Source organism: Episyrphus balteatus, chromosome 2, assembly GCF_945859705.1.
Source record: "Episyrphus balteatus chromosome 2, idEpiBalt1.1, whole genome shotgun sequence".
NCBI classification, from domain to species: domain Eukaryota; kingdom Metazoa; phylum Arthropoda; class Insecta; order Diptera; family Syrphidae; genus Episyrphus; species Episyrphus balteatus.
Window position 1 is genome coordinate 65,540,514 of NC_079135.1, and position 121,896 is coordinate 65,662,409.

The following is a 121,896-nucleotide window of genomic DNA, read 5'->3' on the forward strand; positions in this document are numbered from 1 at the left end:
TGAACCATAATGATTCAAAAACCATACATGGCATGGCATACAGACTACCAATGTCATGTTTGCGTCTTATAAATATGAATGTAATATACTGTCTAAAGATTTATTTTTAGATCTTTCTTTTAGAATTACAATTACTTTTTCGACTTTTCTATGCCATAAATATTCTTCGGTCGAACCACTTTTCTGTCAGGCCGTGGAAGCTGGTTGTACTACACTGTTTGACCTTGCTTTTTGAAGAAAAATTCTATTTTTTTTTTATTCTTTATTAAAGCGGAATAATACATTTTTGAATAAGATTCCACCCGAAAAATTTAATTTCACTTTACCCCTATTATGAATTCTGGACGAAAATTGTTCAAATTTCTCATATTCTGATTTTTTTTTTCCAAGTGGTATCGTACAACAAAACAGTTTAGCGGAAAATTTCAATTCCTTTCGGGTGAAAATTTCAATATAAATCTTTGGGCGAAACTTGTGACAATGAAATAATAATCATCTTATTCTCAGTTTACTCTACCAACAAAGAACCTTTCCTATCTTTCTATTCCTTCCAACTAGTGCCGTGCAATATGCATTTAAAAGACCTTATGTCTTACAGGCATATTATGTAGTTAAAATTATAAAAAAAAACCTCAGTAGTACAATATCAACCTGCAGAAATTGAAAATCATTACATTGCAAGTTGCAATGCTAACTGCAGTGTCTAAAACTGTTTTTAAAGCTTTTTAATTTGCCTTACAATGTTCATATTTCATTGATAGTACGTCTTAATTTCTTCCGAAATAAATAAGTTTTATCAAAGAAAAAACAGTTTCTAACCATATTCTTGTCCATGCGCCCCGTGGAGTAAGATTTTTTTTAAATACGCAACACTTTATGGAGAGTTGAGATTATTGAAATCAATAAAGCTCAGCATTGGTACACTTTAAGTGTAATGCAAATTGAAGCCATTTCCGATGAATCCTTTTTCTAAGTTTTATAAAAATAAACTTCCCAAAAATGAAACTATGATGTTAAGGGTACTTTACCAAATTTAACTTGCAAAATAGGAAAACAGTCTTACCTTGTTGTTACGCAGCGCTCAAGAAATATTTAGACTGATTTCAACCGGTTTATAGGTACAAATGTATTGACATCCTCAAAATCTGAATTCAAGAAAAAAAAAACAAATTTTGGGACCTTCAGCCATTGTTAAAATTCTTGCTTCGTCAATTAAATTTAGGTTTATTTTTTAAAGTGAAGAAGTACGAAGATTCCAGGAAACATACGCGTTAAAAGTAATGTATGTATATGTATATGTTCCTACCATCTTCCAGAAAATAGAACACAACCGACTCAGCTGGCATCCCCGTGTTCAAAGGGGACTCCATTAGAATTCCGTCTACAGCGTTCCGGTTCTACCGCGAACCAAGAATAATAATATAAAGGTAGGTTAACAAACTCCTACTACCTACCAGGGTTGAAAAATGGTCTTTGAGTATTGTATCGAAAGTGAAATAAAAAGTGTATCGAATTGTACTTTTTGAATCTTTAAAATTTTATTAAAGAACAATTCGAAAAATTTACTAAATGAACGAAAAACTTTAATATAAACTAAAAACTAAATTATTTTTTTTTTTTTTGTTTAAATTCAGTAAAACTTTTGAGGCAATTTTTGATTTTGTTCTTTGTTACTGCGATCCTATTTACAGTTTACAACTGCAAAACACTGATTTCTCATTACAACTCAAAACAATGGTCTTATCAAATAGAACTTCAAAATATAGGCTTTAATCTTATTGTCAATGGCTATGAAAATTGAGGTAAATTTTCCCAAAAAAAAAAAAATTAAAAAACCTAACCTGTGCCATTTTTTTTAAAAATAAATCTCACATGTAAACAAAAAAGTAATGTCCATAAAAGAAAATTTTATTTCTTTGAAGAAAATTAAATAAAGACTATCAAGTCCAGAACCACATATCCACATATCGTTGGAAATGTCTGAATTTATTCATTCCAAAATTGACGAAATTTGTCTGAAATTTCAAAATTTAGATTTGTTGAATTATTATAATAATAATAAATAAACAAAACAATGCGATGTTGTCTTCTTTGTTATATAGTTTTTGTATAACCGAAATTCGAGTGTGTACATATCTAGATATGCACCACAGTATGTCAACGGAAAAAGTCTGGCAGTGATCTTTTTCAGCTTTCCCTTGCCAGACGCATTCAAAGTGCAGTAAAAAATCAGCTTTTGGCGTTTTGGTATAACCGAATAAATGATACACCAAAAAATCATACAAAATCCCCTGATTTCAAAACTGTGGGTACCAGAAGTTTTGTTTTCAGCTTTCCCCCCGCAAGACCGCTTTAAAGCATTTTGAAGTGCATTTTTCTAAAAAAAAACCTAATAGCTTATTTTCTGTTAGGTATAACCGTATGATGGTAACAAATTAATATTCTATGTCTATTCCAGGTCTAGAAAATATAAGTTTGATCCAGCTATTCTTAAGCCTTCCCTCTGCCAGACGTATCCAAAGTGCAGTCAAAAATCAACTTTTGGCGTTTTGCTAGGTATTAACCGAATAAATGATACACCAAAAAATCATAAAAAATCCCCTGATTTCAAAAATGTGGGTACCAGAAGTTTTTTTTCAGCTTTCGCCCCGCCAGACCGCATTGAAGCATTTTTAAATGCATTTTTCTAATAAAAAACCTAATAGCTTATTTTATGTTAGGTATAACCGTATGATGGTAACAAATTAAAATTCTATGTCTATTCTTGGTTTAGAAAATATAAGTTTAAGCCAGCTATGTTTCAGCCTTCCCTCTGCCAGACGCCCGTTTAAGGTTTCCCAAACAGGTTTTTCCATACAAAAAACACCTAGTTTCTGTTTTTGTACTTGCGATATAGGTACTATACAGGGTGTCCCAAAAGTAATGAATCAAACGAAATATGCTAATAGGCCAACTTAAGGGCTCTCAGAATTTGGTAACTTGTTCATCCCAATTCCTTACGGTTTTCGATTTAATGCAGTTTTTGTGAAATTTCGAAAAATCTCAACTTTGCAACAGTATTTTGCTTCCTCCGCTCATAATTGATTTTTGTTTTTTACAATTCTTTCACTAAAACATTGCCTCATAATAAAAAAATAGTTAATTAATCAAAATATTTTTTATTTCATACGCAATTTTGCTGCAAATCAATTAACAGTTCCATGGTTTATAAAAACTCAATTTCTTACTTTTATTTCTTTTACTTTTATTACCAAATTCTGAGAGCCCTTAAGTTGGCCTATTAGCATACTTCGTTTGATCCATTACTTTTGGGACACCCTGTATATCAAGTTATGCATTCGTACAAAAAAAAAAAAAAACTTTAGATAACATTTTTCCATGACATTACGATGGTAGAGAATACCAAAAAAGTGGGTCCCGGAAGTCCGTCTGTCAGTCTGTCAGTCTGTCAGTCTGACCGAACAATGCCAAACTTGGTATATAGCCTTATTTGGCGACTCTCCAGAGGAGTTTTTGGAATTAATTTTTTTGGACCAAAAATAACACGTCCCTTATCTTGGCGGACACTTTGTGGCGGAATAAAACCAAATTAGTCTCATTAATTGTAGCTAATTAAATGCTAATTTGTTGCGCAAACCAAAAATTTTTAGCTCGTTTAGTTTTTGAGTTATTGAATTTTCCGCTAAAATAAGACTGAAGTTAGCGGACAAAATCTGAAATAATTAAAATAAATGAGTTAAGTTGGCCTCCGAATTTGTAGCTTTTTAAATGCTTTTCAATTCCATAAACTTGGATTTTGTAGCCTTAACAGTTTTTTTGATATTAAAAATTCCGCTAAAATAAGACTGAAGTTAGCGGACGAAAGTAGGAAATTTAATATTTTTTTGATGCCCAAAATTGTAGCTAATTAAATGCTAATTTGTTGCGCAAAAATTAATTTTGTAGCTCCACCCAGTCATTTTTTATTTAAACTTAAAGATTCAGAAGTGCACTTCCGGTTTGACGAGGCCAGTGGAGACTTTTTGAAAAATTCACTTTTTAAAATTTTTTCTTTTGCCATTAATTGTAGCTTTTGAATACATTATTTTTGATACAAACCACAATTTTGTAGCTCAAACCGTTTTTGAAATATTCAAGATTTTGTTTTAAAAATACACCTCAGAAGTACCCTTTCAAAATCCAAAAAAATGCAAAATTCCAAAATTTTTTTTTCCAGAAATTTGAAGTAACCTAGACTAAGACGAAATCCAAAAACCTCGATTTTGTAGAAAAGAAAAAAATTTGAAAATTCAACTTTTTTGAAAATTTTGACCGTTACATATGAAATTGAGTCTTATTTTAGCGGAATATTGAATAACAAAAAAACTAATCGAGCTACAAAATCGAGGTTTTTGGATTTCGTCTTAGTCTAGGTTACTTCAAATTTCTGGAAAAAAAAATTTTGGAATTTTGCATTTTTTTGGATTTTGAAAGGGTACTTCTGAGGTGTATTTTTAAAACAAAATCTTGAATATTTCAAAAACGGTTTGAGCTACAAAATTGTGGTTTGTATTAAAAATAATGTATTCAAAAGCTACAATTAATGGCAAAAGAAAAAATTTTAAAAAGTGAATTTTTCAAAAAGTCTCCACTGGCCTCGTCAAACCGGAAGTGCACTTCTGAATCTTTAAGTTTAAATAAAAAATGACTGGGTGGAGCTACAAAATTAATTTTTGCGCAACAAATTAGCATTTAATTAGCTACAATTTTGGGCATCAAAAAAATATTAAATTTCCTACTTTCGTCCGCTAACTTCAGTCTTATTTTAGCGGAATTTTTAATATCAAAAAAACTGTTAAGGCTACAAAATCCAAGTTTATGGAATTGAAAAGCATTTAAAAAGCTACAAATTCGGAGGCCAACTTAACTCATTTATTTTAATTATTTCAGATTTTGTCCGCTAACTTCAGTCTTATTTTAGCGGAAAATTCAATAACTCAAAAACTAAACGAGCTACAAATTTTTGGTTTGCGCAACAAATTAGCATTTAATTAGCTACAATTAATGAGACTAATTTGGTTTTATTCCGCCACAAAGTGTCCGCCAAGATAAGGGACGTAAAAATAACGGTACTTGTCATATACCGATTTTAGTTACATTGAAATATCTCGAAAACGGCTCCAACGATTTTGTTTAAAAAATTCAAATGTTAGTGTTAGGCTTTTTTTTTGGAAAATCATTATTAACGGTACCTGCCATAGAACCGTTTTTTTTTTCAAATCCGATTATCTCCGAAACCGCTTATTCGATTTCAACGAAACTTTTTGTGAAGAAGCATTTATATAATTTAAAAATCAAATTTTCGAAAACGGGACATTGAATTTTTTTGAAATTTTGTTTTTAGATGTTGATTTAAAATTATTTATAAAAAATTAGGCTCTAACGATTTTGAAAACTTTTTTTCTAAAAATGCATGTTAATACAGTCAAACTTCTTTATAACGAACTTCTTTATAACGTAATTTTCTCTATAGCGAATTTCATTTCGTTCCATACGAATTAGTTTCTTTATAACGAAGTTCCCTATAACGAAATTCTCTTTATAAAGAACTAATTTTTTTTGACCCAAGAGCAAATTCGTTTCTTTATAACGAAATGTCAATTTTCAAATTTGAAAAAAAGCTCACTAGATTTGTATACCGAGTTTTAAAAGGGAACTCCCCGTTTTGGCAAGAATTTTCTTAAAGTTATTGTATGTATGTATGTTTGGATGCATGAAAAAGGGTACATGTGTTTTAGGAATTGTACGACAGGTGAATCGTTCGTTTGAGTTTACATTTTAAGTTAGCCAATCACAAGGCTATTTCGCTATGAGAGAATATTGATAAAATTAAAAGTGGAGAAAAGAAAAGTATGTGGCTGAAAAATTTGATGTGTCGTTTAGTACACTATCAACAATGTTAATAGTCCAGTAATTTTAGGTTTTATCTGCGGAAAAATTCCTACTGGGCTGAATTTTGGTATACAGCTTAATGACGGCTTTGTTATGAAGATGTGAAAAATCGACATTGATATCGTGTCCGCGTTAAGAGTTATAGGGGTCAAAAGGTCACAAAAACTGGTTTTTCACGATTTTCAGCAAAACGGTAAGTCTTATCAAAAAATTTTCAATGCAAGAATTGTAGACCAGATTATTATATATAAAAAGTGTCATGACACTTTTTTTCCTAAGACCCACCGTTTCTTAGGTATAACGATTCAAAAAGTTGAAGTTTAGTTGTAATCGTCATAATCCTATTCCTGAAAAAAAAACTCCTAACTGAAAAGTTCCTGAAATTTCATTATTTTTTTAGCTTGAATTTCGATCCTCAACTGTTAAGAATATGGGGAAACCAAAAAAAAATGGAAATTTTCGCCATTTTTCCGATTGGGGCCCTTCTCCCGAAACCATTTCCCTGGGAATTTTTGTTTAGAATATGTCTGAAAATATACAGGGTGTGCAATAGAGAATGGACAACCCTAAAACGGCTTATAGCTACACTTATGATTGTTCTAAAAACAGATAGAAAAAAGTTCTATCGCAACCAGTTCATAAAATATGGACTTTTTTTCGTTCAGTGTATTTTAAATTTTATCATCTTATGTTTTCGTTCACTACAACCACGAATGAATGAATTTTATTGATTTCTTTTTATTATAATTTTCTACAATAATTGGATGAGTACATAAACACTTTAAAAATTTCATAGCTATTGCACATTTTCGTAAAAAAAAATTTGAAATCTGTTTTTTTGATGCAAAATGTAAAAAAAGTATTTTATGAAAAATTTTAAACACCTGTGGTATAAAATAAATCTATAGAAACCTAGGTGGCCATCTTTCTTAAAAATATTCTCCTTATACCAGAATATTTTTAAGAAAGTTGGCCACCTAGGTTTCTATAGATTTATTTTATACCACAGGTGTTTAAAATTTTTCATAAAATACTTTTTTTACATTTTGCATCAAAAAACAGATTTCAAATTTTTTTTTTACGAAAATGTGCAATAGCTATGAAATTTTTAAAGTGTTTATGTACTCATCCAATTATTGTAGAAAATTATAATAAAAAGAAATCAATAAAATTCATTCATTCGTGGTTGTAGTGAACGAAAACATAAGATGATAAAATTTAAAATACACTGAACGAAAAAAAGTCCATATTTTATGAACTGGTTGCGATAGAACTTTTTTCTATCTGTTTTTAGAACAATCATAAGTGTAGCTATAAGCCGTTTTAGGGTTGTCCATTCTCTATTGCACACCCTGTATATTTTCAGACATATTCTAAACAAAAATTCCCAGAGAAATGGTTTCGGGAGAAGGGCCCCAATCGGAAAAATGGCGAAAATTTCCATTTTTTTTTGGTTTCCCCATATTCTTAACAGTTGAGGAACGAAATTCAAGCTAAAAAAATAATGAAATTTCAGGAACTTTTCAGTTAGGAGTTTTTTTTTTCAGGAATAGGATTATGACGATTACAACTAAACTTCAACTTTTTGAATCGTTATACCTAAGAAACGGTGGGTCTTAGGAAAAAAAGTGTCATGACACTTTTTATATATAATAATCTGGTCTACAATTCTTGCATTGAAAATTTTTTGATAAGACTTACCGTTTTGCTGAAAATCGTGAAAAACCAGTTTTTGTGACCTTTTGACCCCTATAACTCTTAACGCGGACACGATATCAATGTCGATTTTTCACATCTTCATAACAAAGCCGTCATTAAGCTGTATACCAAAATTCAGCCCAGTAGGAATTTTTCCGCAGATTGGGCTTAAAAATGACTAAAATTACTGGGCTATAAAGAATTAACTAAAAATTTTAAAGTTATGATTCATGTGCATGTTCAATTTCAAAGTTGATATGTTTTAACTAAAAAATATAAATGAATAAATTTCCTTAAGATGAGTTCTTTTTTGTACCATATTATTTTAAAAGAACACATGCAGTATTAAAAAATAAATTTTCTTTATAACGAATTTTTTATAAAACTTCTTTATAACGAAGCAATTTTTTATTCCCTTGAAGGTTCGTTATAAAGAAGTTTGACTGTATATCAATTAAAACTGCATACTTGTTTTGGGTGGCAAATTTAATTTCAGATTTTATTTTATTTTTTTTTTTTAACGAATTTTATTTTTTTTTCCAAATTTCTTTATAAAAAGTCTTAAAAATTTAAGCAACTTTAACTCTAAGATCAAGTTCGTGCGACCCAGTCTTGCATTTTATTTCTTATAAAATTGAAATAATATTTTTTTGTTTAGAGTAACCATATAATGGCCGAATATTAACTTTCTGCTTTTTCCGGATTTAGAAAATGTAAGTTTAAGCCAGTTTTTTTTTCAGCATTCCCTCTGCCAGACGCCCTAAAAGGTATCTCAATAGTAGGAGAAAATTAGATTTTGTTATATGGGGGTATGGGAAAAAATCCAAAATGCATTTTGACTTCAGGGCTCGAAAGAGTTTAAAGACACGAGTCTTAAACCAAATTTTGTACAAATTCATATTCATATACAATAGAGTTTGAAAAAAAGCCATTTAAAATTTTTAATAACGTTTTTTTTTTTTTCAAAATTTTGAGTTGAGGACTATTCTTTCAAAAAAACTTGATTAAATTTAGTGAATTTAAATTTTACAGATAGAAACGAAATTCGGGCTTTTTAAAAACGTGTCTGTAAAAAATATTGTAGGTGTTGACGTTATGTTCAAATATTTTTTTTGGGTTTGAAGTCAGTTTGTGAGAATTAATTTAATTTTAAAAAACAATACGCCAACATCGGCAATTTTTAATCTATAGACTTAAAAGTATTTAAAAAAAAAAACAAAAATCGTCAAAATCAGAGCTGTTCGGCCGGGTTCCCTAATAATTTGCTATAGTTACTCCACTATTACATTTAAAATTAAAAGATAAAATCACTTCGGTAGGTTATTCTTTAACTTTAACAAAATTAGGAGATGCCAAATACTAACTTCCCACATGAACATTTAAACTTTGCATTATATTGTATCAAATTATTTTTCTTGATGTTTTAGCGAATGCAACTTGCCAGAAATTTCCATGTTTTGATATGACCCTTGATGAAATTGCAAAAAGGGACTCACAAACTTCCAAGGCTGACGAAGACGAAGCTGAGGATACTACTCAACATTTGTGTAAACTTCCTATCGGAAAAGGATGTTGCTACGCTGCATGTTGGATAGTGCAATATCCAATTTACTTAATGTTTTATCTCACAATACCAGACTGCCGAGTACCAAAGCTGAGGAAACTGTACCCGTTAACATTTTTAATGTGTTGTTTTTGGATTAGCGTTTTGTCGTATGTCGTTGCATGGATGATCACTGCTGTTGGTAACGTATTTTTTGGCTTAAATTTACTTGATTTAGAAAGATGACATTTTAAGTAATCTAAGAAGATGAACCCAAACAATATTATTAATTTTAAATTCGCAGGTGACACATTTAATATTCCGGATTCAGTGATGGGGATAACATTTTTAGCCGTCGGAACCAGTATCCCTGAAGCAGTTTCTAGTGTTATTGTTGCAAGGCGAGGTAAATATCAAACAAAATTTGATTTGAATTTGCAGTAATTTTTCTTACATTTTAAGGATATGGATCAATGGCAATTTGTAATTCAATTGGCTCAAATACATTTGATATTCTGGTCTGTCTTGGTTTCCCGTGGCTAATAAAAACTGTGTTTTTCCCTTCTACACCGGGCAATAATTCATTGGATATTAATTCCCAGGGCTTGATATATTCAACTGTTACTCTTTTATCATCATTATTTTTACTTTATGCCTCATTTGCGTGCACAAAATTTATTTTGGGAAAAACTGTTGGATATGCATGTCTTTTCCTTTATATAGGTTTCGTAATTTTTGCAATTTTGATGGAAATGAACGTTTTCTTTGTGGTTAATTTGCCTATGTGTGAAGTCAAATAATTGCTTATGTTTATATATCAGATATGTTGAATAAAATTTGTTTCAAAATTTGATCAAGAAATATTCCCACGTATCTTATTTTTCACTGAACTTTAATCAAACACTATATACTCGATATGCTGAATGTTTTTTTTTTGCAGGGGTCAGTAATGTGCCAATTTTTTATATTTCTTTTGGTTTTCCGTCCATTTGAAAAAAAAATAATAAACAAAATTTCAAACAAATTGTCCAAATGCACGACGCGGGAAAAAAGTATGTAAAGTCGGATAATTTTACTTGATAACGTCATAAGAAAACAGGGTTGTGTGCTTTTGATAAAAATAAATGATTTAATAATTATTTTTTTGTCAACTTTCTTGGTAAAAACTTTAAAAGATAATAATACACTAGCCCAAAAAATTAAGGGAACAAAAAAAATCGTGATTTTTTTAGTGATTTTTGATAGGCTGTATCTCAGTAAAAAATGATCGCATCATGACAAAATAAAAAGCATGTGAAAGCTCTATTCTTCTAGTTTTAGGATTAAATGTTAAAATATTTTCTTTCTGACGGTAAAATAGCTAAATTGTTGGAAATGTTCAAAAACCAAAATTTTTCAATTTGTTTTCGTTTTTACTGTTCCCCTAAGAAAGTGGGAAAATTTTTTCTGATAAAATGATTATTATTTTTATTAAGGCTATTTATTTGGCTTTAAGATTCATTTTGTTTCAAACTTCTACGATTTTTTTTAAACTGCAATATAAGTCATCAAACCAAAAACCATACTTTTGACTTTGACTATTAATATCTCAACAACGGATCACTGTATAGAACATTCAAGGACACATTTAAAAACTTCATTCAATTCTCTACAAAGGAATTAAGTTTGCTTTGTTAAACAAAATGTTTTCTTATTTTTGAGATTAATTTAGAAAAGCTATCAAAATAGGCATTTTTACGGTTTTTTAGAAAATGTACCGCTATTTTATTTCTATGGGTGATAAGATTAAACTTAATTATTGAAGCTTCATATACCTGTAATTAGTATGCAAAGTTTCAGGTTTATTCATTAAGCAGTTTTTCTGTTGTGAGGGTTTGAACTTTTGAGATGAAATAAAACACCATATATCTGCAGGTCTAAATGACTTACTTCTTGTAACTTTTTTATGAGCAAAATCAAATTCTTTTGAGTTTATTTGATAATTTTATTGAAACATATTGTTTAAATTTACGATAAATTGAATTGAATGCAGTTTTTAAATGTGTCCTTGAATGTTCTATACAGTGATCCGTTGTTGAGATATTAATAGTCAAAGTCAAAAGTATGGTTTTTGGTTTGATGACTTATATTGCAGTTTAAAATTGCAATGGGCAGGTTCAGAAACTTTAGGGACTAAATATTTAGGTAATTTCTCGATCTCTGATTGGTCAGCTGTCAAAAATAAATCCTTCCAATTTAGGTAATTTTATTGGAAAGCTGACTGAAAGGTTAGGCAAGAAAATTATCCCTAACAATTTAGGAAAGTTTTTTTTGTAAACATGACAGCAGATTGTTTTTAATTAAAGAATTAATTTAGCAAAGTTATATTTACATATTTGTGTGAAAAACAACTAAAAAGTGCATTATCGGTTATAATTCATTTTATTTATTCATTACAGTTAAGTGAAATTTGGTGTCTTGCCCATGCGACCGGTAAAATTTTTAAATAAATTTCGAAATTTGACAATAGCATCACATCCAAACTAATTTAGTCAATTTACTCAAATTTCCGTTCAGAAAATTACGTAGCAGCCCTATTTATAAATTCATCATAGAGAGTACATAGCATTATGTACTCTTTATAATGTATTTAAACAAAAAATTGTGATTTATAATATTTATGCAACGTTTAATAAAGGTTGTATAAGCTAAACGAGTTTTTAGGTTGTTTAGAGCCTGAATAAGAATTTATTTAGCTTAAATGTCATTTGAACATCAAATAATTTTCAGAGAAAGAAAAAAATATCAATATTTGTATATATTTTTGTTTTTTTCATTGAAGAATTTATTTTTTTGATTACATTTTCAATTAAAATTAAATTAAATGAACAACTTGAAGTCAACTAAATCAAAAAAAAAGAAATTTGGAGATTTGTTCCTGATATAATTTACGAGATATAAATTCATGTGTGTAGTGTATTCATCTTTTTCTTATGTGCCTACATTTTCATACATGTGAACAATTTGTTATCAAATGAAATGTGTTTTTTTTTTAGAGATTTTCTTCTACATATGACCATTGAATAATTACAAATAGAAGTGGACACCCAGGGAAACTTCCGCTGTAAAATTGTAGTCGCTAGTATCGTGCGTTGAATTAAAAAAGCAAATCCAACAATCCAAAAGCAAAGCCAACAATCCTAAAGCAAATCCAGCAACCCAAAATCAAATCCTAAAAAGCTTATACATATGGATAAAAGTTTTCCTATTTCAAAAAGTGGAGATAGCCTAGAGGATAAGGTGCATGCTTGTTAAGTTTACCTGCCCAGGTTCGAATCTGACGGGAGATTGAGATTGTTTTTTTTTTTCTACATTACTAGAACAAATTAATTAAATTTCTCAAAAAAAATCTCCGCAAAAAAAAAAGTTTCAAATTTTACCGGTATTCGAACCTAGGCCAGTAGGAGTAAAAGGCATCGGCCTTGTTCTCTAGACTAATACGACTTTTCAAAATACGAAAACTTATATCAATATAAGCCCCATAGAGGAAGGAATACCTAGAGACGCGACTTCGGTTGGTTTTTCTCTTCCACCCTACAAGCTGCAATGAGAGGAAAAACTCCACAGTGCTTATATGTGGTAGTTTTCCCGTGCATTTTAAGTGCCACATTCAACTGTGGAGTTGAGCTCAAAACAATTAAAAACAATTTAAGTGCTCAGTAGGAAATAAATTCATGAAAAAATAATATAATAAATTCAAAACACGAACCTTTTTTTTTATTTCTGTACATATTTATTGAAAGGTGGGTGTCTGGAGTGAGCTATTTGAGCTATTCAAGTTCATGTACAAACCAAAATCATGTTTAAATTCAAAATTTGTGAGGACATCTACTGGTGAAAGGAAGGTATTAAACGAATTGTACTTTTCACACGTATTCACAGATAGGAAAACAAGAGAAAAATAAGAGATATTATCTGAAATTAAATTTGCGGGTGTTTTAGGTAAGGGGGGTACGAGTCGGCTCTCTAGGTATTCCTTCCTCTATGATAAGCCCTTTGAAATGTATAATAATAATTATTTATTAATTTTTTTATGAAGGTTTAAAAAAATGATTAGTTAAGATTCAACTCGAAAATACATGATAGTTGAGGCGCAAACCTGTAGTTCATCTATCTTCCGGTACTCTTATAGTCGCATGAGTAATCTGCGGTGTCACTTCTATTTGTAATTATTCAATGATATGACCATTGAATAATTACAAATAGAAGTGGACACTCAGGGAAACTTCCGCTGTAAAATTATAGGCGCTAGTATCGTGCGTTGAATTAAAAAAGCAAATCCAACAATCCAAAAGCAAATCCAGCAATCCAAAAGCAAATCCAAATCCTAAACCGCTTATACATGTAGATAAAAGTTTACTTATTTCAAAAAGTGGAGATAGTCTAGAGGATTAGGTGAATGTCTGGCAAGCTGAGCTGTCCAGGTTTCGAATCTGACGGGAAATTGAGATTGTTTTTTTTTATTTTTTACATTACTAGAATAAAAATTAATTAAATTTGTCAAAAAAATCTTAGCACTGTGGATTGCTTACCGATTTTAAAATAATTTTTTTTAATTCAAAATCGTTGAGAAAAACGTATTGTTTTTTTTTTTATTGATTGATAATAAGAATTTTTAAAATTAGACGGATGTCTGTAAAACAAGAAGCTCAGCTTAAAAATAAAAATAATTTTCATGATTTTTTACTTGCTCAATAGGGCAAGTATTGGTTTCGTGTAAAAAAAAAAATTCGAGGTTTTAATCAAAACTAACATTACGATGATGGAGAAGTCCGAAAAAGTGGTTTTCGTCATGACGTCCGTCGGTCTGTGCGTCGGTGCGTCGGTGCGTCGTCAAAAAAAGCTGTACATGAAGCTGCAGCCTAAACGGGTTGAGGGATTTTCTTGAAATTTGGTACAGATGATTTTTTTTGTAATTTCCAAGGTTGGTTTTTTTTTGTTTTTTAATATCTCGCTTTAAACGTATACCTCCCATACAAAGTTTTGGAGTTATTGCAACTTTCTCGAAAACGGCTCTAACGATTTTGATTAAATTTAACATACGTAATGCTGTTTGCAGTTCTAACATAACTGCGTTTTTAGTTTTTCTCAAAAAATGCGGATAGTGAAAATATGACATTAACTCTTTTTTAAATCGCGGATGTCGGCTCTTCCCGTACATCTTAATGGAGTTATTGCAATTTTCTCGTAAATGACTCTAACGATTTCGATTAAATTTTACACAAGTAATGTTATACGTAAATCTAACGTAACTGCATTTTTAGTTTTTCTCAAAAAATACGGATAATGGAAATATGACTTTACATTTTTTTAATCTTTGATGTCGGCTCTTCCCGTACACCGTTAATGAGTTATTACAATTTTCTAGACTAAATTTGACATACATAATGCTTTAAGTGATTTTAATATATGTAGCTAATTGCGTTTTTTGTTTTTGTCAAAAAAACACGAGTAACAAAAATATGGCGTAAGAAAAACTAAAAAAAAAATAATTTCGTATTTTTGCATTTCTTATGAAATTCCTTAAAAAAATCAAATTTTAACTAATTCAAAATATTTTTTTTTAAATCTTTGACATAAAAGCTACTTTTATCATAAGAGCAAGTACGTGCGGCCCCAGTCGTGCATTTTATTTCATTTGTTTATCTAGTAATGGTACGTTAGTCTTATTGTAAAATTTATCTAATATTTTAAAAAAGAATTCCAAATAAAATATTAAGAGGGGTTTGTATGTGGGAGTATAAGAAAAAATATATATCATTAAAGGTAGTTTCCTTTAACTAAGGCAATAAAAACAGTGTGTTATCAAATACAACAACAATTATTTATTATGCATAGATAAATATATAAAAGCTTAACAAATAACAGGTACTTAGGTAATACATATATATAATCACAGAGTTGAAATGTTGGAAGATATGTCTTTATTAAATTTTATTGAAATTTTTAGCATTTATGTAATATCTAAGTGCAAAGTTTAAAATGTAGTTTTTTTTCAATATTTCTACAAATTCAAAATTAGTTTTTCCAAATCAATTAAAACTCTGGTGTGAAAGCGCACTAATGGAAAGTTTAGATAAATACAAAATCATTATGTAGTGCACATATCCATACTTAAAAAATAATTTCCACGTACATACAAAAAAATGTTTTATAAATTGGATATGCTTTTTAGTTTATTTATAATGATGGACGACTTTTAGTTTAGTTAAAACAGAGGACTTTTAGTTTAGTTAAAACAGAGGACTTTTAGTTTAGTTAAAACAGAGGACTTTTAGTTTAGTTAAAACAGAGGACTTTTAGTTTAGTTGAAACAGAGGACTTTTAGTTTAGTTAAAACAGAGGACTTTTAGTTTAGTTAAAACAGAGGACTTTTAGTTTAGTTAAAACAGAGGACTTTTAGTTTAGTTAAAACAGAGGACTTTTAGTTTAGTTAAAACAGAGGACTTTTAGTTTAGTTAAAACAGAGGACTTTTAGTTTAGTTAAAACAGAGGACTTTTAGTTTAGTTAAAACAGAGGACTTTTAGTTTAGTTAAAACAGAGGACTTTTAGTTTAGGTAAAACAGAGGACTTTTAGTTTAGTTAAAACAGAGGACTTTTAGTTTAGTTAAAACAGAGGACTTTTAGTTTAGTTAAAACAGAGGACTTTTAGTTTAGTTAAAACAGAGGACTTTTAGTTTAGTTAAAACAGAGGACTTTTAGTTTAGTTAAAACGAAGTTTTGTTACAACAGCAAACTTTGAGTTTAGTTTACTTATTAAAGAAAAAGATATTCATGCTGGTACATAATGTACGTAGTATAACACTATATATATGCATTGAAATAATAATTTAAACATAGATATGTATATAAAATTTAAAAAAAATGTAGTTATTGAAGATATATCTAACACCCAATTTTTGAACTTGTAGTTTCAATTTTGGTTATTTTATTTCAAACATAAAGCAATTAATGAAAAAAATGAAAAAAAAAATAGGAAGTTTTGACTCTAAATATGTCTCAAAATATCTAATTTTTTGAGTTTTGTTTTTGAGCACTTGGCTCTTGAATTAATTAATTTAATTTTAGCGCGCAATAGTATTTTTATGGTGTAGTTTATTAAATATGTTAAATGTTCATCTGAAGAACATGGGATTTTTATTTCAGTTTTACATTTATTTAAGTATAAGTGCAATATATTTTTTTGAAATGAAAAATCATCAAAGTTGTCTTCGAAACATTTGATAATTTTTTTAATAATCATAACAAATTGCGCAGTTGGTGTTGTTAATCCTCCATTTGTCGTATTATTAAACTCTCTACATTTAATAAGCTCTTCACTTTTTGTGTAGACCTTATTTTCATTATTTGTTTTTATCATGAAATGTTTGCAAATTTCGCATTTTGATTTCTTTAGCAGAGATTTTGCTACATATCCGGTAAAATAAGTTGTTGACATATCAGCGACACTTGTTGCATCTTCTTCTTCTTCTGAGTCTGTATCATCATGCTCACAGGCATTCATTTGTTCTTCAAATTCCATACCGTCATCAATTGCATGCTCGTTCTCTGCAAAGCCTTAAAAATAGAGTTACAAAATTTAAAATTAAAATATGTATCTACAAAATATGTTTAGTTAGTTATATATGCTTACTTCTAGACAAAGGTACAATATTAAGCGGAATATTATCTTCTGATGGTTCATTATTTTCGACAAAAATTGCCTTTTCTTCCGGATCCAAAAATTCTTTAATCATAATAAAACAATATTAAATATAAAAATTTTATCGGAAAAATGTGGAATTTGCTGAACGTACTTTCTATATCTGCCATATTCAAAATAATGGAAGATTCTGAAGTCTCATAACTTGAAGTATCTGGAGCGAATATATTGTAAAAGCTCATTTGCTTTAAGTTTTTGTACAGCCGAAACGAGGAGGGGTTTTTTTCGTAGGAGCCTCTGTTATTCCTTACTACAGATATGGTATTTTCAAGGCAGTCAGTATTTAGATGAGATGTAACTAAATACTGTTGCTCTTTACTTTTTATGTGGGCCCACAACTCCAATACTCCGTTTATAGTCTGACATAAACCCATAAAACAAAATACATTTCCCGACTTTTTCCTTTTCCACTTCTCTATCCATTTCACTGAATCTTTCATATTTGAAATGATATCAGTCTGACCATCAGATAAGGCACATTTATCGGGATTGTTTGAAAACTTATTTTTGCTATTTAAATTGTCAAACAATTTATTTAGCCTAAAAAAGAAGTAACCTTATTTTCTTCATTAAAAATGTTGGTTGATGCAGCTGCAAAAATAGCTGAGGACACGTCATGATGACTGAAAATCTGTGTTGTCAATTTGGCACTCATTTTTTGGAAACTATCAGGATCAATGTGAGCTTCGGTCAGTTTGTGCATGGATCTTATTAAACTATTTTCTGAATAAAAGAGCTTTTTTAGAAAAGTCCAAGAAACGATTTCCTCATCAACGGCTATATCAGAAGTCAGTAGATTGTTTCGGATACTTTTGAGGAGATGCACAATATCGTAGATACAAAATATTTTTCGATCTAATATCATGACGTACCTAAAGACCATAAAATTTTCGTTATAATAAATGAAATACAAAATAAAAAAACTATGTAGTACGGTTTGTCAGTTTTAACACCAAGGTTCTTGTATGCCAATCTATTGGGAGCTCCTTGGTCGCAGGAAATGCACACAACTTCAATTTCTTCTTCGATCAAAAACTTCACAGTGTTTTCCAGGATATGAGCAAGTTGACCTCCAAGAACATTTCCATTATAATAACCAATAACCTTTTTTTCAAAATTTAATAAAAAAGTCTGTTAATTCTGTTATTTATATCTAAATGATATAATATATTATATTACTTATTATGTTTCGACTTATAGTGCAGTCAATGAATGGTCAAAAGGGAACCCGATCATACATTTTGTTTTTGATATCTTAAATTAATCAAGAACTTTGTTAAGTTTTTGTCTATTTTATAAAAAGCGAATTTTTCAATAGTCGGATAAACCTCAGTTAGGCTCAGCCGCTCAGGATTGCCGCTCAGACGCTCAGGACTTGGACATACACTTAAGCTACGACCACGTCCTGAGCAGCTGAGCGGCAATCCTGAGCGGCTGAGCGTTCTATTTTTTTTTAATCCTGAGCGGTGAACTGCATTATATTCTAAATTAACAAGAACATTTTAGTAAATGGTGAAAATTATGGTTTCTTGCGAAGAAAAATATTAAAAAATATTAATTTTTTTCGAAAATAAAAAAAAAAAAAATAGGCCCGGACAGGAATCGAACCTGGGGCTCGAATCTCTATCTGTTTAAGAAGCTTCAGCCAAAACGGAGGGGTCAATTCTCTTCAAACTTGGTATGTAGCAGTTTTAGGGTATTGTGCAGATGATTCTATGCAATTAATTATTTTAGAACCTTAACTAACGACACCTGTGATGCACCAATACTAGAAAAGTATAATTTTCTCAAAAACTCTTTTAACGATTAAAATAAAAAAAATTAAGTGTGGGTTTTTGGACAAGGCCTATCTTTTAACAAAAAAAGATTTTTTCGAAAGTCATTATTAACTGTACCTGTCATAGAACCGTTTTTTTTTTTAAACTTTGAATTTAAACTTTGAATTTCTCTCAAAGGACTTATTAAATTTTATCAAAATTGTTTATACAAAAGCATTTATATAGTCTTAGTATAAATCAAAAATAAAATTTTGAAGAAATGCATTTTTGGATTTTTGAAAAAATGTTGAATTCTTTTTTTATCAAATTTTCGAAAACAGGTTATTGGATTCTTATGAAATTTTGGTTTTAGGTGTTGATCTATATTAACTACGATATGGCATACCAGCTTTATTTTATTTGTAATTATAAAATGAATTGACACTTATAGGAATCGAACCTGGGACTCCCGCGTGTGAGCCGAGTACTCATCGAATATTTTGCACTTGTTGGGTTTTTAAATTGCCGCTCAGGAGTGACGAGCTGGCCACGTCCTGAGCGGCGATCATGAGCGGCAATTTCAAAACCCTTCAAGTGCAAAATATTCGATGAGTACTCGGCTCACACGTGGGAGTCCCAGGTTCGATTCCTATAAGTGTCAATTCATTTTATAATTACAAATAAAATAAAGCTGGTATGCCATATCGTAGTTAATATAGATCAACACCTAAAACCAAAATTTCATAAGAATCCAATAACCTGTTTTCGAAAATTTGATAAAAAAAAATTCAACATTTTTTCAAAAATCCAAAATTGCATTTCTTCAAAATTTTATTTTTGATTTATACTAAGTCTATAAAAATACTTTTTATAAATTTTTTTTTTTTAAACTGAAAAACATTTAAGAATCATCTAAAAAAACAGAAAACGTGAGAAAAAAAATTTAAAATTGGAGCTGTTTCTGGAGGCTTCCGAAAATTCCGTTTTCTTTTTTGTATGTATTCATTGACTCGACTATTAGTCATATTATACATTTATACCTGGTTCCATGATTTATTGAGACCTCGAAGCATAAAGAGAAGACAATGGTTTGCCATTTTCTTGTTTCTTCCCAACTCTCCCAAATCTTCATATCCGTAAATAATATCTTCCTTGCAATTATACTCCAATTCCACTTTGGTACTCATCTCATCAAAAACAAGGACACACTTCCTATCGGTCGACGGTAGGTCTTTTAATTTTGCTTTGAGCATATGAATTATATTCCTTGAAATCCCATTACCGAAGCACAGTGTGGCCAATCACGAATCTAGCTGGACAAAATTAATAACTCGCGTTAAATCGACTTTTTTTCTAAACAGTTTTAAACAAATGAATGTGAATAGATAAAATTCTATAAAAAAGAAAGATTTTTTAAAAAGAAATCTTTAATTTCTGCAAAAAGTGGGTTAAAATAGTGATGAAGAAAATGCATTTTTGAATTTATGATTCTGTAAACATATTCTTATGGATATACTTAATTATTTTTAAAAAACGCTTGAAAAATCTCAATAAATAAAAACTCTATTGCTATTCACGAAAAAAGAGAGGCAGAATAATTAGGTTTTATTAAGAAATAGAACTTTTTCACACGTTTTTGCCAGGTGACATACATGATTTATTTTCACAATATCATGCTTTAAATTAAAATTTTAGCAATGATTTTAATTAAATATGCTTCACAATCATAAAAAATGGCATCACCTTTAAAAATATCTGCAGATAATTTAAAAAAGTAACTCCTTTTTGTGCGATGCAAACTTGAAACATAAGGGCCTATTAAAAACAGCTGTGTTTATATTACCTTCGATGTTTTTCAAGCTAATAATTCTCTAAATTTCTTCGTGACCCTATTTCTGGCCTTTTACACTTGCTTTCTTTTTGCATTGAACTTGTTTAAGATGTTCCGACAGAAAAGCATCATTCATCAATGATAATGCCTCATTAGATTGAAAATTCCAGTGGTCTAGTGGTTCCAGAGGATCAGAACTTAATCTTTTATACATTTTGATCCTTCACTCAAAGAACATTTCGATAAATCCTTTCCGGTATTATTGGAATATGCTTTTTAAATTTTGCGGAGAGCGATTCTACTGATTTTAACTATTTTCTAATGGATAGGTGCACTTAGGAGACTTTTAACCTTCCGTTTGTTATATTTTTCCCGTTTTTTTAGTTTTTAAAAATTCTTTTCTACTTTTGTTTCACTATCTACTGTTTTTGTTTATGTAGTTATCACATAATATTGGTCAAGCAAAATGAAATTCATGTTTAAAGAGTCTTCCACCTTTTTTGTCTTTTTTCGCTTAACTTGAAGCACAAAACTTTTATATATGTTTTTAATTTTTATTTATTGTCAAAAATGTTCCAAAGATGATACCTGCTCATTAAAAGATCAAAAAAACTGTCTTTTCGATCTTATTTGGCAGTTTTGACACATTTTTCGAAAATTTGTTTTTTTGAAAATCTTGACTTCATTTTGAAAAGTGAAAAAAGTTGTATGGCGGTCGACAAAACGCGAGACATGTAACTAGCTAATCTTAATGACAACACTCCACCAAACACTAATTAATTAATTTCAGACCGGAAAAATGCGGAAAAATTAACTTTACCTCTATTTGAAAAACAAAGATATTTTTTTTTGCACTTCCTAGCCTTCATACAGAATTTATTTTTTTTTAAATAGTTGCAATGGTAATTAATAAATAAAAATTATAATACCTTACCCCCAAATGTAGATTAACAATTAAAAAAAAAACAATTACAACAAAAAAACTACCATAGCGTTTTTCGTCGTCAACCAAACTCAAGCGAAAAATAGAATACTTTGTATTATCTCCATCCAACTGTTGACAAGAACCAACTTTCAAGCTTAGCTTACGATAATCCGAGATGAAAACAAAAAAACCAAACATGAATTACAGTTACCCATTGTATTGAGAAGCTCTGCTCATGATTTAAAATCATGTGGCTAAACTTTTTTTTTTCTATTTTGTCCAGTCAGATTGGCGAATTACCACACTGTGAAGGGTAGCGTATCATACCACCTTGTTAAAGTCCTTTGAGTTGGTAACAAAAATCCTTCCTTTTGTAAGAACTTATAAAAAGATGGGGACTTGTAATGAAACTTTAAGAAAAGGTCCTTTTCATCAGAATCCCATTTTGTTCTTTCCTTGTGTGTTATTTGGGATTTGACAAAAGTTTGCACGCTCTTGCTTTTTGTTTCCAGCACCTCGTCAATAATATTTGTACAAGTGTTTTTTAACGTAGTGCTCAGTTTCAACTTTTTTGGCTTCGGTGATTTGAGAAGTTCTTCCATTGGAATTTCAAATTTTGTTTTTTTTTTTTTGGTTAAATGGGATTGACAATATTGGTTTTGATATTTGATTTACAACTCTTCCGGAATTTTTGAAGACGTTTGAATAGCATTTGTGTGGCATGGTTTTATTTACTGTCCAATCTTCGTCTTCGATCAATGTTGGTCTTCTAAGCGTGGTGAGTTCTTTACTCAAAGTTGCATTAGATGCACTGCATGGATAAAAATAATAGAGCTTTAGTCTAGAATTCGTTAAAGAATCCACAGAATATACATAATAATACAAAAATATATTTTTATATTATAGTGTAAATTGGAGAAACTAAAGCACAACAACTCCGATTTTTACTTGCTCTATCTATAGGGCAAGTAGGCTAATAAAAAAAATTAAACTCAATATTAACGCTACCTGCCATAGTCTTTTTTTATCCCATTTTACTTATTCGATTTCAACGATTTCATACACAAACCTCTTCTATGAATTTTTTTTCTAAAAATGCTTCTTGATAAAAGAAATGATATTGCATACTTGCTATGGAGCTCAATTTGATTTCAGATGTTGTTTTTTTTTTTCTTTTGGAAAACGAGTTTTAAGTTTTTTTTTCAAATACATTTTCTAAGTTTCGATAAAAAAAACTCTTACAAATTTTAGCAACTTGAGCCCTAAGAGCAAGTTCGTGCGACACAGTCGTGCATTTTATTTTAAAAAACGGCTCTAGTGATTTTCAAATTCTTTATCAATAAATTCCTTTTTATACAAGAAATCAAATGCCATAGTTAATTTTATGTAAAAGATCATTTAAAATGCTGGTTAATTAATAACAAAATCATACTTACACTTCTCTCAGAACACCTTCGTTTTCATCCGAAATCGGGACTATATTTTCAGAATTTTCACTAGTTTTATTTAAAATATTTTGTTCACACAAATATGGTATAGCACTCAGTGACACTCTAGGTATTTTACCCATGCTCACATATTTTTTATCAAAATGATCTTCACATATATACAAATTCTTCTCCGAATATTCATTACCGGAATTAAAAATCCAAATTTTTCTGTAATGTTCACTCTTAGGTAACTTAAATCTGGATATACCATATCCATGATTATTTTTACATCCTTTATAACTGCAAAAAACCATTTTTAATTAATCACTTCCGAAACACTTTTGTTGAAAAAATTAACGTCTGTTTATTCAAAAATAATTCTTTGGTGTGGAATTAAACGCACAACGCAAAGATTCCTTCTTTTTCTTCATTTTCTGTCTACCTATGTTCTTGTACAATGTACAGTTGAAATACATAGGTATTTAAAAAATAAAAATTGTTACAATCATGAAACTTGGTGAAAAGTTTGCTTTTGGGATAAGAACCAAGGATCAAAAAATTCTATAAACAAAAATTGGGTGGAAGGTTCACGGACAAGAGGGGGAGGGAGTGAAGGTAAAAAATATAATGAATAAAATTGTTTGTGGAATATCATCATATGACACATGTTTTCAAGGTATTTCTTGATGCTGAATCTAATGACATAAAAATAAAGTCAATACTATTGCTCTAAGAAAAGTTATTGCCAATTAAACGCAAAGGTTCTTGTTTTTTTTACTTCAACAGGTTAAATATATCCAAATCCAAAACCCAAGTTGATAACATTATACACTGATAAAATTCGGGATGAAGGTTTAAGATAAAGTAGAATTCATAAAGTTTTTAAAAATATTTTTGGTGAAAGGGTGAATTTTTGATGTGTTGAGTTATGTGTGAGAAAGGTATCATAACAGCTGACATTTTTTAAATTTGGTGAAAAAGTTTCGTTTGTTATGAAAACTAAAAAATTATCTTGAGTGAAAGGATGTTTTTGTTTAAGGAAATGATGAAATTCGGAATAAGTACCTACCACAAAAACTAAGACAAAAATGAAAATTGGTACAAATGTTTCACTTATAACAGAAATCAAGAATCTAAGCAGTGCATACAAATATTTTAGATGAAAGGGTGTTTTTTCGAAGAGACAGTAAAATCTGCAATTGGTCCCAAAAAGCCAATGATTCCTGTAAAACATCTAAGAACTTATGTATAAACGTTTAAATGATCATCAAAACATTTTTATAGATAAGTTCTTACACGTTTTGCGCGAATCATTGGCATTTTGGGACCAATTGCAGATTTTACTGTCTCTTCCAAAAAAACACCCTTTCACCAAATTTTTTTTTATGAAAATTCTTTATTCCTGCTTTTTATCCCAAAATCAATGTTTTTACCAAATTTCATTAGGGTGACCCATCGTTTTTGTTTTCACTCAAAAAAACACCTTATGACCATGATATTTTTATAGACACTTTATATTCTTGTTTCTTATCTTAAAAGTAACATAATTGCTAAATTTCAATAGGGTACCACTAATATTACTCTAGTATTACACACTTTTTCAAATATACCCATATTTTCTTTACTTCCAAAAAAAAACACCCTTTCACATAAAAAAAATTTATAGACTTACATTATTCGTAATTTCCATTGGAAAGAGAACATATTTAATGAATTTCGTAAGGGTACCATTTATACCATTGATTTTATCGGAGTTATCGCGGATTTTTCCCTATTTCCTAAAAAAAAACACCCTTTAACCTAAAATATTTGTATAGACTGTTCGGGTTCTTGGTTTCTGTTATAAATGAAACCTTTTTACCAATTGTGTAACAATTTTTTCCTAGTTTTTGTGGTACTAATTCCGAATTTGATTATTTCTTAAAAAAAAAACACAAAAACACACACTCAAGATAATTTTGAACACTTTATAGATTCTTAATTCTTATACCAACCAAAACATTTACATCAAGTTTTAAAAATTAATAAAATTTAAGTCAGCTTTTATGTTACCTTCCTGACACACAACTTAACCCATCAAAAAAACACCCTTTCACCAAAAATAATTTTAAGAACTTTATGAATCCTCTGTCCCTGCTTTACCTTAAATCTTCATCCCGAATTTCATCAGTGTAGCATGTTTTTTACATGGATTTTGGTTATATTTTACCTGTTAAAGTCAAAAAACAAGCACCCTTGTTTTTAATCGGCGATATTTTTTCTTAAAGCAATCGTATTGACTTTATTTTTATGTCATTAGATTCAGCATCAAAAAATACCTTGAATACATGTGTCATATGATGATATTCTACTAACAATTTTGTTCAGTGTATTTTTGACCTTCACCCCCTCCCTCTTGTCCGCGAAAAAACACCCTTCTACCCAACTTTTTTGTATAGACTTTTTTTGTACTTAGTTCTTAGTTCTTATCCCAAAAGCAAACTTTTTTCCAAGTTTCATGAGTGTAACAATTTTTTTTTTATTTCTTGATTTAATGTACCTACTATTTTATCTGTACTATAAGACAATTTAAATTTATTTTTTATTAAAAAAAAAAATGTAAAAAAAAGAACAATTTCATTTCATACCGGTATCGAACTCAGGCCGGTAGGAGCAAAAGGCATCACCTTTCTCCTCTAGACTAATATGACTTTTCAATAAACGAAAACTTATAACAAAATAAGCTCTTTGAAATGTATAATAATAATTATTATTAATTTTTTTATGAACGAATGATAGTTGAGGCGCAAACCTGTAGTTCATCTATCTTCCGGTACGTTATGGTCGCATGAGTAATCTGCGGTATCACTTCTATTTGTAATTATTCAATGCTATAATGGATAAGAAAAAGTTTTTTAAATGAAAATGTATGTAAAGTTGCATAAAGGCTACATAAAACCATTGAATAATTGTGTGGATTAGAATCAAAACCCATTTTATCCACTTTCAGAGATTTCGAGTAAATCGAGAAAAACAAAATTAGAAAATCAAAAAATGTATGGATTTTGCTATTTTCTACATATTTTGTGGTCTGATATCTTAGCTATAAAATACAATTTGGGATTCAAATTTGGCCCACGTATGCATTTGAATAATAGGAACAAAACCTCATACCTAAGTCATTTTTTTTGAAAAGTGGATATGATGGGTTTTGATTCTGATCCACACAATTACAAATACTCTGCAACTACAAGAGTACCGGAAGATAGATGAACTACATGTTTGCGCCTCAACTATTATGTATTTTCAAGTTGAGTCTTAACTAATAATTTTTTTAAACCTTCATAAAAAAATTAATAATTATTATTATAGGGTAACGTACCCAGTGACCGACACCCTTAAGGGATAATTTGTGTTTGAAAATTCATAACTTTCCCTACACTGCTTCAATTTTAATTATTTAAATGGTTAATTTAACTATAAGAAATGGTTTTTAAGTAAAATGAAAACATAAATAATTTAGTAATTCCTTAAAAATATCAAAATTAAAAATGTAATACCATACCGGTTTTTTAGTTACCGACACCATTTTGCAGTGGACACCCGATTTTTTTTAGTAATGGACACCCATATCTAAGCTGCATTTACACTCTTGGTTTTATCGCCGGTGTGTAAGATGTCCGTTTTTGAATTAGAACCGAACAACAAGACGGTTTTACTACTGACATTCTCTCGTTGTACGGTGTTAGTTCAAGAAGGAACATCGTACACTGGCGATAAAACTGAGAGTGTAAATGCAGCTAAGCATTCAACTACATTTAATGCACTTTGAAGATCTTCGTCTCTGTTTTGGCCTTTTTAAATAATAGCCTGAAATGTCGACGCCGACGAACACTCAAGTACTTGAAAATACTGTTTAAACCTAGCTAACAGTTCAACGCATAACAAAACTTAATTTTCAATACCTGGGATCAGGGTTCGGACTTCAGTTTCAAAATTTCGAAGCAAATTTGAAAAAAAGTGAAGTAGATCCAAAATTTCGGAAGTAGATTTCAAAATTAAACTTTCAGAACATTTATTTACAAAAATCTATTCTAAAAAAATTATTTTTCAACAAAATTATTTTTCTTTACTTTTCTTATTATTCTTGAATTCGAAGAATAATTGACCTCCATTCATCTTTTGAGAGTTCAGTTGAACTTTATTTCTCAATGCCTCGACCAGATTGAAAATTGAAGTTAAATCCCTTTCTCTAAATTTATTATTTGAAAAATAATTTTCTCTTCGAAATATTTTCTGTGAAAAGAACAATACGTACCTGCCTTGATAACAAAAAAAAAAGGAGCTCGAGCCCACATAAAAAGATTAGCAGTCGAGCAATACAAACAACCGTTGAACTGCGTACCTACATATATCAAGACACAAATTTTGATGGAAAAAGGAAATACATCCTTTTTTTTAACAAGAAAATTAAAAGTTGCCATAGAATACGTCAAAAATTATTACGATCATACGTTAACGTTTTGACTATTGTCGTATCAGTATCAGTAGAAAAATGTAGGGACAGGTAGCTTAAAAGCAAAAATGGAATGATAAAATGAAAAGTCGAATGAAAACTCCTATGGTGAAAATTTTATCATTTCATTTTTTCACAGAACCAGAATAAGGACCCAGACAAACCGTTATATGCCTTAAAATTAAAAAGAAAGATTAAGGAACACTAAGAAGATTTGACCTCAAACTTGAAGGTGGAAGTTTTCTTTGTAAATTAAAAGCTAGTAGATATGTGTGAACTTAAGGGAAATAAAAATAGGCAAACAAGGGCTAAGTTTTTAGCGTGTGCATGAAAATGATTGTCAAACAACACACACCTTGCACAAATCGAATGAATCGTTTCTTTTTCATTTCAGATTCTTTTCACACTTTTTTAAAGTAATTTTACACAGTCAAAAGGAAACCCACTTTATAAACTTATTTTAATGCGCTACGCGATGCTTTGAATCTTTTGTTTTTTACACGGTGAACTGTAAACTAGGCCTTAGGAGCAAACAAAAAGTGGTTTGAAAATAATTGGAACTATTCGGCGAGATCTTTTATACTGCTATTCTGCAGAAAAAGAACGGTGTCCATAACTAATATCATCAAACGTGTCTAATTGCGCCAGTTATGGACACCAGTGTCGGTCACTGAATTTCGTTGAACATTATATTCTAGTTATGAACACCCCACGTAAAATTAAATTATGTTATTATTTCTATAATAACTTAAATTGAAATAGATCTACAAAGCAATTCTCTAACAAAATATTCAGTCTTTCTTAAGAATTTCTCAAGTTTCATGCACTTCACAGAGGTTCGAAATTTGCCCCTTTTATTACAACAAAACCAATCACTACCAACTATGAAGTAAAGTGTTTTCTGATGGAATATACATACTCCAGTCAAAGCGTCATTTGACCTTGCGCAGAGAGGCACTGTCAGTTTTTATTTCATGGATCGATAGGGGTATATTTAAAAGGCTTTAACCCAATTTCTCACCACCTGATCATTCTTTTTAGCGGAGTTATTCACAAAAATGCATTTTTTGGGATATTTTACTTCTAAGCTAATATCTTTGCTCCAGATTATCGTAGACCAAAAAATAAACATACATTCTCTTCCTTATAATATTTTCTATCGTTGTATGTAATTTCATTGTATTTGAGTGATTAAATACAAAATGGCAGACATTTAAAGTCAAATTCTTGTTGTTAAAAAACACATTTTTGTCATTATTTCGAAAAAAGCTTATATCATGATTGAGATTTTTCTAATCTATTTTGTAGCCCTATTCTTGTTATAAGAGGATTTGTCTCATGTTTTTCGTTGGGCATTTGGAACTTTTTAAAAAAATTAATTTCTCGGCTCGTGTGGGTCGTAGAGAGCTAATTTTTTAAATTGTAGATAATTTAAAGGACTACAACAGTAATTTATTTTTTCAGCCAATACTTGCACCGTTTACAAAATAATAAGGCAAGAGTTTGCTAAACAAAAAAACGTCTTTGACTTAATATTACTTATTTTTTATTTGTTTCAACAAAAATAATGTGCACCAAATCGATAGAAAATGTTGTAACGAACAATTATTAGCTTTATTTTTTGTCGTAGGATACTCTGAAGCCGAGTTATTCCCAAAAAACGATATTTTTGGGTGTTTTCGCACCGGTTTTGCATGCGTTCATTTATCAATTGCTCGGCCATCTTTGGTGATAAAGAGCTGATTTTTTCTGTAAAATGCAGGACATGAATAATACTACAAAATAAATTAGAAAAATGTCAATCATGACATAAGTTTTTTTCGAAATAATGACAAAAATGTGTTTTTTAACAACAAGAATTTGACTTTAAATGGCTGCCATTTTGTATTTAATCACTCAAATACAATGAAATTACATACAACGATAGAAAATATTATAAGGAAGAGAATGTATGTTTATTTTTTGGTCTACGATAATCTGGAGCAAAGATATTAGCTTAGAAGTAAAATATCCCAAAAAATGCATTTTTGTGAATAACTCCGCTAAAAAGAATGATCAGGTGGTGAGAAATTGGGTTTAAGCCTTTTAAATATACCCCTATCGATCCATGAAACAAAAACTGACAGTGCCTTTCTGCGCAAAGTGAGGCCCTTGTTTCCGACGCTTTGACTGGAGTATGTAGATGAAGAGGGTCAAGAGTATCATAAACAAAACCACACAAAAATAAATTTAAAAAAAAGTGCTTTGTTTTGGCATCAACATAAGAACTTCCTTTACTCTATCGCCTTATTTGCAACTGATGGATGGATCTATACGAATTTCTTAGTTCTATACGCAATTCTTAGTTGTTGTGAAAAAATATTTTTTAACTTGTAAGCCTAGTACGCAGCTGAAGCGAAACCAAATTTTCCATACAAAATTTCGTTAACGAAATCTTGAACGAAAAATTTCGCTTTTCGTTTTTCAGTACGCAGCTCTAGCGAAAAATTGGAGAGTTTTCACTCATTTGTCACTTACTTTTTACTGTTCTGTGCATTTTTCTTGACTCCAAGGGCAGTGTTGGTTTTTTCATTTTTAATTCATTTATTTCTTGCTTTAAAAATTATTTTCTGAGGGTTTTTGTTGATTTTGAATTAATTTTGAACTGTTTTATTTTGACTTTGACAGAATACTCGATGATATTTTTTCGTTAGAATTTTCGCTGTCGACTTTGGAGACTTGAACATTTTTCGTTTCGCATCATATGCTTTATATTTCTTTCCCTTTCCAGCTCACATCTACTCAAAAAATATTCAAATTTTCTTCAAAACGGTTGTAATCCATAAAAAAATCGAAAAATAGCACGTATACGCCGCAGTGCCTGTGGACCAGCGTGCAAATAATGTGATTTATAACTTTGGCCTAGGTGCCAACAGCACGAAATCAAAATCGAAATTGAATAGCACTTGAAAAAAAAATATTATAAGAACAAAAAATAAACATACACAAACCTAACAAAAAACAAAACAAGTACATAATCCTGTGGACATCTCAAAAATATACATTTTTGCCGGTGGTGGAAATAATTTAATGATGAAATTTAAACAAATTCTCAATAAAAGTTTCGGGAAATATAAAAACCATATATATTTCTTTTGTTACTCTCAATTTTGTATTAATTTATTTTTAATAAGTTGACCAAAGTTTTAGTTTCCTATGTTTAGGTATATACTTTGGACTACACGAACAAGTACGTGTCAGCCAGTCGGGCATTTTACTTTAAATTAAATTCTGTTTATAAAACAAATTTATTTTTCAGGTTTTTTCGATGATTTATTGAGTGATTTTATTTCATTTATCCTTTTGCGAAACAAAACATGAAATTATGCTCCGGAGCTGATCTATGTACATTAGGGTGTCCGTTATTTCCCAAAGTGATGTTTTCGGGGGAGACACCCCCCAGATCGAAAGTTTAGGACCTAAATGTGGGGAATTTAGCAAAACAAAATTTTTTGGAGGTCATTAACCCGTGCCTCTAGGTTCATACTTAACCCTTCCAAATTTGTATGGGAAATTTTTAACTCATACATAAATGAGGCACGGGTTAGTGACCTGCAAAAAATTTTTTTTGCTAAATTCCCCTTATTTAGGTCCTAAACTTTCGATCTGGGGGGTGTCTCCTCCGAAAACATCACTTTGGGAAATAACGGACACCCTTATGTACATATACATATGCATATATTTGTGAACTGTGATTAAAAGTAAAAAAAGCAAATTAAAATTTGTCTCTCTGTCTCTCTGTTTTTTTGTTTTCATTTTTATTTTTAAATTAAAAATTACAAATCTTAAAACTAGTATATCTTGCTCGCCATGGTTATTGGTTTTCTATTTCGGTAGCAACCAAATAAACAAAAGAAAAATATATTATTGTGTTTTATTTATTAAAATTTAAGTGATTTAATGCATTTCATAGGTATACATACACACTACCTAATATACTTAAACAGAGAAAAACAGATGATCTTATACCAAGTAAAAAAAAAACAAATTTGCCTAAAATGTTTCGATGCAGAAGTTTATTATATATGCGAAGCATATTTAAATGCAATAACTTTATTGGCTTGATGTTTTCAATTTATAGAATTCGGAAATATCCTTACTGCTGTGATGTTCATCAGTTTTTGCAGAAGAAAATTATTGAATACTCACTGACGATTTATTTGCTACCGACCATTTAAAAAAATCAGTATCAAGACTCATTGTACAAATTCGTTTTCTAAGCATTATGTTACATCCTTTTGTATCTGGAGTTGGTTGAAAAAGATCAAAAGAAACTTTAAAAAATTACATTTATTGGGGGACACAAATTTGAAAAAAAAAAAATAATAACTTCCGTATCTTATTTTATTTTGTTTGCTGGACTTCATTGAAAAGCTTTGCGCATCAAAACATTTTTAGTTAGATAAATATTATATTGCCTTGGGTAATGAAACTAAATGTAAACTCGAAATTGCTGTTTTTTTTTCTTTTTTTTTAATTTTCTGATTCACAAATATACTTTGTCTGACAAATATTTACATTTTACAATCTTGATTTTACTGCCTTATCGATTTTATGTATTGTTCTATTCTATTATGTAGTTAACGTTGTAATTGGTTTACATTGATATACAAAAAAATCAATAATTACAACTACATTTATTATAAACAAACCAACAACAACAAAAACTAAATTAAAAGAAAGTAAAAATAAAAAGTAAGAATGTAGAAGGGATAAGGCTTACATTGAGAACTACACTTAAAAAAAAATAAACATTTTATCTCAATACCCGACGAAATGAACAACCGAAAATATTGTTCTAAATTGCTTATGAAATGAACGCCAAAAAGTTCTATGTTCGTCCACAAGTTGGCAGATTCACTCGGAAGAAAACATTTAATTCTATTAATGAGGCAAATACTAAAAACACCAAATACATGACCAGGCATGCGATTCCCACTTTCTTGTCCAGTTTGAATTTGTTACACGAAAATGTTATGTACAACAAGAATAATGTTGATAACAGTGTTATTGCTGAATATTCCAATCCTGCCGAATTAATACCGACAAAGTTTTGGCCGGGTTGTATTGGGAAAAAGACAGCTTTGATGAGCCATGGAACGCCAAGGCAAAGTAGAATGTCAAAAGTATTTGATCCAATTGAATTACAAATGCCCATTGAACCGTGTCCTGGAAATATAAATGTTATTTACTAATTATTGACTTTTTACAACAACAAACACAAACTCACCTCGTTTGGCAACAATTACACTTGAAACTGCTTCTGGAACACTAGTACCAGCTGCCAAGAATGTTATACCCATAACAGAGTCTGGAATCTTCAGTGTATCACCTTTAAAAAAAAAATTTAAAAACATCAGATTGGTTCAAAAAGAAAATAAAAATTCTTAATTTATACCAATAATTGTAATCATCCAGGCCACCACATATGACAGTGATCCAATCCAAACAATACACATCATGAAAGTAACTGGGAAAATTTTGCTATTTTTGGCACGCTTGCAATCAGGAATAGCAATATAGAATAGAAGATGAATTGGCCAAATAATGAGCCAAGTGAACTGTGCGAAGCAACTCTTCCCCTTGGGCCAATGAATCAGTGAATAGCGTTCTTCAACTTCTTCTTCTTGTGATGATTCAACTTCGGATACCTCAACTGCCGCCATTTGGTGTGATGTTGGACCCGAAGGTGGTTGAAGCTTCGGAGGGTCGTTGTTCACGCCACCGTTAAGCTGTATAGTTGACATGTTGTGGCAAATACGGTTCTCAACAATTTCTTTGTGAGAAAATTAAAATAATTATAGTAGTTTTAACTTTTTGTTGTAATCTCCAATTAAATATATCATGGGTAAATGTTTAAACAAAATACTAAATATTGGAAGCATCAGTCAGAATACATCTTATTTAAAAATAAAATGTGTGAGTATGTTTTTCCTTTATACGAGATAAATTGCTATTTTAGTGTTAAACTTCTAAGGGCTTATTTCAACAAGTTTCAAATAAGTTACTTTATATTTGTCTCTCAACAAACTATACATATGAGTTTCACATTATATGAATATGCAGTTTTATTATGAGGTGTTCGGAATAATTAATCAAGTCCATTTGACCCATTGTCAATAGCCCCGTTTCATATATTTTATTGGGGACTGCTTTTTTGATAGGTATTCACATATCTTTAAATAAATAAAAGAAATTATGTGTAGGTACAGAATTATATTCAATTCCGTCAAATTTAAAAGATTGTACGGGGTCTGAAAATTAAAAGTTAAACAAACTGTTGATGCGCTTATAAATACTTTGTCCTCGAATGGAAATTGGTTGTTGTTTAAAATATCACTTATGGCGTTTTCGATTGGCAGTCCGGAAGCGTCCGGAATCATTCTGAAAGCGTTTTATTCGTACAAAACTGACAGTTTTGTGTGAATAAAATTTTTTCAGAATGATTCCGGACGCTTCCGGACTGCCAATCGAAAACGCCATTAATTTCTATTTCAATTTCTATTTCAATATTTCAATTTCTAAAATATCACTCAATTTTTAAATGTACTGCCGAGATTTTTTTTTACATATTTTTGAAGCACAATTATTATCTACATACCTAATTATATTTTGTAAGTGAATACAAATGTGCAAATGTGTGGTTAAAATTTTGTTACGGTTATATTATTGACCAATTTCAAAACAAGTTTTATCTCAAAATATGTTTAATGAATGTTAGAATGTGCAAATTTTCCGAAACTTGGTACTATTATTTAGAGACTTGGCATCGGTTTATTTGCCAATTGGTAGAGGTATTGCCAATTTAAGGAGTCACAAAAAATGTTCTGATAAAAAAAAACTTGTTTTGTTTGTCAATAATATGGGCGTTAGAATTTCGACTCATAGCTTTAATTTTTCGTAGCTTTAATTTTTCCGAAGTTCTAGCCATATTTTTTACTCCTTCAACTTTAAAAGAGCTTGAAATAATTCTTAATGAATAAACTAATTTTGAATGTTTTTCGAGATACTAAATGGAACTAGAATTAAAAAAAGGTTTGATTTTGAAAAAGTAAATGAAAACTGAATTGAAAGATGTATTAAAACTTATTTTTTTATTTTAATAATTAATAGAGTGATAAAAAAGAGGTTTGAATATTAATTTAAAACACCTTAGGTCCTGATTTTTTTTTAATGTGTAATAAAGAAAACGTACCTACTTTGCAAATATAAAGTAGTGTAATGTATGTATGTGTATATTGTATTTGATGAGTGACCTTTCAAAAACGGATATAATGTTAATATTTCAAAAAGTTTATTTTATTATATATGTATTTATATTTACTCTCCTATACAGGGATAAGCCTTGAAGTGGTGGCTGGTGGAGAAGTTCATCGCGACCACCAGGGGCGAACGCAGAAAAAAATTTCGAGGGGGGGTTTCAAAAAATTAACTTACTATTTTTTTTATTATTAATCAGCCCTTTTGAGCAAGTTTCACCGGAAGGAAATTAGCACTTTCCGCTAAACTGTTTTTTTTTTTTACCAAAATTTAAGTGAGCTGGGGGCTGGTCCCAATCCCGCAAGTGTGAATTTTTTTGCGTAAGTTTTTCTGTGCATTGTTCGCAAGGCAATTAACACTTTTTTTTCGTATACACATAGAAACTCACTTTTGCGGAATGAGCCCCTGCTTATCTCATTAACTGAAAAAAGTTCAAAATACGAAATTCGGGACGCGAACAACTCGTCGTCTGCAACTCACAAAACCTAGAAAAAAAGTGAAATTTAATTTTTCCGGGTGGAATCTTGCTGACGTGAAACTCACAAATAGCGCTGAATATGTTGTTGTTCAAAGATTATAATGAAATTGACGGTATAAAATAGCAGCCAAACTGCAAGTATGGAAACATACGAAACTTAAGCTGAATATGTTTTTGGGGAACATATCGTCACTTGAAATGCAAAGTGACTGTTTCCAACTTAATTCGGAACTAGTGCGAGCGGGGCCTTAAGATAGTGGGTGGTTGACATGGGACTCACTACCAGAACGACTCAACGAACAAACCAATCTATGTCAATTTTTTAACTGTATAAATGGTTCAAAAATGGAACATAGACTGACCTACGAAAATACTCTTCCTTCATAATCGTCTCGGTTTTTATGTTTTGCGATAATATGTGTGTACTTCCAATTTTAATTCCATCTTATTAGCAATATCCATAACTGCAGCAAATGTATGCTTTTGGAAATGCCCCAAATGTGGCATAAGAGGCATTTTCAAATGCCCCATACGGAAATTCTCCGCGTGGGGCAATTGAAATGTGACCCGCAGTATAACATTAAGACTGTTAAGGATGGTGGGGCTAGTATTCTTGTTTGTGGTATGTGGCATGGTGTGGGGCCACTTCATCGGATTGAGGGTATTATGGACCACCTTAAATACAAGGAAATCCTAAGGGACACAATTCTACCGTTTACTGAGAAGGAAATGCCTTTAAAGTGGACATTTCAACAGGATAACGTTCCAAAACATAAGACTAAGTCTGTGAAACGATGGCTATGCGTCCAAAAAGTCGGTGTTATGGAATTGCCAGGCCAGTTCCCAGATCTGAATCCTATTGAGGGCTTGTAGCGTGACGTGGGAAAAGCGATTAATAGATCTGATACCTAAAATTTGGACAAGCTTTGGCAGGAATTTCGACTAGTACCAACTCAGTACCTGTTGAACGATTTTGGAGTCTTGTTTCGTATATTAACCGCCAGTTTTACGCTGTGATTAACAATAAGGGTTACCCAACCAAATACTAGTTATTTTCTTTTAATTGTGTTAAAATTTTTGTTAATTTTTGTTTGTTTTTAGGAAGTGTGCTATTTATTTTGTCCTAAAAAACTTGAACTGTATTAATGATTTTGTTGTTATTTTTTGTTTAAGAATTCAATGTACTTAATTTCTTTTCAAAGAAATCAAATATATCTGTGTTCGTACTTCCTCATTAATAAAACAACTCTTTGAAGTTAAAAAAGTGCGAAAAACTTTCATTTTATAAATTTTAGGGTATTAATTTTAAATAGCATTGTTCAGTCACATATTCTTGTAGTGTTAAATGACATTATTATCAAATAAAGCCGACTTTATTACTCATTGCAGTGGTAGAAATAGAACTCAGATCGACTTATCAACTGAGTTGATGTATTTCTGAATCAAAGTAAAATTCTTGTTTTTAGGCTATGAGTGCATTTTAAGTTTAATTTTTCTCATTTAAGAATAAAGTAAGTTTATTTATTTTATCTTAATCTAGTTATTCCATTTAATTAAGTTACTTGACACAAAAATATAGACAACTGTTTAATAAAATAAGACATGGGGAATAATGGGCGGGGCATGATGGCCATGGGTCCCCATTGAGGCTGAAACTCCAAACTTCAAATCTGCCTCAAAGAAAGAAAAAAGCTCTTCGCAAAAATAAAAAAGAAGAAAATAGAATTTTCGGAAAGCGAAGAAGATGAAAAATTTCTTTATTGTGGACCTTTGTAGTGATGTGACCACCCCTCCCATAGTAAAAAATGATCGTATTTAACTCTTCTACAAAATACAGTTATCAAATCTCGGCGCCCAAGATATAGTACCCTCCCCCATTTTTCCTTCACTTGTTTTGTTACAATCTTTTTTAAAAATTATTTTTCTTTTATCAATTTAAGAAGAATTGAGCAATATAAAAGCACGGTTTTTATAGTAAATTTGATGAGGAATACTATAAAAATAATTTTAACCGTTATAAAAAACAGTAAAACATAGTTTTAAATCTTTTTTCCCAGCATTTACCAGTAATTTCGACTTCTAACGCCTGGGAATCAATCAAAAATATTTTTTTTTTTTTAAGAAAAGTTGAGGGAAGTAGATCTATTGATACTCAATACTTTTTACTCAAACAGCTTTTCGATTAAAAAATTATTTAAGCTTTAAAAAAATTAAAAACTAAAAGAGCTTATTTTTTTAATAAAGGGGTGCGCGCAACCCCTAAACATCATCGAAAAATTCTGAAAAAATTAGGGTAGCATTATTTTGTGTCGAGAAAACAAGTTATCGGTAGAACAAATCAAAATAATGAAAAATAATTTTTTTTTGGTCCACCCTAATGTATATACATATGAAATTCCTTATTAACGTTTTCGAATTGCATTAACTCGTGTACGAACTCGTGTCATGTGTAAAGCCTGGTACGCAGATCGCGATAATAGACGATCTTAAATGCATACCATACAAATTATTATCGAATTTTATCTCGGCTAAAAATTAGCTCGATCTGCGTACCAGGCTTAAGTAAAGTTACCTACACTTTACACATGACACGAGTTCATACACGAGAACTGCAACTCGAGTTAGGTTTATTCGATTTCTTTCATACCAAACTTTGCTAACGGTATTCAGTGTTCATGTTCAGTCGAGTTAGCTGTAGTCGAATCAATTGTATTCTAGTTAGGTTTGTGGTGAGAAGAGAACTCAGTTTTTTTTTTGTTCGACGTTTTACAACTCGAGTTGAATTTTTTAACTCGAGTTTACTCGGGTTAGTAACTCGAGTTGACACATCACTAGACATTCACATTTGTATTCCGAATCAAGAGAAGGATGGGTGTCATGCAGAGCCTACGGAAAGTGGGTCCATTGCTCTTTGCCGGCGAGGAGGATGGAGATGATGAATCGATTCACATTTGCAGACGTTTCAGTAACATCATTAACCCAATATCCACCGTTTTTTACCTGTGCTCATTATGCCTACGGTGACCATTTAAGAAACCAGGGACGGATAAGTGTCCCGTAAACTCCAAATATTCTAGCACTGGTAAGAATTTCGTGGTTTAAGGTGCGTAATGTGCAACGAAAAGCTACATTTTGGTTTACGATTTCGTTGTGCTGGTTTTATATGAAAATTTTCGTTTCGCCTCCAGCTTGTATTTGTCAGATTGAAATGCTATACCAGGAAAAGTTTTTTTTTAATAATGGAAAACATATGGAAGAGTAAAAAAAAAAACACAGCTAAATTTCACTTTAAAATATTGATTTTTTTTTTTTTGGAAAATCATTATTTTCAAAACGATCTAACAAATTTTGTATCCGTCCCGGGTTTCGCTTCTAGAAATATGGTCGCCGTAATTATTTACCATGCTAGGGGCAAAATGGTTTTTAAACCATTTTTTTTTTTATTTGAATACAAATTGAAGAATTTTTAAATTTATTTATTTTATATCTACTTAATTTATGTAGTAAATGTTCATTTAATGAATTAAATTGTAAAACATAATTAACATGTTTTTGGTATGTTTTTTGTTGATTTATCCTTAAGGGGCCCATTATGCCCCGCTTTCCTCTACTGAAAGCGAATTCACTGCTAGGAACTTCTTAAGGACACTTTAAACGTCACAAAGAAACATGATGGCGAAGCGATGAAGTCAAAGCTTAACGAGAATGAGAATCAAAACTTTATGTTTAGATTTTTACAGATTGACTCAAATCTAATTGAGTGTGTAAGAACCGCGTTAGGCCCGACACCAAATTTTGGGTAAAGAGTTGAATAATATAATCAACTTTAATAACAAGATAATAAGGTATATCCGTTTTTCAAAAGCTACTCGAAATATGTATTAAATGTTTAACCTGGATCCTTTTCATTGCTTGTTTTTGTCTGTATGCTGCTGTTTGAAGATCTACTGCGTGTTCTTGCATGTTCGACACCACCTGCATACATAGAATTTCTAGTGTTAAATGTATATGTTTGTAGGAGTGTGTATAATACAAAAAAGAATAAATTATTAAAAAAAAAAAACAACATAAATTTACAAACCTTTGGCGCACTTTTGAAAAGTTTTATCAAAATACATAACAGCCAGATATACTGCATATAAAGAAACCAATATTAGAGCTTCATACCATTCAACTCTTTCATCGTGCATCACACAAATAAGAATTGCCACTGTTATTCCATACGCAATACTATCTCTTGTTAATGGCCACCAATCCAATGGTATCGTCTATAAAAGAATATTATTTGAACCTTTGATACGTACGTAAAATTGAAATTTTGATAATTTTCAACAAGCCTACCATTCCAGCTCCTATGCCGCAACACGCTGCTACAGCTAGTATATTAAACACAGCCGAACCAACAATGGTTCCAACTCCAATATCACCTTCTGTGATAAATGTTCCTATCACGTTCACAAACAGTTCTGGGGCGGATGTTGCAGCTGCCATAAATGTTGCTCCCGCAACATCATTTGACATATTAAGCGCTACAGAAAAAAAATTATATTAATCTCTGGTTTTATTCGAACAAATTGAACAAACCTGCGCAGATTTTTTCGACTGCAGGTACGAAATATTCGTCACATACTACAGCTAATGCTAGAAATAAATATAAGCTGGCTATCACATGAAGTACTACAGCACCGGACTGTCTTTGCGCCTCTGTAAACAAATCTCTGGGAAAATCATCTATGGCGGGTTGTGTACAATTTATTTCTGGAATTCAAAACAAATTACAATAATTTTTTTTAATTAATTATCGATTTTTTTAATTTATAGAACATAATAAATGGATAGAATTGGTTTCAAGATGTTTTTGACAGTATGTACTCCTAAGGTACCATAAAAAGAAGATTCTCGTTTTCAAAAAAAAAAAAAATCATTATTTTTTAATAATGCTCTTCAATAAGTAGTTATTAATGCAAAAAGTGAATTTTATTTGTAAAGTAGTGTTGTATTGAATAGGAATATCTGTTTTACTCTTTACCGATATTTACTGGCCGTTGCCCTAAAAACAAAAAATGAAATATTTGTGAATTTTTAGTGATAGTTACATATATTTTTTATATAAAACAATTAAAAACTAGAATAATTCTTTTTTCAAATTTTCAAAAATCACTGACGAAAATTGATTTTTTATACGCTTTCATTTATTCCAATAACATGATTTAACTTCTTTCTTAGTCGTCTGGTTCGTTCTTATGCACTTTTTGTTGTCTCATGCTGCTTTTAAATTAAACTTTGTTGATCCTCCTGAATGTTTTTTAGTCTAAGAGCCCTTAGTAAGTGGAGGTATTTATTACCAAAATGTTGTACGCAGTTTTATAACTTCATGGGTTCTGATATCCAATTCAAAAGACAGGCAGTTTAAATTCGCGGCTTTATTTAGTTTTCGGGCGGAAAAAAATTATAACATCAATTTGAATATGAGTCAGGATTCATAAAGCTATAAAACTGCGTACTAACATTTTGAAAATACCTCCACTCCCAAAATTTGCTGTATGCTCTCGGTCCAAAAGCAAGAAATAAATAATTTATTTGCAGTACAAAACAAAGTACATATGCTTTAAAAATCTGAAAATTTCGGAAAAAAGTATTAAATTTTATTTGTATTCTCTGTAAGTAATTGCCTTTTCACGAATAATGATAGCATTTCCAACAAAATTATTCTAATTTCTAATTTTATTTTTTTTACAGAAAATGAGTTAAAAACGCAGAAAAAGGAGAGATCAATTTAAAAATTAATAAGATAAATTTTAATTCGTATGTATCTTCAAAAATGCCCTACTTTCAAAATGCCATCCCTTCAAAAATCCCCTACTTTTAAATGTGTTCTACCTTCTACTCATGAATGTATTTAACGTTAAAAAATGCTCTAGCTTACCAAATTCAATCCTAAGTATGTAGGTCTTGTTCTTTATGTGACAGTTTACACAGAAGAAAAAGTAGAGAATAAGAGTTTATGTTCAACAGAAAATATTTAAGTTTCGTTTCAGCAAATGGCCCCAAGTACAAATTTAGTTTTTAAAATTGAATGCTCTTATTTGTTTTTTGACAAAAACAGAAAACCGGATCCAAAAATATCTTGTGATTTTCGAGAAATTAACAAAAACCAAAACTACTTTTGATTTCGTATAATTATTATACTCACTTAAATGTCTTGAAATATTTATTTGGTTCAGTCGGACATAATATCATGTGAACTACTAATGTTTTTGTTTTATGAAATTAAGTAATTGATAAAAGCCTTAACTACAATGACCTAAAAAGTGAAAAAGTGGGAAATTTACAGAAGTAAAAATTATTTATTTCTCTCTTGTTTTTGGAAAAAACTACAAAAATTGTTTTTAAACCAAAAAATAAGCTTTCTGCATCATTACTTTTAATTTTGTGGTCGGAAAAACTGTCAAAAAATGAGTTTGAAAATTTTCACTTTTCGACTTTTTGCTAAAAGTGGCCTCTTTTTTGCAACCTAACTGCGCTAGCGAAAAAATATTCTTCTATACGTATGCAAAAAGTGGTCAATCTAGTTAAGGCTTAACTTTAACAAGCGGACTTTTTGGAAGGGACACATTATTTTCAAAAGGGACTGGGGGACCCCCCCCAGACATACTTGAAGAGTCCCGAAATAGCGATTTTCATACAAAAGTCGGAATGTTATTTTTTGCTTGATTTATAGCCGTCTGGTGGTAACTCTTTAAAAATTACCACTACCTCTTAATGGAAAATAAATAAGGTATTTTTCCTGATTTTCTTATATATCATACTTGTGGTTATACCTCCGACATCAAAAACTGATTTTTTTTATCTTTTTCGGGAACGTCAGGCAAGGGTAATGCCGCGAATAAAATGTCTGGGACCGAACTTTGTGCAATCAAGTTATCGCCCTCTATCGGCTCTATGGAATATAAGTGGTTATATACTCGACACAAAAATCGGAAAAAATGCATTTTTCAACTCCCCATAAACCATTGAATGCCGTGAAATAAACCTGCCAGACTTTCGAATTCTTTATCAGAACTCTATAACCTACACATATTATATGACCCATTTTCTGTTATACCTCCACTCCAAAATCTGCTGTGGGCTCTTGGTCTATTAGGCTAGGATCATAGCCGTAGCAAAATTAACAAAATTTTTTTAGGAATCACAATACTTTGTATCAACTATATGTAACTGCAGTCGATTCTTAATCCCGCAAAGCAAATGGTCATTAGAACTGTGTCGAAGCGAAAAACTTGCCAATATCCTTTTTAAGGATTCGTAGTTAAAAGTTTACAATAGCTCTGCTTACCGCAAACGAATTAAAAAATCCCCGAATATTCAGCGGCATGTCTAGTTTAAATTGGTAAAAAGGGCGAATAAGTTGGTTGATATAAATTGCGAGCGTTAGCGAGGAAGAACATTTTTGTGAAGAAACAAATTTGAACCATTCTTTGGCTTTATACAAAAAATTATTTCTCACAATTTTATATATAAAGCATTGAAAAATGGACAGAAAAATGATAGGTACATTTTATCTATTGAGTTCTAAATTAAATTGGCCATACTTAAAAACAAAAATTTTTAATAATCCAAGTTGTTTGGCATGAGCTAATTATACTTCACTTTGAAATTTAACAATATAACTGAAATTGTTTAATTTTATAATTTGAAACAAAAAAATAACGAAATGTTGTACATACAATTTTAAAGTTCAAGTGACCTCAACTCCAAATTTATAAAGCGTTTCGCCCACTTAAAATAAAAATAATTTTAATAATTTTTTATTAGGCGTGTTTTTTCTACAACTCAGTAGCTATGTACTCATTTTTTTATTTTATTTGAAAAAACAATAAAAACAAATACTTATAGTCCGGTCAATTTAGACATTCGAGGTTACATTAATTCCCAGCAAGCTGAAAATTGGTAGGATTGTTGAAAACACCATCATAAATTAAATCTAAAAAGTCCTCATCGATCCGAGGCCTGGAAAAAAATTTACGGGGGGTCAAAGGTCACAAAAACTGGTTTTTCAAGATTTTCAGCAAAACGGTAAGTCTTATCAAAAAATTTTCAATGCAAGAATTGTAGACCAGATTATTATATATAAAAAGTGTCATGACACTTTTTTTCCTAAGACCCACCGTTTCTTAGGTATAACGATTCAAAAAGTTGAAGTTGAGTTGTAATCGTCATAATCAGGCCTACTCTGAAAAAAAAACTCCTAACTGAAAAGTTCCTGAAATTTCATTATTTTTTGAGCTTGAATTTCGTTCTTTAATGGTTAAGAATATGGGGAAAGCAAAAAAAAAATGGAAATTTTCGCCAATTTTCCGATTGGGGCCCTTCTCCCGAAACCATTTTCCTAGGAATTTTTGTTTAGATTATGTCTGAATATATACAGGGTGTGCAATAGGGAATGGACAACCCTAAAACGGCTGATAGCTACATTTATGACTGTTCTAAAAACAGACAGAAAAAAGTTCTATCGCAACCAGTTCATAAAATATTGGCTTTTTTTCGTTCAGTGTATTTTAAATTTTATTATCTTATGTTTTCGTTCACTACAACCACGAAAGAATGAATTTTATTTATTTCTTTTTTTTATCATTTTCTACAATAATTGTATGAGTACATAAACGCTTTAAAAACTGCACAGCTATTGCACATTTTTGTAAAAAAAAAATTGAAATCTGTTTTTTGATGCAAAATGTAAAAAAGTATTTTATGAAAAATTTTAAAGACCTGTGGTATAAAATAAATCTATAGAAACCTAAGTGGCCAACTTTCTTAAAAATATTCTCGTTTAAGGGGAATATTTTTAAGAAAGTTGGCCACTTAGGTTTCTATAGATTTAAAAAAGCCAATATTTTATGAACTGGTTGCGATAGAACTTTTTTCTGTCTGTTTTTAGAACAGTCATAAGTGTAGCTATCAGCCGTTTTAGGGTTGTCCATTCCCTATTGCACACCCTGTATATATTCAGACATAATCTAAACAAAAATTCCTAGGAAAATGGTTTCGGGAGAAGGGCCCCAATCGGAAAAATGGCGAAAATTTCCATTTTTTTTTTGCTTTCCCCATATTCTTAACCATTAAAGAACGAAATTCAAGCTAAAAAAATAATGAAATTTCAGGAACTTTTCAGTTAGGAGTTTTTTTTCAGAGTAGGCCTGATTATGACGATTACAACTCAACTTCAACTTTTTGAATCGTTATACCTAAGAAACGGTGGGTCTTAGGAAAAAAAGTGTCATGACACTTTTTATATATAATAATCTGGTCTACAATTCTTGCATTGAAAATTTTTTGATAAGACTTACCGTTTTGCTGAAAATCTTGAAAAACCAGTTTTTGTGACCTTTGACCCCCCGTAAATTTTTTTCCAGGCCTCGGATCGATGAGGACTTTTTAGATTTAATTTATGATGGTGTTTTCAACAATCCTACCAATTTTCAGCTTGCTGGGAATTAATGTAACCTGACCCCCTTATTTTAGTCTAATTTGACCGGGCTATTACTTGTGTAATTTTTATTATTGTTTTGCGAATAAAATGAAAAATGAGTAGCTACTCAGTATAAGAAAAAACACTATTATTTTTGTTATTTTTCTTTGTTATTAAATGTTGTACATTGGTACTACACTCTTTAAATAAATGGATACATTTATTTTCGCTTATATACTGGATTTAAGCTTAACATAGAACAAAAGTGGGTAACAAGCAACTGAAGATATCTCGGACAGTAGAAAAGATGTCGGAAAGATTTAAATAGATTTAACGGTAATATTTCAAAAACGAGATGTGATCGAATATGTCTGTCTTAGGATTCGAGTTCGGCACACCGAAACCCTTTGAAAAAGTATAGTTTAGTCTCGGCACCAAAAACCTTGCATAAATACTTGTGGTATTTAAAGGGTTCTTTAAAGAGCATTTTAAGATGTTAACATGGTGCTTAAGGAAATGGTCAAAGAGGCAAAAACTTGTTTTTGAAAAACCCCTTACCAAACGTAACCCCATAACCCCCCTAGGCAAAGGGTCGTAAATAAGATTTTCTTAAAAAGTTTTAGGCCCATTTGCTCATACTAGTCATAAATTCTCATCTTAGCTAGGTCGAACATAACTCTTGTGTTTTACTTAGTTTATTCTAAGTTGCTAAAAAATATTTATGTTTAACCTAGCAATGATTTACTTTCATGATATAAATCGCTGAGAACTTCAAATTCAAAAAGCGATTTTCATACAAAAGTCGGAATGTTATTTTTTGCTTGATTTATAGCCGTCTGGTGGTAACTCTTTAAAAATTACCACTACCTCTTAATGTAAAATAAATAAGGTATTTTTCCTGATTTTCTTATATATCATACTTGTGGTTATACCTCCGACATCAAAAACTGATTTTTTTTATCTTTTTCGGGAACGTCAGGCAAGGGTAATGCCGCGAATAAAACGTCTGGGACCGAACTTTGTGCAATCAAGTTATCGCCCTCTATCGGCTCTATGGAATATAAGTGGTTATATACTCGACACAAAAATCGGAAAAAATGCATTTTTCAACTCCCCATAAACCATTGAATGCCGTGAAATAAACCTGCCAGACTTTCGAATTCTTTATCAGAACTCTATAACCTACACATATTATATGACCCATTTTCTGTTATACCTCCACTCCAAAATCTGCTGTGGGCTCTTGGTCTATTAGGCTAGGATCATAGCCGTAGCAAAATTAACAAAATTTTTTTAGGAATCACAATACTTTGTATCAACTATATGTAACTGCAGTCGATTCTTAATCCCGCAAAGCAAATGGTCATTAGAACTGTGTCGAAGCGAAAAACTTGCCAATATCCTTTTTAAGGATGCGTAGTTAAAAGTTTACAATAGCTCTGCTTACCGCAAACGAATTAAAAAATCCCCGAATATTCAGCGGCATGTCTAGTTTAAATTGGTAAAAAGGGCGAATAAGTTGGTTGATATAAATTGCGAGCGTTAGCGAGGAAGAACATTTTTGTGAAGAAACAAATTTGAACCATTCTTTGGCTTTATACAAAAAATTATTTCTCACAATTTTATATATAAAGCATTGAAAAATGGACAGAAAAATGATAGGTACATTTTATCTATTGAGTTCTAAATTAAATTGGCCATACTTAAAAACAAAAATTTTTAATAATCCAAGTTGTTTGGCATGAGCTAATTATACTTCACTTTGAAATTTAACAATATAACTGAAATTGTTTAATTTTATAATTTGAAACAAAAAAATAACGAAATGTTGTACATACAATTTTAAAGTTCAAGTGACCTCAACTCCAAATTTATAAAGCGTTTCGCCCACTTAAAATAAAAATAATTTTAATAATTTTTTATTAGGCGTGTTTTTTCTACAACTCAGTAGCTATGTACTCATTTTTACTTGCTCAATAGGGCAAGTATTGGTTTCGTGTAAAAAAAAAAATTCGAGGTTTTAATCAAAACTAACATTACGATGATGGAGAAGTCCGAAAAAGTGGTTTTCGTCATGACGTCCGTCGGTCTGTGCGTCGGTGCGTCGGTGCGTCGTCAAAAAAAGCTGTACATGAAGCTGCAGCCTAAACGGGTTGAGGGATTTTCTTGAAATTTGGTACAGATGATTTTTTTTGTAATTTCCAAGGTTGGTTTTTTTTTGTTTTTTAATATCTCGCTTTAAACGTATACCTCCCATACAAAGTTTTGGAGTTATTGCAACTTTCTCGAAAACGGCTCTAACGATTTTGATTAAATTTAACATACGTAATGCTGTTTGCAGTTCTAACATAACTGCGTTTTTAGTTTTTCTCAAAAAATGCGGATAGTGAAAATATGACATTAACTCTTTTTTAAATCGCGGATGTCGGCTCTTCCCGTACATCTTAATGGAGTTATTGCAATTTTCTCGTAAATGACTCTAACGATTTCGATTAAATTTTACACAAGTAATGTTATACGTAAATCTAACGTAACTGCATTTTTAGTTTTTCTCAAAAAATACGGATAATGGAAATATGACTTTACATTTTTTTAATCTTTGATGTCGGCTCTTCCCGTACACCGTTAATGAGTTATTACAATTTTCTAGACTAAATTTGACATACATAATGCTTTAAGTGATTTTAATATATGTAGCTAATTGCGTTTTTTGTTTTTGTCAAAAAAACACGAGTAACAAAAATATGGCGTAAGAAAAACTAAAAAAAAAATAATTTCGTATTTTTGCATTTCTTATGAAATTCCTTAAAAAAATCAAATTTTAACTAATTCAAAATATTTTTTTTTTAAATCTTTGACATAAAAGCTACTTTTATCATAAGAGCAAGTACGTGCGGCCCCAGTCGTGCATTTTATTTTATTTTATTTGAAAAAACAATAAAAACAAATACTTATAGTCCGGTCAATTTAGACATTCGAGGTTACATTAATTCCCAGCAAGCTGAAAATTGGTAGGATTGTTGAAAACACCATCATAAATTAAATCTAAAAAGTCCTCATCGATCCGAGGCCTGGAAAAAAATTTACGGGGGGTCAAAGGTCACAAAAACTGGTTTTTCAAGATTTTCAGCAAAACGGTAAGTCTTATCAAAAAATTTTCAATGCAAGAATTGTAGACCAGATTATTATATATAAAAAGTGTCATGACACTTTTTTTCCTAAGACCCACCGTTTCTTAGGTATAACGATTCAAAAAGTTGAAGTTGAGTTGTAATCGTCATAATCAGGCCTACTCTGAAAAAAAACTCCTAACTGAAAAGTTCCTGAAATTTCATTATTTTTTGAGCTTGAATTTCGTTCTTTAATGGTTAAGAATATGGGGAAAGCAAAAAAAAAATGGAAATTTTCGCCAATTTTCCGATTGGGGCCCTTCTCCCGAAACCATTTTCCTAGGAATTTTTGTTTAGATTATGTCTGAATATATACAGGGTGTGCAATAGGGAATGGACAACCCTAAAACGGCTGATAGCTACATTTATGACTGTTCTAAAAACAGACAGAAAAAAGTTCTATCGCAACCAGTTCATAAAATATTGGCTTTTTTTCGTTCAGTGTATTTTAAATTTTATTATCTTATGTTTTCGTTCACTACAACCACGAAAGAATAAATTTTATTTATTTCTTTTTTTTATCATTTTCTACAATAATTGTATGAGTACATAAACGCTTTAAAAACTGCACAGCTATTGCACATTTTTGTAAAAAAAAAAATTGAAATCTGTTTTTTGATGCAAAATGTAAAAAAGTATTTTATGAAAAATTTTAAACACCTGTGGTATAAAATAAATCTATAGAAACCTAAGTGGCCAACTTTCTTAAAAATATTCTCGTTTAAGGGGAATATTTTTAAGAAAGTTGGCCACTTAGGTTTCTATAGATTTAAAAAAGCCAATATTTTATGAACTGGTTGCGATAGAACTTTTTTCTGTCTGTTTTTAGAACAGTCATAAGTGTAGCTATCAGCCGTTTTAGGGTTGTCCATTCCCTATTGCACACCCTGTATATATTCAGACATAATCTAAACAAAAATTCCTAGGAAAATGGTTTCGGGAGAAGGGCCCCAATCGGAAAAATGGCGAAAATTTCCATTTTTTTTTTGCTTTCCCCATATTCTTAACCATTAAAGAACGAAATTCAAGCTAAAAAAATAATGAAATTTCAGGAACTTTTCAGTTAGGAGTTTTTTTTTCAGAGTAGGCCTGATTATGACGATTACAACTCAACTTCAACTTTTTGAATCGTTATACCTAAGAAACGGTGGGTCTTAGGAAAAAAAGTGTCATGACACTTTTTATATATAATAATCTGGTCTACAATTCTTGCATTGAAAATTTTTTGATAAGACTTACCGTTTTGCTGAAAATCTTGAAAAACCAGTTTTTGTGACCTTTGACCCCCCGTAAATTTTTTTCCAGGCCTCGGATCGATGAGGACTTTTTAGATTTAATTTATGATGGTGTTTTCAACAATCCTACCAATTTTCAGCTTGCTGGGAATTAATGTAACCTGACCCCCTTATTTTAGTCTAATTTGACCGGGCTATTACTTGTGTAATTTTTATTATTGTTTTGCGAAAAAAATGAAAAATGAGTAGCTACTCAGTATAAGAAAAAACACTATTATTTTTGTTATTTTTCTTTGTTATTAAATGTTGTACATTGGTACTACACTCTTTAAATAAATGGATACATTTATTTTCGCTTATATACTGGATTTAAGCTTAACATAGAACAAAAGTGGGTAACAAGCAACTGAAGATATCTCGGACAGTAGAAAAGATGTCGGAAAGATTTAAATAGATTTAACGGTAATATTTCAAAAACGAGATGTGATCGAATATGTCTGTCTTAGGATTCGAGTTCGGCACACCGAAACCCTTTGAAAAAGTATAGTTTAGTCTCGGCACCAAAAACCTTGCATAAATACTTGTGGTATTTAAAGGGTTCTTTAAAGAGCATTTTAAGATGTTAACATGGTGCTTAAGGAAATGGTCAAAGAGGCAAAAACTTGTTTTTGAAAAACCCCTTACCAAACGTAACCCCATAACCCCCCCTAGGCAAAGGGTCGTAAATAAGATTTTCTTAAAAAGTTTTAGGCCCATTTGCTCATACTAGTCATAAATTCTCATCTTAGCTAGGTCGAACATAACTCTTGTGTTTTACTTAGTTTATTCTAAGTTGCTAAAAAATATTTATGTTTAACCTAGCAATGATTTACTTTCATGATATAAATCGCTGAGAACTTCAAATTCAAAAGTCAAATCAATAGAAACGTCAAATAATTTAAATAGATTTTGAGCAATTTAGCAATTAGTATACAACAATATCGTTAAATTTTCAAGTTTGTGTCTTTATCTTGCGGAATAAAAGTGTAAAAAAGTATATTTGAGCCAAAAATAAGTGTTAATTGGTTAAACAAAAATTATTCGTGTGTGTGTGTAAATGTGCTGGTGTGTCAAAATTAGTCAATGAAATATGACAGCAAAAAAGTTAACCTCATACAAAAGTCTGTGGTGTAAATTGTACCATCTGTGGATGGTTTAAGTTAATAAATGTATAAGTTTATTTTTATTAAATTGATAATTCATGCCCTTTGTACTACCCACATCAATTTTTTAAGCGATATTCTTGATTTTTTAATAAAATAAAATAAAGAGGTAGAACATAACAGCTTATGTTCTACTATTTCTTCCCCCTAAGTTATGTTCAACTTAGTGAGATTTAGGACGAAGTTTGAATTTCGTGCAAACCGATATTTGGGAGATAGGGTTTTATGTTATACTTAAATCCTTAAGTATCGTATGAGCAAATGGGCCTGAATGTAAGTTTATTTTTATTAAATTGATAATAATTCATGTCCTTTGTACTACCGACATCAATTTTTGAGCGACATTCTTGCTTTTTTCATAAAATAAAAGTGCCTAGGTAGAACATAACAGCTTAAGTTCTACTATTTCTTCTTCCTAAGTTATGTTAAACTTAGAGGAATTTATGACACAGTTTGAAGTTCGTGCAAACCGTAATGTAGAACTTAAGGGTTTATGTTTCACATAAATATTTAAGACTCGTTTCAGCAAATGGGCCTTAAAGTTTATTTTTGAAAAATCAATTTTATTGAAAACGAAGTAATGATTTTTTTTCGAAACTTTTTTTTTTATTTGTCGATTAAAATTTTCTTTCGCAAGCACAACTTTTTTTGGAAAAGAATTTGAAATTGTTTATACATACATAACTTATGTTATATTCTATAATACATACATGATACTTAATATGTTATATGTATACAAAAATATTTTGTATCTATGTATGTATGAATTTAAGGGCAAGAACTGAGACCCAGTGCTGCATTTTTTCTATTGGCTTTCTAGTGGTGTTTTAATTTGCTAAGTTTTCGTAGTTTTATATAACGAAATTCATTTGGACTTTTTCTAATTCACCCTTGGATTAATCCACCAACGAAACTAAAAGAATATTATCCCAAAATAACACACGTACTATCTGTTTTTTTTATTGAAATTCAATAATTTTTTCAAATTATGAAGTGACCTGTAAAAAGTTTGGACTTAAATCTCTTGAAAACATGCACATCCCGAAAAACTTATGGGTAGGGTAGTACCCGAAAGGTGAAGCGTTCAGAATAATAATGGGTCAAGCCCATTTGAAATTTGTGCATTATTCTGAACTAGAAGCATTTTCTCTAAAAGAACTTCTGAAATAAATATTTCACAGATCAATAGCTCTATATCTTCAAAATTTCATTGTTTACTACATATAAGTATACAAGCTATACACATGCTTTTTATATGTACATATATAATTTTAATTATAGACTTTAGAAAACAAATCTAACCTAAAAATACTTTTTGAAAATATCAGTAGACAAAAAACCTACGTACACAAGAACATAAAAAATAATATAATTTCTCCAGCCCAAGGCTTTCAATAGTATAAAAAAATATTCATACATACATATGTGCTTATAAATATAAAAAAAAGTCTACTTGTTGGTTATGACAACAATAGAAAGCCGGTAATGCCATTTCAAGTTATTTGTTTAAATTGAAAGGTGCTCGCCTTATTCTCAATGCTGAATGTTGTCTCATCTTCCTTTTATCAATTTATTCAAAAAACAGCCAAGCTTGAATATCATTGGTTGAGCTATTATTTTGCATTCGAGGCGCAATGAATTTGCTTAGAGATGATTAAGTGGAAATCAAGAAATCAGTTCTGACGAAGATGCTTTTCTATTTTTGTTTCGGTGATGTCTTGCAGTCTTAGTGGGTAAGTTTGTTTTAATTTTAAAGTATGTAGGTTAGTTTATCTGTTTCATTCTTAGTTATTTTTACCAAAATTTAGTTAAAATATTACAAATACATATGTATTAGGGTGCTTCTTATATGGTCGAAAAAATCTTTTTTTCGATTTTTTAATGGGACACCCCTGCATTATGTTCTACCATATAAGCATAGTATATGGTATTTTTTTCCGATTTTAATATTAAAATTTAGGGGTCGCTACCATTCACTAAAGATTTAAGTAAAAAAACACAAGATCAATTTCAACAAAAAAATTTTTTGTTACAGTACAAAGTACGCTTAAGACCCGATTTTTCAATCTTCTAATAAACAGTCAGTTAACTGTCTGTCGAATAAAGATATTAGGCTCATAAACAATCAGATAAAATCATTGAATTTTTCAATTAAGAAAGATCACTCAGTTAGCTATTCTACACAATAACACAAAAAAAAAAAAATGTCAAATTCAAAAATATTCAAAATTAAACTTTATTTTTATTCCGCTGTATTTTTATCAAAATTTCTTTCAAAACAGTTAGAGATTTAATATAAAGTACTTAATTCTGGTTACAAATTTTAAAATTTTCTGATAAAAAAAAAAACAAAATTTGGTGTATTTTTCAAAACTTTGAATTGTGGTAGCGACCCCTAGAACGTGTTTTAACTGGACCAAATCTTACCCAATTTATATTTAAGGCAGAAAGAACAAAATGAAAGGGTGTCCCATTAAAATTTCGAAAATTGATTTTTAAGAAGCACCCTAATATGTATGTATGTCACTTTTGAAATAATTTCAATATTTGCTGTGCTCTAAAAATCTTAAGAGCTACATTTCCAACAATATCGGAAGAAGGGTAATTCTATGGCAACATATTTTTTATGAACTTGCACGCGACTTTTGTTGCGACCGCGACAGTGCCTTTTTTTCGGTTCATCCATTTAATGCAAAAATCAGAACAACTCGTGAAGATCAGCTGGAAAGTATTTTCACTTTTAGATTTTTTTCTCATTTGCATTCCTTCATTCAAAATATAGGTTAGCTCATGATGGTTGTTTTTTTTTGTAACCATTTCCAACACACAATACTTTTTTATTGGCTGACTAGACAGATTCTATGCAAATGACTTTACGAGATGATAGACCTAGAAGTATTGTTCTTCAACTTAATTTCAGGTAGGGCAAAGGCAAAACTTGAACCATTTTAATAATAATTGTCTACGACTAATTTATACAAGTCTTGCAAATTCTTTTATTTGAATACCTAGACCAGAGGAGTATTTTTTGTTTCTTCTCTATTTATTTATTTTGCTGAATAAAATGTTTCGGAGGAGGATAAAGCTACTGGCTATTAGGGTGCACCTTTGCGGAAGCCAAACAAATCAACTAAAGAATGAGGGCACCTTCGTCTTTCAAAGTGTGTAGAGCTTAAAACAGTGGCTCCTCTGCAAAATTAAAATAGATTGAAAGAAGATTAGGGGTGCATTTGTCTTTCAAGAGAAATAGGGTTAAAAAAGGGCGCCTTTTCGAAAAAACGATTGGGGTGTCTTCGTTCTCGGAAGAATATTTCAAACTGTTCCTTAACAAAAAAGAGAAACAAACTTCGATTGGATACGTCTTCCTTCTCACACTCATGCTGTTGAAAGGGCTGTGAAAGCTTAGACTGAAGCCTTAGTTATATTATAAGGTTATATTAGAAGGTTGAGAAGCAAAGCTGAAATTTGACAGCAAAAAAGATTTTGTTGCCAACTAAGCTCTGTGATTGTAAAGATTAATTCTTTGGCAGTAAGACAGAGTAGCTTATGTGGGCTAAAGAAATTTAAAAAAAAGTATTTACTATATGGGCAATTCCATTATCGCGGGTGCATCATTTATACTCATTCAATGTTTATTTACAATCAAATTCAATATATACAAAGATATGTATTTTAATTTATGTATTTTAATTATTAAACTATAACTTGAAAGGGTACATTCAAACCTGTTTATTTTTACTTGCTCTATTATAGACCAAGTATAGCTTTCGTGTCGAAACAAAAATTGAGGTTTTAATCAAAATTCAAAACCAACATTAAGATGATAGAGAAGTCCGAAAAATTGGGTCTCCCAACTCCGTCCATCCGTCTGCGCGTCCGTGCGTGTGTGCGTCCGTGCGTCTGTGCGTCCATCGGTACAGATTTCCACAGCCTAAACGGGTGGACGGATTTTCTTCAAATTTGGTACAGATGATTTTTATAGAATTCTGAAAGTTGTTTTTTTTTGTATTTTTATATCTTAGAAAGTGTGCCTCACAAACAAATTTTTCATGTTATACCAAATAACTAAAAACGGCTCTGACGATTTTAATTAAACCTTGCAGTCGTTATATTCAAAGTGATTGCAATAAAACTGCACTTTTATTTTTTTACAAAAACAGTCAAATAAAAAATTGTATTCTTTCATTTAACAAAACTTTTTCCGATTTTCGAACCGATTCTTTTGCTTTAAAGCCTTCCCAAACGCAATAAAAGAAATGTTTCTGTTAAATTTGGCCTCATTTTGGTTTGTTCACAGAGAAAAATATGACCCGCTAAAAACTAAAAGATTGCCATATTATTTTACCTTCCATACATTTCATAAGGAAATCTTATTAAAATCAACGATTAATAAGGTTTTTTTAAGGAGATTTCTTATTATTTTTATAGAGAAAATCTTATTAAAATTTTACTGAAAAGTTGATTTTTTTTGCAAACTTAGCACTAGAACAAAAATCGCGATCAATATTTTCATGGCAGGTTGGTTCAGGTGGTAAGGTGGGCGACTAAAGATTTGAAGTCTCCAGTTCGATTCCCAGCCTGGTCACCGTTTTTTTTTATTTTTTTGCAGATTTTAAAACAATAAGAAAAACCCGATAGTTTTAATAAGGTTTCCTTCTTGGATGAAAACCATAGAGAAATCTTATTGTATTTGTTCTATTTTATGTGGTCTATTTTTCTCTGTGTTTTTATTAAATACAGTTATTTTACTTGTTATTATTACAAAAAAATTACAAATATAGAAATTATGCCGAAAATCGTCTCTAGAGGAATGGCCCATATTTTATTTTGTACCGACTTCCAAAAAGGAGGAGGTATTCAATTCGTCTGTAATTTTTTTTTATGTTTGTTACCTCATAACTTTGGACTGAGTGAACCAATTTTGATAATTCTTTTTATATTGGAAAGCTGGTGGCTGCAGTGTGGTCTCAATTTCGTTCAGTTCTAGCCATGGAAACTATTAAAAACACCATAAAACCCAGTTTTGATCCATGGAAGTCGGTTTTGTTTTTTTGATAAAAATGATTATTTTAAAGTTTTTAATTTTAATGACACACCCAGAGAAAAAACGCATAGTAATTTTTAATCCGTTCTACATTGAATCAATGGTGAAAAATATATTCATTAATTTTCTAAAAAGTAGTCCTATGCTTAAGTTACAGTTTGTCACGTCAATTTTTATAAGTGAGATTGCACAGTGGTAAAGCACAAGCTTGTCAACCCAGGTATAGCAGGTTCGATCCCCAGCGGATGCCAGTTTTACTTTTTTTATTTTTTTAATGTGTGAACAACTTTGATTTAAAGTGTGCTACTTTGATTCAATCATTTTCCACTTTAGGCTAAAAATGTAGTGATTTTCCATTGATTCAAAGTGGTTTAGATTGATTTTACGTTGTTTTTTGGCTCAGTGTACTGAAATTTTTGTCTCTACATTTATGCATGTATCAAAACTTATTTTCTGTAATTTAGTTTTTATATTTAAACTTATACATAGTGAGTAAATAAAGATAAGAGTTGATTTGTTTTCAAAAAGGAGGAGGTATTCAATTCGTGTGTATGTTTTTTTTTTTAAGTTTGTTTTTTGTTACCTCATAACTTTGGACGGAATATCCGATTTTGATAATTCTTTTTGTATTGGAAAGCTGGTGCCTGCAGAGTGTTCAATTCAATTTCGTTTAGTTCTGGCTATAGAAACTATGAGAAAAACCATAAAACTCAGTTTTGATCCATGGAAGTCGTTTTTGTTTATGATAAAAATGATTATTTTTTTCGACTTAAGCTTCTCTGTCTACCCTGTTAATGTTTGTCTACCTTAAATCATGTCAACGAAATACATTCTACTGAAAATCACTAAAAAAAATCAAAAATTTTGTTTGCGAAAATTGATTCCAACGGTACACTGGGGTGGTATACGTGTTTTTTGTATATACAGGGGGTTCCGGAATTAGATAAGAAGATTTTGAGGGATGATTCTTGGGTATATTCTAAGAAAAAAATTGTTCTACACTAACTCTCTATCTGCAAAGTTGATACCCTTTAGCGATGATTTAAGAAAACGCTTACTTAGGTATGCCGTTACTAATGGTAATGTTAAGAACTCCGTTAATACTTATAATAAAAACTTTTTTAATGTCTTGATTTTTAGAAGAAATGCTATTCTTTGTACCTGCATTTAAAAAATGTTAATATCTTTTATAATTACTCGGATATTAATTTTTAAATGGAATTATTTTTTTCTCACCCATGATAATTTTTGACTTTGGAGCCGATTTTCTTCGTTAAATGTATAATAAACATAGTGTTTTATAAACTTATTTTTATGAAGAAAACAATAATGAACAAAAATGTTGTTAACAAGTTTGCCAGAAAACTCATAAATTTTATGATATTTAGGAAAACCTGCACCAGGTAAAATCTCAAAAAAAAAATGAGATTGTTTGCTTTAGGCAAAAATGGGTACCTACGAATTAAAAATTTACTTTTGTTGTTTAAGTTTATTTCTGTTTACAACAATTATTTAAAGTGTGCTCCTTGATTTTGTGTGCTTAATAGAGCCCGTTTTTTTGGATTTTATTGGGAATATTAATTTATTCTACCTATTGATCCTTTTTTAATGATGGTTCAGAGAATACATTCTTCTTGTTCCACAAGAAGTGCTGTTGATATCAAATAAGTAACGCTTTTCACTCCTATTGATAAAAAAAAATCCAATATTTTGCAGTTTGGAGAACTTGCAAATCATTGAACAGGTCCATTTCTTCCCATCCAATGATAAATGTAATCTTTATCAGCCAATCTTAAAATTCGTGACCTTAGTGGGCTGGAGCGTCATAATATGAAGTAGCTAATTGAATCAGTGAAATATCCTGGATTGTATCTGGTAAATCATATTGGAGAACCTCCATCAATTAATATTAGCAATAAAATCCAAAAAAAAAAAAGGGCTCTATCAAGCACACAAAATGAAGAAGAACTTTTTAAATAATTGTTGTTACTAGGTCTTAAACAGAAATAAACTTAAACTACAGAAATACCTAAATTTTTAATTCGTACCCATTTTTGACTAAAGCAAAAAATCGCATTTTTTTAGAGATTTTACCTGGTGCAGGTTTTCCCAAATATCATAAAATCTATAAGTTTTCTGGCAAACTTGTACAACATTTTTGTTCATTATTGTTTTCTTCATAAGAATAAATTTATAAAACACTATGTGTTATAAACATTTATCGAAAAAAATCGACCCCAAAGTCAAAAATTATAATGGGTGAGAAAAAAATAATTACATTTAAAAATTAATTTCTGAGCAATTATAAAAGAAATATTACCATTTTTTTTATCATTAGTATTAACGAAGTTATTAACATTAACATGAGTAAAGGCATACCAAAGTAAGCGTTTTCTTAAATCATCGCTAAAGGGTATCCACTGTGCAGATAGAGAGTTACTATAGAACAATTTGTTTCTTAGAATATACCCAAGAATCATCCCTCAAAATTTTCTTATCTCATTCCGGGACACCCTGTATAGTGTAGGTATATTGATATTTTGATGCACTTATTTCTTTTATCCTAAAGTACGACGAAAATATCGATCGAAGGTTAAGAATCAAATTTATATAAGTTAAGTTCAAGTAGCCAACAATTTCTTGTTTCTAATCAAAGCAGTGAAAAGGGATTTATTCCTATTCGAAAAACTCAATTTCAATTTACTTGAAATAATTCATTTGAAAACAATAATAAAAGAAACGAATCCTATTTTATTATACAGCGTTACCAAAAATCAACAAAACAATATAAAATGCAAATAATAATTATGAACAACCTACAAGATCCAATTAAAATTAAGTTTCTTAGCGGCTCAACTGCTTCAATAGAAAGTAATAATAATTTCATTCATTCAGAAAAATAATTCTCAGGGCGACTTTTTTTTATCTCGTAGTTCTTAAATAATCCAAGTTGTTGGACGGTCCGTTTGTGAGTTAATTGACTGCCAAAGCATCTTTGGTATATGCATCTAATTTTACAATTTAATATGGGAAAAATTGAAATGATAGATGGGTTATTGCTAAGCATTGTATTCTACAAAACGATCACCTTGCCAAAACGGAAATTGTAATATGACCGTTCGATAACAATCACAAATTTTAAACGATAAGCAAGTATTTAGATACCAAGCGTGAGCTTGAGATATTATTTTTTTTCGAAAGATATACCTACAAAATAGTGAATGAACATAAATTCTTATTTCTTGCCGTAGTATTGTTATTATCCCTCAGATAAACTGCGCACTAGCGAAGTCGAACATTTTTTTTTTTTCTAATGGAGTACAATTAAGGCACGTTATGGTTTTTAAAGAAATAAATCAAGAGTATGGTAAACCGGGGCACATTCGTCTTTGGGGTACATTCGTCATTGGCCTTTTTACTATGAACGCTTCTTTGTAAACCCATTATTTAAATGTCGATCAGTTGCATTTGCAAATGCAAACGATGCAATAGAATTTGACAGTTCTAGTTAGTCGACAAAGGAAGTTGGAAGTGTTTGTTTGTTTTGTGGTGCCTCTCTATAATTTTTCGCATTTTTTTATATTGTTTTGATGAAAATAAAAGTGATATTTTGTGAGTTGTGTTAACAAATATTAAGCTTAAAGTATAACTACCTAAATGTGTTCAGAATATAAGTCGTTTATTTATAAAATTTGTAAAATGAATTTTTATACATCGGGGTGCATTCGTCATTTGTGAAAGGGGCACTTTCGTCGCCACCTAGGGGCACATTTACCATCTGCCGAATGTACTCCGAAGCTAAATTTTTTCATGTTTCGTCTAGACATCTTTTATTTTTGTTTCTTTTATAGACATTTTGTAGACATGGTTCGAAATTATAAAAAAAGACCGACAGAGCAAACATTTGCGAAATTGCCATGCGAAAAGCAATATCAGATGTAAAAAATGGGCGAGAAACAATTACTTCGGCCTCCTTCAAGCATGGCATTAAGCGCACAACCTTACAGTCACGAATAAAGAATAATGACCCCTTAAAGAATAGTTCAGATTCAGAGACTGAAGAACGAACATAATCAATCAAAATATACATCTCACCAAGGCTTGAATAAAGACCAAGAAAAAGAATTGGCGGACTATGTAAAAAAATGTGCGTTTTACCAACATGGACTAACGTACGATACATTTAAAAAGTTTGTTTATGAGTTAAGTTGATTAAAAAATTTTATTTTTTTATTTTTGATGCGAAGGAATTTTTTGCCGAAAGTGCCCCGAGCATTGATGAATGTGCCCCGTCCTGGGGCACATTCGTCTTTCTTTCTAAAATTTAAAATATAAATGTTTTTTTGTTATTAACAAGAAAAGTTTATTGTTTTATTTAAAAGGTAAAATATTAACGTTTCATATTAAGTTGAGAGTTTTTGTAATATATTTAAAATTATCATAAATTTGGACCCTTGAATTTTTTCCGCCGAATGTGCCCCGGTTTACCCTACGATGAACAAAAAGTGTTAGAATTTAAACTCAAATTCTTAATACAATGTACATAAGTCTTTTTTTGTTTTGTTCATTTGAAGTTCAAATTTATGTATTTTCCTCAAATATGAACCACAAGTTCATAAGAGCAAGTGCGTTCGACACGCTTGATATATTTTTTTTTAATTTTAAGATATTTATGTGTACATCTACATATCCATATGAAGTTTTGTGATGACAAGAGGATAAGTAAATTAAAATGGACGTAATCTCTGGTAAATAAGATAATTACATGACTACGGATGTTTCTGTCGGATTTCTCGTGTGACTTTCATTTGCTTTTGTTTGTTTTTGCTTCATAAATAAGTTTCTATGTTTACAATTTTTTTTCACTCTTCAATAACCCTATTAAAACTTCATCGCATGAAGGCGGCAACCGTTTGATTAATTTGATATTCAAGAATAAATTTTTCACTTAGAACTTGCTTTGTTCTGTTTATTATACGTACGAGTTTTTATTTCTTATAAAATAACCGCTTTCTAGGGTTAGTGACACGCTTAATACGAATTAAGCATGGGAGGAAAATTGAAAAATTATAAAACAAAATCCAACAAAAAAAAGGATACTAAGTAAAAACATATATAAATAATCGTGTTTAATTAAAGTGGACAAGTCATGAATGGAATCTTCAAAAAGATCCAAGGACGTAAGTGATGGCAAAGATAATAACAATTTATCCAATGAAAGCTAAAGAACCGAATTGAATATTACATCTGGGATTTTCAGGAATGTTATTTATTATGATTTGAAAACTTTAAAATAACGATTTCAATTTTTGCAACGTAATACGGCCGTAAACTGTGATGTATGATAACCCTATCTATCGACAAATATACTGAAATAGCACCTTTCCTAACTTCGAACTCTGAATTTTTCAACTCGAAATTGTAAAAAGGAAGTAAACTGTGGACTTTGTTTAGTAGCATCGTTTTGAATTATAACATGAGGCTACACTCTGGATTTATGTAATTGCATAACAAGGAATTTTTAGAAATTTGTTTTTGAAAAATTTTATTACGAAAATTTTTCAAAAAGACAGGTTAAAATTTTTTAAATCATTCCTTTTTTTCAAAAACACTTCATTTTATTTCATTAATTTTACAATAGGAATAAGCTTCTAGTTTTTTTAAAAATGTACATTTTATTGTGTTTGAAGTTAATTTTTTAGAAAATTGCATTTATCCCGAACTTCCATATATTTTTTGTCCTTAAGTTACCTAGACATATAGGGTGTGTCACTTTTGTATGGCCGAAAAAAAAATACCGTAATTTTGCTCGCTCAAATCGGTTGAAGTTGTTTGAAAAAAAAAAACCATTTTATATGAAAAAATGAATTTTTTTCTTCGCATATTATTTCGCAGCTTCTTTACTAAGTGTTCAAGTGTTCAATTCCAACAAATATAAGCTTAAAAGTTTTTTCTTATAAAGATATATATTTAATATATTTGTTTTGTATTCAAACAGCGCAATTAAAAAAAATATATGTTTAAAAAATCTCCAAAAATTCAAATTTCTTCGATTTCTTCCTATATTTTGAGCGAGCCAAAGATATTAATTAAAATAAAAACTGTAAACGCAGGATTAGGTAATTTTTAATAAGTAATACTAGCTATTACATTTGAAAATTTCATACTTTAGCATTTTGACACACCCTACTACCTAGACAATCTTTTGGTACAATTTAATTTATAAAATTTAAAGAAAAAAGTTGTTTTTGTTCACAAAAAAACTTAATTTTAATTAAAAATACTGCAACATCGGAAATTTTTAACCTATAGAAGAGGTTAAAGTATTTTTAATTAACGCCGTTTGAAAAAAAAATCATCAAAATCGGGTTCCCTAATATGCTTTAGTTATTTGTTGGAATTGAACACTTAGTAAAGAAGCTGCGAAATAATATGCGAAAAAAAAAATCATTTTTTCATATAAAATCGTTTTTTTTCCAAACAACTTCAACCGATTTGAGCGAGCCAAAGACGAACGATATTATGAATTTTTTTCCATATTATTAAACCTTAACCCCAAATAAAACTTTTCACCATTATTACATTGCAAAATTAGGGTTTTTTTTTTCGGCCATACAAAAGTGACACACCCTAATGTACATATCTTGACAAACTAATTTATATCATGTCTAAATCAAACGTATTACTCCAGTCAAAGCGTCATTTGACCTTGCGATGAGAGGCACTGTCTGTTTTTATTTCATGGATCGATGGGGGTATATTTAAAAGGCTTAAACCCAATTTCTCACCACCTGATCATTCTTTTTAGCGGAGTTATTCACAAAAATGCATTTTTTGGGATATTTTACTTCTAAGCTAATATCTTTGCTTCAGATTATCGTAGACCAAAAAATAAACATACATTCTCTTCCTTATAATATTTTCTATCGTTGTATGTAATTTCATTGTATTTGAGTGAGTAAATATAAAATGGCAGCCGTTTAAAGTCAAATTCTTGTTGTTAAAAAACACATTTTTGTCATTATTTCGAAAAAAGCTTATATCATGATTGACATTTTTCTAACCTATTTTGTAGTCCTGTTTATGTCCTGCATTTTACAGAAAAAATGAGCTCTTTATCACCAAAGATGGCCGAGCTATTGATAAATGAACGCATGCAAAACCGGTGCGAAAACACCCAAAAATATCGTTTTTTGGGAATAACTCGACTTCAGAATGTCCTACAGCAAAAAATAAAGCAATGAATTGTTCGTTACAACATTTTCTATCAATTTAGTGCGCAATATTTTTGTTGAAACAAATAAAAAATAAGTAATATTAAGTCAAAGTCGTTTTTTTGTTTAGCAAACTCTTGCCTTATTATTTTGCAAACGGTGCGCGTATTGGCTAAGAAAATAAAATATTATTGTAGTCCTTTAAATTATCTACAATTTAAAAAAAAAATTAGCTCTCTACGACCCACACGAGCCGAGAAATTAATTTTTTAAAAAAGGTCCAAATGACCAACGAAAAAACATAAGACAAATTCTCTTATAACAAGAAACAATGAAAACAACCCCTCTCACTGAGAACTAGTATTCGAATCATAAACAAGGGAATTTTTTTTGTATTTTCGTACGGATTAATGCTTTCTTAAAATTATAATAACTCGGCTCCCGTGGGCCGTAGAAAGCTAAATTTTTTTTTGAATTGTAGATAATTTAAAGGACTACAATAATATTTTATTTTCTTAGCCAATACTCGCACCGTTTGCAAAATAATAAGGCAAGAGTTTGCTTAACAAAAAAACGACTTTGACTTAATATTACTTATTTTTTATTTGTTTCAACAAAAATATTGCGCACTAAATTGATAGAAAATGTTGTAACGAACAATTCATTGCTTTATTTTTTGCTGTAGGACATTCTGAAGTCGAGTTATTCCCAAAAAACGATATTTTTGGGTGTTTTTGCACCGGTTTTGCATGCGTTCATTTATCAATAGCTCGGCCATCTTTGGTGATAAAGAGCTCATTTTTTCTGTAAAATGCAGGACATAAACAGGACTACAAAATAGGTTAGAAAAATGTCAATCATGATATAAGCTTTTTTCGAAATAATGACAAAAATGTGTTTTTTAACAACAAGAATTTGACTTTAAACGGCTGCCATTTTATATTTACTCACTCAAATACAATGAAATTACATACAACGATAGAAAATATTATAAGGAAGAGAATGTATGTTTATTTTTTGGTCTACGATAATCTGAAGCAAAGATATTAGCTTAGAAGTAAAATATCCCAAAAAATGCATTTTTGTGAATAACTCCGCTAAAAAGAATGATCAGGTGGTGAGAAATTGGGTTTAAGCCTTTTAAATATACCCCCATCGATCCATGAAATAAAAACAGACAGTGCCTCTCATCGCAAGGTGAGGCCCTTTTTTACGACGCTTTGACTGGAGTATATGCTCATATTTGATAAATCAGGTCATCGGCTGTTTCTTTTGGGCTTTTATCTCCATCATGAAAGAGCACAACCTCTGGAAAATTTCAGGAATTAAAATAAATTAATCAGTGTCGTGAGCAATCATTGCATGTAAAAATCACTATAGTGCTGAACTTTTCATATTTAAAGACCAGAAGCTTAACTCACTTAGATCCTCCCCTATAAAAAAAGAAAACTTAAAATCATTTAAATGATTTATGACTGTACTGCCCTCATGTCTTGCATTCAGAGTCACTTCTTAGGTTTAAGGGACTATTTATTATAATTGATTAAAGACTTAACACAATGTGTAATGATCATTGGCATTTGTATCTTGAAATGAATTTTTCCTGTCTTGGTAATCATTACTATTGCCACTAAAGGCGATTCGAATTTATGTTTTCTCAATTTTCAAAAGAAAATTAAGTGATTTAAATATTCAATCCCCCGTCGACGTTGTTGTCATTGTCCAACGTTCGATGGCAGGTAGTCGTCAAGCATCGTGGACGGAAACAAACACTTTGACCAGCTATTTGTGTTTTTACGTTGATTTAAACATGCGAAATAGTAAACAAAAATTACAATTTTATAGATACCTCTCCCACACCTGTATTTACTAAACAATAACATTACCACCTTCTTCCTAAATGAATGAAATAAATTCGCCGCCGCCGGTTGGCGTAAAAAAAAATAAACGTTTAATTAAAGCAAATTTACGACGGTTGATCTGTTTGCTCCCTCAACACTATTTGCATGCAAAACCAAGCCATGTAGATGTATAGATATTTGCATCTTTGTGCATGTGGAGAATCTGTCATCCGTAAATGCGTATCGCGTGTATACACTATCACGATGTGGGGATGTGGCTACTAGTGTCTTGCGAACAGTAAAACAAAATAGCTTGTTGTCAAATTAATGGATGAAGCATCGACCCAATCAATTGACCGAATGCCAAGCTCAATTGTTGTACTCGTCGTAATTAGATTATATTGCTATGAAGGGTTCATTGAAGTGAGACCGAACTCATAAACTTTAAGCTTGTTTTTTTTGTTTACATTACAACAAATATAAAGACTGGTTTGAAAAAAAAAAAAAAAATAGGGTGTAGAATGTAGGTACATACATATAGATGTTTTGATAGTAGACTAGGCACAAATATAACCGACGTTTAATGTCATGATTAAATTTTTATTGGAAGATTTTTTGTATGTAGGTAACTGAAATACAAATTTTAATGTTGCATTCAATAAAATTAGCATAAATAAATGATTATGATCATTTATATTTTGTCTAAGATCTGGGGTACAAGGTTCAAAATGAAGATCAGACGACTCAAGCAAAGCACAAAACTTAAATTAAGGATATATGGATAAACCTTTTGTAATAAAAACAAAGGAAAACAATGAAATCAGAATTTGGATATCAAAGATTAGAGACTGAGAAATAAAAAAAAATGTATAACTAACCAATTTAGATTCCTAAGATCTCAGTATTTTCGTACTTCAAAAACTGAGGAATAGAATCCAAATGTGTGTTTCCTTAATAAAATACAAAAATTCAACTGGTTTTCACTAAAGAAAACAAGCCAATTCAAATTATTTAAAAAAAAAAAGTTGAAAATATTTATTCAACGTTCTCGAAAAAATTAAATATTTGAATTGAGTTTCTTTCTTATAAAAGCCTAACTTAACTTTCATAAATTTTGACTACAGTTTTGAAACTAAAAATTCATCATTCAAAACACAAATATCGAAAACTTGGTATTTATTAGTGCTTAAAATAAAAAATAAGTTTATAAGTTACAATTTTCAACTTCGTGTTTCCCTCGAAAAAAAAAAAACACTTTTTGGACTGCGATATGTAAATGGACCTTTCATGGATCCATTCCACGTATGCAATATTTAAAGAGAATTTAAAAATTATAGCTTTATTTAAAATAATTTATTTTTTTATTGTAGGCTTAGGGCCAGTTGTACAAACGTGGTTCAGCCTCGGATCAGGAATTGAACTCGCCGATTTCGGCGGATTAGCAGTGGATCAACTTTGGTTCAAGGATGGATTTAGCTATTTCAACCTATATGGACCAAGAACCAGTGCTAAAAATCAATTTTACCACCGATTTTAGAAGGTAAAAGTTGCTGATCCACGGATTAAATATTTGAACAACTGGCCTTTAAAGTCAATTTTATTTTATTTTTATCTCTTATTGTTGGCACAACGTTTCAGGGATGGTTATCCCCTTCAACAGGCCATTAAATAGAAATGTTAAATAATTAATAAACTATTTAAAAAATAACAAATTTAGAAACTTACAAACAATATTTGATGAAAGCAAAATGATTTATGATTTTTACAAAATAAGCAAAATATTTAAAATGAAAACAAACTCAAAATTTAGTACTAAAAATACGTAAGTGAGGTTATTTAACTTTTAGCTAAATGACTGTATATAATACTAAGACCATCGCAGTCCGATCTTCTGTTGACAACAATAAAATAAAATTGACTTTAAGCCTACAATAAAAAAATTATTTTAAATATAAGAAAAGTCACCTATTTGTTAAAGAATTATAGCACTGAACTGAAGACTTTAACTCTCTAGTCGCAAACCTTAACACCTGAACCAACCAAGTTAAAAAAAAAAAGGAATTTTCACTCGAATTTAAAAAAGGATTTCTACATAAAGTTTATAAGAGATCTCTATGGAAAAACCTTATTAATTGTTGATGTTAATAAGGTTTTTTTCATAAGTTTTTATGTGGTCATAGAAAGAAAAATTTTCAGGTCAGTTTTTAGGTGTTGTCAATGAAAAAAGTTGATGAATTCAGGGTACCTAATTGGTTTTCTATTATAGGATTTAAGTCATTTTTATTTTTATTTTATTTTTAACGCTACGTTGTGATCGGGTCAAAATTCTGCTTTTTTAACGAAAATTCTGTTTTTCAAAATTCTGCTAACATTTTACTCGAACAAAAAAATTCTGCCAATTCTGTTTTTTTTTTTATAGCATATGCGCTGACTAAAGAAAAATACACCTCATTAATGTAATTCAACTTTGGTACTTTAGTAAATGTTTTTGTTTAAGTGTCGCAAATATTTTTTAAAATGCATAGACTGACTTTCTTTCAAATAAAATCTATAACTTATTGGAACCGATGTTGTTTGATACAAAATATTCCTTTTCCTATTCAAATTTTTGAATATTCATCTTTATTTGATAAATTACAAATTTTTGAATTATTTTCTTAAATGTTTAGTATTAAAAACCTTTTCTTAATATTTTCAAATTTATTCATTTATAAAACAAAAATTAATATACATTCAAAGAATGACAAATTATGTAGGTAAGTAGTCAAATAAGTAGATCATTTTTCAAGAAGATAATTTTACAGAATTTTGCAAAAAATTAAAAAAGGGGTTGGAAAATGTTAAAAAGCGCGCGCTTTTTTAATTTTTTTCAGAATTTTGAAAAACAGAATTATGAAAAGCAGAATTTTGAAAAACAGAATTTTGAAAAACAAAATTTTGAAAAGCAGAATTTTGAAAGCAGAATTTTGTAAAGCAGAATTTTGACCTCAACCCCTACGATTCAAGAATGAAGAGGATAACCAAGCCTACAATAAAAAAAAATATTTTAAATATAAGAAAAGTCACCTAAGTTATAAAAGGGGGTTGGGGTCAAAATTCTGCCGGGGTCAAAATTCTTTTGTCAAAATTCTGCTTTCAAAATTCTGCTTTACAAAATTCTGCTTTCAAAATTCTGCTTTTCAAAATTCTGTTTTTCAAAATTCTGTTTTTCAAAATTCTGCTTTTCATAATTCTGCTTTTCAAAATTCTGCAAAAAATTAAAAAAGGGTTTGGAAAATGTTAAAAAGCGCGCGCTTTTTAACATTTTCCAAACCCTTTTTTAATTTTTTGCAGAATTCTGTAAAATCATCTTTTTGAAAAATTATCTGCTTATTTGATTACTTACCTACATAATTTGTCATTTTTTAAATGCGAATTAATTTTTGTTTTATAAATGAATAAATTTGAAAATATTAAGAAAAGGTTTTTAATATTAAACATTTCCGAAAATAACTAAAAATGTATTAATTTATCAAATAAAGATGAATATTCAAAAATTTGAATAAAAAAAGGAATATACAACATCGGTTCCAATTAGTAAACATATTTTAATTGAAAGAAAGTCAGTATATGCATTTCAAAAAATATTTGCGACACTTAAATAAAAAAATTTGGGAAAGTACCAATGTTGAATTACATTAATGAGGTGTATTTTTCTTTAGCCAGCGCATATACTATAAAAAAAAAACAGAATTAGCAGAATTTTTTTGTTCAAATATAATGCTGGCAGAATTTTGAAAAGCAGAATTTTAAAAAGCAGAATTTTGAAAAACAGAATAGAAAAAAAGCAGAATTTTGAAAAACAGAAATTTCGCTGAAAAAGCAGAATTTTGAAAAGCAGAATTTTGAAGCCAGAATTTTGACCCGATCCCTATAAAAGGATCAATCCAGGGTTAATGCAATACGGTGCCACTTTGTTGAATCCTCATTCAAGTCTTAATGTTTAAAAAATAATAGACGAAAAGTAAATGTTTCATTAATTGATTAATCAACGTAAAAACAAAAAATAAAAAGATTTCTGAGAAAAAAGTTATTACATATGTTAATTTCTCGAAAACGACAAGATATTTTTGCATACAGTTTTCTGGTTTTGTTTAAAAACATATAAGATCATCGAATTTTAAAACTAAACTACCTTATACTTGATTACATTCAATTTTGAAAAAAATCGAAAAAAATGTTTTCAATTTTTTTAATGGCTTTATTTAAAATAGCTTTATTTAAAATGCAAATAAAAGACCTTGAGGATGTATTGATTCCACGAATTCTGAATTGATTTTGTAATTTCGAAGCTAATTTTAAAAAATTAAAAAAAAAAAAAAATTTTAAGTGTTATAATTTTTGGGCATAAATTCCACGTCTTTCTTTCCAGGAGACCAAAAATGATGTGGAAAAAAACCTTAATTCCTGGAAGCAAATGAAAACAAGTTTAAATGCAGAAGCGGTTCTAACGCCATGGATCTACCCTTGGGTTGAAGCGTTACTTACATATTGCTAAAACTTACTTGATGAAGCTGTTTTACGTGACGTGTGAAAATACATTGTGTGAAAATAATCGTACATTAAAAACACGTTAAAAACGTTCTCTGTGTGGCGAGGTCTTAAAACACTTTCAGTGTTAAAATAGTGTTGCATACTAAAAGTTTTTGACGTTTGCTTTCCTGTTATCAGAGAACCAGAATCGGATTTAAGGTAAAAGGGTGATAGTATTTCCGATTCACTTCTTGTGAAAAGCAGAATTGATCCATTGTTCTGATCGTGCTCCATGAGCTCAGATGGAAATAACTGCTCAAACCAGGTTGAATGCTGAACACAAGCATTTGACATACGACTCACTTTCATACAAAATTAATATTTAAATAAATTATTTTTTCCATTTTAATTTAAGTTTTGAATCTTATTTCTTGTTTCTATGGAAGTAAATTGACAAATAATGTCAATTAGTGACATCTTAGGGTTCAGTGCCCTGTTCTGTAAATTTTATCAAAAATATAAAAAAAAATCGTTCAAAATCATAATTTCTTAATTCATAATTTTGCTTTATTTATGGAAGAATGGATTTTAGAGGCCCAGGTGTGCTTCAAAAATAATTCTGAGGGTTCAGAACACGCTTTGTTCAGAAGATATTCAGTCTACGCTCGAAATGTTCAGATTCTGTTCTGAGCTAAAAAAAAATAAAAACGCCAGTTGTTAAACATACAAAATATGCCAAAACAGTGGTTTCTCCGTTTTGAATGTAATTACTTTTTTTTATCAAAATTTAAGTTACATTTTTTTTAAATAAATCCAATGCAAATAATAAGTTATAGGCCAGTCATTATATACATTTGGAAATGCAAAATGACCGAGAAAGCTAAATTTTGGATATGTTGTAGAGGATGCTTAAAAAAGCTTAACTTGTCTTAAAAAACTCTATGTCTCTTATTTATGCTGATGACGTGAAAATTTTTCGAAAAATTAACTCAATATTAGACTGTGAACTTTTACAAGATGACTTGAAAAGATTTTGGGAATGGTGCAATAATAATCGTCTTTTTTTAAATGTTGAGAAGTGCAAGTCAATGTGTTTTACGCGTAAGAATAACTGGTTTGTCCATAAATATAACTTTAATTCCTCTGATTTATGTATTTTGTCTAGCTTTACCGATCTTGGAGTAGTACTAGACTCAAGGCTTTCATTTATCGATCATTTTAATTATATAATAAAAAGGGCTAATAAGGCACTTGGCTTTATTAAACGTTTTACTCGTGAATTTCATGACCCTTATGTCCTTAAAACCCTCTACGTTTCGTTTGTGAGATCAATTCTTGAATATGCGTGTGTTGTATGGGCACCTTATTACGCGACTCATATCAACAGATTAGAATCCGTTCAAAGAAGGTTTATGAGATTTTGTCTACGTTTCCTTCCCTGGTCAGATAGAATTGTAATACCACCTTACTCTCATAGATTACAACTTATAAATCTGCCATCTCTTTTTGCTCATAGAGAGTATTTACAGTTCTGTTTTATCATAGGAATAATTAATGGTTCGATTTCAACACCATCGGTCCTTTCCCGATTGAATTTTACAGTAAGTCGTTATAGTGTAAGAAGACAAATGTCACTTTGTAACATCTTTAGTAGATCAAACTATGGCGCTTATAGTCCTCTCAATCTGTTAATTAATGTATTTAATAAAAACTATGTTCTTATTAATTCCTGTAATGATATTGTTAAATCACAGAGTATAAGGAATATGTTTTTCAATCAATATCGTTAAAAATTAATTTTTTATCCAATGTTAAATGTTAATCTTAAATCTGTATAATCTGTACCGTTAGTATTTAACGAAATAAAAATAAAATAAAATTGAAGTTTTCGACCATGATTTCCTATGAGCTTTTTCCGCCATTTTGAAAAAAAGGATAAAATTGGTTTTTTGACAATAACTCGGCTATCTGACGAGATGCGAAAATTTTACAAGGTATATGAAAGGGGAAAAATGAATTGCCCACAAAAGATAGCCGAGTTATTGTCAAAAAACCAATTTTATCCTTTTTTCAAAATGGCGGAAAAAGCTCATAGGAAATCTTGGTCGAAAACTTCAAGTTAAGCTTTTTTAAGCATCCTCTACAACATATCCAAAATTTAGCTTTCTCGGTCATTTTGCATTTCTAAGCCGTTTTTTCCGACATAATGACTGGCCTATTAAAGTAAAACAATATCAAACATTTTAAGCCATTCTAACAAAAACTTCAAAAACTAAGCAAAGTATATAAACTAGTTGTAATTTTTCGCTGGACCAAATATGAGGCTATGAGAACAATAGTGGCGTAAGCCACTTTTTTTTCTAAAATGAGTTTTTCATAAAAATGGGTTTCTTAATATATCCATTTTAAGAAAAAAATAGATTTATACATCTATCTACACTGAAAAAATTGTTGTTTTAAAAAACCCTGTTTCTTAAATCTCTCGTTCCTCAAAACTGAATTTTATGGCTTACGCCACTATTGTTTCAAAGCCTAATAGTAATGTAGCAAACTACTGCATGTTTGTTAAGTAGTATGTATGTATATCGATTTATGTGAACCCAAAAGTATTTGAAATACATATACCTACTTCTTTAAATTTTAATTTTCTGATTAGGATTTTAATGTGCTATCAAAAGATTTAATAACAAACAAAAGCATCAAATGATTATTATTCTTATTAATTTGTTACAGCTACTTTACTTCCACAAAAAAAAAAAAACAATCCAATCCGAGTTTTGGTAGTTTGATAATAAATTTATGAAACTAATACATAGTACAATTTCCTAATCAATTTTAAGAACTTGAATAATTTATCAAATTATAAATAATTGAATAAATTTTATTATTTTATAAATAGTTCAAGACTTAGTTTGACCCCATAAAACCCAAAGATAAAAATGAAACACAAGAGTAGGTAAAAGTCACAATTTTGAAAAACGTAAGTCACTGATTAAAATTCGTGTTTATAAATTTATTTTTATTGATTTAATTTATAACCCAAAATTTATTTTTGTTTCTAAATCCATATACAATACATACTAGCAAATATCTTAAACAGATTAATTGAATAATTTGAGACCAGTTGGTCGAAAGGAAGGAGATAAAATTGTTTTTATAACGCGATCTAACTTAAATTAATTCCAGTTAGTAACTTTCGTTACTTAATTTTTTGCGAAAAATATTTGTTTATAGAGCAATCTGCAAAATAATATATTCTTATTATAAATTAACTTCAGATGAACCTTACAAAAAATGTTAACAAAATTGTTTGTTCTTTTATAGTTCTCTTTAAGTTTAATATCAGAAAACACAAATTCGAAGAAAAATATTTATAGTTGGCTAAAAGCATAACTGAAGCATTTTATTGATGAAACAGAGGGCCTCATGTGCAAACATACGCATAGGTTTTCGACATTATTCAAAATACTATCATTTAAATCATGAAAAGGCAAGTTTATAAACATACTAAAAACATATTTTCTACTTACATTTTTCCTCGCATATCCTTTGAAACACCAATACTTACATGCGTAATACTCATGAATTCCCGCAGAATATCCGTAGAGTATATTTGAATTTCATTTTTGAAATATTAGTTAACACACTATACACACATTTCCATAGTCTATTTGCATAATAATTTATGTTATGATGTACATCTATATTGAACACCACAGGCGGATTACACGCAATTTTTATTTCCTCTCAAGAATGATCATTTTAAAACATCGTTTTATTGTATTCTTCATTTTAAATTGCTTGCACATACTTAGAGCGAAATGTAGAGAAATACTCTTCTCTTTATGAATGTAAATATGCACAGCATTATTATTTTTATTATTATTATTATATCTACTATTATTGTCCGCCACTTAGGGAAGGAATGGTGTTGTTGATGTGTACTTGGTTGATGTCTTGGCTTGGGAGGGTGATCTGATTTATACATCATTCATTCCTTTCACATCTCATCCCTCAACCTCAAAATAAAAAGAAAACATAATACCGAAATAATATCTTTCCTTTTCTTTTATTAATTTCGCTTTTTGCCCATACAGCTTACGAGGAAAAGATTATATCTCGCTACACAAACACTTGCGCATACTAAAATTAAAAAAAACTTTAAAAAAAAAACTGTCAAAATAGGGGTAAGGGGATGTGATATTTGTTTGTCAAAGAAAGATGCTCTTGGAGCGATATACATTGAAAATAACAACAAAACACCAATACAAGTGAGATGAGCATGAACAATAACGTGAGCGGTATACAGTATGTGGGGATATCAATCACAGTAATTCAGTTCACTTTAATTTAATAATCGAATCGAATGCTTCTCTTTTTTGACGTTTACGTCTCGTGTCATCTTGTCCTTTTCTTTTCGCTTATTTAATCACAAAGAACGAATAAAATGATAATGATAAATTATCATTACCGAGACCACCATTTTTCGCTTTTCGTTTGCATTTGTATAAATATTATTTTCGAGTGCATGTTCAGTTCATTTATTTCATGTTTATTGTATTTTTGGCTTGGAAAATAAAATCTTTATTATGAATGTATTTTTTTATTTTTTATTATGAAAGTATTTTTTTAAATTTTGGAATAGCTAATACTCGAACCACTTTGAAATCAATCAATGGAGTCAATCACATAATTTTGCACCTTTTTCCGTTAATTTTTCACACGAATTTCACGAATGACTGAGTACAACCGATTTTAACGTAAATTTCAAAAAAGAAAATAAAACAAACTACATATTGAATAAAATAAAACAGAAAAAAAAATATCTATGTATATACCAGTGGTTCTACTGAGACCCCAATAGTCTTCCATGTTTGTCATACGGTGGCCACTACTGAACTGCGGCAACCAAATTCTCAAAAAATTGCTAGGTGAATCGTTTGTTTTTTGTTTAATTTACTTTTATGTATATAATGTATTTAGTTTTTTTTTTTTTATTGTTGTATATTATTTTATTGAATGGATCTTGTTTTTATAAAACTTTTTTCCGACGAAAGCGACGACTACAACGACGATGCTACCGTATCTATAGTCGTTCGAATAATGGATGGTAAAAATAACGACTAACGACTGCAATGGAGTAGGAAAAAGCATCGCGAGCAATTGTATTTTACAGATGTTGTATAGTGAGTCCGGCTTTTATACAATGTCCGTATACCGTCAGTATACTTTGGCTTAATTAAGATCATCGTTTTGACAGACACCGGGGTTGGTCAACCTAAATTGAATAAATTGATAAAAAGAAATAGTTGTTGTTGGTTTCTTTTTGATAAGACCACAAGTTACTTTTAGAAAATGGAAAAGAAAAAGAAAAAAAAATATTATGAGCCAATATTAAATTTACATCGATTGTAAATATACACATAAGTAAACATATCTAATTATAAACTACATTCTTTTAAGACAACATTTATTTTGAACGACTCTGGCAAAAGGGACACAGGAAAAATTTATTTTAAGAATTGAAAACGGATGCAAGAAAATACAAAGCTTACATTTCCGTTTTGCTCGCATTTTATTACGTTTCTTTACGAAAGTTTCTATTCTGTTTCGACAGATAGATACAAATCTATATAAGCTTTGAGATAAGTGGGTTATTTTTAATTTACTAATTTTGTTTCTTAAAAAATAAACAATGAAATTGTAACTAGTTTGCAATTGGCTTGAAACTAATTTAGAATCACTTTGAAACTGTCCATAAGATTTTTGAGGTTAAATTTGGGAATCATTTTTAAACACTCTTCTTGATGAGGTCAAGACTACATGTCAACTTAAAATTTACTAATGTACATTAAGCTAAGTGTAATTTTGTAGTCGATTTTAACTTCTTTTCTGATAAGCTAGAGACATAAGCTTTATACATGAGTAACGCAGAACTGGAAATCAATTTAACACTTTCTGTTTTACGAACGACTCAAACAAATTTTGCAGTCCATTTTGAACTTACATTTAATAAAATTTGAATCAAGTATGCTATGCTTAAATCAATCAGATAAGATCATTAGCTGAATAGTGAATCAATCATCTTTTTTCTGCTAATTGTATACGATACCGAACCATATATGGTTTTTAATTTCAACTTAAACAAAATCTTTACGCTTTATTAAGAATAATTCAACCAACAAAATCTTAACTGAAGTTTTAAATTAGCAACGGTTATTTTTTGAATTTTTTATAACATTGCAAAACTAAGTTAAATGCATTTTTTTAAGTTTCAGCAAAAACTAATTATTTTAAATAATGAGCTCATAGTTTTTTTTTCAAATAAAATCTATTATTTCCTAGTTTGTTTCCGTGAGTTTAAAAGAACATTATTTGAGGTGGCTATAGGTTAACGTACAGTTTACAGTAAACAGTTTAGGAGTTTTGGCACAGTTTTAGCACTAAGTGTTCGAGATTCGAAAGCATTATTGTCAAAAAATGGAAAAACTGTTCTTGACAGTTTTTGCACTATCCGAATTTTGTAGTCTTTTTATAACAAAGGGTATTGAAAGAAATAATCGATTTCAACGAAACTGACAAAATCTAAAAAAGATCTTGGAAACCATTAGTCCCACAAAGATGGTTTAAGATTCTATTGGTAATGTTAAGAACTATAAGGCTGTGACAGATCGTTTTTGGATATTTAGTTTTTACAGAAAGGAAGTTAACTGGGATATTATTACCCATAAATACGACTAGTGTTTTCATGCACTTAAAACCGAAAAATATGTGCTAAAAATATGCTCTAAGAAACAGAAAGTATTCACTTATAATAGTCTATTTAAAGTTGGCGCTCCCAAATGCTAATTTTTACAAACCTTTCTGGTTCGATTGTCCAAGGTAAGCCCAGGATAGCGCAAGATTTTTCGCGCTAGCCCACCCTTAGTCCTAAAATTATAACGGAACTATTTTTTTTACTTCAAAAGTCACAAATAATACTTCTTTTTATTCATTGTAAAAATTTTTTGTTATGCACTGTGATTCAGGGGCCCAATCCCGCAAGAGTTAGTTTTTCTGTGTGAGTTTTTCTCTGCCTTGTTTCTAAGGCAATTTACACGTTTTTTTCTTGTACACAGAGGTATTCACTCTTGAGGAATTGGAACCCAGGATATCCAATTTTTCAACCATTTTTTCAAAAGATACAAGAAAAAACTCTTTTTCATATCCGAAACCAAAAAAATTATGATTTTTTTCCTGTGAAAAAATCGTTTGTTTGAAGACGTGATTTGTTTGTCCGAGGTTAGTCCAGGATAGCCCAATTTTTATTTTCACTATCCTACCGTTAGTTTAAAAATTATAGAAGCATTATTTTTCATTCCCCTCTAAAACCACAAAAAATATTTTTTTGTTCAGCGTTAAAATCGTTAATTTATCCCTATGGTTCGACCCAAGCAAAGTAAGGCCAAAACACCATTTATTTTCGTCATCCTAAGTATAGTTGATTACAAAGGCCAACAAAAGTTTCATTAATTTTTTAGAAAAAAAAAATATTACGCATACCCCACTGCGCCTCAAATGTTGTGTAGTTTGAAAATTTTAAGTTTTTTCGTTTCGTTTCAGCTCCGTACTAGGCTTTTTAAAATAAAAAGTATAAGAAAATACTTAAAATAATACAAAAGAAAGAAATAAACTGAAACTTAAAATTTAGGAAAACGTCCTTGATCTTTAGTAAAAAAATATTATAATTCAATAAATCTTGTGTTAGGCTTAAAAATGTAATACATTCAATGTTTTAAATTTAAATAAAATTTTGGTGTTGCCTAATATGTAACCCAAATTTTCGTTGAACATACGCCCAATTTTTTAACAGTGCACAACGTTACGCGAAAATAGAGTCCATTTGTAATGTAAAATTTACAAATTTGAAAATACTTATATAAGACCCAAAAAACACTTTTTTTTACTTGCTCTATAGGGCAAGTATTGGTTTCGTGTAGAAAAAAATAAAATGCACGACTGGGTCGCACGAACTTGCTCTTAGAGTTCAAGTTGCTTAAATATTTAAGACTTTTTATATAAAAACTTGGGAAATGTAGGTATATAAAAACAAAAAAAAAAAAACAAAAAAAATTCATTTTTCAAAAAATAAAACAATATCTGAAATCAAATCGCCCCACAAAACAAGTATGCAGTTGTATTTGATATATTAAGGTGCATTTTTAGAAAAAAAATTTTCAAAATCGTTAGAGCCGTTTTTTAAAAAACTAATTTTTTATAAATAATTTTTTGAAAAAAAAGTTTAAAAATAAAACTGGTATGCCATTTTGTAGAAATAACTAATCAACATCTAAAAACAAAATTTCAAAAAAATTCAATGTCCCGTTTTCGAAATTTTTTTTTTTTTTTTTTTTTGACGGGTGGAAATCTTCAAAAGACACTTGGCAGTATTCGACACCAAGTAGTGTGGGACTCTTAACCACTAAAACCACCTCTTTATCAGGACCAATCTTGAGAGATCGACATCAGATTTTTCTTTCTTAACTTTGTAAAATCACTTTGGGGGAAGTTTAAACTTTTAATACTTTCCCATGTTTTTTTTAGACCATAAGCTCATGAGGCTTGGTTCTTCTTAATCTCCGAACATGGTTTCTTGTATTTAAGACGGACACCATTTCAGAATTGGTATGACTTTGCAGTCTCTGATTATGCGATACAGCGTATTTTTTAACAACTTCTGTAACCGTTTCTATTTGTAGGTCACGATGTAGATCGCTATTTCTTATGTACCAAGGTGCATTAACTATTCCACGAAGGACTTTGTTTTGGAATTTTTGGATGATTTCGGTATTTGTTTTCTTTGTACAGCCCCATAATTGGATACCATAGGTCCAAACAGGCTTTAGTACTTGATTATACAGCATTATTTTGTTTTGGGTTGATAAATCAGAGTTGTTACCAAGTAACCAGTACATTTTTCTATATTTCAAGTTTAGTTCTTCTCTTTTCTTTTTGATGTGCTCTTTCCACTTTAGCTTTGCATCCAAAGTCATTCCAAGGTATTTGGCCGTATTGGCGTAAGGTACAGCTTGATTATTAATGAATATTGGAATATTGTTTATCTTTTTATTTGTAAAGTTTATCACAACAAAAACATTACTGTTAAAAAAAGAGCCAAGTTCTCCTATGTTGAAATTATGCTGGCACAAAAAGTACTGAGATGTAAAAGTGTACCAAGTTCTAAAGTTTGGGTTCAAATTCGTATCAATAAAATTTTGATTGTTCTCTTGACAATTTATCTTAATTATCGATTTTTAAAGTTATTTCAAAAATTGCCAAGTAAACAATCAAAATTTTATTGATACGAATTTGAACCCAAACTTTAGAACTTGGTACACTTTTACATCTCAGTACTTTTTGTGCCAGCATAATTTCAACATAGGAGAACTTGGCTCTTTTTTTAACAGTAATGTTTTTGTTGTGATTTCACTACTTTTTGCAAGGTATGGCTGTAGAATATAAAATCTCTATATTTGATGAAAATTCAGTGAAAATGGGTGGTTGCCACGCCCCCTGCCTGAAATTCTCAAATTTAAAATTTTTTCCTTTGTATAAACTACCAGCTCTACCATTCTACCAAATTTCAAGATTCTACGACAATCAGAAGTGCTCTATAATAATTTATGAAAACTCAGCGGAAATGGGCGGTTGCCACGCCCCCTGGCTGAAATTCTCAAGTTTTAAATTTTTTCCTTTGTATGAACTACCAGCTCTACTATTCTACCAAATTTCAAGATTCTACGACAATCAGAAGTGCTCTATAATAATTTATGAAAATTCAGCGGAAATGGGTGGTTGCCACGCCCCCTGGCTGAAATTCTCAAATTTTAAATTTTTTCCTTTGTATAACTTACCAGTTCTACCATTCTACCAAATTTCAAGATTCTACGACAATCAGAAGTGCTCTATAATAATTTATGAAAATTCAACGGAAATGGGCGGTTGCCACGCCCCACAGTGGATCGAAACTATGAAAAAGTGGTCATGGGACTGTAACTTCTGATCTAATGAACGGATCCTAAAACGGTTTTTGCTATATTGCTTCTTGAAAATCACAGAATTGAATCCAATAAAAAATCACAAAAAATGTTTAGTTCTTTAATTTTTTTTTACTTAAAATAGCTGTTAACATACAAAAACTACCAAATCCTTATTTTACTACACATAAAATTAATACTTTACGTTATTGTCTTATTTATTAAGTAAAAAAAAGCGTTTACACATTTTGTTAACAGTCTTTTAAAATACCGATTATTTGCAAAAAAAATTATTATGAATAAAAAATAGCTTAAAAAGGATTATCTTATGTAAATATGTGTTATTTTAAAATGAATTGGTATTATTATGAACATACCAACATAAACATAAAAAATATGATAAAATATAAATATTGTCAACTTAATAATTTAAAAGAAAATGATGGATTCATAAAAAAAAAGCAAACAAAATACGATATACCTACCTACTTATACACTAAAATTATTTATCAACAAATCATAAAGCTATGTACAGCTAAATATGAAAGACAAGTAGCTAAAATTGCAAATTAAAATGTACAATGTACATAAGAGCGACCAACGAATGATCAAATGAACGAACAAATGAAATTGTACATTTTTTTAGAACAAATTTCTTAACAAAAAACTGGAGTTTAAATTTTTCAAAAAACCAAAAAAAAAAATACATTTTATTTTCTTAAATAAGAAACAATTCAGAGAACAAATTGTTTGCAAGACAAATTTTATTTCGAAGCCATGACATTATTTTAAGCTAACCTAGTACGCTGCTGAACCGAAACGAAAATGTTTCTAAGCCTCCAAAGTCAGCAACGAAAGTCAAAATTAAATAATGTCAATAAATTAAAACTTGAAAATAATTTTGAAGAAATTAAAATTCACAAGGTGCAAAATTCTTTTGGACCAAGGAATTTTACCTGAAAAAACATTAGTGAAACATTATTGAAAACTTTCCAAGTATTCAAGTACATTTAATAATATCGTTTGTCTATCTCGTGCGCTGTGAAACGAAAAGCATAACAAAATTTTTCGTTCTGCTGTTTTTTTTATACAAATTTCCGTTTCGCTTTAGAAATTGAAACATATATTTTTTTTTTAAATTTAAACTTTAGTTAGATTCTTACTTTATTATCCAGATTTTGTAAGAAAATACATAAGCATAAAAAATTACATCAGTTCGTTCATTCGTTGATCGCTCTGACAGTGCTTTACTCTTTAAAAAACCTTAAAAATTAATTGTTTGTGAGTGAGTAACTCTTTCTTTATTTTTTTGGTCAATCTGCCTTACGTTATGTATTCAGTAGTTATATTCTTGGTTTAAACTACCCCATAACACTTTAAGCTAGCCAAATAACACCAACCCTCCCCTTTACAGATAGGAAAAAATAAAAAAAATAAATAAAAAAATACTACCTAAAGGGTAGATGGTGCTCTAAAAAACGGGGTCGGATTCGGTCGGATCCAAATGTTTTAAAATATTACACACAAACTATTAAGCTTTCATTCTAGACTACTAAGAGAGCGGGCATATGTAAGCATATTTTTAAAAGCATTTTCAAAGTTGAAGAGAAATTTTCAAAAAGGGTTATAGAAAAACGTGTTTTAGAATTATTTAGAAATATAATTTTAGGATTTTTTTCTTAAATATATATTTTAGATATCAGTATCTTTTCAACAAAATGTATTTCAAGAAGATATCTTAAAAAATGAGCCAGATATAAGAGTATGAAAATTTCTAAGAAAAACATCTTTTTTTTCTTGTGAAATAGTCCCCACTTGAGACTCTGTATTTTGGAAACCAAAACATTTTGATAAAAATAACTTGTGAATTATGAAAGAAGGGACAATTTTCTATGATTAACAAACAAAAAATATTTACAAGAATGAAAAAAAAAATTTCACCCAATGTCCGGAATTTTGTACTAGACGTTCCACTGTGCGCCCCCTGGCTGAAATTCTCAAGTTTTAAATTTTTTCCTTTGTATTAACTACCAGCTCTACTATTCTACCAAATTTCAAGATTCTACGATAATCAGAAGTGCTCTATAATATATGATGAAAATTCAGCGGAAATGGGCGGATGCCACGCCCCCTGAATTGAAAATCTCAAATTTTCGATTTTTTCCTTTGTATACACCACAAGTCCTATCACCGTGTAAAATTTCAAGTTTCTACGATATCGGGAAGTTCTCCATAATTTTGATGATCTGTCAGTGAGTCAGTGAGTCAGTGAGTCAGTGAGTCAGTGAGTCAGTTACGGTTTTTGCGATTTTTGAAGCCCTATATCTCAGAAACTACTCATCGTAGGAGGCTGAAATTTTGTGAGGAGTTTGGTTTTTACGAGCTCAACAAATGTAGTGAGTTTGAAATTTCTAGCATCTTTGGTGTGGAAGTTAGAGGGGGGTCGAAAATGGCCTGAGTTGTTTCCTGTAAATAAGGGTGTAGTGCCAAAGTTGCTAGAGAACTTGGCTGGGCACTACCGTGCCCCTTGATATGTGAAGATTTTGTATCATTGAGTTTCATACGCCATTTTTCGGTCCAATCTCTGACTGTGTCGACGGCATATTGCAGCTTTACTGCTCCCCTAGAGACACATTTGTCGGGTACCAAAATTGCGGTATCATCTGCAAAAGTAGCCATTGTGGTGTGATTCCCAACTGGGATATCCCTTGTGTATAGTAAATACAGGGTAGGACCTAGGACACTTCCTTGTGGTACACCGGCTTCTATTTTCTTCAATTCCGAATATTCTTGATCGTACCTTACTCTAAACAATCGGTCTTAGATGTACGATTTTAATATTTCATAGTACTGTCTGGGAAGATCCCTTTGCAGTTTGTACTCAAGTCCCTCATGCCAAACCTTGTCAAAGGCTTGAGCAACATCTAAGAAAATAGCTGAACATACTTGTTTTTCTTCTAATGCTTTTTCTATTACATCCGTTATTCTATGAACTTGGTCTATCGTGGAATGTTTATTTCTAAAGCCAAACTGATGATTTGGGATTAACCTTCTTTCTTCTATAATTTTGCTAAGTCTCTTCAGAAGCAGTTTTTCAAAAACTTTTGCCATAATTGGTATAAGCGATATTGGTCTGTAAGACGTCACTTCTGTAGGTGGCTTACCTTGCTTAGGTATGACAATAACTTCAGCAATTTTCCAATGGTGTGGGACATACCGTTGCTTAAGGCATGCATTTATTATATATTGGAGTTTTATGAAGGCTTTCAAAGGCATTTCTTTCATAACCTGAGCAGTAATTAGATCGTAACCTGGTGATTTTTTATTTGATAGTTGATGTAAACACATACTTTTTATTTCTTTTAATCTTACAATTGGTATTTCACTTTCATCTATCTTATCAACTAACTGTAAGCTATTTTCAGCCGCGTTTGTTGGGTATGGCTTAAAAACATTCGCAAGATGCTCCGCGAAAAGGTTAGCTTTTTCTTTTGGGTTACCGATCCATTTCCCATCTTGAGATTTCAAGGGAGAGTTTAGTAACTGCGGTCTTTTCAGGCGCTTGGCTGCTTTCCATAGCGAAAAATCGGTTGAAGCATCAGTCGTCAAATTCTTTAGGAATGTACTGAGTGAATCATTTTTGAATTTATAAATTTGTTTTTTAAGATTGTTGCTTATACGGTTAAACGTTGTTTTATCATCTGGAAATCTAGTATTTTGCCATTTTCTTCGAGCTCTTCTTTTCTCTATTATCAACTCTCTTATCTCTAAAGGATATTTTATTTCATTTTGTCTTCTATTAGAAAATGTTGGAGTACTTTCTTCAGCGGCCTGTTGCACATCAGCAATAAATTGTTCCACTTCATGGTCAATTTGCTCGATTGTATCCATGGGAGATCTTAAATTTATAAAACTTAAAAGCCTTTCTCTAAAATCACTCCAGTTTGTTTTCTTATTTACAAGCTTTGGATTACTTTTTTCTATTACTTCCGATTCACTTAGTGTTAGAATCACTGGAGTATGATCTGATGACAAGTCATAATTACCTTCGACACTAATGTGATTTCGTTTGATTCCTTTAGCTACGAAAAAGTCAATAAGATCTGGTATTTTGTTAGTATCGGAAGGCCAGTAAGTAGGCGACCTGGAGGAATAGAATTCGCAATTGTATTTACGGCCTGCTTGGAAAAGTCTTTTGCCTTTTGTTGATATAAGTCTTGAACCCCAATGGGTGTGTTTCGCATTGAAGTCTCCACCAACAAGAAAGTTATGCCCAAGAAGATTTAATAGATCTGTATAGTCATCTTCTGTCGGGGAGTGCCTTGGTGGGCAGTATATAGCTGCTATCTTAAACTCTTTCTTTTTCATACCAATACTAATAGTTGTTACTTGCATATTTTCATTAGTAAGCTTGGTTTCTTCATAATGTTTTAAGCTTTCTTTTATAAGAATCGCCGATCCACCTCTTGCCTTGTCAGCTGGATGTGGAGCGTGGTAACATGAATAGTTTTCTATTACATTATCTAGACTTTGCCCATTGGAGAAGTGAGTTTCGGACACCAGGCAAATATCTATATGTTCTAGATCTAAAAAGATTTTTAATTCGGATAAGTGTTGTAAAAGACCGTTTGCATTCCATGTAGCGATTTTAAGTGTTCTGTCCATCATTGTTTTTTAATAGCGACTTTTTCGCTTAACTGTTTGATATTCAAATCCTGTTTATCAATTCTTTGAAGAATGAGGTGTAGCATTTCTTTTATGGAAGTCTCTTCATTCTTCCGCACATTTTTTAGAATCTGAGAATAGGCTTTATTTTCATCGCTTTTACTTTGAACAGCTTTTTTAGGCGGTTCATTCTTAGTATTGTTTTCAGCAGTTAAATCGGTATTTACTGTGTTTCTGGGTTTGTCTCTAGCAGATGTATTTTTGCTTCTGAACTCTTGGAATTTTTTGGCAACTGGGCAGCCTCTATAGCTTGCCGGGTGATTACCCTGGCAGTTCACACATTTTGCTTTCTGATCTTTGCTCATCGGACAATTTTTAGTTGCATGTTTTCCTTCGCACTTTACACAAGCAAACTCGCGGTTGCAGTATTTTTGGGTATGACCAAAAGCTTGGCAACGTTTGCACTGCGGAACAACTTTAGATTTTCGGAGTGGTTCAATTTTAACAGCTATGCCCAAGATTGATCTTATTTTATAAATCTCCTTGACACTTTGTTTACTATCAAAAGTTAGCATGAATAAAGGTAGTAACCTCTTACTTGTCGTCGATTCTCCAGAGGAGTTTTTTATTGTCTCATTCTTAAATAGATTGACTGCATCTAGAGCTTGGAAGCCTTTTTGTACAAGATCTTCCACTACTTCCTCGGGAGAGCACGAGGAATGAAGACCTCTGGCTATTACTTTTATTGGCCTTGTAGCTTTGTTCTCGTATGAGTGCCATTGAATTTTGTGTTTGCTCAGTTCTTCAGTGACAGATCTATACTCGTCGGCTTCTTCGACTATGACTTTCCAGTTGTCTTTGTTGTACGATGTGTATTTGCAAGCTTTTTTAGTACATTTTTCTATTATTTTCTTGAGATCTCCAAAAATTGGAAATCCTGAGATCATAATTGGTGGTGGTGTAATTTTTTTGCTGCCTTTAGCGTGAGATTTTGATTTAGCATCAGCTACCGCATTATTCACTTTTTTAGTTTCTGTAATCAACTCTTTATTATTTACAGCTTCAGAGCTTTTCTGATTTCTTAAACAAATCTCGGGACTACCTGTTGCTTTACGTTTCTTTGTGATACGCTTATTTTTCTTTTTCTCAGTTTCGAACAAGAGTTCTTCTTCATCAGTTTGATATTCAGGTTCCATATATCTTGGACTTAACTGAAGCGTGGACTCTGCATCTTTCTTGCTAAGCAAAGAAACTTTCTCTTCGAGTTTTTTCACTTGTAGCTGAAGACTTTGAACTAGAACTTCAAGTTGTTTTCTTGTCGCTATTTCAATTTGCCATTCATCAAAGTAGTTTTTTGATTGGTCTTTCTCTTTTTCTTCGATGGAACTCTGTTGATCTGTGATGTCGATCTCTTCATTGATCTTGGTTCCTTTTTCGCTGATGTTTTTAACATCTGTAGTATTGTTTGAGGTTGTCGATGATGTAACCCCTGAAGTTAATTTGTTTGGGGGAGTTCTTTGCATCTTTGAACTCCGTCTCTCAATATTTTTAAGCAATAATTGGTCCTCCCCAGAATCCATAGGACCGACCTCGTAAGAGAGTGGATTTACCAGTTTCACTGGAGTGCCACCTGGGGTATTTAATCTAGTCGTTTTGTTCATTGCCATAATTTTTTTAACTTAGTATTCGTACTATAAATAGAAGTACTATGGAAGAAGTTCAGTTACTTCTATCCATAGTTTATATTCAGCCGCCCCACAGGGTACAGACGCTGACCAGTGTGCCGCACAATATGTGTCAGACGCTCTTGGATTTAATTGTGAGCTGGTGCATTCAGAGCGATATTTCTGTTCTTTTGCTCCTAGTTCCTGAAAAGATAACTCAGGTGACTCAGCTCGTGGATCGAATGGATCCAACGCTCGTCGTTAGTTGGATATCCAGCGGGCACCGCGAGGAGGTGACGATGCGATTTTGCCACGACAAAATTTGATTTTTCAAAAAAAAATTTTGAAAATTTTTTTAAAAATCCAAAAATTATTTTTTTCAAAATTTTATTTTTGGCTTATATTTAAATTGTATAAATGCTTTTGTATAAAAAATTTCGTTGAAATACAATAAGTAGTTTTGCAGAAAATCCGATTTGAAAAAAGCGGTCCTATGGCAGGTACCGTTAATAATGATTTTCAAAAAAAAATTTTTTCTTCAAAAGATAGATCTTGTTTAAAAACTATTATTTGAATTTTTTTAACAAAATCGTTGGAGCCGTTTTCGTGAAATTAAACTTTTCCGAAATTTTTGTATGACAGGTACCGTTATTTTTGGTCCAAAAAAATTAATTCCAAAAACCCCTCTGGAGAGTCTCCAAAAACTGCTACATAGCAAGTTTGAAGTCAATCGGTCCATCCGTTTAGGCTCTAGTTCCTTATACAGACAGACAGACAGACTGACAGACTGACAGACTGACAGACTGACAGACTGACAGACTGACAGACTGACAGACTGACAGACTGACAGACTGACAGACTGACAGACTGACAGACTGACAGACTGACAGACTGACAGACTGACAGACTGACAGACTGACAGACTGACAGACTGACAGACTTAAAGACTGACAGACTGACAGACTGACAGACTGACAGACTGACAGACTGACAGACTGACAGACTGACAGACTGACAGACTGACAGACTGACAGACTGACAGACTGACAGACTGACAGACTGACAGACTGACAGACTGACAGACTGACAGACTGACAGACTGACAGACTGACAGACTGACAGACTGACAGACTGACAGACTGACAGACTGACAGACTGACAGACTGACAGACTGACAGACTGACAGACTGACAGACTGACAGACTGACAGACTGACAGACTGACAGACTGACAGACTGACAGACTGACAGACTGACAGACTGACAGACTGACAGACTGACAGACAGACGGACAGACGGACTTCCGGGACCCACTTTTTTCGCATTGTCTATCATCGTAATGTCATGGAAAAATGTTATCTCAACTTTTTTTTTTTGTACGAATGCATAACTTGATAAATAGTACCTATATCGCAAGTAAAAATCGAGGTTTTAATCAAAACCAACATTACGATGATGAAGAAGATCAAAAAAGTGGTTTTCGTCATGCCGTCCGTGTCGGTCTGTGCGTCCATCTATACATCGAGCTAGGGCCTAAACGGATGGATGGATTTGCTTGAAACTTGGTACAGATGATTTGTACGTAATTCCCTAGACCCTTTTTTTTTATTTTTTTAATATCTCCATTTTAACGCATACCTCCCATATAACGTTTTCCCATATGCAAATTTCTCGAAAACGGCTCTAACGATTCTGATCAAATTTGGTGTGCGGAATACTCTTATTGATTCTAACAAAACTGCGTTTTTAGTTTTTCTCAAAAAATGCGGAGAACGGAAATTTGGCGTTGCCGTTTTTCAAAAATTGACATATTTTTTAAATTTATATATTTTATCAAAGCATTAGTTATTTTATTTAAAATTTACAGAGATCATTGAGTATAAAATGTTAAAAAAAAAATATTTTTGAAAACATTTTTAAAAAAAGAAATTTTTAATTTAACCCTTAAACCACTGACATTAAAATATAAGATATTTTATTGTAGGAATTTTGATTCTTATATGATTTTAGGCTGAAAAATACGAATATGAAGTCCGTTTATCCAAAAAATGTCACCTGGAAGCGCCAGGTGGAAAAAACGGAAGACCGTCTGTAGACGGTCTTAGTGGTTAACTACTAAGAAAATATGACAATTAACAAATGATTCAAATCCAAAATAAATGTTTTATTCATTTCAAAATTACAAATTATTTTCTAAGAAATGTTATAAAAAGCTCTTTAATCTTGAAAAAAACACTAATGCTTATTGCATTTGGTACAAAATGTGTGTTTTGGACATTTTATACAATGTACAAATTTTTTTCGTTCCCCATCTTACCCCACATCACCTTTCTTTACAAGTTAAAACTTGTCGTTGAACGATATAATATTTTGTGAATTTGCTCAAATTTGTTTTTTGATAAACAGTCAGATATAAGCCGAAACCCATATTCGCTCCAATGCTTCGATGTTGCAATAAGGAAAAATCGACATACTAATCAAAACTCAAATATACCTTCGGAGTCCGTGTTTATCAACCTGGAATTTTGTTAAGACTTTTTTTTTATATCATCCCGAATTGTTACGAGGGATATCAAATCTATTAGACCGTGTCGGTGGAGAAATATGAGAAAAACTTAAAAGGTTTTGAAGTTTTTTTTTTATTTCAGGCGGAAAATCAGCTTTCCCCCTAAACGTAACTTCATTCCTCCATTGAAGCGACCAGCTGATGTCATAATTGAAAAGCTTGAACCTTCTTCGGCAGGCAACGATGACCGAGCAATATTTTTGACTCAACCGGCGTTGCCACATCTTGTTGTTACTCTTGCACATGCATATTTTCTTATGTGTGCAATACTAACCAGCTCCATATAAGCCACCAGCTGATGGCATAGTTGAGGGTCCTGAAGCTTCTTCAGTAGTTAACGGGGACGGAGTCCTTTTTCGGCTCAAACAGAGTTGCCACATCTGGTTGTTGCTCTGATAAAGTAAGCTCGATTAGAGCTTCATCGTGTGTAACTTTTTTTTACAACTCCTCTTGACACTTGTGGTAATGCGTCAATCAAATTCAAGCTGAGGTTGCTCACATTCTAAGACAAATTAACAGCACAAATGACGAAGTGTCTTTGAGCTGCAAGCAGTCACGAATAATTCCTGTCTTCAGGTGGAAGCTCATCACAACTATAGTCCAAATCTCCAATGTGTTTTTTGAAAACTTTGTTATAATCTTCGAATTCACATCTGCAATTTTTTCATCATTGAAGGCAGATAGATTTACTTTTTTCCACCTATCACAAGCCTTGTTTCTATCACTCCGACGAGACATTATTATTTACTGCAAAAAAAGCATAAAAACTTTTGATTCTGGTAAACAAAACAAAATAACACTGACAAAATAACTAAGAACCAATAAGACTTTGGTGGATAATTTTGGACAATTTTTCATTTCTTAGCCACTAAGACCGTCTACAGACGGTCTTCACAAAAATTCGATTTTCACAAAAATTTTGTGTTTCACAAATCAAATAAAAACAATATAGGAAAATATTATACCTCATTATTTACCAAAAAATTCCCGTGTTGATTGAACTATTGGAAAATATTTTATTTAATAATTTAATTTGACCAAATTTTCTAATTAATTTTTACACCTTTTCGCATCAAATTCTTGATAGAATTGACTATATCTATAGAAATATTCTACCCATAGGCTTCAAACTGGTACTGTTGTAGAGATAAATTCAATCTGCATAAAACTTCTTTCGAGGTGGGAGCGGAAAAATTATTCAGTTATAAGACAATTGGATTTAAGCGAAGACCATCTGTAGACGGTCTTAGGGGTTTAAGGGTTAATTTTCAAACTTTTGATTTTTTTCTACAAAATCTTAAATTTCCAATAGATATTTAAGATAAAGATACTGTGAACTACAAGAGCAAGTACGTGCGACCCAGTCGTGCATTTTATTTATTTAGGTTAAGGTAAGACTTTTTCATGAAAATTATAGTGAAATCGCGAAAATAAAATTAAAATTAAATTTTTACTTTTTTAAGTGAAATCGATCAAGGAGCGTTGTTAAAGTGGTGACTTAGGTCAAACTAAATTGTTTTTGCTGTTGAAATTGACAAATGATCTAGTAAATTTACTACTAGAACTAGAGAATTAGTTTTTTATTTGAAAAAAAAAAATTTTTAATTCACTCAGTTTGTTTATTTTTTTAAATTACTTTCAGTAGTCTTTTTTATGAAAAAAAAAACTTTTTTTTTAGAAAATAAACTGGGCTTTAATAATAACCGAGGTGTTTTTTTTGACTTAAATTATATGAAAGTGTAAAAAACAACTTAAAAAACCAAGAAAATTGGGTTTGATGCAAAATTGCGGAGAAATGGTTGTCAGCAGAAAAAAAGTTTTGGGACAAACTAAAACTAATAAATTCTTGATTGGTTGTAAAAATAATCTTTCGAATCCGACGTAGTTTGAAAAAAATAAAACTCGAAAACGAGACGAAAACGAGAAAATTGTCACTCAAGTTTTTCAACTTAAAACTACCTCAGGAATCCATGGTTATTAGATATTTGAGCGGTGACTGTGGGACACCCTGTGTAAGCAAAGTTTCTTAAATGTGCAAATTAATAATAAATTCGTATATTATGGCTTAAAAATGTTTAAAGTTCGCTTAAAGTTAAGCTGATAATGTTTATTGCATTGTTTGTATATTGCAAGGCGAATATTGTTTAAATATTTCCTCAAAATAAAGGACTTTATATCAACAGCATTTCGTAGCAAGTATGAAAATGTCGATGGATCACACACAAAATTCAAATGCAGGGCATATAAATTGGTCTTCTAGAGTACAGAGGTACCTAGACGAATTTCGTCTAGGTAAGTTTTCATTGATAATTTTTTTTCTAAAACCTCAGCTTTGTACTTATAATTTTGAATCTCGTTTTGATTAGGTCTCAGATCTGTCTGAACTAGTCGAAAGAACTATAAAATCTAGTTTTCTTTTTTTTCATTGTGTCATGTTTCACTATTGTTAGCTACCCCTGACTGTCATGGTGGATATATCAACGCAATTGAAAGTCACACATTGAAAACGCTCAACAATAAAGAAAAAAAAAAACAAACATGACACAATAGCAAAGAAATAAATTAAACCAATTTTTTCACGTACTAAAGCTCTCGGCGAGTCGGTGTATTTGAAAGGCATAGACTTTTAGTCGTTGCAATGACGTCAGGCTGACATTAAATATGTACGCCTTGCAAGATGATCACAGTTGGATTCCTAATATGCGTTTCGAACAGTCAATTTGTAAATAGATACATATATGTACAATGTACATACTTACTCACTAAATAAATTTAGTAAGACAAGATTGAGGCTGATGCGGTTTCCTGTATGGATGAACAATTTGTTCTTATAGTTTGTATTTTCTTTTTAAGACTAAATACGTTCTTTCCTTGAGATGCAATTAGTTATTTAACTCAATCGAATCGATTACGTTGATACTAGTTCAAGTATAGGTAGTTATAAAAAGTTTAAAAAATAAATCCTTCAGGAAAAGTAAGTAGGTACATAAAAGGTACAAAGCGGTCGAACGTTCTTACTGTTATGTATTTGGTTTTTTTTATACTTTTTAAGTTCTTAATTTGAGAAAATAATTTTAGGAAAATTAAAAAAATACAAAAATAGTTTTTCTAATGGAATTACCATTAAATTTTTATTTATAATATTAAACAATGTTATTTTAAAGTGACTATATTCTGTATATAAAAAACATGTTGACCAAAACTAGTTCCAAAATGACTTCTTAAATGCACTTTCTTTCTTAGTCAAAATATTTTGTTAAAGAATCATTCTATTAACGATCATATTAAAATAAATTAAAATTTTATATTGAAACTAGCTGACCCGGCGGACTTCGTTCCACCTTTTCTAGTATTTATTTCCAATTTTAGTCATCTCCCCAAAGCCTGAATAATTCAAACTTGTCGATGCGACATTCGAAATGAGATAATTTGCGTAATTATCTCATTTGGGCTCTAGTGAAAACAGGCTATTAAACAGCTTATATCTTGAGTTCTATCTATCGCACCGTTAAGATTGATATATTCAAGCTGAGGATAAATGACAGAGCCTAAGTGCTTATATTCAGAAAGTGAATTTGTGCTTATTTAGCCTTATCACATTGATTGGAAAACTCGCGTTATTTAACCCCCCGAAAACCATATCAATCCGCGATTTAAAGCTGCCAGACTTTTGAATTTGTTAATAAAGCCCATAAGGCTATAAAACTGCATACTCACATTTCTATTATACATCAACCACATTATAAATCAACCACCAACCAATAGCAAAATTTGTCAAATTAAACCCGAAAAAATACGCTCCTACTTGAGTATTGAGTCTGCCTGATACGGGCTTTACAAAGTCAAGTTGTCGTGAGCCGGGCTATACCCTTCCCCGTTTTCCACTAAATGTGATTTATTTGACATCACAATGATGAAACATTCATATTTTTCGACAGAAAAAAACAAAAAAAAAAACATATAAAAAATGTTTCACAATAATAAAACACTTTGATTTTCAACAACAAATTGCGATTAAAAAACATTGGTTGGTCTTAGAATGTTTAAAATTAAGAATTATATGTATTTTTCAATAGTGAATTATAAAAAAATTTAAAAAAAGGTTTTCTCAGAAATAAAAAAAAAGTTAATGGCGGACCAACCTTACCATTTATGTGTATGAAAAATAGATGTTGGCCGATTCTCAGACCTACCCGATATGTGTACAAAATTTCATATAAATCGGTCCAGCCGTTTCGGAGGAGTTTGATAACAAACACTGCGACACGAGATTTTTATATATTAGAAGATGAATAACAAATACTTTCCGAAGTTTTTAATTAAGTTTTATTTATCGTGTTTTCAAAGAATTAATTATGTCATATACAGGCGTTGATATAAAATCCAAAATATTATGTGGACATTTTTTCCAATATCTTTTACACTGTGACTGTTGACCATTAAACTCGGCTTTATAGTAAGCATTTGATAATTGTTCATCTTTTGATGAGCTTGGTCTGTAAATAGAAAATAAATAAAGCATTAAATTAAAGATATAACTGTGTGTTGTTATTTATTTATGAAATTTATATTTTTATAAAATGAATCATTTTTTTTTTTTTAAACCTTAACTTGATGGTCATTTATGATAAATTTAATAGCAAACATTTTTTAAAAAGGATTCGATGATTTAACTGAAAATAGTAAGGACTTTATGTACCTACATATTTTTAAAAACCCTAAAATTGATATTTTTGAAATTTTGTCTTAATTTATAAATTAAAGTTCCTAAAACGTTTTTGTGCAAACATTTTCGTAAAATCGGTTAAATGGTTTACGAGAATATCATAAATCTAAAAAACAGGTAATAAATTGTTCAAAAAATACTATACAAATATTAAAATCGATTGAGTTGTTTTTGAGAAAAACAATATTTTCCATTTGGTAATATGGCTAATGTCTTTATTTTATTTTTTACGAATCTTAAGCTTAGCATATACATTAGGGTGGGTCAAAAAATCGAAATCCTTTTTTTGATTTGGTACTCCGAAAAATTTCAAGGCACCTCTAGAATATACACACCAAATATCAGCTCTTAATATTAATGGGAAGGTCCTCCGCTTTGCAATTTTCCATTTTTAAATCAAGCTTCTACTAAAAAAATTATTTTTTTAAAAATCGACTTTTTAGCTAATTTTTTTACATATTCTTGTAGGAAATTGAACGCTCTATATACTTTATATATTTTTTTCGTTTATCTAACCATTTAATAGATATTTGAGGTCCAAAAATCGAGAAAATCTTTAAAAATTCGTTTTTTGTTCTTAATTGTGTAACAAATTGAAAAATTATAATAATCAAACGCACAAGACATATTCTTGTAGGAAATAGATTGTTCCACAAATAAGGTCTTATTAACTTTTTTCATTAATCTAACCATTATAAAGATATTCGAGGTCAAATTAAAAAAAAAAATATAAAAACATTTTTTACTTTTCAAAATTTTCTAATTCGCTGAAAATTCATTATTTTCAAATTAGCAAGATATATTCTTGTAGGGGCTTAAACGTTCTACAAAAAATTCCTTGGGATCAAATTGATTGCTTTAACCGTTTAAAAGATAATCTTGTAAAAAGTGGTTTTATGCTCATTTGGGTTCTATAAGAAATACATTTCGTATTTTTTTTTTTTTCTACAAAAATTGTAATCCCTAAAACTTATTTAGGATTTATTTAGAATGTGTAAGTAAACTAACTTATTACTTGTTAATTTTCAGTTAAATAAACAAAAAATTTAAATCCTCTCATTAAAAATATGTACATACGTTTCACATCATTATTGGTTCAAATATATCAATAATATTTCCAGTTTTCTATACAGCATTTTTTTATGATTGATAATGTTTTAAAATAGCAAGAAAATTTTCATGTGTCAGTTAAAACAAGTTTTCAATCAATAGAAAAATTCGAAGTACTCGTAGTTTACTTGAAACTTTGTCGCAATTCTACTGCTGCTTTAAAAAAGTACACATACGCCCGAGTGTACCATATTGTATTGTATCTTACGGCAACTTTTTAACCAAATTTTAACTGTTTTTTCGAAGTCCAATAAAAGCATTTCTGGTTGTTTTTTTGCATCCACACAGGATATTTTACATACATATGTTGTATAACGCATATCCCCCGGTCTTGGATGAATTTTTATAAGTTTTCTGATTCTACCCGTTATTTTTTCTTAAAGTACGGATCACACCAAGTAGTTGCGACTGTCTGGTTTCCCAATTCTTTTTTCAAACTGGTAATCGCTACCTGCGACCAAAATTTGAAAATGAATTTTTCTACCGCTGGTAATTCAGTCGATATAACTGAAGTAAAGAAATAAGTAAAATTTCTCATTATTTTATAATAAAATCAATTTAATAATCAATAAATTAACTGCAATAAGGCAGCTTATTTGCTATTGAAATGTAAAAAAGAGGCATTTAACACATAATTTTGGTTAGCTTGAAGATTAGCCTAATCCTTTTTTTTTCAAGGAATTACTCCACTTTCAATACTCGTCGATTTTTTGGTTCTTCAATTTTCTGCTGGAAACTTGTAAAGTCTAATTCGTGCTCTATACAATTTAATTTAGATTTTCTAATACTGCCAAATTGTCGAACTATCGGTAGTTAAAACTAATATTGAGGTTATATTGGGGTATTATTGGTGTCAAGGGATTAGACAAATCTGATAATCACGGTTTTAGCTGATACCGATATATTTTTCGGTGGTGGTTTATGAAGTGTGTTTATAGTAATTATTGATGCAACATCGTTAAAAAAAACATCGATGTTTGAATACATTGATGTTTTATTTTCAAAAAAAACATCGGTTCTATCTTCGATACATCGATGTTTTCCCGATGTATTTTTGTTGGACATAAATACGATCTACTGTATCTAAAGAACAAAATATTTATGTCTTATCTGTTTAAAACCCAAAAACCTAAGTTGAATTCAATTTTTAGGTACCACAAAACAGACAAATTTATCAACAAAATGAAACATATTTTCTTAATACGATTTTCGTTTTTATTTATATATAAATACCATCAATTCTAATCAAACGGAATCATTTTTTTTTAACGTTCAGAGCTCTGAACGGGACTCACAAGCATGTTAATAATGGTCGCCAGAGGCGTACACACCATTGGGCCAAGCGGGCGGTGCCCCTGGAGACAATGCAGAGAAGGAAACTGTTATTATAAATAAGTAGAAAAAATATTACCTCAGGGACCTCAAAAAATGCTACTAAAATAATCTAAGCGACCAACAAATAATACTTCTGGGGCCCCCAAAAAAAAGAGAAAGGCGTATAAATATCCTTTTTAAAAAAATGTCTATATCGAAATGGCCCCTTTAAATTAAAATTGTCCCGGGGCCCCGGCAACTCAACGTACGCCTCTGATGGTCGCGTTCTGATTTCTGAACACACAGAAACAGTCCTTTGAATGAAAACATTAAAAAAACTTTGGAGCTTTGAACACTAGACAAAAAGGATTGAGTTTGAAAGTTCAAGTTCTGTTATTATGCAAAAAAAGAAAAACGAGTAACAAAATGAACGATGTCGATGTTTTCTAGATTTAACGTCGATGTATCGGCTTAAGAAACATCGATGTTGCATCCCTAATAGTAATGCTTTGAAATTTACATTATGTACATCTTTGCTGAATTGTTGGTAAATCAAAAATCAAAAGAACTGATGAACTCATATAACTGGGGTTAAAATGTGATAGAGAAAGATGATTGTAGCATTAAAAAGTCATTGGAAGCAAAAAAAAAAAAAAACAAAAAGCTTTCGTTGGCCTGTTTAAGCGTATAACAAGCAATCATGACCAAGGTCAGAAATTATTTTCAAAGTCCTTTTTATTATCAAAATTAATTTAATAAATAATTAAGTTTAGTACTTAATAAAAATCACCAAAATAAATAATAATAATAATATTACTTACGCAAATATAATGTGCATAACAGATCCTAAAAATCCATTAATTTCTCCAATTCCAGAAGCGTTTGTTTCACAAATCAGTCGGAGCAAACAACCTTGACCATTATATCCATGCCTTATCAACAAAATAAATACAAAAATTAAAGCTGATAATAAAATAAAACTTTAAACTCATTCTTCATTAAAATTATGTTTAATATGGACATTTGAGATTTAAAATTGACAAACCGTGATTTAAAAAAAAATATAGATTATATAGATTAAATAAAATTAAATTTATAGGTTCGTGTGCATTTGTAGGTACATATTATTTTCTGCTATATATTGTTATGTTGTCAACTCACATTTCCAGTCTTTGTTTCAGCATGCTGTAGAAAGTCCTTCTTGATAGCAATGATCTTCTCTCGCGATTTATATCATTTTCACTTTCGTTTTCTTCAGCGATTGTTGCGTTTAAAGTTAGGGATGCATTATTTGAGCTGCTTATTGAATCATTACTAGCTTCTGTTATTTCTATCACATTCTCCTCAATGACGTTATGATCAGTCAATTTATCAGATTTAACATTTTTTTGAGTATTTTGTTTTGTTGTTTTGAGTTTCATGTGTTTTACATTTTTTGTAGCATTAGTTTCCATAAGATATTCATCACGATTTGAATCTTTAATACGACGAGTATCTCCAAATTCCAAATACTAAAATTGAAAAAAAAAAACCTTAATATAATTTAATATAGGTAGATATTTAATCTCTAACTTATTAAAAAGTAACTTTTTTTTAACATTTTTCTAAAGGAGAGGGAGGTGATTGTGATTTATTTAACTGAACACGTTTCATGATTTGGTTTTAAAATAAGCTTTAACAAAAAAAATTAAATTTAACAAAAACTGTTTTCGTTTTTTTTTTTTTTTCATTTATTTGATATTTTGGTGTAGCCTAGTATAAATAGATTTTGTTCAAGGACAAAATTGTAACAAGCTGATTTTTTTAGGTGAGCTAGTTTTGCCTAAAATTGAGCTTACAATTGAGAAATTACAAAATTTCAAAATTTTTCATGTGTTATTTAAATTAAATAAAAATAATAACAATTTAACATAAATGAAAGTTGTAATACATTAAATCAAATTAAAAAAAATACAAATTAGAAATATGTATACAAATATCTACATCGTCTTTTTTTTGGTTTAAAATTTTAAAATAATTAAAAATCCACTTACCGCTGGCAGCTGCCAGTTCACCGGCAAATTGTAATTCGCCTCAAAATTGTATGAAATAAAAACATTCCTATGTGGTCCAAGATCCAAGGGAACGGCAAGTGCAGCGAATATCTATTAGTATGAGACCAAAGTTGTTGGTTCTTTGCATTCCGAACTTTCAATTTATAAAAAAAACATAATTTCACAATTTATTGAACTTACACCATAGGCACTGTTAGAAGGAAAGAAAATCGCACTCTTCACGACCGTAATACAAGACACTATTACAATTCCAATATACAACATTTCGGTTGTTTGTATTCCTTTAACACTTTAATGCATAAATTTCAAAATTCTATATTATTGAACCTTATCTGTTTGAATGACATTAACGAAATGCTTTAACCGGCAAAGTTAAACCATACACAAACAGCAAGAGAATTTAAAAGCAGGCAACTGTGACAAAGCTATTTAATTAGAACATCTCCCAAAATTGTTAAAATAAATAAAACTTCTTTTTCTTTGCCCTACATTGTGGCTGAAGATGTTGAACTTTTTGTGGGACAGTTTTAACAAGTCTTTGGTTTAAGTTTGATGGAATGTTTAAGTTGTTTAAATGTTAAACTAGTTTGATTGTGAATGTGTTATGCAATTTATCGAGAGCGGTGTATTCATCATTATGCAAGGGCGGAAGCAGTCTTCTAGAATACTGATTTCAAGAAAGTGGTGGTTCAAAAAACGCTTCAATTTGGAGTAATTGCTAATTTGGGGAAATAACTTGATCGAACCTAAGAAAAATTGAACTTTAATGAAAAAATCAAGCAACAAATTACTGACAGTAATTAAGTTTAATTCTCTAAAACACAAAAATACGTAGTCATTTGAATAATTGAATAGATAAAAAGGAGAATAAGGGTTTTTGACGTTCACGGCCATAAATAAAATTGTATCAAATGAAAGAACTATATCTTAGGAAAAACTTTAAATATGAACGTTTCACTGTATTACAATAAGAAAATGTAAGATATTGCAAGATTAGTTCTGTTAATGCATCTTGCAATGTGTGAAGAACAAATCGAATTATATTTGTATTTTAAATATACCTACATAAAGATGATGCTCTGTCATTTTCCTTGAGCCTGATTCGAACTAACAAAAACTTGAAGGAAAAACTCTCAAAACAGACTGAAAATTGTTGCTTCAAAAAGTTTCTAGTTTGTGTTCTATTGATTGCATATTCAAGATAAATGTCTTCAAACAAGGAAAATTTTACCTATTTTAAATGTTTTTTTTTAACAAAACATTAATTTTTGACGAGTTTAATTTGGAAAAAAGAGCCTAGGTATGTTTCAATCAAAAAAGCTACCAAAAAATATTTGATTTTTGAAAAGATTGGAATGCAGTTAGATTAAAACATTTTATGTAAGTCAATGTAGAAAAACTACATATTTATTTGAGAAAATATTGAGAAAACTTGAAAAAAAAAAACAAAACAAAAAAACGATGTGATAGAATTTTTCTGACTTTGGATTCGAGCTCAGGACATGTTAGTTTAACAAAAACCCTGTTGACCAGTGTAATCGAATAGGGCAGAAAAATCTAACGGTCTTAGTATTGAATATCAAAATATTTAAAAACGATTTCAATTTTATTCAATTAATTTTATTCACGGAAAATTCGATCTCAAAAGTCGTTTTTTTTTATTTTTTCATATCTGGAATAACAGTGTAGTTTTTCTACATAGCCTTAAATTAAATGTTTTAATCTAAAATATCTATTTTTTGAAACGTCTTCAAGACATCTTTGATTGAATTTTAAAATATTATAAAAATAAAGGAAGCTTATCCCTTTATATGTAAAGAAAGTATGTAAAGAAAGTAAAATTAATATCATGTAAACATTTGCCTTGAATAATTATAAAACAAGTATGTAGCTATTTAAAAAAAAAATCAATATTTTTTTTAATCATTTATTTCGACATTTAGAAATCGAAATAAAAAGTTTGAAATGCTGTTTTCAAGTACAAAAATGCGAAAATTCAAACAACAAACAGTAAATTATATGGGGAAAGTGGGGGCAAGACCGCCTATGGGGGCAAGACCGTTTTTGTACTATTGTATGAAAAAAAGTAAAACTGGCAACACTTGCAATATAAAATAGGTGCCTTTTGGTATGATCGATCACGTCTGTAAGTTTTAGCAAGTTCAGTTGAGATGCCTAAGAGTTACGGTATAAATTTTGTGATTTTTCATCATTTTGTTATAGTTCATACATAGTTTATAGTTTTTATAAACAGAAAGTGATTATTTAAAAGTATTTTCTGTGAAAGAAAGAGTCATAAAAATAAATTTAAAAAAAATAATCCAGAACATCAGATATGATAAGACTGCCCATGGGCGAAATTGGATTCTCTGGTAGCTTAAAAAAGTGAAAAAAGAAGTTCACCGTTAAATCTTCTAAAAAGCTAATAAGCGACGCACGGGCGCCAAATAATACTGTAATTGATGATTCTGAGGAAGAGGACTTTGCAGACTGTATTCTTGTATGAGTAGCTACTGAGTAAAAGAAAAAACACGCCTTATACTACTTACTAATAGTAATCCTACATATTTTCAAGAAAACCAAACTTACAAAATAAACTGTCAATAAAATACATACTTGTAACGCAATATCTATGAAATATTTTGTAGTAGGTATTTCGATAAAAAAGTATTTAAAAATTAAGTCATTAAAGATAGGATTTACAAGCTTCGTATGTTGTTTTGTTGGTTTATTAAGGTTGTAATTACAACCGAAAGGTCGAAGAAAAATTATGGTAAAGAACGAATTTGACTTCAAGACTACGTATGTATAGGAGTTCAAATTATACTGATTAAGAAGTCTGCCTACTGTCGATACTAACCGATAATTTACTTTGAATTTCAAGGCAATAGAGTAGCAAAGCAAACTTGTTCATTCGCCGATACTTAATGGTTCAAGTGTGCACAGTGCGCACTAGGCCGGAGCGACATTGTATGGGAAAAAAATAAAATTGAAAAATAAAAAACATACATAACATAAAAGTATTAAAAGATTTTTTTTTTATTTTTAAAATGACCGCTAGGGGTCGCGCATACCTATATTGAAAATTGAAAAACAAAGAACAAAAAGTCTTTTAAAAGACATATTTTGCATTTTTTGAATTTTGTTTAGTTAATTAATGGATTTATTCTTCTTTTAAAAGCCCCCATTGGTTATTTCTCATTGCAATTAAAGCTCTAAAAAATATGCCTAAAAAACAAACGATAGATCAGGACTAACAGAATAAAAAACATTTTTTACTTTTTTTAGTTGAACTTTTTTTAAATATATTTTTTCAAATTATTTCCTTAATTTATTTTATATAATCCTTTTAAGTATCAACTCTGCACCGAAAAAAAAATACAAATACAAGAAAACATACTTTTTTGCATTGCAATGCGTCACCCCTAGCGGTGAGAAAAATTAAAAAAAAAAATCATTTAGGTAGGTAATTATAGTTTTAGGACTATAATGCTATATGACTATTTTGCGGGGGGTATAATTTTGAATTTCCAAAAAATTAAACTTCGCTCCGGCCTAGTGCGCACTCCCATATATTTTCATACCTTAAACTTAAGTGGAGTCCACTTATTTTAAGCGGCAATCGTTTTGTTTTAAGTTGGGATTTAAGGTGCCCTTTTTTCTCCGCGAAGGCCTCCATCCCTGATGGGGTGTCGCATGCATGACATATTGCTAACAATATTTGTATTTATTTATGTTATATAAATATAATTTTTGGTAGCATAAATACACGTTTAAGTTAAGTTTTTATTGAAAGAAAAAAAAAAAACTAGCACACCGATATAAAACTGTCTTATATTTTTTTATTTTTTATCAAAGTAGAACAGTTATTTTATTTAAAAAACTTTCTGGGCAACCATGTTCATAGGAACTGCAATTATGTTTGAAGCCAAGTTCTTCTGCTTTATACAAAGCTTGTGGAATATTTTCGTTCTCCGACGACGTTGGCCTGCAAATAAGAATTTTATCATTTAATTGTTTAATAATTTCATTTCCCATTTTATTGCATTTTTATTATTCCCGAATGCAGGAAAGCTTAATCACCTACATAAAAAGAACATGTAAAATGCTTCCTAAAACCCCATTGGATTCATAGATACTCGATTCAGCAACTTCACAAATCGTCCGCAAAAGACAATCGCTTCCATTTAATCCAAAGTGTTCCATGTAACCTATTACGCTTCTATAAAAGTTTGTTCTAGTGTACAATGAACGCTGATGCCGAGCACTTTCAATGTTCGTAACACCATTACTAATATCACTAAACATTCCATTTAAATTCCACTAAAATTTTAATATTTTCAATTGTTTTTCCATTGATAAATTCATTTACACAAATTTACCTTTTTTATTAGATTATAGTGTGTGTCGTTTGGAGGCAATCCATAATTGGTTTCTAAGTTGAATGCAACGTAAATATTTCGATCTGGTAGATCCACAGGAATTGCTACAGCAGCTAAATACTAATAGGAATAAACTAAATTCTCAAGTCCTTCTATTTAATTTATAGCACATATTGCACCACTTACGCCAAATGAATTTCCATTTGTAAATGCAAGTGTCCGTTTCGAACGAATGCAATGGTTGCCGCGAAAAATACAGCATATAGAAAGAAAGGCTAACACGAAAAGATTGAATTGTATTTTTATGAAAGATAACTCCATTCTTTAACATAGTTTGTGGAAGACTAAAGTAAAAATTATTGCTTGTGCATTGTGTATAGGTAACAAGCATTTGCAATAAGTGAACATTTAGCATAATTACGTTAAGACACAAGATCATGGACCAATAGTTAACAAATGCAAAAATATATACAATATATGTGGATATAGCTCAGTATAGAATAAAAGAGGAATCACTTATCTTCTAAGAAAATCATAATCAAAATCAAGGAGGTTGGAAGTTCAAATTATAACTTTGTTTTGTAATCAAAATCTCATGCTCATTAATCAGTAGGTATAGCTTTAATTTATATCGGTTCATAAACATGCACAGCACAAATAGTCTATTCTTCAATTTCCAGCCAAACACCAAAAATAGACGAACCAGAGCCGTACGTTGAGTTCCGGGGCCCCGGGGCAAGACTAAATTTTAGGGCTCCTTTGATATTTGGTAAAAAAGTACGTATAGGTACGCCCTATTTTTTTTATCTTATTTTTTTTTGCCCCTGATGTATTATTTTTGGTCGCTAAGATTATTCAAGTAAAATTTTTTGGGGCCCTAAGATAATATATAATTTTTCTTAAAAAAAAATTTATTTTTTTGGGGTCCCTGAGGAAGGTAATATTTTTTTTTTAGATGAAATATTATGTGGCTGGCAACAAATTCATCATGTATTACTCTGAAGAATATAATTTGTCTCTCTTGTGTCCGATTCATGTCAAATATCTTATCTTTTTTCCTCGTTTTATAATAAGTGGCCTTCTCTGCATTGTCTCCATTCTGGGCCCTGGCGGATCGGGGGCCCCGGGCACCGTCCCACAGTGGTAAAAATGATCCATCTAGGTGGACATTTGGTTGAAATTTGAATGCAATTAAGAGACAAACTGGACTTTTCACAGTTATAAGGAATGATTGACAACTATGAAACCACCCAATTTATTTCATTTGAGAAAATTTCTCCAGCTTAACAGAGCAGTCTTTTCAAAGCAAAAGATGATTCCAGGACTTTGCACATAATGCAATTTTTTTTAAGATTACGTGTTTTAGCTCTGTTTGTTTTCAACCGAGTTTATTTTTTTTGAGAATTGTCAACAGTTGTCAGCACTATATGTGTATATGCAACACTTAAAGAATTTTTTGTTAACAATACCCAATAAACACTGGAGAACCATTTGATAGAATTAAGAGTCTATACAATTTTTGAAGTTCTGTAACTTTTTTTGCCCACCTTTGCCCACCTTCCGGTTTTCGTTGTCCGGACGAGTAATTCATATAGATTACACAACGGTAATATTTGAAGCCATACACAACCATAAGCGTGCTATATTGGAAATTTTCTTTGAAAATTTAATTTTTACGGAATGATTTAATTAAAATCTGGAGAGAACAAACCGCTCAAGAAAAGGATTTTGATGTTCGCAACTATGTGAATGAACAGATTATTTTTAAAAGTTTTGATAATGAGAACTTTTCAGTTTTTTGAGAAATGGGTTATATGACTTTTAAGCCCAAAGAAGAAAAAAAATTCAGACCAGTTTTATGCTGTGGTTCCCCATGAGTGTGATTTAAATTTTAGTGACACAAGTAACGGCGCATGAGCTCAAATGGATTAAGGTTATTCAAAAATATGTAGTTTTGATCATAATTATTAAGACGAATTAGAAATACATAACTTTTGGTATATAACCTAATTTTTCTCAAATCAATATTGCTTTCAAGCATTCAAAATGATTTCAAAAAGCACGATTTTGACTTTACTTCGACATTGAAAATAAAACTACAGATTCGTCAATTTTTAACCAATTTAATATTTTTTTTATCTATTAAGAAATATAGGTACCTATATATATTTTATGGTTAATGATAAAAATCGAAAGGCAGTTGAAGTTGGATTGTGTGCACAATAGGTGTCAGAAATCAATTAAAATTAAATGAAAAAAGAAAATCCGATTAAAATAGATTTTTCGAACAATTTTGTTAATTTTTTATCGAAAACTATTCGAAACTATTTCAGGTGATATCGAAGCAGAAGTAAAGTAAAGAGTTTACTGGCAGCACTAGTTTTTTTTATTAGTTATAACTTCGAAAATAAATAAAATCAATAAGATAATTTTCAAACACATGTTTCAATTCTATTTCGAGTAAATGTGAAATGTAGAAACTAGCTAATAATTATTAAAATCTGCAGAAAATAATCCTCTACAGTTAATAAACATATACTCAGTATTTGTAGTAGATAATTTACAATTTTAATGCAGTTTATGAGTAATGTCCACCTAAAAAGTCCCTTTTTACCAGTGTGCGTCCCACTTGTCCCAATGGTGTGTACACTGTTCACCCCTGAGACGAACGATCCCTGAAATGGTGGTGATGTCTTTAAAATTACTATCTTGAAATAATATCGGGAATAATACAAAATTCTGGAGACAAAGCTATTGATCTGTGAAAGACTTTTTTCAAAAGTTCCTCTAGTTCCTGAGATAGAGCTTCACAAAGTTCTGTTTAATGCACAATTTTCAAATGGACTTGACCCATCATTGTTTTGAACGCCCTAGTTATCAATTCATCATACATGATGTATCTGTAACTAATATTAACAAAACATCCCCATCTTGAATGTTAGTGATAATGTTAAATTAAATTTAATGCTTCTGTTATTTTTCATCTTATTAAAGAAGTTTCTAAATCTTTTTTCATCACAAATGATAAGAGACCTATTTGTGAAGGTGATACTTTTTAAGTTGTTAATTAACATTCCATGAAGAATATAGAAATATTTTCTTAACACCATCTTCACTTCACTTTTATTAATAATGTTCAATATTAGCGAAAACTTACTTTACAGACTAAAGCGCCATATTAGCACAAGTACTAAGTCACAAAAAAAAACTGCAAGAATTCGTGTTACTTTCTTTCAGTAACTTAAACATTTGTATCCGGAAAGATCTTGCAAGTGGCTAGTTAGTTTATATTTGCCAAAGAAAGTTAGGTACCTATTCGCAAACGTATCTTACGTTTTTTACATGATACCCTCAATATGACTGCATTTAACTGATCTCATTTTTAAAGGAACATGCGTGTTCATGATAACGGAGTTCTTGAGGTCTTATGGTCCAGTCGTCCAGTTAAGCCACAAGAATTTCATCATCTTTTATGATATTATTCCTGCTGATATTGTTTTCTATACTTTATTGGAACATGTAGTTTACTTTGCAATGCAATACAAATATCACAATTCACATAAATCAACAGTAAATCAGTTATTTGAAAAATTTAAGGTGTGCTCTTATTTGGACACCCTGTATCTAAACATGTTTTTTTTTTTTTGTTTTAGCAGTTCAATATTGCAGTACCTAGGTACTTATGTTTCAATGTAGGTCTTAGAAGTCATCTAGATAATTAACATGTTCTAGCGAATTGTTTAAAGTTCCCGGAAAGATCATCTGCAATAACCTGAAATACATTTCAGTAAATCATCTTCGGGCATGGGGGTCGTACGGCTATTAGTTGTATCTCTGCTATTAGGAAGCCTAATTGGAGGTCTTGCAATAAGTAAACGTTATTTGTTATTTCCTCGACAAGCACCAACTCGTCATCAGGTAATACAAAACAATATATTGTTCAAAAATTCTGTAATAATTCTTATTAATTTACAAAATTTAGTTCATTGCTGGAATTGGTATTCCAGTTGATCTTGAATATGAATCCTTGGTAGTGGGGTATGTCCTGAAAGCTATGTTTTACTTACCATGGAATGCGACAACCTTCAGGGAGAATCCTTTTATTCCAGAATATCAAAATTACATAAATACAGCAAAGAAGCTACAGCATAAAATATCAAGATGGAGCGTTTACGCAACTATTGAAAGTGTTATAGAGAAGTAATTACATTTGCTTTTATTTATATAAGATAGTGAAATACTGACATAACTAACCTTTTTTTTAACTAAACAAAAATCAATAAATATCTTTAAATATTTTGTCTATTTCATTTGCTTTTTGTATCAACAAAACAATTCAAAACAAATACAATATTAAAGTTCAAGTGATCTCTACTCCCAAATCAGTGTCTTGTATACTTCTAAATATCATTATCATTTAATCACTTCGCTCAAAACAAAAATAATTTTTATGATTTTATTTTTCCTTTGTTTATTTATAAAATATGATTTATTTTTTCTTTAAAAGTTACGGTTATGATGGTCGAGAGTGCCTGCTACAAGCAATTTGTGAAACCAGTACGACTAAATTCTCAAAACGAATATCTGTCTTGGGGGAACTTATGCACATATTACTCACGTAAGATTGTTAGTTATTCTAGATAACAACTGTTTAATTTTTTTTACAAATTCGCAGACCTACCTCCTCATTTGACGAATCGGAAAAGGATATTCAATTTTATTTTGCTGCCCAAAAGTCTGGAAAAGCCGGTAAATGCGAAGACTTCCATTGTCCGTTTTCAGTTTTGAAACAACTTTCGGTTATTTTTTGACAAAATTTTTCTTAATGTTTAAAAAAATGTTTAATGTATCTACCCAACACCACTGTCACTCATTAAAAAAATTAACTTGATTAAGTAATGCTTCTACATCTATTAATTTATAATAGGTAAAACATAAAAAAACAGATGGATAAATGGACGGCTATTTCAAAACAAGAACTTTTATTTTACTGGGTTCATTTTAAATCATAAGCCTGAACCAAATTGGCCTGAAAAATGAAATAAAATACAAAGATAAAAAAAAAACTTTTTTTCAAATCGAAAACTTACAAAAATGATGAAGAAAGCTGGATTTTGGTTTAAACCAACTCACTTCTAAACCTTTTGTTTTTGAAAAAAAGAGGGTATACAAAAACTGAAATTAACAAAAACTAGCTCTTTGTAAGAACATATGTACCTATTTACGTAATTGGACTTTAAGGAAAATAAATGAAAACGCATTCACACCTCCCTATATTATTTTTTAAATATTTTATACATATCTATAATAATAAGAAAAACTATACTTTTTCAATTAAATCTCAAATCCTGCTGGATCAACGATGCACTCTGCATTTCGTGAGATAACTTGAATGCAACTGTTTTTTGAAGAAAAATGTCAAGACATTACAAATCTATTAAACACAATTTTCTAACTTTTCTATGCCTTATCTTTTTTCCAAGTGTTCTAAGCCATATTTATAACCCTAACAGATTTGGCTTGTAATTTTCAGAATCATTTTGAGTTGAAACGAAGTTGATACAACAAAAACAAAAGGACTTCATTCCAATTCAAAATGTTTCTTGACCACTTTTCTCAGTTACAAAATTAAGGCACTAGTATTTTATTATATTCCATATTAAAAATAACAAATGTATTGAGTTAAATATTTTCGATTCCCTAAGCTATAACAGCCTGTTTTCACTATACAGTCTAAAAAAGATAATTTCGCAAATCCATTTGGTAATTACTAATTTACACGTGTTAACCGTTTTTTACCTTTTTAATTAATTTATTTCTTGTTTAAAAACTTATACCTATTCTGCAGTTTTTGTTGATTTTAAATTGATTTGAATTTAAATTGGAAAAAAACAAAAAACCATCAACAGCAGATCTCGGAATATTAACACTTCAATACAACCCTGTAGAAGAATTTTTCATTTATTTTTTCTATTGAGAGTGATTTTCAAACAACGTTTTCTCTGCTTTTTTTTGTGTTGAAAATTTTGCACTGAAAATAAACAAATTTTTTGAAAAACCGAAACAATTTTGTACATTACTAAGCTACATTTCAAGACCATTAACACCAAGGCCATAAACACATTGGTTGCGGCGGCGTGGGCATATTTTGGTAAGGCCGTGTGGGAATTGCGTTAAATAGTTAACCCCGTGAAAGACAGAAACAGATTATTTTCATCCGAGTAACAGGTATTATAGGAGCATTTGTTTTTTAGCAGATTACTCGCCTGAACTGCAAATATCAAAGATGAATTTTATTGCAAGTAACAGGTATTATAAGGTCCTTGATAATTTTGATTAAGCGGATAATTTTGATCCGAGTAACAGGTATTATAGGAGCATTTGTTTTTCAAGCAGATTATTCGCCTGAACTGCAAGTATTAAAAATGAATTTTATCGCAAGTAACAGGTATTATAAGCTCATTGATAATTTTGATAAAGCAGATTATTTTCATCCGAGTAACAGGTATTACAGATTACTACCGATAAAATTAGTTTTATTGTAGGATAAGAGAAAGTTGTTTGGGTAATTAGTAAGTATTTTTCATTTTATCAAGCTCTTATTACCGAAATTTTTTTTGGATTGCAAAAAAAAATAATTTAATTTAAAGTAATTTTGTAACAATTGATTGTTTTAATATTAGAATTCAAATACCTAACCTTTGACTATCATTCTAAATCTTGTTTATAAAATTTTGTTTGTTTCTATGAAAGTTTGATTACTTTATCGACTTTGACTATAATTTTAATTTTTATAATTATTTATTTTTATTTTCTTAATATCAAAGCCTCCTTATTAATTAATATTTTTTTCAATGTTTTCTGGCTATAAAAGGAGAGCCAAAACTAGAATTAAATCACTCTCGATTTGACCAGGAAAGAGTCAAGATACTACAGAGGTAACACTTACCGCTTCTTATCCTTGGCTACTTTTCTGAGAGTATTATTGTAGTAATACTTCCTCTTCTGTAATAACTGCGGAACACCAACCGCATACAGGGATGCCATTCTAGCGACTTTGTCGCTAGATCTAGCGACATTTCAAATTCTTCCGCATTAAAAAATATTTTGATGTCGGTAGATTATTTTTAGCGACTTTTCTAGCGGCTTTTGAAGCCAAGCATTTCTGAGTTGTGAAACGTAAATACTATTTTTATTATATAACAGTACTGGTAATTGTACATCCCTGGCATTTAAATTAATGTGACATTTTCGTAATTCCAGTACTGGAAATGGAAACTGAAATTCACCACACCACACACACACACAATAAAAACTGTCATATCTATGAACTACCAGAAATCGTTTCAAAAACAAATGAATCCTTAATGAAAGACTTTACACTTGGGTGCAGAGAAACGATATCCATACCAATCTGGTTTCAGGAAGAATTACTCTACTGTTGATAACATTTACAACTTGGCATCAATAGTTCATATAAAACTTGTCGAGAAAAGGAAAGTGTATGCGTTTTTCGTGGATCTTAAAGCTGCGTTCGACAAAATCTCACGGAACTTACTAATTTATAAATTACGTTCCCTTGGTGTGTCAACAAAATTTGTCAATTTTATTCAAGCCATCTATGCCAACACTTATTCGGCTGTGTGGAATGGGAAAGAGATGTCGGAGTATTTTGAAACATTCAGTGGAGTCAAACAAGGATGTCTCCTCTCACCCCTACTTTTTGCACTGTACATAAATGATCTGCATGAATGTTTAGGAGGAGGTCTCCAAATCGAGAATAATAATGTGAGATTGCTATTGTATGCAGATGATATGGTCATCCTTGCAGACGACATCCGAATTATGCAAAATATGACAGATCGACTAGAAGAGTATTGCTACAATTGGTGTTTAGAAGTTAATATGGGAAAATCCGAAATAATGGTGTTTCGAAATGGAGGTAGACTCTCTCACCAGGAAAAATGGACATTTAAAGGAGAAGAAGTAAGAATTACTTCTAACTACTTACTCCAAAGATGTCATTTAGTAAGCACGTGGAAGTTAGAAACAACTCAGCAAAAAACAGCATAAACGCCATTTGGCAAAACTTTTTGGCAATGAGAAATATAAGTCTGAGTGCAAAATGGAAACTTTTTCTGGCGGTATGTAGGGCTATCCAAACATATGGGGCGCAAGTTTGGGGGTTTGGAATATTCGAAGAAGTAGATAAGCTACAACGTTATTTTATAAAAAGGATATTAAAACTACCAGCGAGCACACCAAACTACGGGCTTTTACTTGAAACTGGTGCTGAAGACGGACATTTGATACTCTGGATCTTCACCTGCGATATATCAAGAAAATCCTGTTCGATTTTAACGAAAGCAGACTACCACATCGACTCTAGAAAATTCTATTACAGAGGAATCAATTTTGGGTAAAATACGGAATACATTGGGACGAACTTTTGGGGTCAGAGGAAGAATGGATCATGAAAAGTGTTGCACTGTTTGACTCTCTCAAGCTCAAAACATTTGAAGAAAATAAAAGCATTGGCCAGCAGCTCACGCATCTACAAGGTCTTAGATCACTCCAAGGGTCTTAACTATATCACATCAGGGTTTAGTATTTCTAAAATAACCTGGATCTTTAAAGCGAGATGTGATCTAATCTTTCTGAATGGAAGCAGATATAGCGGCAATGAATCATCGTTATGCAGCCTTTGCAACATGAGAGAGGACGAAAATATTCAACACTTTTTGGGGCCGATGCCCAGTACTGCGAGAATTCAGAGTCAGATACTTCAAAAAACCGACATTGGAAGAAAGCGATATTATACGTGTGCTTAATGGCGAAGATTTACTAGCTTGGGACCAACTGGTCAATTATCTCACTGTGGCCATAGCCTACAGAAAATGTCTAGTTGAAGAGTTTAATTAAACTAATGAAATAAAAATCGTAATAAATTTTAATAATGTTGCAAATAAATGATTGCCTTTTTAAAGTAACATAAATTAAAAAATTTTAAGTTTAAAATGTTTGCTAATAAATAAATTTTTTTTTTGTTTTTGTCATATCTTTTCATATTTAATGTGGATATAATGTATAAATTCTATTTACAAACAATGGCTATAAAAAAAATAATTTAACTTTTTTTTAATGCAAAGTAGAAAAAAAATATTTGTGTGCTCAATTTAAGCATGGGCATACAATTGTGCATCGGGACAGCTTGTTTTGAGTTTTGACTTCTCAATGATCACGTTTTAAAGAAAAATTGAGATTTTCGGTCCCGTTGGCCCAACGCAACCTCATCAAAAATGTTGAAATGTTTTCGAATTTGTGTTCAATTCCCAATCTTATTGGGCTACGAAAAACATCCAAAATTTGTTAGATGCAATTTAATTTACAGTTAATATTGTGAGCCACTTCTTATTTTATCTTTTAAACTGGTTATTAGCAAATTAGCAAACAAATGTTTTTTTTTTTCTACTTTGCATTAAAAAAAAAGTTACATTATTTTTTATAGCCATTGTTCAACGGTTATAACACTTTTTTAATAGTGATGTGTAAGAAGAATTATTGTAAAATATGACTGATTAAAAAAATTGATGGAATCCATGCATTTATGGCAGCAATGTGAAAAACTTAAGATTTTACAGTCAAAATAATTTATTAAATTAATATGATTTTTTTGCACTTTGGTACCAATAACTTCCTAGTAACTCTAGATTTGATAAAAACTTTTACCATTCTGCAATCCCCTTTGGAAGCTCATATTTTTAAAAAAGTTGGCCACCTACGTTCCTATGGATTTTTTTTATACCACAGGTGTTTGAAAATTTTCATAAAAAATTTTTTTTCACATTTTGCATCGAAAAACAAATTTCAAATTTTTTTAAAGAAAAGATGCAACAGTTATAAAAAACTCTTAACTTCGTGTGTAGTGAGCCAATTATTGTAGAAAATTATAAAAATAAGTAATTTATAAAATTCATTGTTGTGGTTAAGAAAAACGTAAGATGATGAAATTTAAAGTACACTGAACGAAAAAAAAGTAATATTTACTAAACTGGTTGCGATAGAAACTTTTTCTATTCGGTTTCAAAACAGTCAAAAGTGCACCTATCAGCCATTTCCGGCTTATCCATTTTCTTCCGGACACCCTGTATAATAAATTACTCGACAGACGACTCTTAAGGTCATTGTCGTTAGTTTGAAATTTTAACAATATTTAAAAACAAGGCAAATGAAAATCTTTGTACATATTTGAAATCATTGACCTACTATACATATATGGACTGCTAGTCGTTTGACTTTTCCATACAAAAATTGAAAAAAAATGATTCCACATCTTTCTAGCTCTACTAGCGGTACAACCTTAGACGGCGAAAAGAGGAAACTTTTAGTGAATGACATCTGTCGTTAAAAGGTAGTGCTTTCTCTGTTTTTCTATATTTGTTCCTTTCGCACTTCGTCAAAAATGTTGCACTTATTCTCCGCTTTTTTTTAGGGCGCTAGTATCGCGAAGAAACAAGTGGAACCAACCTGAATATGCTTCTAGCAGTCCATATATATTAAGTCAATGTTTGAAATTTTAGTTAAAATAAAAACAATTTACATACATACAATTTACATACATGCCACATGTTCCAAAAAAAATAATAAAACGTCCTTAACAATATTCCTGACACACCAACCCCTTATATTTTAGAAAAAGAAGGTGCAATAAAGAGGAGATCCTTAGTAAAACATCAAGCTCTTCAAATACCTCTGTTAAAAAATATTTCTTATATTTTTTATTCATATTAAGAACATACAAACATTTTGAAAAGAAAGAGCGTGTTTCTAATTATTTTTCCACCACTGTACATACAACAAATGTATTTGAAAATAATGCTGTTGAAGTTCTTGCAACTGAGAATATTGAAGAAATCGATAGTGATCTTTTTGTATGTGATTCAGAATAAATACTAAGTAACAATAATCATACTTGAAGGAGCTAGTAAAAATGCTAAGTCTATTCATTTGCATGTTGATAAACTAATAGCGTTTTCGTTTGGTCGTCCGGGACTGTCCGGAATTCTCCCGAACGATTCTGAAACTGATCGTTTGACACTCAATGACAGTTCTAATTCTGAAAAGAAGAGAAAATCGATTCCGAATTTTGAGGCAGAATCAAAACCAGAATCACGCACACATGTTAACACTTAAGACGTCAAAGTAATGAAATGTCATTCTTTGTTATTCATTTCTCAATTTCAAGATTATTAACTATGCACAAACTTTAAACTATATTAAAATAATGTGAAGAAAGAAAACAAAAATAGATAACTTAATGATAATAAAAAAAAAATAAACAAAACAAAACTTTCATCAGACGTTCGCATTTGATGTTTCACAAATACAAAGAAACCCAAACTTCAGAATAAAAAAAAAGTATCTAACTCTGATCGTTTGGCATTCCGGATCGGACAGTCCCGGACGCTTCTAAGAATTCCCAAACGAAAACGCTATAAGAAAACCTGCAATTGGGTGAAGCTAATCACGTGGGTGAGGTAGCGCAGTGCGTAGTGTACTGGCTTCTGAACTCGCTTGGTCTAGGTTCAATACTCAAGTGTGACGGAAGAAGTTTTTCAAATCAAATGAAAAAATTACTAGACCAAGCACCACACACAAAATGGAATAAAAGGAGTCTGATGATCGGATTGGCATCCGTGAAACAGTACTGTAACTCTAGCCATAAACACCTGGTGGTGTCACCTTCAAGATGTTGTTGTTGTTAAGATTATAATTGACGGTATAAAATAGCAGCCAAACTGCAAGTATGGAAACATACGAAACTTAAACACTAAGTATTTTATTCCAAAAGATTTAAGAATTATCTAGATATCTAAATAGAAATACCTATTAAAAATTAGACTAAATTATATTTTGTTTTACCTTTATTTGTTTTTTGTTACTCTAGCCCTAAGTTTGTTTGTTAAATAACTTTGAATTTTTGAAAAAAAAAAAATTAAGTTATTCAAAAATAAATTTTTGTTGAGCTTTATTTTGCAATTTTTTTTTCTAGCGACTTCTAGCTACTTTTTGTTTCTAGAATTTCAGCCAATCTAGCGACTTTTAGGGGTTGGCCTAGCGACTTTTCATTTCAGCTTGTGGCATTATAGCAAAGAGAAGGAACACCGAACACTACAGTAATACCATTCAATAGAAGTAGTTCCAGACTTTGTTATTTTATTAATCTTCTATTGTTGAATAAAACTACTATTTAAAACTATTCTGTGCTGTCAGAGTTTTATTTCGGAAAGACCCCACGACACCTCAACCGACAGAACATCCTACTACAATTTTAGAGTTGATAATATAAACTGTTATTTCAGTAACAGGTATTTTGCCTGATGAGTAGCAAGTTGTTATTGCTACTTTCCAATACCTGTTATTGAATACCTGTTACTGAAATATCGGTCCATTCCTAATCCTTGGCACTACTGTTTTTATCGAGACAAAAGTGAACTCCAGATAATTATATATGACTACGGTAACGATACCGATACGAGATGCGAAACATTGTATATATATTTCTATAGTACTATCGTGGAGAGGAACGATCGTGGGAACTCTGGTGGTGACTTGAAAAAGCAGAATTTGTAGAGATTTGAAGGGGAATTTTATACGAAAGGAGAAAAGTGAGAAGGCATGTATGAAATGTATGAGACAGAGACATTTGCTTATCTTCCTTTTTATATAAGGGGGAATATTCATTTTTACATCCTGGCGTTTGGTGTGTTTGTATGTATAAATGAGCAAGGAATGAAGAAACTGAAAAAAAGACAGAATGGAGTAATGTTACCACTTGGAAAAATTACTTTTAGCAAATTTATTGACAAAAGATTTTTTTTTGTTTCAATATTATTGCTTTTATTTCAGTTTCAATTGGTAAATGTATAAAAACGTATGAACTTGAAACAATTCATGTTAATATGTACATTTATTGTTAAAGTTAAAACGTAAATTAATTTTTGGAGCACTTAGGTATGCAGGTAGGTACCATTAAAAAATTCAAATATATTTTTTAAAAAATCTTTTCACAATATTTACTAGCAATGAGGAATGTCGTAATGAAATCAGGAACATTTCTATCCATCTTTTAAAAAACATTAAGACGACTTTATATAAAAATATCCTGTTTTTGGTTCGTAAAAGCATTCAAAGACGGTTGAAACTCACCCAAATGTATCAATCCATGTGGTTTATGAGTTTAAAATGTAGTTTTAATGTTAATTAAACAAAATATGTTGAATAAAAATAAAATATATCAAGTTTTTGAAGTTTTAATTATGAAATAAATTTACCAAAGTGGCAATAATGTCTGCAAGGACGATTTTCTCCTTGCAAAACCTAACGGTATTTTTCATGGAGTTGATGTAATACAATAAGAAATGGGCGTACACTGGGACAATACATGAAAATCATATTATAGAACAATTTTTCGCGCCCTTTTTGAATCAGTGAAAGGAAAAAATGGTTAAAAAATCAGAAAATCTGTGATTTGCTTACAGTGCGGTTGATTTCTATTGTGATCTTGCTTGTGATATTGGTTGTGGTTTAAATTAAAAAGTGATTTAAATTGTGAGTAGTGTTATTTGCAAGGTGAAAAAAGTTTTTCTTAAAACTTCTTGCCAACGTAAAAGACAATTTATTGCTATTTGGACCATATTTAAGTGAGTTTTAGCATATTTGGAATCGACAAGTTTTTTTTAAAACTATACGATCCATAGGGTGTTCCTCACTTATTACCTAGTTCTAAAAAGAACTTTTTTTTACTTTATTATATAATTTTTCTAACTTTCTCTAAATTATTGCTTCATATTTCTCTTTACTTTTTTTTTATAATTGAACGAATCTTCTACTTCTTTATTTTGCATTAATATTTATTTATTCAATAAGGTTTCATATTACTTTTTAATACTTGTAGTGCTATAATATTTGCTTCTTTTTATTTTATTCATATATTCATATACCTAATTATCGATTGCTTTACTTGCTTTTTTCTTCAATTTCGTACATTTATTTTTTTTATTTTTATTTATTTGCCTGCCAACATTAATTGCTTTCATACTAAATTTATTTAAATAAATATATTGCAATACATACTTATTGATCCTATTTACTTGATAACATTACTTGCTTTTAAACTTATTTAATAATCAACATTATTTGCTTTCATAATTAATCCTTTCATCGCTTTTGTATATTTGTTTATTGGATCGCTTACTTTCTTTAATACACAATTATAAAATTATACTTTATATAGGTTTTCATTCATATAAATTCATCAACGTATAAACATAAAATTATTTTCTCTTTAGGCATTTATTAAATTTTTCAATTTCAATTTACGTGTTATTAATTTTGATTAATTAGAAGCTTTAATTTTTCGGTAAATTCATTCGTTGCATCTATTTAATTCTATCGGTTTTTTCCTTCACTTAATTTTTAACTACAAAATGAGTCGGTGCTGCTATAAAAATTGTTTAAGCGTGCGAAGTCGTACTTTGCCTTTCTTCGAAGTTCCCACTGATTATAGAAGGCCAATTTGGATCAAACATGGATGTGCTTCACATATAAAGGATCCTCCGGCAACATCCTATATGTGTGTAAAGCACTTCTATGTGAGAGACAGAAGGCCAGAATCATGGCGAACAAAGATTGTAAAGACAGCCGTGCCAATTACTTTTCCGTCGGTTTGCAAATGTACGGAATTCGTGAAAGATAATTCGTGTGCCGAAATACTGAATGCCGGATATGCCCCACCTCCCCCTCGACCTCCGCGACAACCGAATGCTTCGCGATTACCCGTACCGGTACCTGCACTTCTTAATGCACCTACACTTGCATCTGCATCTGCTACTGCATGTGAACCTGCACCCGCACTTGTATCTGCACCAACACTGAACGCCGGAATAACTAAATTCAACCCGAACCAATCTAAACCTTCGCGACTTCCTGTACCTGCATCTGCACTTACACGTGCATCAGCACCTGCATCTGCAACTGCATATGCATCTGCAGATGTATCTGCATCTGCAACTGCATCTGCATATGCAAATGCACCTGCAACTAAACCGAACGCCGAAAAAACAAAATTTAATCCCATTACGCGACCTCGGAAATCCAAACATTCAATTGCACTGCCACTTGCAATTGCAGATGTAACTGCATCTACATCTGCAACTGCACCACTTTTTCAACCCGTATTATCGCCCTGCAGTCCAATGCAAAACTTGGCTACTACTTCCAACAACACATACGTGAAAGATTATTCTTTGCCTGCTGTTGATTTTTCTGTCGATATATCTCCCTCACAATTTCCTTCGCACCACAAACACTCGTACAAAAAAAGTCCGCAAAAAAAAAGTCCGCCGCGAATGCCTGCGCGAAACCTTTTTCGAACTCCAACGCGATTGCAACGAAATCCTGAGTACCAGTTACGGAAAAAAGTGGATGATCAAATGGAAAATTTGAGCATGGAAGTTCAAACGTTCGTCAATTCGCAACTCTTCCATAAACAGGTAGCACCCTGGAAACATGAAGAAAAAGATTTATTTCTTAAATTCTTCTATAAGTCTCCAGCGTGTTACCAGTTTATGGTGAGTACGGGTTTTAAAATGCCATCGGTAAGCACTATTTACCGATGGCATTCGGAAATTCGTCTACCTACCGGGTTCACCCAAAGAGTCAAGGATTTGCTCGCCGAAAAAGTTAAAGCCATGACGGCAATGGATAGAAAATGTGTACTGCTCTTTGACGAAATGTCTATAAAGAGAGAGTTAGAGTACAACATGAAGGACGACTTAGTGTATGGATTCACCGACTACGGAGAGTTTGGACGGAAAGAGACAGTTGCGAATAAAATTCTAGTTTTTACATTGAGAGGACTCAACAAAAACTGGAAACAAACTATTTGCTACTATGTTGGATCTCCAGAGGGAGAAACATTGAGTAAAATGTTGAAAGTCATTATTACAGGAGTAATAAAATGCGGACTTAACATTGTTGCCACAACTTGCGACCAAGGAGGACCAAACATAAGAGCATACAACATATTAACAGCAACCCAGTCACTGGAGAATAAATGCTGGGTGGAAATAGAGAACCAAAAAATTTTCCTCCTGTACGATTACCCCCACCTTTTCAAAAGTATACGGAATATACTTTTGCAACACCAGATACATGCAGGACAGGATATCATCGATTGGAAAATACTGGTAAAGGTTTTTGAAGAGGATTCAAAGGGAACATTTAAAGTTCTGTACAAGCTGACGAAAAGTCATGTAGAACCTGGCACTTATGACAAACTAAAAGTCAAATATGCCACTCAAGTTTTTAGTGCCACAGTTGCCTCAGGCATACAATATGCAATAAGCGTAAATTGCTTCAAGAACGACGAAGAGATAAGAATTGCAAACTCCACAGCTACATTTTTCAAGAGAATGAATGACCTCTTCGACCACTTGAACACAGGACAGCTTCATTCAAGGAATCCTAATGCCCAGGTTGTTTCTGATTCCACAGAAACAATAAACTCATTAATAAATGCAAGAAAATGGATTGCAACATGGGTATGTACGTCCAAATACCACAAAATTCCACCTTGCTTCAAAGGATTGCAGCAAACACTGATGGGAATAGAGCAGATGTGGACATACCAAAAACAGAGAGACAACAACCAGAAGTATCTTTTACTTGCTCACCTCAATACTGATGTGGCGGAAAATTTATTTTCGATGGTGCGGTCCAATAGAGGATCGTACGAGAAAAACCCCTCTGCTTGGAGGTTCATAAGAAACCTCAAGCAAATTATATTTCAAAACATGTGCTCGGCTGCACATTCTGGGTACGACGATGCTGCAGCGGAAACACTTCTCAAGGGAGTTGATTTTGAAGAGATACACAAAAAATTAGCTGAAGAACGGAAGGAAATGGATTTTGTCATTCAAGACGGAGTATCGAATTTAGTTTTGGGAAAAAAACTTATAATTCAAGCAGAGTTCAATATGGACGAAGATGATGAGGATGATGGGAATGATGATAATGATAACGATGCGGACAAAATGGATGTAGACGATAATAATATGGATATGGATGTGGATGACGACACCAGCTATATAAATAACCTCATCAACTTGGACAGTGGCATAATTGACTTCGGACTTAGAAAATCTCAGGTGCAGTCGGAACATAATTATAGCGCAATCGATGCCTTCACTTGCTCAGAAAAACTGCAGAATGCAGGTAAGTTATATTATGCTGGATTTGCTGCAACAAAATTAAAAAAGAAACTCGAAAGCTGTGAAAAATGCAATCAGTACATGAAAGACCAAGTAGACCAGGAGAGAAGAGAAACTTTTCTTCTTGAGCTAAGAGCATACGCGACTATTGCTCCATCGTCAAAGTTTGGAAACCTTACAGTTCCTTCGATACTTTTCGAAGAAACTGTAAACCAAGTACAAACTATTTTTGAAAATGAAGCAAAGGTGAACATATTTAAGGATAAATTAGTTCAAACCTGGAATCCAACCATCCTCAACCGCATAAAAAGATATCTACCAAGCTGCAAAGAAGCGATCGAGAATCCAGAGGAAAATAAGCCACCGCATCAAGAATTAATATCAAGATTTATACTTATTGGACTTAGGGTTGCTTAAACATCGATAGTCTATCGATAGTATCGATAGTGAAAAACTATCGCGTAAATCGATAGTATCAAAAAACTATCGATTGTTTTTCTTCGTACACCTTCACCTTTGTTTAATTTCAAATGACATTCAAACTCACACTTGTATATTTATAAAACTCACTACCAAAAATTAATCAAAATGCAAAACAAAAATCGTCACAAGTAAATAACACTAAATCGTCACAAAAATCTTCGAATGGAAACCCGGTGTAAACGTCTATTTTTGTTAAAAAAATTGTAAAACATGAATAGCTGTGAATTTTAGTATGTTGTTTTTGATACTTATCTTTAATATTTATTTTGTGTTGTTTTGAAACTACATAAGTATTTTTGTTATTTGAATAATTTATTTTTATAATTTTTGTTATATGAAGAATAAATAGCAGTGCCTATTTTTATTTTTTTTTAGTTTTTTTTTATTATAAAATATGAATAAATAGCTTTGACTTGCATATTTTAAGTTTTAGTTTTGTTTTCATACATATGAAATAAAAATGAGTCGTGTTCTTTCTTCGTTGAAGCCTAGTACACTGCTGATGCGAAACAAAATTTTCCATAAAAAATTTCGTTAACGAAATCTTGAACGAAAAATTTCGTTTTGCTTTACGTTTTTCAGTTCCCAGCTCAAGCGAAAAATTGGAGAGTTTTCGCTCATTTGCCTTTAAGGGGTAATAACACCTTGGAAACCACGAAATTGAGCGTCATTTTCATCAGCTTATAAAACAAAGAAGAAATATTATTTTCTTTTGGTGTTTGTTTAGTTAAATTAAGTATATTAATAGGTAAAGCCTGGTACGCTGCTCGCGCTAAATTTTAGCTGAGATAAAATTCCCATACAAGTTATCGATAACTTGTATGGGATCCATTTTATCTCGGCTAAAAATTTTCGATAATTTGTATGGGAGCTAAAATTTAGCGCGAGCAGCGTACCAGGCTTAACAGAATAGGCTAATGTTAAATTTTTTAACGATGTTAAATTTTTTAAATGGCGGTGTAGTTCAGGATGATAGCAAAATCCTGTGCTCCCATCGGGCGACCAGCTAACTCCTACAGTTTTTAACCGTTTGGGCTGAAATTTGGTGTGTAGCTTAGCAATACTTATCCCTAGTGAAGTAGGTAGGATTTTTTAAAAATATTAAAATTTAACGATTTTATGGTCTTTTTTTCACCGAATTTTGTTTTTGGAATAAAATAATTTTTTCAAACTAATGCCATTTCTTTAAAAATCAATATTTCAAAAAAATCCTACGTACTTCACTAGGGATTAGTATTGCTAAGCTACACACCAAATTTCAGCCCAAACGGTTAAAAACTGTAGGAGTTAGCTGGTCGCCCGATGGGAGCACAGGATTTTGCTATCATCCTGAACTACACCGCCATTTAAAAAATTTAACATCATTAAAAAATTTAACATTAGCCTATTCTGTTACCTATTAATATACTTAATTTAACTAAACAAACACCAAAAGATAATAATATTTCTTCTTTGTTTTATACGCTGATGAAAATGACGCTCAATTTCGTGGTTTACAAGGTGTTATTACCCCTTAAGGGGGGAAATCCCTCTGGACGACACCTTTTTCAATATTTTTTTATGACTGAAAGCACTTATTGATATTTGGAAAAAGACAAGATATTACTGACATTATTAAGTATTGAAAAAAATTTTTTTGAAATGAAAAAATAACAAAATGGCGGCTCTGGAGCCTTTCAAAGTTGACGCCTCTAGTTTACGCCGTGCAATGCACAGGTCCAGGAAATCATCTTAAATCGAAAAGGAAATTTTTTTCCGTTAGATGATATTAGTACGCATTGCATGAACCTAAATTTATTTTTTTTAAATGAAAAATAAAAATTAGAAATCAAAAAAACGAAAAAAAACATGTTTTTTTTTACAAAGAAGTAGTTAAAAAAAATATTTACTTTACAAATTTTATTCAACTTTTAGGTTCATGTTGTGGCCAATAAGTTAAGGAGTAATTTGCTTCAAATTTCATTAGTTTTTGAGTTACATTGCACGGCGCGGAAAAAAACTAGTTTCGAAAAAAATGCGTTTAAAGTTTTCGTTTTCGTACTATGGTAGGTTCGGAGCGCATTGGTTTCGACACTATCTAGGCACTTTTGAGGCTTCATTTAAGGCTAAGACCACTGAAAATAGTTTCTTCGGTTGATAAATAAATTTATCACGCAAAAAAAAAATAATGCAAAAATAAAAAATTCCAGAGGGATTTCCCCCCTTAACTTGTTACTTTCCTGTGCATTTTTGTTGGGTCCAAAACAATGTTGACGGTTTTTCACCTTTAATTCATTTATTTCTTGCTTTAAAAATTATTTTCTGTTGATTTTTCTTGATTTTAAATAAATTTTGAATTTTTTTATTTTGACTTTGACAGAATACTCGATGATATTTTTTCGTTAGCATTTTCGTTGTCGACTTTGAAGACTTGAAAATTTTTCGTTTCTCATCAGCAGCGTACCTGGCTTAAATGAAAAAATACCGAAAATAACAGCCCTATTCTGGCAAACCTCACAAGTCACAAAAACCTCACAAGGTGATCATAACTCAATTTTGTGAGGATTTATTTCTCACAAACTTCTAACAAGCAAAAATCCAACTTATGAGTTGTGACCTCCTTCAGAGCAGATCACAAATTCGAAAGTTTTTGTGACTCGAAAACTTCACAAAATCAAGTTCACCTGACCTTGTGAGGTCCTCATAACTTGTGAGGTTTGCTAGAATAGGGCTATAAGTCTCTTTTTTACTGGGACTATGATTTATTGAATCCATCTGGGTATTTAAACAATTAGGAAATGTAAGCATCTAGCAAGGAATATTCATAAACGTTTTTGAAGTTAAAATAT

At 30.7% G+C, this 121,896-nt stretch overlaps 6 protein-coding genes across 7 annotated transcripts in view; 2 read left to right on the forward strand and 4 right to left on the reverse strand.

The window, feature by feature from the left end:
• LOC129911460 (sodium/potassium/calcium exchanger 3-like) overlaps nucleotides 1-10,033 on the forward strand; it is an 11,166-nt gene extending 1,133 nt beyond the window's left edge. The window contains exons 5-7 of the mRNA XM_055989271.1: nucleotides 9,057-9,374; nucleotides 9,477-9,578; nucleotides 9,635-10,033. Of these exons, the coding sequence (XP_055845246.1) occupies nucleotides 9,057-9,374; nucleotides 9,477-9,578; nucleotides 9,635-9,972 (758 nt within the window). The 3' untranslated portion in view covers nucleotides 9,973-10,033. The remainder of the gene's footprint in view (nucleotides 1-9,056; nucleotides 9,375-9,476; nucleotides 9,579-9,634) is intronic.
• Nucleotides 10,034-13,602: 3,569 nt separating this feature from the next.
• Nucleotides 13,603-17,006, reverse strand: LOC129909486 (uncharacterized). The gene is made up of 3 exons (XM_055986563.1): nucleotides 16,846-17,006; nucleotides 16,459-16,769; nucleotides 13,603-13,644 (listed from the first exon to the last, which is right to left on the reverse strand). Exons 1-3 carry the CDS (start codon nucleotides 16,946-16,948, stop codon nucleotides 13,603-13,605), a joined length of 456 nt encoding a protein of 151 aa, XP_055842538.1. The 5' UTR covers nucleotides 16,949-17,006.
• Nucleotides 17,007-32,009: 15,003 nt separating this feature from the next.
• Nucleotides 32,010-73,962, reverse strand: LOC129908678 (sodium/potassium/calcium exchanger 3). Of its 2 annotated transcripts, XM_055985348.1 has the most exons (8): nucleotides 73,655-73,961; nucleotides 39,714-39,887; nucleotides 39,471-39,658; nucleotides 39,211-39,397; nucleotides 39,024-39,104; nucleotides 32,790-33,167; nucleotides 32,622-32,723; nucleotides 32,010-32,560 (listed from the first exon to the last, which is right to left on the reverse strand). In XM_055985348.1, exons 1-8 carry the CDS (start codon nucleotides 73,695-73,697, stop codon nucleotides 32,223-32,225), a joined length of 1,491 nt encoding a protein of 496 aa, XP_055841323.1. In that variant the 5' UTR covers nucleotides 73,698-73,961; the 3' UTR covers nucleotides 32,010-32,222. The 2 variants fall into 2 exon arrangements, with proteins under 2 accessions (XP_055841323.1, XP_055841324.1); XM_055985349.1 differs by lacking the exon at nucleotides 39,024-39,104 and having other exon boundaries at nucleotides 73,655-73,962.
• A 17,718-nt stretch (nucleotides 73,963-91,680) lies between these two features.
• On the reverse strand, nucleotides 91,681-97,194 carry LOC129909487 (uncharacterized). Its single transcript, XM_055986564.1, has 5 exons — nucleotides 97,111-97,194; nucleotides 96,910-97,020; nucleotides 96,038-96,387; nucleotides 95,698-95,808; nucleotides 91,681-92,222 (listed from the first exon to the last, which is right to left on the reverse strand). Exons 1-5 carry the CDS (start codon nucleotides 97,192-97,194, stop codon nucleotides 92,057-92,059), a joined length of 822 nt encoding a protein of 273 aa, XP_055842539.1. The 3' UTR covers nucleotides 91,681-92,056.
• Nucleotides 97,195-100,806: 3,612 nt separating this feature from the next.
• On the reverse strand, nucleotides 100,807-104,242 carry LOC129910433 (uncharacterized; the record flags this gene model as incomplete). Its single annotated transcript, XM_055987814.1, has 4 exons — nucleotides 104,230-104,242; nucleotides 101,313-101,425; nucleotides 101,018-101,253; nucleotides 100,807-100,918 (listed from the first exon to the last, which is right to left on the reverse strand). Coding segments are annotated over exons 1-4 (474 nt in total), but the record flags the coding sequence as incomplete, so codon positions are not given.
• Nucleotides 104,243-104,968: 726 nt separating this feature from the next.
• Nucleotides 104,969-106,207, forward strand: LOC129912024 (uncharacterized). The gene is made up of 4 exons (XM_055990104.1): nucleotides 104,969-105,230; nucleotides 105,295-105,512; nucleotides 105,820-105,930; nucleotides 105,988-106,207. Exons 1-4 carry the CDS (start codon nucleotides 105,117-105,119, stop codon nucleotides 106,121-106,123), a joined length of 579 nt encoding a protein of 192 aa, XP_055846079.1. The 5' UTR covers nucleotides 104,969-105,116; the 3' UTR covers nucleotides 106,124-106,207.
• The last annotated feature ends 15,689 nt before the right edge of the window (nucleotides 106,208-121,896 follow it).

Bases quoted from the DNA above. Each gene is read 5' to 3' on its own strand.
- LOC129909486 (XM_055986563.1), bottom strand. From the start codon at position 16,948: ATGATTAAAGAATTTTTGGATCCGGAAGAAAAGGCAATTTTTGTCGAA. The intron at 16,770-16,845 runs GTAAGCATATAT...TCTATTTTTAAG, and splicing joins TATTGTACCTTTGTCTAGAA to GCTTTGCAGAGAACGAGCAT. The intron at 13,645-16,458 runs GTTATGATTATT...ATTTCCCGTCAG, and splicing joins CAACACCAACTGCGCAATTT to ATTCGAAACCTGGACAGCTC.
- LOC129908678 (XM_055985348.1), bottom strand. From the start codon at position 73,697: ATGACAAACATGGAAGACTATTGGGGTCTCAGTAGAACCACTG. The intron at 33,168-39,023 runs GTTAAACATTTA...TTTCTCACAAAG, and splicing joins AAGCAATGAAAAGGATCCAG to AAATTGTTGAGAACCGTATT. The intron at 32,561-32,621 runs GTGAGTTTGTGT...TTATATTTCCAG, and splicing joins TGTAATTGTTGCCAAACGAG to GACACGGTTCAATGGGCATT.
- LOC129909487 (XM_055986564.1), bottom strand. From the start codon at position 97,194: ATGTTGTATATTGGAATTGTAATAGTGTCTTGTATTACGGTCGTGAAG. The intron at 97,021-97,110 runs GTAAGTTCAATA...TCATACTAATAG, and splicing joins CTTCTAACAGTGCCTATGGT to ATATTCGCTGCACTTGCCGT. The intron at 95,809-96,037 runs GTGAGTTGACAA...TTTGTTGATAAG, and splicing joins CTGAAACAAAGACTGGAAAT to GCATGGATATAATGGTCAAG.
- LOC129912024 (XM_055990104.1), top strand. From the start codon at position 105,117: ATGGGGGTCGTACGGCTATTAGTTGTATCTCTGCTATTAGGAAGCCTA. The intron at 105,513-105,819 runs GTAATTACATTT...TTTCTTTAAAAG, and splicing joins ATTGAAAGTGTTATAGAGAA to TTACGGTTATGATGGTCGAG. The intron at 105,931-105,987 runs GTAAGATTGTTA...ACAAATTCGCAG, and splicing joins CTTATGCACATATTACTCAC to ACCTACCTCCTCATTTGACG.